The 122,749-nt window shown below is 45.3% G+C and overlaps 1 protein-coding gene and 1 long non-coding RNA gene across 2 annotated transcripts in view; both read right to left on the minus strand.

Moving 5' to 3' along the window:
* The window catches only part of LOC130684575 (uncharacterized), a 241,641-nt gene extending 223,899 nt beyond the window's left edge, over nucleotides 1-17,742 (minus strand). Inside the window, exons 1-2 of the long non-coding RNA XR_008998897.1 lie at nucleotides 17,600-17,742; nucleotides 17,420-17,522 (exon numbers count right to left, since the gene is read on the minus strand). This is a non-coding gene — a long non-coding RNA (uncharacterized LOC130684575). The remainder of the gene's footprint in view (nucleotides 1-17,419; nucleotides 17,523-17,599) is intronic.
* A 50,759-nt stretch (nucleotides 17,743-68,501) lies between these two features.
* Nucleotides 68,502-116,420, minus strand: SH2D4B (SH2 domain containing 4B). Its single transcript, XM_057505851.1, has 7 exons — nucleotides 116,234-116,420; nucleotides 115,025-115,172; nucleotides 104,489-104,636; nucleotides 91,860-92,076; nucleotides 89,179-89,303; nucleotides 72,589-72,809; nucleotides 68,502-69,066 (listed from the first exon to the last, which is right to left on the minus strand). The coding sequence occupies exons 1-7, from the start codon at nucleotides 116,332-116,334 to the stop codon at nucleotides 68,974-68,976; spliced, it is 1,053 nt and encodes a 350-aa protein (XP_057361834.1). The 5' UTR covers nucleotides 116,335-116,420; the 3' UTR covers nucleotides 68,502-68,973.
* Between the last annotated feature and the right edge of the window lie 6,329 nt (nucleotides 116,421-122,749).

Below are 122,749 nucleotides of genomic sequence, written 5' to 3' on the forward strand. Positions count from 1 at the left end.
CAGACAATGGGAAGAGAGGTGGTTATTTCTCCAACTTATTCCCCACAATTGGCACCACCCTTTCAGAGGGGACAGTGGGCAGACCCTGTGCCCCCAAAGACACTGAGCATTCTGAGGCCATTCTGGCATGCAAAATGTTGGATGGTGGTAAATTCTCCCCCAATATTAAAGTCTTTTGCCTTGGTAAGAAAAAAAGGGCCATGAGACAATAGATACCTGGTCAATCTTTCATCAGAATTATAGTTAGGGGAATCTCTCCCAAAATGTTGTAATGATCGACTGATCCTATTTCCAGAATAGTTTTTCTATAATTTCACTGATGTTCTTACAATAACTGGGATAAAATCTTTCAAGAATTCATTACGTGAAGCCATTTAAAGTAGAAGCCCTCTATGTTAAGTGATTTAACTTTCACAACAAACCTATGAGGCAAAAGGTAATTTTACAAATTGCCAAATAAGGAAACTTCAATTTAGAGAAATTTTGGCCCAGATTCCATGGCTATTAAGTGGCTGAGGCTGAAAAGCACTTGCCCTTGTTCCACTCTACCAAGAAACATCTCTTTGTCTGGGAGGAAAGCGCTCAGGGCATATTGATTCATGCTGTCTGTCCAGGAGAGAGGCAGTTCCGAGCTCCCAGGTGCAAGAACTCATGTTCTGTCAGTTACCTACTAAATCTTCAACCTGCTTAGGAACATGCCACTTTAATTCACAAAGACCTCCCAGCCCTGGTTGTGGTGATGTCCTTAATGTCAGTTATATTTCTCCACCTGTTTGGGCCTTCCAGCACCAGGTACTATGTACCTATATGGTCTCACTACTTCTCTTCCTGTTATCAAAGCAAAAACCTTCCCCCATCCTTTGTCAATCAAGGGCCCACTGCACCAAGCTGCGTCCAGGAAACTCAGCTTCTTCTTTGTTCATGAGGATTACATGTTAGAAAGCTTTCCCTTCAATAGAGCAGGACACATGCAATACACCTTGGCACCTCTGGGCTGGGACTGGCCAGTTTCCCTCACAGGACCTCAATTTCCCCCATCTGAAAAATAAAGAGCACATCCTACTTATTCTCTGGTAGGTGAGGTCCTTCCCTAGAGAGAATTCTGTGCCTGGAGGCTTGGAAGGGGTCATAGCAGAAAGAAGGCACAAACAAACCTGGGCTGCTTTCATGACAGCCCTCTGCCAAAGAGTTTCAGCTCAGAGGGTCTTCCTAGTTCCTTAGGACTACAGCAAACCCAAGTGAGATTTATGTCCTCTCCCCAAAGCTCCTGGGCATATCAGCAAACACGGGACAGGGTTCCCAAGGAGAAAAGCTAAATGCTGGAGTGTGCATTTATTCTCCATACAAGAGTCTGGAGACCATAATGGGAATGCTTCCAATTAAAGACAGTAACTGACTGTGTAACTAGGAAGTATTAGAGGGGCCTTAACTTTTGGTTTCCCCTGCTTTGATCCTGGATTAAACCCCATCCAGCACAAGCAGAGAATTCACTGCAGCTACTCATCATAGCTTGCTCAGCCAGCACAGTCAGTACCTGCCGGAAGAGTTCGAAGAACTCTGGGAATGCAAATCCTTCTTTCCCTGGGTGGAAAGCCCAAAGCCCAAGGTCCCCATGAACTAGTGGCCATGCAAAGACTCCTGCAGAGAACTCCTGGCTCCTGGACCTCTTCTCCTTGCAGAGTGCATGTTACCCCTCCATCTGACTCACACCGCTCAATTCCTCAGGAGAAACGTCTCATAGCTTTAACTTCTTTTTAATCAGGACAAATAAAAATATATTTAATTAACTGCCTTGGTTTTTATGCCTCACACCCAGCTGCTTTTTGCAATCTGGCAGCTCCCATCTGTCTGTTTCAGCAGGCTGCTCCTGCATTCCCTGTTCCTTTCCTATCCTTTTACTGAGTAACCCCTGGGCACCCACAACCATCCTGGGTGCTGGGGAGACAAGACACATGAGGAGCTACAGTCCAGAAGGGGACACATCAACAGGAAACTCAGTACAGCTGCTAAGAATTATATCTATGGGCTGTGCAAAAACAGGAGGGAATGAGGATCATGCTGCAGAGAACAAGAAAGACGACAGAGCAGGTAGCTTTGCATCTTAGGAAATGCATTGACCAAATGGAGGAGTGATTATTTTGTAAAAGGCAAAGAAAGAACAGAAACTTCCATGTTAGCAAAAGGAAGGAAGGAATAAATAAAATACTAGGCTTGTGTAACAAACAAAATATATGGAGTCTAACTATTCTTGGGGTCTGCAAATCCTCTGTCAGGGCTGCATAAATGGCATTCAGATGTTAGTCCCAGTTCCCAAAATCTGGCCAGAACCAAGTTAACTCCAGGGAAGAGAGTTTCAAAGGAGGTGTGAGTGACAAACCCCACCTCATCTCCAAAGCACTTAGAGAGGAGGAACTTAAGCACAGTGACCAAGAGGCAGGGGAGAGGACCAAGGATGAGAACAGAGCCCAAGAGGAGCTCACAGAATGCTGATTTCTCTTCAGACCCCCAAGGTAATAAGGGGGACAAGAAAGGAGCCCAGGAATCTTCCTGGGGGAGCCTTCCTTGAGTGTCTCCCACCAGTGATCCCGGCAGCCTGGAGCTCAGCATTCAGCCCAGCTTGTCAAAGATCCAGCCTCCACTGCCTTCTAGATCAAGAGAGTGACACTCTCAGGTATCTGCCTGCCCCAGAAGGCTGCACAGAACCTTTGGCTGGACAAGATGAGGAGGAGGAAAGGGGGAGAAGAAAATGTGTCACCCCTATTAATTTCCTAAGGGCACCGTAACAATTTATACTAATGTAACAGCTTAAAATAACATAAATTTATTACTTCATGGCTTCTGCAGGTCAGATATTCAGTACAGTATAACCGGGTCCTCTGCCTAGGGTCTCCTAAGACCAAAATCAAGCTATCAGCCCAGGCTCTTTTCTGGAGGCCGTGGGGAGAACCCACTTTCAGGCTCATTCAGGTTGTTGGTAACCTTGTGGTTGTAGGACTGAGGTCCTTGTTTCCTTGATATGTGAGGCCAGCATGGCATGTTGAGTGCTTTTTGTGCCCTAAATCTCTAATTTCCTCTTCTTCCTCTGCTTTTAAGGATGCATCTAATTACACTGCTCCCAGCCAGATGATCCATGATAATCATCCTAACTTAAAGTCACTAATTAATAATACTAATTCCATTTACAAAGCCCCCTTTTGCCTGTAAAGTTGTATTTGTAGGGGTGGTATCTCATCACATTCGCAGGCCCAGGAATTAGGTTCTTGGGGGCCATGAGTCTGCCTACTCCCCTTTTCTCCCCTTGAGTGTCCATCACCTTGCTATCTAATGTTATTTCAAAAGTTAGTGCCAAAAACTTCAGTATAAGACATGGTCCTGACCTTTAAAAGAACATTCACCTTCACTGGTTGGTTGTGTCTTTCAAACAAGACCTTCAAAGAACATTCACCTTCACTGGGCAATTCCAAACAAGACACAACCAACAATCATACCAGTCATCACAACCTGCACATCTGTGTCCCTTTATAGCTCATGAACCTCTCCCATATTCCCTAAATGTCATGAGTCATTCCACTTCCCTACTTTCTTTGCATCTTTCCATAACCCACAAAAATCCAGTCTTCTTCATTTTGTCCAGCTAGCTCCTCCATAAAGTCCTCACTAAAGTCCTCCCAGGTCCGAACCCCCAAAACGAACGTGCCATGGCACTTTGTTGGTATCCTCTCTCCCCACAGTCAGTGTACAGATGCCCTCATAGTTGCACTTGGCAGTGAGTTATTCCAGTGAAGTGGACACTGAATGGGGGAGATGAGTGATCAGCAGGTCACCATCCATCAAACTTCTGAATCCTCACAGGTCAAAGCAGGACTATAGGATGTACAAGTCCAATCAGGACCTGCCTCAATATGATAATCTATACCTTTATCAATAGTGGTAACATAGCTGGGGAAAACCTGTATGATCAAAAGAAGAATCTACATGGTTCTTGGAGAAGAGAGTGCAAAAGCCAAAAGTCACAGAAGTGGCCAGGAGCACTAGGCTGAGATGATTCTCTACCGTTTCTCCACCCTGCATACGAAATCTCTCAAGAATCCTTGTGCCTCTTGCCTGAGCCTGGGTCTGAAATTCTCTGACAAAGAGTTCAGCCTCCCAGGTGCTTTGTTGATGGAAAAGTAAATGTGTCTTTGTAAATAAACACATCAATAATCTAAGTTCACATCAGTCTCCTGTGAAGCTTGTTTGTGTGACTAAACCACTGAGAACCCAGAAAAATGTTAGCTGCCTTGACAAAGTCACATACCTAGGCTTTCTCACCAAAGGACTGCACTGAGAAGGGGCTCTGTTGGGTGGCTGATCCGCCTGCTTCCCTGGCAGCCGTGGGTCTTCTGAAACCATGACTTGAATACCTCCCCATCGCCAAGAGGCTGCTGGGGAAGAGCCCTGGGGCTGGGAGCTTAGGGCATCTAAGATTACTCCAAACATCTGTGCCTTTTCTTCCAGAGAAGGAACCCGTGCCCCCCCCCCCTTGAACCTGGGCCAGGCCTGTGGCTGCTTTGACCACTAGAATGCGGTGGAAGCAACATCCTGAGACCTGCGAGCCTGGCTCTGAGGAGCCCTGACCACTTCCACTCCTCCACTTGGAGCCCCAAGGCTGGGCATGTAAAAAGTCCAGGATAGGGGGGCAGGCCATGCGGAGAGGACCCAGAGCATGAGATGCCACATGGAGATAGAGGCTACATGCAGTAGCATTGAGGGTCCAGCCCCTTCTGACTGCAAGTGCATGAGAAACCCCCAAAGACAGTACAGGAGCCAGCCAGCTGAGCCCCAGGCAACCCATGGAATTGTGAGATAGCATCAAGTGGCTGTTGTTTAAGCCACTAAATTTGGGGGTGGATTGTTTTTTAGGCAAAAACAGACCATCAAAGCATCATCCAAGACAGTGACTCCCGATCTTCCTTCCAAATGAATCTAGTAACTGTTTACTGAGTTGAGTGAGTCCAAAGCTTTACTCTGTGGAGCTCGTTGGATTCTCTCCTTCTGTATGAGTCCCATTTAACAGATAAGAAACTAAGACAAATTGGTTAAGCAACTTGCCCAGTATTGCATAGCTGGTTAGAAGGAAAACATAACTAAACACAACTCAAATGCTCACTGCTGTGCTGTCTCTCCTTCAGAAGCATGTTGCCCCTCAGGCTTCTCTCCAGCCTCAGTGTTGAGCTCTAGAAGGTTTCCTCAGAACACACACCATAAAAACTGTCATAAATGCAGAGATGGCTTCCCCTGATCTACAGTCTCCCTAGCTTCCAAAACAGCACTGAGCACACAGCGGGAACCTAACAAACATCTCCTCTCTAAACCACAGATCCATGGATTTCAGTAAAAATAGAGCAGATTGGAAATGTCCAGAAATGCACTCTGCACCTCTTCCAAGTTTGTTCTGGTCACTCTTTTTGCAGAGGCCTGACATGGGGACAACTGCTTCCATGCATTTCTGAGATTAAAGTAACTGAGTCTCTGATGAGTGAAATAAGTTGTTGCAAAAATTTATTCAGCTTTCAAAATCTCCTAGAAGATGAGCCCCTGATCACATGCCCAGATTTGGCTTCCCACACCAACTTTGCCCTGAAACAGAGAGCCTGAGGGATGTAGATTCTCAACTATGTAATTAAATTGACAGAATCAGTTATTTTTTTCTTAATCAGCAGTATGATTATGTCAGTTACTAAAGCCTGCAATCCCTCTTCCAGCCTAGCGGGGTAAGAAAAAGCACAGTGTGGCCAATTCATATAAAGGGATTCTGTGCCCTATGTTCCCAAGTAGGACAGAAGATGAAAGTTTCAGTCTCCTGACATGAACTTTATACGGGGTCTGGAGTAAATCAAGACTAAAGACTAAAATGCATATACTAAGCACTTGCTGTGGGTGAAGCCCTCCGCTCACTAAATGCTACAGGAAATTATAATAATGAGAAATCTAGCGTATATTAAGCTTAGCAGATTAGAAAACGCTTCCTCATATTAGGTCCTTTAATTCCTATAATGATCCTGAGAAACAGATTGACTGATTGCTGTTTTGCAGAAAACTGAGGTCATGAGAGGCTGTGTGATATGCCCATGGTTACTGCCCTAGTGTTCAGGGGGCCCAGGCTTCAACAGGAATGTGTGAGTCCATGTGTGTATCACACTTTCCAGGATGTGATGAATTGGTAAATGAACCAAGTATAATAGAATCAATCTATCAAGAAAGGAAAAGACCATGCAGTCTGAGGGAGTCTGGTTAGGATTCTGGAATTCGGGCTGCAGTTAGAAGGCTGCCCCCTGAGTGTGCCTGAGAGCGGTGGGCTGGAGGGCTGGAGGGCTGAGCAGCAGGGCCTCCTCCCAGACACAGAGACCTTCCTCCTGTCTGAAGAGCAGGTTGGAGAGTCCTTGAGATTTTCCCATCCCCTGGGCACTGCATCTCGCAGGTGGACCAAGAGATGCTGTGTTATCCCCTCCTCACAGAGGAAGAGGTGAGGCCAGAGAGTCGCAGTAGGGTATCAAAGCTGCTCAGGTGGGGCTGGCTGGCCCCTCCAGGCCATGCTGCCACTTGCTGCATTTTCTTTCAAAGGGCTCTAGGGAGCCAGGTAAGACCTAGTCTCCATGTCCCTATGGAAACCTCGTCCAGGACACACTGCCTCTCACACCCAGGCAACATATCTAATGGGAAGGGCAAGAGCTGTTGAGCCAGGGGACCTGCATTCATATCCTGTCACCACTTTAAAACAGTCATAAACTCTTTGACACCCATTCCATGGAGAGCTGGGGTCTCTACAAAACGGGACTGACTGCTTTGGCCAACAGAGTAGGGATCAGATGGTGCCAGGTGACTTGCTAAGTTGGGAGAAGCCTTGCAGCTCCCGCATTGGTCTGTAGGAATGCTTGGTCTCCAGTGGCTCCTCTTGGGACACTTCCTCCAGGAACCAGGTGACCTGTTGGATAAGCCCAAGCAACATGTAGAGGCCACGTGTAGGTGCCTTTGGTAACAGTTCCAGCAGAACATTATCTTCCAGAGATTTCCCCTAGTAAGGAACCCCTGCAGTCACTGGAGTCCTGGTGGAGCAGAGACCTCCCACTGTGCCCTGCCCGAAGTCCTGAGCTGCAGACTCGGTGAGTGTAATAAATGGTTGTCACTTTACACCACTGGGTTTTGGGGTGGTTTGTTACACAGCAAAGAATACCAGAACATTCTAGGCACTGACTGTGTGACATTGGTCAGAACAGTTACCTTTTTAAAGAGCTCTCTCTATAAAACAGTGACCTAACAATAAAATCTTGCCCCACATAATGCTGTCAGCTCTAAATGAGATGAAGAACGTGGAGCCCTGGGCACAGTGGGAGTACTGAGTGGGAGGTGAGCCCCTACGTGTGTGAGTTTCCACTGGAGGTGACAGAGGGACTTCGGTTTGTCCTGACAAGTGCTCCACCTTCCATCTTGGCAGACATCCTCCCTCACATCCTCCCAGGCCTCAGCCTACACAGGGCAGGCCCTCCAAACCTGCTTCCTGTCGGCCACATTACAGCTGGTTGCCTGGCAGGGAGGCGAGTCGTGCAGAGGAGAGGCTCCACGCACGACAGCCCTCTTCCTTCTGGACAGTCTGATCTGGATGCTGCAGGGAGGGGTCTCCATGTGGTGGCCTTGCCGAAGCCTGCCTGGCTCCCATGCGACTCAGCAAATGGTGGACACCCACATTCATTCAAGTCACCAAGCAGGGAGACTTTGGGACCTCGGCAGCCAACACTGCTCTCCACACTGAGGTCTGCGTGAGTGTCATGATCCAAGTTCAGGTGTTGTCAGGTGCCTATGCACAGAGAGTGGCACAGAGCTAAGGAAGTAATTGTCCGTGTGGGTTGCTTTGCTTCTGACGAGCAGCACAAGGACAATCCTTCCAAGACGACAGGAGGCTCCAAGCATCCTAGGAGGTGATAATTAACTTCCTGCCCCCACATGTCAGGGCCTGTGAGAGGAAACCAGGGGAAGGCGGCCCCTGCTCCCTGTGTGACCACATGGAGCCTTACCGTGCTTGCTCTAAGAGAACTCGGCTCACGATTCTTTAATGCAGTGTGACGCACCCCACACACAAGTCTTTTACTCTTAAAAAATGTTTATACTCTTCTAAATCAGACTATATAAAAAAATCAGATATATTACTAAATCAAAGCAAGATTAGTCAATTCAGCCATCTCATAAATACACAGATTCTATAGGAATGCCATAAATATCTGTGTGGAATATTTTCTTTCTACAGTCTAAGAAGATGGGGGTCCCAAGAGACAGAGGATCACACACTAAAATCATCAAAATTCAGAGTTGGAAAGCTCATGAGAGCTTGTCCAGTCCATTTCAAATTGTTCTTAATAGAGATGAGGAAACTGAAGCCTTGGCCTGCAAGAGATGACTAAACTCCCAAACATACGGAGGTAAGATTTTCTAAGAGCTTTGATAATGAATGCAGTCCACTCAAGAATGGCCCTGTAATAATCACTACCCCCATAACACTGACTGCTCGCTCCAGGGAGCAGACATGGTTGTTCTCTGATATTTTCATAGAGTAATAATGCTCTGACCGTCATGGCAGCCTGGTTTGTGCTCAGAAAAGTTCTGCTTTCACCTCCATCTCAATCAGGAGATTGGCCTTCCTGTCTACCTGGAGAGGAGAGAGTCTCCCCATCATCCTTGGGGGCAGAGACAGTAGCACCCCCAGAATCGAGGTAGCAGGGTCTATGCTGGTTGGTGGATGGAAAGCAGGTATGTTCTGCACCAGGCCAAGGAGCAAGGTAGCAGCTCTGAGGGCTCCCAGAGTGCGTGAACAGGAAGGACCTGACTTAAATGAAGTCCCACCGAACCCATAAGTGAAGGGACTCTGCTCAGTGGGCCACTCTTGTCTGATGGTTTTTCCCTGCCTGGGTGAGCACAAATTAAAGGCCAGCTCCAAGTTCCTCACTGACTGCACACATACCTGGAAAGGATGGCAACAGCTTTCCTCTCAGGGCATGGAGAGCCCTAGAACCAGGAGACACAGGAACAATTGCCCTCTGGAAAACCAGCTATTACAGTGTGGGTAAAATTGCAATATTTCCATAATCTCTTGCCTGGCCTTAGTACATCTCCATATCGATAGGTGCTTCCAAAGGGTGGAGAGAAGTAGTCCATCTCCATATCAATACGTAATTACAGTGGGGAGCAAGGGCAAGGGCGTATCTGGTCTGGAGAGGTCGGGTGGAGCCCCTTTCTGCAGCCAGGTCGTGAGAGACACTGGCGAGCAGAAGTGGACGACTGCTTGTAGCAATGAATGGATTTCTCCCACTTTATTTCTCCTTTGGACTGATTTTGGCTTCAAAGCTAATTTGCCTTGGAGTGGGAACATATTTTCCCCCTGGAGTTACAACAAACACTGTGATAGGCCATCCAGGGGACCAACCCAACAGATTTTGGCCAGAAACTACCTGAACCACCAAATACCACGCAAGGTGCACTGGGCACCACCTCAGGGAGAAGAGGCTGTGGTTGTAGTTCAGTAAGCAGAGACCTAATCATTTGCCTTATTCCCTCTTTGGAGAAAGGCTATAAACAGCAGGGAATGAAAAGTCAGAGTGCTGATAATGTTAAAAGGGCAGAAACAGAGAATGCCCAGGCAAGCCCCAGGGAGAGGTTGTCCTGACCCACAATCTCAACCTTCCTGACACTGAGTCATATCTGTGTCAACATGGAGATGGGGACCTCTGGCTCACTTAGCCAGGCACAATGTGTCACCTTGGGATAATTCCAGACATCCTAAGAAAATGATGAAGACAGTTTCCCCACCCAGTGTTCAAATGTATCACCTAGAAAGACAGAAACATGTAGCATGAACAGTGGCAGAAAGAAAAAAGAAGCCTGTAACCAAGAGGTGATTTAGGGCCCCACTGTCCCCTGCCTGCTGTGGAGCAGAATCAGTCTTCTGTAAGGAGCTCCATTGGTACCTGCCACCCCTCAGGTGTCTGGGACTCACATCAGGAGAACTCTGTACACAGAGCTCTATTGTTGATCTCAGGTGTGATTTGGAGCAGGGACAATGCAGGGACTCATCCACAACTCTTGCATTAATGCAGGAAAGTGACAGCATTTCCAGGGCTCTGTTTTGGCTAATTTATCACACAGCATGTCCCACTGACAGCTACAGCTGTGTGGCATCTACGGCAAACCTATCCAAAGTGGAGGTTTTTAAATGTAACATTAATCATGTGGAAAATTTCTGAAAAGGAGTGTGAGAAATGGCTAGTGTGAACAAGCAAGTATTTTGGCTGGAGGACTAAAGGAATGAGTGGAATGTCACTACACCGGGATCTGTGAAAATTCAGGAATGCAGTATTTTTCATTTAAAATGTGGAATAAGATTCCTGTCATTTCTGAGGACACCTCCTGGGGCCAAGGAGTTACCATAACTCTCGCCTGTTCACTTCCTCTGGCCGGTCTCTATTCTAGACTGTGAATTCTTTGAGAAAAGGTTCTTGTTTTATTCACTGTTTTCAGTTTCTAGAGCAGTGCCTAGCATGCAGTAAATGCTTGATATACATGTGCTCCAGCTTCTAGTAACAGTAAGTGCTTGATAAACGTGTTAAATTGAAGTAGATTCTGGTAATGAACACACCCTGAGCATCTCCACAGGCCTTCTCCCCATAACCCCAGTACTCCCCAGCAGCCTCTTTGATAGGGAGGAGAGATAAAAGGTAGGAAAACTCTGACCCAATAGCAAAGGAGTCCCTGGAGGAGCCCAGCTTTGAGGTAGACACCATGGAGAGAAGGGGGCTAACACATTCCAATCACAGACCTACCACTTGCTACCTACATGGCTCAGCGAAATTGTTTCACAGTGCCTCAGTTTCCATATCTCAAATGAGAACAGAAAAATCCCACTCCTTCCATCAAAAATTTTCTCAAGACAATACTATATAGGGTTCCAAGCACTGGACAGAAGGCAAGAAAGCATAGGTTTTCCTCCCAGCCCTGTTCCCACATGGCAAGACAATTGGCCTAACTGGGTTACTATTTAATCCCATGCAAAAGGAGGGTTCCTTACACTTCTGTTCTTCTATGAATCAATAGATATGAAAGATGTACCTACTTTTGAGCTGATAGCTTGTGTATTTTTAAGTTGTTTTACAGACATTGTAAGAAGCTTTCCCATTTAGCACCTTAAAAAAATCAGCATTTGCAAAAAATTCTGAAAAATGTTTATAATTAGATGCACTTGTGAACACAATATGATTACAGCACTGAGGCAAGATGATTTCTCCACTAGTTCAATAATTGGTGGAAATAATTAAGTACTTCCTATAACACTGAAAAGTGCAGTTTTATATCTCAAAATGCAGGTGCTTTCATGGACTAAAACAGATTGTTGCCCCTTGGAGTCTACTACACGTGTTAAATTGTTATTATTCTGATTATCACATCATGATTATAATGTATTCCACATTAGCACTGTAGATTGTCTTTGCTAAGTAGTTCTAGATAAGTTATTACTTATCCACTCAGCAGTTCTTATATAGCACCTGAGCGAAAGTTAAGGACAAAATGTAAGCCTTTAGTCTAAATAGACTTAATTTTCAATAGTCAAAGCTGAGCCTTATTCTGCTGGAACAGAGCTGCCATGGTTTAATTCCTTTTGTCACAATCTCCCTGGATAATAATTCCTTAATTGCTTCTTGGATGGAAATATTAATCATGGGAGCATCCTTTAATAAGACCAAAATTATGGTGTTTCTTATCCGCAAAGGTTAATGGGGGAAAAAATGACTCTTTGCCTCTTTTCTTCTCTCTCCTGATGCACAGCTTCTGTGGTACCAATCAGTCTCCCCCTGAATTATAGTGAAGCTAATGTGTCATCAATCCTCAGAAATTCCAAGTTCCTTGAGTAAAGGAGTCCTGTCTGATTCATCCCTGCATTTGCCACAGACTCTAGATCCATCACTGAAATAGCCTGACCGCACACAAAGTAAATTTGGGGAACTGCTTTGACAATCGTGTCCCTATCTATTTGATTGTGTGATGGTTGGTCAATTGGTTAGTTGGTCTAGGCTGCTTTGAGAGAGAAGATGGGGTTTAGGAAAGTTAATCACCACCAATGAATAGTAATTAAGCCTCAACTGCGTGATAGACTCTGCCCTGGAGACACAGAATAAAAGATGTGTTTCTTGCCATCCAGCAACTCAATGTTATGTTGAGGAAGATAGACTTATAAAAACACAAGTTAACAAACAAACTATCAAACATTATAACAGCAGTAAGAACAGTGTGTTTGTCCTATAGATCCTCCGCCTAGGAGCTCACTTGTTTGACAAGCATGTGGAGAGTTTACACTCACTGTCCCCATACAGTGCTGTAAGAAACCCTTTTGTGACCCTATCCAGTCTGTAGATGCTTAAGACCTCTGGCTTGAGAAGTTTGTTCACGGAGGAGAGCGAATTCATTGGCGTAACTGAACTGTCAACTGGTCTCAAGGTAAAATGAATGCCACACACAGACCTTTTAGACAGAACTACTTCCAGGGTTCTTGGTCAAACTTGGAAAGTAGTAGTTTGATCTGCTCTTAAGTTTAAGTTGGAAAAATAGAGATGTCACAAGATTTTTGCACTGTATGTGCAAAGACTTCATTAGAATACAGGAAACATAACTGGGGAAAGAGTGACTTTGGAGAATTATCTAAATGAGACAATCAAAGCAAATTGCAGGCAGGGTAAGTTCTGCCATATCACAAAAGGAAGAGCTTGAGGTATGCAAATAGGCAGCTGAAAAGAAACCAGAGACATCCAGGAGAAAGAAGGTGGGCGGGTGTAATGTGCGTTAGAATTTAACAGTCAACAAATATAGGAAGAGAGGAACTTATCAAAAATTTATGTTGGTTATGAATTTGGGGGAAAAACTTAACTTTGAGTTTCTCCTTAAACCATATACTAAATAAACTTCTAAATGAATTACAGAGCTCAATATTAAAATATTAAATTCCAATTATAGAAAAATTAGAGTATAAAATTGAATCTCAAGTAGGTAAATGTAGAAGTAATGAAAGAAATCACAAAGAATAGATCATCAGATTTAATTACATACAATTAAAGTTTCTGCATAGTTAGAGGAACTAAATGAGAAAAGAAATGCTTCTGTAAATACACCTTTGGAAAAAACAAAGAGGCAATAATTTTGTTCTGGGAAGCACAGAAGAATATCAATTTAAAAAGAAAACAGTTAAATAGCAGATGAATAAAAGTAAAATATTCTCAATAGAATAAATGGTACTATTATCATTATTCTATTATTCTATTTATTATTATTAAATAACATTTAACAATGATTACTGCCTAGAATTATGCTCAGTGTTGAATTTACATTACTCTGAGCCCTTCCCGTAAAAACTACTTGATAATGGATTTAATTTCCCAGAAATGATCAAAATTAAAAATCAGATATGAAAAACTATGGTAAAAGATTAGTGGTGATTATTTAATCTACCTGAATATAGAGTTAACACTAAACTATTATGGAATTCAAAGACCAGAATGCAACTGTTATAAATCTTAATAAAGACATGAAGGAAATGGAGATGAAAGAAAGGTGAAAAGTGCTCACTTTTTTAAATCTCTTATAGCTCCCACTTACTAATATTTGATAAGCTGTTTCTTAACTTTGGAAAGATCTTTGGGAAAAGGAACAATGGCATGTGATAAAGAAAGATCTGAAATTCAGCTCTTCCTTCTGTTTCTTCTGTAATATTCAAGGAAAATTAATTTTAACACTTTTAATTTAAAGATAATAGTTTAAGGACAGGCTCTGTTCCTCTACTACTGAGAGTCACAGGACAGCTAGGTAGGATGGGTCCCTCTCACAGAGACATACAGTATGGGAAAATTTTATATAATTCTAGAATTTTTCATTATTGACATGGCTAAAATGAACCCACTTGAAGGAGGTGAAGGAGAGGAGTTGGATAATAAAGCATCTGAGGAAAGGGAGAAGGAATATTTCCTTTAGAATATGAAAGGGAGAAAGCAGTAGAGACTAAAAAGGTATATCAGACCTTCCCAATTAAAACAAGGAAATAGAAGAATAAAAACATATTCTATCAAGTCAGTAGAAATAAAGACTGGGGAAAAGAGGAAAGGGTAAAATAAAATAAATGGTAAACTTTAAATAAAATAAAGCAATCACATACTATCCAGAATTTCCAGATCAATAAACAGACTATTAAACTGTGTTAAAAACAATACCATATTCTGTATACTCACGAGAAACCCCTAGAGTGTTGAAAATGAGGGAGACACAAAGAATACCAGTAAATGGAAATAAGCAAGCAGACAAACAAAAAGCAATGGCAACAATTTCAATTTAAAGGCAAAAGTATTTAACAGGGTAGATGGTGTGATGGTAAGAGATATAATCCATAATGTCATTATGATAATCATATATACTTTGCACCATATAACATAGTAACCAAATCAAAAACACCTGTATATATAAAACTTGAGTCTCATACATTTTTCATCTAAAATACAATATGCCTTTAAAATTTCACAGATCAAGTTGGCAAAAAATAACAAAAGATGAAGATATGATGAAAGATGTCAGCATTTATTGGTTAATTGATTAACTGACTCCTTTCTTGTTTCCAAGGAACTTTTACACTACTGATACATCTTTAGCCAAAGAAAAAACTCTGTGAAATTCAAAAATTTACAAGCTATGGTCTGCCCGTGATTCAGTTGTATGAGAAAACAATTAAAATATCATCATAAAAATAGAATTCTGAAAACATAAGAAAATTGTCTGGGCTAGATTAAAATCAAAATCAAAATTGCAAACTACTTAAAAAATGATGCAAAGAACAAAACTCAATCCAACTGACGTGGGAGTGTAACATCTCAGAGACAGTTTGACAGTGAGTCATGCTCCCCTAAGCTGTGTGATTCTGAGAAAGTTAACCTCTCTGTGCTTCAGTGTTCTCCCCATTGCAAAACAGTGATAATAGCGGCACGCCCCCACTGGGATGTGGTAAAGATTAAATAAGAATGTGCACAAAACACCTATGAGTCCAGCACACAATCAGCGTTCTTGAAGATTTGCTGTCGTCATTCCTCCCTCCACTTACCTTCTTCTCTCATTCCTCACCTTTCTCATTTTTTAAATTCTCTACAATGTGTTTCTATTACCTTTGTAATAAAAAAAACTATATAAAAATGTCTAATAGAGCTATTTTATTGCTAATCACATATTAATGAAATTCAAAGGGAAAAGACTTCCACTGAGTAAGAAATATAATCATCCCTTAGGTCAGCATGATCAGATACTCATCCTCTTTTCTGCTGGTAGAGGTATGTTGGGGTGCAGAGAGGGTGCAAGTCACTTTAGAATGCTTTAATTTCCGGCTATTCCAAAAAGAGAAAAAGGCCCAGCTTCTGAGAAGGTTGTCAACTGGGACCTACCATCATCCACAAAGAGAGCTATAGTCTTCTTTGTCTCACGGAGATGTAGCAGGATAGGAAGCAAAATAGCCTGTGAGACTTTGGGGCTTTTATTTCCAAAAACTTAATCTCAAAAGAAGAGAGATACTGGTAGAGACATTTCCCCAAACCTCCCAGACACAGTCTGCAGAAGATGGACAGTGAAAGAAAGTGAATGATCTGTGGCTCCCGAGACAGGACGCATCCAGGAGGCAGGCTCAGAAACTAGAGAGTACTGGCTGTGGGGCACACCAAGGCAGAGAGGCCAGGTTTTTTGAGGACAGGCCCAAAGAGCCACAGAAGTACAGAGTGGAGTGCAGGGCCCAGGAGGCCATCCCAAATGCAAAGGTCAGTGTCCGTCAGCACCTGCCTCTAAGGACAGGCAAGGACCAGGTGGACACCCACTACCAGACACTGGTTCAGTGGAAACACTGGGGTTTTGACATGATCTTGGGTGTCAGGAAACCCCAGGAGAGAATGTTATCAAAGATTCCCGGTTGTCCAACAGAATGAAGGCTCAAAGAGAAAATTATTTTGGAAAATAAAGTAATACTTTCTTGCATGCCTGAGTTTGCTGAGTAAGACTTATAATTGCCACGGTATTTTCCCCACCCTTAAGGCAAACCCTTTGCCAAAAGGTGGCCCATGTGACATGCTATCTAGCCCCGATGTAAATTCTCCACTGGAGTCCATAATCAGTGCTTTCTTAGCAGTGATTATTTCTGCAGACCCTCCCAGGAGATAGGCCGTGGAAATCAAATTCAGTTTTGTTGCTCTGTGATGTGCTGTGAAGGCCACCTCTGAGATCCTTCCATTTGCTTCCCCTTCCCATCTCCCACTTTACAGATGAGGAAATTGAGGGTCAGGGTAGATACAGTGCCCCTGGACTGTACCACACAGCTGGATAGAGCAGTGCTGTAGTTACCCAGTGGGGGTGGTAACTGAGGAGCCCTCTCTTCTTAGCTCCAGGCAGGATGTTCCTCCTTGCAGCCCTGGGCACTCAGCCTTCCTCACCCTCCCAGAGGCTGAGGACAGCCATCCAGCACGGCTTTATTAAGGGCCTGGGCGGCTGCAAGGGACATTGCCCCAAAGGCACGACCCCAGGCCCTTAACACATTCAGGTTTTACTGTAGGATCCCTGAGAGTAACATGTTTGTTGAGCAGGCACGACTCAGGAGATCCAGACACACTCCCAACCCCTCACCCTCTCCTCCCCTGTAGACTACCCTCTGTATCCCCTGAGCATCTCCTAGGGCTTGGTGTGTAGCAGGTACTCAATAAATACTTGTTAACACTGATTCCATTGCTGTGTAATTGTTACATTAACATGATAACAAACTAATTAGATTAACAATAGCATCTGTAATTTATTATACAAAGCACTTCCTCTGTGTCATCTCCAGCAGAATGACCTTCTACAGTCATCACCACAGACCTTGCACAGATGACAGAACCAAGTTAGCAGGGTTCTGAATCCACTCTCATCTGAATCCAGATCAAAATCTATATAAAACAGGGGTTGCTTTCCTCTAGCTAAAATTGTCTGATGCTCTTTAAATTTGCCTAGCAGTATCAGTTTTTTCATCTGCCCCTAGGATTAACTGCCAGGACTTTCCTGGTCATTTCTGGTTATTATGAAGTCCTGAAGTCATTTGAAGTCATAAAGTTCAATCTTGATTGTGAAATTTGAAGGTCTGGCTCTATACAATAATTAACACTTCAATCTTAATTTAAAAATAAGACTCACCCTCTTCGTCCGCTAGGGCTGCCTGCAGTTACAAAGCTTCTCTTCTCTTGTTCACCTCATTCCCACTTGCTACCTGCTGTTTCTTTTCATTACTTAATATTTTGAATACAGAAACTTCCAAGCTTGCACAAATGTAAAAGACTAGTACAATAAATCCGCTTCTCACCCTCAAGGATCATCACCTCACCAGCTCATGGCATTGTTTCAACTTTCTCCCCATCCCCCATCATCTGGCTGCAGGATCCTTCCAGGGCTGGACCCTGGAGAAGCTAAGGAAGCAGGAAAAGTTCTTACCTGGGTCACAGTTATAAGCTCTTTTCTGCTCTCTGGAATGTTTAAAGCAGACCTTTTCTTTAATGGGGAGCTTTGGTGGGTTCTCTGGAAAAGTCCTACTGCAGGTCTCTCTCCCCTTCTGGTCCCTTAATGTGAAAGACACAGCTCCATTTTGCTGAGTGACCTAACCTTCCAGCAGCACTAGGAATGTGGGGGTCTCTCTCCAGGTTTTTTCCTGCCAAGGTCCCATCAGCCCCACAGGCAGCCCTACTGCACAGGAAGGAAGGTGACCCAGGCCAGTTCCCCCACACACACAGCCTTCATCGGCTCAGCAGAAAATACTCCGGCAGCCCTTGTGCTAATATATTCTGGGGACACAGCCACCTAATCAACCTCGTCACCTCCAGCCCACCCTCAGCTGGAGCACCTGCAGAGACCCTGTCTCTCACCCAATAGTTTTCTCTGCAGGACCCTTAATAAGCTCACTTAGCAGTTCCAGAGAAGCACCTCTTACTCGCTTAGAGAGACAGGCATCCCAACACAGCATCTTTCCAAATAGATTATTCTTCCTCCCCACCTTTTTATACCCTCCATGTGAATGAAAGCTTAAGGGCCCTAAATCAGAGCTCCTCAAAACTTGGGGCTGGCAAGCTAGTTAAGGAGCTGGTGCTGGACTGGATGTCCATGCACTGCTTCACCCCCAATCTAGCGAGGGTTTGGCTGACTCACTACATAAACAGGGTGTTGGGTTTGTCTTTGCTTTGCTTTGAGTGCTTCATCAAGAATGTTCTTGGGTCTAAAAAAAAGTAAAGTGTCAGCTGGACTAAATGCTGATCTGCCTTCTGGTTCAGCTTCCTTATACCACCGCAGGCTGGGAGCAAACGGCTCCTGGACTGGCCTGAACGGCCCTTGGCTACTGACTCAGGAGCCTGTCCAGGGTGGAAGCCTTGGTTTACAGGTTTTGCTGTTCCTGCCAAAATTTGGTTCCTCAACCGAAACTGAGACAGGAAGAATCCTATCATCAACACTGAGGTAGGTAAGAAAAGATTAACGTCTCAGACCTACACAGAGAAATTACAAAGATCCATATTCTAGAAAGCTTGTTAGGCATGGGCCCTGGGCTAGAGCTCCTATTCCGAGACTGTCACTTGCAAATGCCATAAGGCGTGTATTTCCACCTTGCTGCTGAAATAGACCATGTGGCTTCACACCCACAATCCCAGTTCTCACCACTTCAGGGCAAGGAGAAGTATTTCCAATTCTCTCAGCAGTCTACTTTGCCTTTCCCACATCAGCAGGTGACTGAGGAGTTCATCTACAAATGCTCTCGCCCCTGCTCCTTAAAGGAGTCTGAGGTGCATGTCCCACACTGACCCTCAGTTTCCCAACAAAGCACAGGCAAAAGCCCTCCCCCACAGCCTGAGGGCTCCCCCATAGGAAGATCCTGGAGGCCCTGAGAGGAACATTAAGGACAAGATGCTGCGCTGGCTTGCTTGCCCTGTACATAAACATTTCAGCAACAAATATTAAGGACAGACTATTTGCAAAAGGCCATGGAAGCCAGACTAGCAGAAGCATGACCCTGGGGTCAGCGCCACAATCTTTCAAAAGAGGTTCAAAGTGGACAGTTAGGAATTGCACACCCAACTCTTCCTGGGCCACCCACGTGGGCTTCCTGTTATCCACTGTCTAGGTCACTCTTGGTTGTCCCCCGATTCCAAAGAGGCCCTTGAATTCTGGTTCTCAGACCTGCTGTTGCTGGCTGGTGGAGCAGATCCTGACCGTGCTCGGCCTGCCCCCCGTGCCTGGCGCCTCCCTCTGGTCTCGTGCTTACTCCATGTGCCCTGCAGAGGTGTCAGGGGCCCCCAAGCAGCCTACTCGGGTGAGCAGCCCAGAATTCAAGCCTTGTGTGCAAAGACGATGAGGCAGAGGCAATGAGCTCAGAACACTCAGGCCCTGGTGGGGAGTCTGGCAAGAAAACAGTGATGCCAGGCAAACTGGTTTCAAGGTCTCATGTCAGAACCTTGACTCAACACCATGGGAAGGACCCCTGAAAATAAAAGATGAAATAAAAATAGGCAAGTTCTCTTGGGAAAACTATTACTTCTTTCAGAGTTTCCATTTTCTCACCTTGAAAACTGAAACTACAATCTTCTTCAGGAGGGTGTGAGGACTCAGTGAGCTGATTTGTGGAAACATTTATCAAATGCGGAGTGTGATCGAATGAAAGAGATTGGATAATATTTGAATAAATCAGATGTTCATATTATATAATTCTCATGTTAACAATCATACTAATTAAATAAACCCTAACATAACATATAAAATTTATCACAAACCATACCTAATCTCTCAGGGAGCCCTGCCAGCAATGACTTCAGCATAGACAAAGAATCCCTCCACTTCTCTCCACCCCTCACTGTGACCGTCCTGGCCAGTCAGTCCGAGCCTCTATCCACGACCTTCTCCCTCCCTGCTCCCTCCCACTGCCCAATAGGAGTCTATTCTCAGCAGGTGATTTTTTTTTTCAATTGTGGTAAAATAGTAGATGATCCTTTTTAATCATAAGTCAACCACATCACCGGGCTGTGTGAACCTCACTGATGCTCCGTACGTCCCCAGCAGGGCCTCCCAGGCTGTATGCCACCCTGTCCCTGCTGCTCTCTGACCATACCTCCCCCTTCTCTGCCCTTTGTTCTCTCTCCTCCAGCCATGCTGGCCTCCTTGCTGTACCTCCAACAACAGCGGGCTCATGCCTGGGGGCATTTGAACTTGAATCTGCTGCCTGACATGCTTTCCTCCAGATACCTGCTAGCTAGCTCACTCCTTCACCTCCTTCAGGATTCTGCTTAAATGCCGCTGACTCAGAGAGGCACTCCCCAAGCCCTGCTATAAACAGCAAATTGCCACCAGCCATTCACAGAGTGTTGTGAGAATCATCAGGGAAAATGATTATCATGCACTTTGTAATTTGTAAAGCACACTGATTCAGGTTTCTCATGCAGCAGCACTAGGGTGAACTGGGGAATCTCAGCACAGTCTTACAGTGTGCCAGAAATAACTTCATCCAGACTGGAACCTAGATGGGTAGACACTGGCCTGCGTCATTTTTTTCAAGCCCCCTCAGTGGCCTGGCTCCACTGTCCCACTGGTCCCATGAGAGCGCCACGACAGCAGAAACCCAGGTCCCCGCCTCTAAGCTCTATTTATACTCCTTGGCCTCTTTATGAAAGTGAAAGTGGTCAGAAGCTGAGAGAGGCATAAATGTGAGGATAGCACTATTGATCTTTTCTTCCTCGGAGGGACCAGGCTGCCAAATTGTATGGCCACAAAGCAGGCTAAATGGCCTGACAAGGGCACCCCACATGGCTCCTCCCGGGTCCCTGCCCCTACCACCACCGCAACGCACAAGACCCCTGCTTCTCTCTCCTCTGCTGTGGAACTTCCAGCCCCAGGACCCCCGCAGCTGCAGTAACCAGCCCAGAGGTCGGCTTCTGCTATTCATATTTGTAGGCCTGGTGCTGTTCCCAAAAAGAAAATAAAAGCAAATAAAATCTGGGTCTCTGCTATTGATCTCAAGTCATTTCTGAATGTTGCTACAGCCACCAACAGACACCTAACAGTCACTGTCTTTCCTTCCTCCCCGCACCTCTCTCCCCATCACTGTGTGGCCAGGACCAGGGCCAATGGGACAGTCTTAGCACTACAACCTGTCCTGAGGCTTCTGTCCCAGGCTGTGGAGGACAGAGGACCCGGGAGCCGGAGCCAGGCCATCAGCTCTGCCTGAGAGGCCCATTAACTGACAGACCAGCCGCAGCCCAGCTTGGTCCTGAGACCACACATGAAGGCAGACTGAGCAAGGAAATGATGACTCTCACACACTGCTGAAAACACAGGGAGAAGAAAGGAAAAGTGGCCAGCAACGTTTTCAAGGAGAAAGTCTTATAGCCTGGAGTTCACTGCTTCCCCCTGAGGTACTGGGAGCTTCCCCAGCCATGAAATCAGAAACATTACACTCTGGTGGCCCTGCCACCTTCCCCTCCAGGACCCTCAGGACCCCACTCCCACTCTATCCCACCAGGACATGACTTCCCACTCAGTCCAGTGCTATCGTTTTCTTTTCCTGTTAAGGACCCCAGAAGGAACCAGATGAAGATATGCATGCTGAGTTACAAGTGACAGTTACCTACAGGCTCGGGGAAAGAAATCTTTTAGCTCAGTTCAGGTTGGCGCTGGGGACTTAGGTGACTGAGCTGGGACCCCAGCCCCTCACGCAGCTTGCAGTCTGATCACAATCCAGTAATGAGCGCTGTGTACATAGATTCCAGCACCCCCAGGTATAAGCCAGGGATCTCACAAAGGCCCAGTCAAAACCCACTTGCGTGTGAGCATGAGATGGTTAAACAGCAACACCTTCGGCTGCTGGAGTGCATGGTTGATGGTGCAACAAAGGGAATAACGTTATGGGAAATGACTTCTCAGTAATAGGGAGCAAGTTCAGAGCTGTTCCATTTCCACCCGAACAGGGCAGTCTGTAAAACCCTTCACACACCAGCAGTGCTGGGAGAAGGTGTTTGTTACAGGCAGCTGTCGCGACCATTCGTAGCTGAGTGCATTCTGATGGAAAGGCGCCTGCAGTGGCTCAGACCTCGGCAGCAGAAAATAGTCACAGAAGTAGCTAGGCCTGCAGAAATGTAGTTCATGAAAAAGCACAGCAGTGGGGTCTCAATGGCAGCCTGGTGCTGGCCCACAACCAAGTTCTAGCCTCGGGGTCAAGCCTCCTCCTTGCATATTTTGTCCACGATGCCCTCCTTGTCTGCTCCCAATCTCCCCTTCTTTTTGAGGCTAAGACCTTAAGATGCTTGGATGGAAATAGGGGAGAAAAGAAACTGGGTTACTACATCAACACATTACTTACCCAAAGAAGACTCTTACAGGAGTCAAGAGGCCTGGCTCTTCTTCACTGTTCTGTCACTAATCATTCTCACGACTTGGGTGAGCACTTTCCCACACTGATCCCAGGATCCCCAGCTCATATCCCACACGGGACAAAGACTCACATCGAATTCGTAAATCCTTCCCAAAACACATGTGCCCTTAAGGCCAGCTGCTGTGTAGTTTCAGAAATGATGCAAATTTAGTGTGTACATAGTGGTAAAAGTTAATGTGAGATCTAAGTATTACAAACAGTTATAACTGCGCCACTTGCGTTGCATGCATTGCTCAGTCAATCCTCACAGCATCTTGTGAGGGAGGCACTATTACTGCTCTCATTTTAGAAAGATGGAAGTTGAGACACAGAGAAGGGAAGTGACTTGCTCAAAGTCTCACACACACAGCTCAGAACTGGTAGAATCATAACTCAGACTCAGGCATTACCAGTGTTTCTCATCAGGCCCCTATTCTGTCCCAGATGCACTCCAGATGCTGTGCAAAGAAGAGAATAAAGCAGAGGTCAGGTAGTGCCTGCCTTCCTAGCCTTACCCAGCAGTCCATGCCCCAGCACCCTTGGTAGACGAGTGAGAGTCAGGTGGCTACAGAGATAAGGAAGAGGAGGCCCAGGGCTGGGGTCCAGCCGGGTCACACAAGCACAGATGTGCTGGTTTATTACATTTTTTAAATACTTCCAAACTAACAAAAAGTCGCTGCTTGGCTCCTTCCCTGAGAAGTGGGCCTTTCACCCCCACCCAGGATCCAGCAATCCTGGCTTGGTGCAGGGGCCTCCAGAAGGCATCTGGTGATCTGGCTGGCAGAGCCCAGAGAGGTTGCTACAGTTTATTCTATCCACCCTGCTTTGGCCAGGTGCTTTTCCCAAGTCATGGGCCGAGAGGGGAGGTTGGTTGGGGGGTGGGCACAAAGGACACAAAGGACACTGGAGCCCTCAGTGGCTTCTCCAGGGGTCATATGAACCTCTTCCCTTACCTGGCCATTGTGGCCTGAGTCCTGCCAGCTTTGGTCTCTGGTTCCTGGTTTTCCCAGCCCAGGCTGGTTGGCCATGCTCCTGGAAGGCATGGATCCTGGGACTGGTCTCTATTCCTATCTCCCCTGCATGGACCTAGTGTGTCACTGGCACCCCTGAAAGCTGCAGCACTCACACCTTTCCCTTCTGTCTCCCACTCCATCTACTCTTCAAAGTTGCTCCAAGTCTTAAAATTTGGTGGCTTGAATAGCAGATCCCTCCTGGGAAGGGGGTGGGCACTCCTATGGCCCTTCAGCCACCAGTATGGGCTATGCCACTACTCATTCCCTGCTAGAAGCTCTCCCCCCACCCATTTAAATCCAATTCAGCTTTATTGGGAGCCTACTGCATGCCACGAGTTAGTGTTACATGACCTACTTGAGAAATTTGTCCTGTGCCCCACTGACGGTAACAACTGTTTAGATATAGTAACTGTGCATCAGACACTGTCCCTAAGTACTTTACATTTATTAATCCTCAGGTAAACTCATGAGATATGCAGTACTTACCATCCATTTTACACAAGAGGACTCTGAGGCACAGGGAGGTTAAGAACCTTTCCCAGGTCACACAGCAAGTGATGGAAGTGTCTTGCTTCCAATCCAGCATCTACACCTGCACCTGCCATGCTATGATGGATGCTCTGTGAGCATAAAGGGATGAGCACCAGGACGGAAGGACCTATGTTCTCCCCAGCCCTTCAAACATATGGATTCAAGTCCAAATGGGCATATTTAGGAAAATGCCTATAATCGATTGGTTTACCCCCAAGAACTCCCCCATCTCAAGGGCAGCTTCAGAGCAAATGAAACTGGCCAGCTGCTGAAAGAGGGGTCAAGATTTTGAGGGAGAATGTCCCTTTCTTGGTTACTGGGGAGCCTCCCACCCTGTCCCAGAGATGGCCCCGGGGACAAGCAGAGCGCTCTGGTACCCTCTTCATCACTCCCCAAGAGAGAAGGCGCCAGGCCGGTACCTCGAAGTGCTGGGAACTGCTGAGGACCCGCAGTTTGGGAAGACCTCAGACAGTTCCAGCCAGAGCCGGCTTTCCTCGAATAATCAGCCGGATGGCGCCACCTGCTGGAGAAGCAGAAAACCTTCTCTTGGCCGCACCACCAGCGACCATACTCCCGCGGCCAGTGGACCGGTCCCCGCTGATCTCCTCCAGCCCTGACCCTGGCCAGAGAGAAGCCGGCAGTGGACAGCTCCTGCCGTGGGCACAGGTATAGGCATCTGGATCCTCCATGGGATCAACCAGCAGGATCGTTCATTTATTTATCTGCACTGCTTTTTTTCCTCCTGCTTCTCGGTCCCCTACCCTATTCCCAGACCATCCTCACCTTCACCCTGCAAGTGGGGGACCCTAAGTCTCCTTGAGCCTCAGTTTCCTCATCTACTCAGGTGGAGGGCTGTTGTGAATAGGACAACGTGCCTGTTCCTGGAACTCAGGGAGGAGAGCAAGCCGACCGGTGACTGTCACACACCTGCATAAATGAAGCCAGGGGCCAGACATGTGTCATGGCAGGTCTGTGACGACTGGGGTATGTCTGTAGGTGTGCTCAGGTTCTCACTTCCTCTGGGAAGTGTACACAGAAGTACAGAGGGGTTTCATTTATAAAATGCTAAAGACACATAAAGATGTTACTTTTTCTTCCTCTTCCCTTTTGCTCCTTGTTCCCTATAAAGCCTGTTCTTTCCCATCTGTTATGGCCCATCTCCCCTTTTAATGTTATATGTCTTCCCTTCCCCCCAAATTCAAGTGTTAAAAACCTAACCCCCCAGCATCTCAGAATGTGACAGTATTTGGAGACAGGGCCTTTACAGAAGTGATTAAGATGAGACCATTAGGATGGAACCTAATCCAATCTGACTGGTGCCCTTAAAATGAAAAAAATTGGAAACACAAATATAAGCCACAGATTGGAAACAAAAATTTTCAAAACAAAGAGCTTGTATTCAGAATATGTAAAGAGTACTTACAACCCAATAAAAAGAAGACAGAAGAAAATCTAGAAATAAATGGTCAAAAGATTGAAACAGACATTTCCCAAAAGATATAAAAGTGACCAAAAAGCACATGAAAATTTGTTCAACCTCACCAGTCATCAGAGAAATGCCAATTAAAACCAGAGCACAATGTTAGGCTGGAGGAAGGAAAAACAAGGACATGCGAACAGAACAGAGAGATACCATAAAAGGAGAACAGACCAGACCCCAATGTCCATGCCTTATATGGAAAGGGGACAGCTCTTCCTGAATTCCAACCTTCTGATGTGCCAACTAAGACCCGGATGTCAGCCTCCTCCCTCTTGGAAGGAAAAAAGTTTCTAGTTGTCTATTATGTCACCTTTAGTCAATCATACCGCTCCACACCCCCTAGGATAGCTTGCCCACTCCTCCCCCTCCTAACCCCTTATAAGCCCCCACCTCCCTGACTGGGTGTGACTTCCCCGGCCTGTGTTTCAGACCAAAGAACATCACCCAGATATTGCGCTCAAATAAACTGCCTGGCCCTTTGTTGCCTCTCGTCGCCTGCTTATTTTGGCTAGAATTTATCTTACACACGATACCACTACACTACACCCACTAGAAAAACTGAAGTTAAAAAGACTATCAATACCAAGTGCTGGTGAGGTTGGTGAGGATGTGGAGCAACTTGCACTCTCTCCTACATTGCTGGTGGGAATGCAAAATGTTACAGCCACTTTGCAAAAGAAGATGACAACACCTTAAATTATTTGCCATACCGTCAAGCAATTCCATTCCTAGGTATTCACCCTAAAGAAATGAAAACATATATCCCCATAAGATATGTCCACAAATATTTGTAATAGCATTATTCATAATGGCCAAAACCTGGAAACAACACAAATAATATGCACCTACCATGGACTACTACAGAGCAATAAAAAGGAACAAAATAATAATACATACAACTGAATAAATATCAAAAACATTATGCTAAGAAGTCAAACAGAAAAGGCCATGTACTGAATGATTCCATTTAAATGAAATTCTAGAAAAGGCATCACCACAGCGACAGAAAGCTGACCATGTCTGCCTGGGACCAGGAGTAGAGGAATGGGATCAAGAGCAAAGGGGCACAAGGAATCTTTTTCGGGTAAAGGAGTAGTTCTTAATAGTGGTCAGGATGGTGGTAACATGGTTACATATATTTAGCAAAATTCATTGAAGTGTGATTTTTAAATGGGTGGATATTATAATTATTTCCATAATAAACAATAGGAAAAAAGAAGAAAGTTTGGCCACACAGAGGAGTAGAGGCAGAGAGGAAGACCATGTGGACACAGAGAGAAGGTGGCCACCTGCAAGGAGATGAGGCCTCAGGAGGGTTCCAACCTGCCAGCACCTCGCTCTTGGACTCAGCCTCCAGAGCCGGGAGAAAATGCATTCCTGTAGGGTAAGCCCTCCGGGCAGTGGTGTTTTGTTCTGGCAGTCCCAGCAGACTCATGCCATCTTAGGACAGAAAAGATAGCTCCTGCTCAGTGAGACAGGACTTTGGTCCACATGGAAGTCAGACGGTAGGCATGCCGCGGCCTGGCAGGGACCCACACATCTGTTTTGCACCACAGTTCCAGGCCCAGTGCCTCACACTGGACTGAGCAGACACGCTGGGCAGCCTGGCAGGACACCCACACCTGAGGGCCCTGGAGGATGCCTGCCTGAATTTCTGCTTCTCTCAATCCTTACCAGAGAGTCACCAAGACCCCTGCAGAGGAAACGCCTCATAAGCCACAGTGCTCAGCTGCAGGGTTCACAGAAGCCCGGGGTCACCCCCATGGGGCTCTAAGGACAGTCGGAAGGTTATGGCTGTGTGAGATGGTTACAGCAGAGACATTTGTTTCTCAAACTGCTCTCAGGTTGCCGAAGGGAATTTCCTTTAAAGCTGGAAAGTGCCCATCCATCTGCTTGATGGCAACTTCCCCAGAGGCAGACAGAGCAGGGGCTGGGGCAGCTGGAAAGGGGCCACGCTGGGAGGAGGTGACAAATCAAACCTCAGCGGGGGTGGGTCTGTGGATGTCCTGCTACAGGCAAAGCAGCTGTAATTTTGAACCAAAATAGAGTAAAAGCATAAAAATTAAAAATTGGCTCTGAATTGTGAGTCTGTTTGAAAAACTTTACAAAGATTTATAAAATCAATCATAATCATTACATATTCGAGACATTTTATACTAAGAAGAGTATTATTTCATTAAAATATACCAAAATTATTTAAATATTTGTATTGTTTTGATTAAGAGTGCCAGGTCTCAGTTTGATGCTAAACTGGATCCAAATATGTTCAAAAGAGACACGAACAAAGGGCCTGAGGCCTCCTGCTCAGCGAGGGAACAGCAGGACAGGCTTGACCCAGGAACAGAGACCGTGGCCCAGGGACCTGGGAGGAACAACCCACAGCCTTCAAAAGCTGCCCCAGGTCAGTTCCAGGACCTTGCTGGCTCCTAAAGGGAACAAACATCAAATCAGATGGCCCAGCTGTAGGCAGCAGCTCCTTGTTCCTGAGGCACTCCAGACCACAGCACTAGTGGGTTTGTTTTCTGGGCACACCCTCCCCTCCCCCAGATACCCCGGGGCACCTCAAGCAGACCAACATGCTGAGTAGGCCAAAGGACAGCAACTCTCTGAGTTTTCATCAAAGCAGAATCTTTTATTTTGCTCCCAAAATTTAAGAGGAAGGAAGGAAGGAAGGAAGGAAGGAAGGAAGGAAGGAAGGAAGGAAGGAAGGAAGGAAGGAAGGAAGGAAGGAAGGAAGGAAGGAAGGAAGGAAGGAAGGAAGGGAGGAAGGGAGGAAGGAAGGGAGGGAGGGAGGGAGGGAGGGAGGGAGGGAGGGAGGGAGGGGGAGGCTGATGGTGACGGGGACAGTAGAGAAAAGTGAGGAGGAAGCAAAGTCCTTGCAGTGGGTAGAAGAGAGACCAGCCAGCGAAAGCATCAGAGAGCCAACTGAAAGTGTCCTCCAGGGGGACCGCCTCACCAATCCATCCCCTGGGAGCCCTGTAACCCCTGTGAGCAGAGGGTGGGGCACTTGGGCACCATTGGTGGGGATGGGAGCACAGGATATAACCTCATCCCTAACTGTGCCTACAGTCCAGGGCAATGGTAGGCCCAGCCCCGGGGTCACAATACCGTGTAAGTCCTGGGAGCCAAAGGAGGCAGAGGGGAGCGTTCATGCCATCTTGCCACAGGGACTGCCAGGCTGGCTGGCATCATGAGGCCTCCAAAACACTAAGTGTGCACCTGGCAAAAGTCTGCAACTCCCAGCAGGAGATGCCAATTCACAGGGAGGACTAGAGGGAGCTGAGAAGCAGGAGTGTCTGGCAGAAGCAGTCACACAGCAGAAAACGCCAGGAGAGCCCTCCGTGAGCACTGTGGAACTCCAGGAGGGCCCGGATTGAGGAGGGAGGGTCCGGGCCCTGGGTGGGCAGGTAGGGCAGTGCCCCTGAAATGTTACTGTGATACAGCCTCATTTGTGGCCCCAACCAGACAGGTGAGAAGTGGGGCATCCAAGAATTGGGCTGATACAAGACACAGCTGAAAATGCAGCTCCCACTTAGGAAAACCCACATTAAAGTTATGACATCTCTGGCGGGGGAAGAAAAACAATGACAGATACATCACAAACTCTGCAAACAAAAATGTAATGTGCGATTTTTAATTCCAAGAAATTGAAAAGTTGCACAATAAAGAAAATGTAACCATAGGACTAACTTGATCTGCGGCAAACAGTGTTTTTCACTAAATTGAGAGGACTTGGTGGACCAGGAGACTAACAGGAGGGTTGGGGGGCAGGAATCAGGAGCTGATTCCATGGCTACTGACAGGCAGTCAAGAGATAATTACCTAAAACTGTAAGTTGAGAAACAGTAGACTACCTTGTAATTCAGATAAATACTAACAAATAAAAGCTAAAGAACAGAGATTGTGTCTAGGGAGTGGCACTGGGCACATGGGAGAAGAGGGGAGCAGGGCCTGCTGCTCTCTGAATGAACACCCACTCTAGGTCTGTTTCCCCATTTGTATCACGATGGCACTGTTAAGTGATCTTTAGCGACTGTCCAGCTCTGTGGTGCAGAGTTCTGGGTATGTGGGCTGTTGTGGGTGGATGCACTGTGGGTACTGGGCATGAGAATAAACATGTTTGCAGGATCATAATAACCTGAGTGACACACAGAACCGGGCCAGACCAGCCCCAGCACGCAGCTCAGTGGCCCTCCCTGACTCAGCCAGGGGAGACCTGCTTGCAGGCTGAGGGTGTGGCCACAGGGATGCGCCTCTGCGCTGGCCTCAGGGTTGCCCCTGGCCTCATGAACTCTCCCTGGCTGCTGTTCCCTTTATTGCCGAGACTGCTCCCCAGGGCCAGTGGGGACACCTCAGCTCTGCAGCCCCCTCTCTGCACTCTCAGCACCCACTTTGACTCCTCCACCCTGTACCCCACAGCCCAGTCCCACACACAGTCCATATCAGGACCCTGTCTTGAGAACAGGATGTGTATTTCCATGGTGAATGAATGAACATGTGAACGAGTGAATGGAATCATAGACCAATTAGGTCCTTATATATTGAATGGACTCCAGAATTGAGGGAATTCAGGTAAAAAGAAAAGATGCAAAGCAGGTGGAAACCAACATGTACACTCCACTATGAGCAAGGAAATCATGATGGAAAAGACATCACTTCCTTGTATGGGCTTCCTCCAGAGACTAAGCTAAAGCGAGGACATGAGGGAAGAGGTTCTACAGAAAGTTGCTTTCTGCATGTCTTCCAGGAAATTTTCCTGGGCCTGTTCCCTGGGGCAAGGCCGCATGGAGCTGTGTGACCAAATGGTCTTTTCTTTTACTCATACAAGAGTCGGGGTGGGAATGCTGGCATGTGTTGGTGCTCCTGGAGAAACTGGTTATCTTCAAAACTGAAGCTCTGAGGAGGGCAGAGAAATAGCATGAGTTTAGCACCTACTATCCATCACTAATGTTTTTCTATATTTTCTCATTTCATCCTGACAGTGACCTTGTGAAGAAGGTCATTACACTGAATCAGGAATCATTACCCAGAATTGCAAATGAGGACCCCAAACCTCTCAGAGCTAATTTCTCTTCCCACAGGTCACACAGCTAGTGTCGAAGCTGGGGTTCCACCCAAAGCCAGACCATTGCAAAAGGCAACCTTTCTCCTTACCTACTGACTGGCCCAAGACTTACTTTAATTCTGGACCTGGCTGAGGAGGGACGAGTGGGGTGAGACCTGGGGGGAATGTGCCAGGTGCCTTCTCCTGCCTCCCTCCAGGTGAGGACTCAGCCACATTTTCCAGACTGGGGAGTAGACGGAAGGTCACAGGATTTGCTGGGACCATACTGAGAGGGGGACACCAGAAGGGATTCAGGGCAACTGTATTTCTTACAAACAGGGGAATCGATCACATGAACTCTTGGGTCCCTCCACAGGACTGTTCCCAAGTATGTTAAATGCATTTAAATGAAGTCATTATTTAATGTATTCTGTGGGTTTTCTGGTATTGTTTTAGGATTGTTTTTTAATTTTGTTTTTGTTTGGCAATGTTGAATCATCAAAATATTTAAAGCATTTTCTGGTTCCCTGACTGATACACTGCTGCCTAATTGCCTGCTGTTTCATTTCTTCTTTGTTAGAATGACACAAGGTTTTCTGTTTTGTTGCTTCCAAAAAACAAACAGTGCTGCTTCACTACCCCTCCATCTGTACCTCCGCCAGGATGACAGCACATGGAGTGGCTCGGTGCTTCTGGGTCATCCCCTGTTCCCCCGGGCCTGGGCAGAGGGCACAGGGCAGGAGCTGGGAAGGATAGAGGGGTGGGGGGTGCCCAGTGGCTTAGCAAGAAATCTCCCTGCATTCCCGAAGCTCCTTCCCCGCACCCCTGCCTGACGTTATTTAATGGATATACTGATAACCTCCACAGGTGTTAGTTGCCTATGCCCTCAATTACTAAAGGATTTCTGAAACTAGCAGAACCTAGGGGCCCCTGCCTTTGACCATAATGACCCCACATGTAGCCCTACTTAGCCAACCAGATACTGAAGCCTTAAAACAACTGGCTGCACCTGTGCTGCAGAGCGGTTCTCCACCGGCACAAAAACAGGTCAGGGCCCTGCCCGACAGTGAGCAGGTGGACTCTTTCCAGCACCCTGCGTTTCTGACCTCCAGCTTTGTCCTCACCTCTGGTCCCATCAGCTCACCCTGGATCACAGGACTGATTGTTCTTGTGGCCCCGCGCAGGGTGTGGTTTACATGCTGGCCACACATTTTGTCTGCCAGGCCGATCCTGCCTGACTCTGACCCTGTTTACTCAGGGTCCACGTTTACTCAGATCCCAGGATAGCAAATCAACCCCCAGCAGTGCTGGGCAACATTCGACCTTCAAGGGGATAGATTTCTCCGAGCATACCTCTGCCTTTGCCATAGAATCTTGCCAATGCCAACAGTATAATCCTGACCTCCTCTGTTAGAGAAAATATGGAGGCCCAGTGAGTGGAAAGCGGGGTCCAGGGCCACAGCATAAGTTAATGGCAGAGCAGGGACCAGACCCAGGAGCCAGACTTCCTATCTGGTATTATGCTAGCTAATTCCAGATTTTATTCTGGCAAACTCAACATTCCAATGTTCTGCTAAAGACCTGGGGATGCCTGTAGAAATGGAGGGTGTTAGCTGGTAGGTCTGGTTTGTAGCTGAGCTCGTGAAAGGGTCAGGGGCTTGGTTGACTGGGAGGGTCAGTGAGTCAACACTGTGATACACCAGCTACAGAGTAACCACTCAACAAAGGTAGACTCAGAGGGTCCACACACTAGCTAATAGTGCCACATATGTCACATACATACATATCTCACACACAGGTATACATTCAGCTCAACAAACTTCTGTAAGGGAGATGGCAGTCTTTCCTAACTAGACCCCATGCGGAGGGTTGTGTTCACTTTAAGAAGAAAACTGACAAACTTGCTTTTCTTTAGGATTAGTTAGGTGGCTCTGTGGAAGCCAGACTGTGAGCATTGCGTGATGAAGAGCTCTGGCGAAGGGCACCTGGGACGGTACCTCTAAGATCTCTAAGGCCCTGGCAGCCATGGATTCTTCTTAGGATCCCATTTCTTCTCCACATTTGAGAGGAAGAGCATGCACCCCTGACACAGGTGGGGACAACCGGGTCCTCCTTCCAGGTATGCAAGACTGAGGTCTGAATGACCCTCTGCCTCATCTCCCTGGTCCAAACATATGCAGATCAAAAGTCACCTCTACACTGATGTCCTGAGCCAGATGACATCTCACCTCCTTTGAGTATGTATCACTCCCATCCTTGGCCTCTCCTCCAACCCGAATTACTTCCCTCCTGCTGCATCAGGGATGTATGTGTCTACTTCACCACTAGACTATAAACTCTGTAAGGAATGGAGACTCCGCCTCATTTGTCTTTGTTTCTAGCCAACATTTCCCTGGACAGAGCAGCCTGTGTTGTATTTGTTTTGTTGAAATAGTTTTGAATTAGCTCATGAGAGATCTGCAATTTACCTCTCATCCTCCAGGTAGCTATTATGGTGATCTCTCTCTCCTTTACACACTCAAAAAGCAGGGGCCATGACCCAGTGCCCAGCAAGGCCCAGTCACTGCTCATTAGGCACTAAGCTCAATGCCAAGGGCACAGAATGCCAATGTTGCTGCCATCCCCAATTGCAAACCCTTTCTGTGTCCCACAGAGAGATGCTCAACGTGTTTAGATTCATTTAAAAAATACTGTGGGTCTGCTTGGTACCAGGAAGGTACCAGTGGAGGGAATACCACTGCCTTAGTGGGGAAAATGAGACTGCAGGAAGGAAGCTCTAAGCTCTATATCATTGATTATCAGAAAAATAGTCTAAAGTCCTAACGGTAGTGGGTATAATTTGTGTTTTAATAGAGGTTCTACAGATATGATTTCACACTGGCCCTTCCCATTTCCAGCCAAAGTCCTAGAATTTTGATGATTTGGGGTGTTTTTATAATGTGGAGGGGTATTCAGTTGTGCAACAAGATGCCCTTGTTTGAGCTAATGTATTTATTTAACTTGTTAAATTTTATAGTTTTTCAAATGGGGATTTGGGTGCCATTGCATAGGGACAACCCAGTTAGGCTATGCACAGTACTCTTCTTGGCTGGTGAGAAGTCTGAGAATTTAATGCACCCTCTGCCAGTCCTTAATTAATTGATTAGGGAGGTAATTTATTTGTGAAGATTAGTTTAGCTGCAATAGCACAAAGGCTGGTTTTCTAATGAGACAGTCATGAGGTATGCAGTTTTCTACATGGCAGGGCAATATGCTGAGAGGCCAGGGCATGGGTTTTAGATCCAGGTGACCTGAATTGAAATCCTACCCCACCACTTATTTGCTGGGTGACCTTGGCAAGTTCCTCGACCTCCCTGTAGCTCAGTATAAATTGGGGTGATCTGCCTCATGGGGTCACTGCAAGGATTAGATGAAATAAAACATGTAAGAGACCTGGAACACAGTAGGTGCTGGATCAAGGTGACTTCCTCCCTCCTAGAGAAGCTGGGTTGGAACAAACAGAAACTAGGAGGAGAGAACCTGGATTCAAAGGCCATGTCCAGTCCTTCCTGCTCTGAGAAGCTCTTCATTTCTCGAGCCTCACCTGCTACAGGTGCATTGAGCTCCTCCACTCATATTGTGAAAAGTCTTCCAATAGCCACAAAGCCCTCTTGGTTATTGTGATGTAGGATGTGTATGGGGGTGAAGGAGAGCAGAGGGCATGTGTTTGTATAGGATTAGTGTGGGGAGGACATTCATTTAATATCCAACAGGTATTTGTTAGTGTGGGTTTGAGCTATGTCCACTCTAAGAGTTAGCATGGTCTGGAGTACGGTATGGAGTGGGATTTGTCCCTGGAGTTAACTCAGAGGAAGGTAATGGGATTGCTTTTGACATGAGCTCCTCTGGGGAGAAGACAGCATCATGGCGCCTATGCCTGGCCTCAGGCCCAGGGCTGCTGTGGGAGGGCTGAGGTGTAGTTCTTGGAGAGACTGTCCTTCATTCCAGACCCTTTTGACAGATGTCTGAGCCTTAAAGTAAGTGAATTTGAATGGTCTATGTCTTAATGGTCTTCTACAGCCCAGCAGTAGCCTTGGTACAGAGAAGACCCACAGTACTTACTATACATTGGATGGACATAAATGTATTGAGTATGTTCCAATAGGACACAGAAAAGACAAGGCATGGAAAGATTTGCAATCAAGGATGGCAGCAACATTGACGTTCTCTGCCCTTGGCATTGGGCTTAGTGCCTAATGAGCAGTGACTGGGCCTTGCTGGGCACTGGGCTATGCCCCCCGCTTTTTGAGTGGGTAAAGGAAGGAGATATCATGGTAACAGTACCAGTGGGGAGAGTGGCAGGTGAGGCTATTGAGATGGATGCGGGATGCAAAGTATCTGGCTGTGGAGAAGATGAGCCTGGACCTCATTCGAAGACCATAGGAAGCCCTCCTGGGTGGATCCAGCAGGCACTATCTTGCCCTTCTCTTCATGTTTCCACCTCTCATTCTTCCCACCTAGGGCTAAGCACCCCGTCATTGTCCTGTGGGCCAAGCGGGGCAGGCAAAGGGTGTTGAGGACACCAGCCCACCCGGCTGTTCTTACCGAGAAGTCACCCCTCCTTCTGGGGTCAGCCTCCCGAGCACAGGCCAGAGTGCTCCCCCTACCTTGGCGGCCTTTCTGGTGTGGGTTTTGGATACGCTTTCCTCCTTCCCTCTGTTGCCACATGCTTCCATGATTCAGAGCTTCTCCAGGTTTCATTCACTACAAATTCCCTTGTTTTCCTGCAAGTAAAGTCCTGAAGATTTGAGCAGCAAGAGCTCAGTCTGTCTTCTGAAACTCCTCTGCCATTTCTCTGATGCTGCTCCAACTCTGGGCTTTCCTCTAACACATGAAACACTTCCCCTACATCACCTCACGTTTGAAACTGAGCTGCTATTATGTGCCAACAACAGAGGCAGCTAAGTGATAGTTGGTTTCAAGGAGCACCCTATAAAAATCAGGACAAAACTTGAGTGGTGAGAAAAAGGTGTCTGAAAAGGCAGCATCCTCTTAGCAACCAAACTGAGCTCATTGCCTTGCCCCAGCATCTTCTTCTGGCAGATGCTCTGTCCTGGGTAATGGACTCATCATTGATTCAGTCACTAACTCCAGAAAGTGGGAATCTGCCTTGATCTCCTATATCCAATCAGTAGCCAAGTGCTGTCAATTTTGTCTCCTTAGACTGACATCCCCTGATTCCAGTCCTTATTATCTCCCACATGGATGATTGCAGTAGCTTCCTCACTGGTCTGTCTGTGCTCTTCCCCTGAATAATCCAATCTTCTGATGCCTCAGGGGTCTTCAGGAAATGCAGCCTCTAACCTCTGAAAACATTCTGTCTGCTAGTGTGTTTGCTGTATTTGCCAGCCTGTAGCTACAGTACCTCCTACCCCAGAACTGCACAGCTATAAGCATTTTTCTCCTGCTCCAGGTCAATGCAGAGCCACTTCCAAGTGCACAGACAGGCCACACTGCTTCACACTGATACTCCTTCCTCAGTGTATTCTGCCCTGGCCATCTCAATGCCCTTCCCAGGGCTACCCAAGTCCTCTCCCATCATTGACCAAATAAACCCCTACTCTACTTGTCTTCAAACCCTGGGTACAGTCTGATGTGCGAGCACTTACCAGCACCCATGATCTCCCCTCAGCATGGATTAGTCCTTCCTCTGTGTGCTTTATGTACTGCAGTCTGACCTCTCACTGCACCATTCAAGAGCAGAGACCTTGCTATCTTTATCACATATTCGGAGGGCCTGACCTACTGAATAAACTGAACTAAATTCAACCAAACTGATTCACTGAAAGAAAACTTGATGTTCACCACTTTATTTAAAGAGTTTGATATGTACGTTTCTTTCTTGAAAATGACATTTAAAGGTAATGGACCATAACATACTTTAGGCTAGCATAAATTAACTCACTCTATCCTAGGTATTTGCAAGTGGTACAAGGTACCCTGAGACTAAGGGAAAAGCTATTGAGTGGGGCAGAAATCATGGGATAAGCCTGCACAGTGCTATAATAACTTTGATTTTGGAATATTATTCCATAGAGCAGGACAGCATTCTTCAACACAGAAAATAAAGAGGAGAGGAAGAGTAACACCAAAAAACTGCATAAGTGACTATTATATGACATTTAATCTCTCAACAGTCTTGCAAGATGCATGTTATTAACCATTTGCAAATAAAAATTAGGTTAAAAATAGAAAAGAGTCCTAGTTTTATGCTAATAAATGACAAAAGTAGAATTAATACTCAAATTTGACTAATTCAAAGACCCAGTTCCCAGACCAAATGTTAAATCAAAATAATACAAAAGCCATAATATAAAAGGGCAATAAGAAATGAACATCCAAAAATCCTAACTATAGCAGTTAGGATTAAGTACAGCAGCAATTAACAGTGATACAAAATGACAGTGGCTTAAACCAAGTAGATGTTTATGGTCCTCTTGTTTCAAGGTCTGAAGGTAAATAGACTACAGCTGGGCTAGTGTCTGCAGAATTATCAGTCACCACCATTCCTAGGCAATAGCCCTCCTGCTCAACTTGTGTCAACTTGAAGCCCCAGCCTTCACATTCACATTCCAGGAAGCAAGAAAAGAAGGAGAGGTAGAAGAGGCAAAGCAATCCAGAAGCTCGAATACAACAATGCCACTTAATCCTATTGCCTAGAAGTTAATCACATGGTCTCACCTGAATTCAAAGGAAGATGGGAAATGTAGTCTTTTTTAAAGCAACCATGTGGCCTGGTAAAAAGCAAAGGTTCTGTGAAATGGAAATGGATACTAGGGAAAAGAACTGTTTTGTTACAAATACTTAATATTAAGCATATTATAAATATTATTTCAAAATTATTATATTAATATGCTACTGTTCCTGTAAATGACAATGTATGCATTTATATATTAATATGTGCTCATTCAGAAGGACTTCAAGCTATATTATACAAGCCTGGCAAGTGAGGAAACATGAAAGTGGATGATTGTTAAATTCCTTGTGCACTGGGGTAAAGTGAGGAGGAGGAGGGAAAGGAGTTTTATCCTTGACTTTGGTAATAGATAAAATGTGGTTATTCACAGCACACAACATATTTAATGGGCATCACTTAAGGCATTCACTCCACTGTTAGATACAAGACAAGGATGCCCATTTTCACTACTCTTATCTAACACTACTGGAGATGAAAGCCAATGCAATCAGACAAGAGAAGGAAATCACAGTAAGAGAAAAAGAGTATTTACAGTTTTTATATCAGCAGAGAACAACTGAATTTACACAATGAAAGAAGAGAGAAAAAGAAAAACACATACAACAAATGGAAAATATGACATAAAATGGCAGATATAAATTCTAATCAAATGATAATAAAAAATCCAAATGGGTTAAACTTAACAAACTAAAATGAGACTCCCACATCAGATGAAAGAAAACAGTATCCCCCAATATGTTCTCTTAGACACGCTTCAAAACAAAAAGAGAAAAGCCCAACATTTTTTAAATGGGGAAAGATACACCAGGCAAATATGAAGGCAAAGAAAGCTGGGAGAGCAATCTTAGTATCTGACACAATGGAATCCAAAATGCAAAGAGTAATGTTATTTATTTATCAAAATAAATAGCACACTAAGAAAATATAATTAAGAATATGTATCTTACAATATCATTTCAAAATATATAAAGCAATAATCACAGAACGGTGGGAAGAAATATATAAATCAATTACAGTTGAGATTTTAATACACCTTCTCAGAAACTGATGAAAAAAGCAATAAAAATTGAACAAAAATATAGAATATCTGAATAATGCAATTATTGAATATAGAGGACTTCACACCCAAATAAAAATAGAGTATGCATTCTTTTTAATTAAATATTTAACATACACCAAGAAATGACCAGGTACTAGGCCACAGAACTGTCAATAAATTCTAAGGACTCACTATCACGGAGGTATGTTCTCTACTCATAAGACAATAACATTGGAAATTACCAACAAAATGTCTAATTCAAAGTCCTATTATCAAGAAACAAAATTATATATTACTAATAACTCTTAGTCTAAAAAATCATAACTGAAATCAATACTTCAAAACTTAGTAACAGAGGAGGGTCGGAAGATGGCGGCGTGAGTAGAGCAGCGGAAATCTCCTCCCAAAACAACATATATCTATGAAAATATAACAAAGACAACCCTTCCTAGAATAAAGATCAGAGGACACAGGACAATATCCAGACCACATCCGCACCTGAGAGAACCCAGCGGCTCGCGAAGGGGGTAAGATACAAGCCCCGGCCACGCGGGAGCCGAGCGCCCCTCCCCCCAGCTCCCGGCGGGAGAAGAGCAGGCAGAGCGGGAGGGAGATGGAGCCCAGGACTGCCGAACACCCAGCCCCAGCCATCCGGGCCAGAGTGCAGGGTGCTCGATACTAGGAAAACAGGGCAGCAAGAACAGTGAGCAGGCACTGGAGGCTGGGCGACAGAGGACATAAGAAAAGCGCGCGACCATTTTTTTTGCTTTTTTGCTGTTTTGTTTTGGCGAGCGCTTTTTGGAAGTCTTAAAGGGATAGGGACCCCAATACTAGGGAAACAGGGCAGAAAGACCGGTGAGCAGAGGCTGGAGGCTGGCACCGGAGAATAAAGAAAAACGAACGACCACCTTTTTTTTTTTTTTTTAATTAAAAACTTTTTATTTAATTAAAAAAATTTTTTTTTTTTTTGGTGGGCGTTGTTTTGTTTTGGCGAGTGCTTCTTGGAAGTCTTAAAGGGGCAGGGTGGGTCACTTAATCCAGAGGTAGGGAATCAGGGATCTCTGGGCACCCTAACCCCTGGGCTGCAGGGAGCAGGGAGGCCCCTTACGGAGATAAAAATAGCCTCTCAGCAGCTCCTGCTCCAATATGACTCCACCATTTTGGAATAGCTGCCTGAGCCAGGCCACGCCCACAGCAACAGCGGAGATTAACTCCATAGCAGCCGGGCAGGAAGCAGAAACCCTGTCTGTGCGCAGCTGCGCAGCACAAGCCACTAGAGGTCGCTGTTCTCCCAGGAGAGGAGGGCCACAAACCAACAAGAAAGGAAGTCCTTCCAGCCGTGACTCGTCCCAGTTCTGCAGACTATTCCTATTACCATGAAAAGGCAAAGCTACAGGCAGACAAAGATCACAGAGACAACACCAGAGAAGGAGACAGACCTAACCAGTCTCCCTGAAAAAGAATTCAAAATAAGAATCATAAACATGCTGACAGAGATGCAGAGAAATACGCAAGAGAAATGGGATGAAGTCCGGAAGGAGATCACAGATGCCAGAAAGGAGATCGCAGAAATGAAACAAACTCTGGAAGGGTTTATAAGCAGAATGGATAGGATGCAAGAGGCCATTGATGGAATTGAAACCAGAGAACAGGAACGCATAGAAGCTGACATAGAGAGAGACAAAAGGATCTCCAGGAATGAAACAATATTAAGAGAAATGTGTGACCAATCCAAAAGGAACAATATCCGTATTATAGGGTTCCCAGAAGAAGAAGAGAGAGGAAAAGAGATGGAAAGTATCTTAGAAGAAATAATTGCTGAAAACTTCCCCACACTGGGGGAGGAAGTAATCAAACAGACCACGGAAATACACAGAACCCCCAACAGAAAGGATCCAAGAAGGGCAACACCAAGACACGTAATAATTAAAATGGCAAAGATCAAGGACAAGGAAAGAGTGTTAAAGGCAGCTAGAGAGAAAAAGGTCACCTATAAAGGGAAACCCATCAGGCTAACGTCAGATTTCTCAACAGAAACCCTACAGGCCAGAAGAGAATGGCATGATATATTTAATACAATGAAACAGAAGGGCCTTGAACCAAGGATACTCTATCCAGCACGACTATCATTCAAATATGACGGTGGGATTAAACAATTCACAGACAAACAAAAGCTGAGGGAATTTGCTTCCCACAAACCACCTCTACAGAACATCTTACAGGGACTGCTCTAGATAAGAGCACTCTTAGAAAGAGCACAGCACAAAACACACAACATATGAAGAATCGAGGAGGAGGAACAAGAAGGGAGAGAAGAAAAGAATCTCCAGACAGTGTATATAACAGTTCAATAAGCGAGCTAAGTTAGGCAGTAAGATACTAAAGAGGCTAACCTTGAAGCTTTGGTAACCACGAATTTAAAGCCTGCAATGGCAATAAGTACATATCTTTCAATAGTCACCCTAAATGTTAATGGGTTGAATGCACCAATCAAAAGACACAGAGTAATAGAATGGATAAAAAAGCAAGACCCATCTATATGTTGCTTACAAGAAACTCACCTCAAACCCAAACACATGTACAGACTAAAAGTCAAGGGATGGAAAAACATATTTCAAGCAAACAACAGTGAGAAGAAAGCAGGGGTTGCAGTACTAATATCAGACAAAATAGACTTCAAAACAAAGAAAGTAACAAGAGATAAAGAAGGACACTACATAATGATAAAGGGCTCAGTCAAACAAGAGGATATAACCATTCTAAATATATATGCACCCAACACAGGAGCACCAGCATATGTGAAACAAATACTAACAGAACTAAAGGGGGATATAGACTGCAATGCATTCATTCTAGGAGACTTCAACACACCACTCACCCCAAAGGATAGATCCACTGGGCAGAAAATAAGTAAGGACACGGAAGCACTGAACAATACAGTAGAGCAGATAGACCTAATAGATGTCTATAGAACTCTACATCCAAAAGCAGCAGGATATACATTCTTCTCAAGTGCACATGGAACATTCTCCAGAATAGATCACATACTAGGCCACAAAAAGAGCCTCAGAAAATTCCAAAAGATTAAAATCCTACCAACCAACGTTTCAGACCACAAAGGCATAAAACTAGAAATAAACTGTACAAAGAAAGCAAAGAGGCTCACAAACACATGGAGGCTTAACAACACGCTCCTAAATAATCAATGGATCAATGACCAAATCAAAATGGAAATCCAGCAATATATGGAAACAAATGACAACAACAACACTAAGCCCCAACTTCTGTGGGACACAGCAAAAGCAGTCTTAAGAGGAAAGTATATAGCAATCCAAGCATATTTAAAAAAGGAAGAGCAATCCCAAATGAATGGTCTAATGTCACAATTATCGAAATTGGAAAAAGAAGAACAGATGAGGCCTAAGGTCAGCAGAAGCATGGACATAATAAAGATCAGAGAAGAAATAAATAAAATTGAGAAGAATAAAACAATAGCAAAAATCAATGAAACCAAGAGCTGGTTCTTCGAGAAAATAAACAAAATAGATAAGCCTCTAGCCAGACTTATTAAGAAGAAAAGAGAGTCAACACAAATCAACAGTATCAGAAACGAGAAAGGAAAAATCACGACGGACCCCACAGAAATACAAAGAATTATTAGAGAATACTATGAAAACCTATATGCTAACAAGCTGGGAAACCTAGGAGAAATGGACAAATTCCTAGAAAAATGCAACCTTCCACGACTGACCCAGAAAGAAACAGAAAATCTAAACAGACCAATTACCAGCAACCAAATTGAAGCGGTAATCAAACAACTACCAAAGAATAAAAACCCCGGGCTAGATGGATTTACCTCGGAATTTTATCAGACATACAGGGAAGACATAATACCCATTCTCATTAAAGTTTTCCAAAAAATAGAGGAGGAGGGGATACTCCCAAACTCATTCTATGAAGCTAACATCACCCTAATACCAAAACCAGGCAAAGACCCCACCAAAAAAGAAAACTACAGACCAATATCCCTGATGAACGTAGATGCAAAAATACTCAACAAAATATTAGCAAACCGAATTCAAAAATACATCAAAAGGATCATACACCATGACCAAGTGGGATTCATCCCAGGGATGCAAGGATGGTACAACATTTGAAAGTCCATCAACATCATCCACCACATCAACAAAAAGAAAGACAAAAACCACATGATCATCTCCATAGATGCTGAAAAAGCATTTGACAAAGTTCAACATCCATTCATGTTAAAAACTCTCAGCAAAATGGGAATAGAGGGCAAGTACCTCAACATAATAAAGGCCATCTATGATAAACCCACAGCCAACATTATATTGAACAGCGAGAAGCTGAAAGCATTTCCTCTGAGATCGGGAACTAGACAGGGATGCCCACTCTCTCCACTGTTATTTAACATAGTACTGGAGGTCCTAGCCACGGCAATCAGACAAAATAAAGAAATACAAGGAATCCAGATTGGTAAAGAAGAAGTTAAACTGTCACTATTTGCAGATGACATGATACTGTACATAAAAAACCCTAAAGACTCCACCCCAAAACTACTAGAACTGATATCGGAATACAGCAAAGTTGCAGGATACAAAATCAACACATAGAAATCTGTGGCTTTCCTATACACTAACAATGAACCAACAGAAAGAGAAATCAGGAAAACAACTCCATTCACAATTGCATCAAAGAAAATAAAATACCTAGGAATAAACCTAACCAAAGAAGTGAAAGACTTATACTCTGAAAACTACAAGTCACTCTTAAGAGAAATTAAAGGGGACACTAACAGATGGAAACTCATCCCATGCTCGTGGCTAGGAAGAATTAATATCGTTAAAATGGCCATCCTGCCCAAAGCAATATACAGATTTGATGCAATCCCTATGAAACTACCAGCAACATTCTTCAATGAACTGGAACAAATAATTCAAAAATTCATATGGAAACACCAAAGACCCCGAATAGCCAAAGCAATCCTGAGAAAGAAGAATAAAGTAGGGGGGATCTCACTCCCCAACTTCAAGCTCTACTATAAAGCCATAGAAATCAAGACAATTTGGTACTGGCACAAGAGCAGAGCCACAGACCAATGGAACAGACTAGAGAATCCAGACATTAACCCAGACATATATGGTCAATTAATATTTGATAAAGGAGCCATGAACATACAATGGCAAAATGACAGTCTCTTCAACAGGTGGTGCTGGCAAAACTGGACAGCTACATGTAGGAGAATGAAACTGGACCATTGTCTAACCCCATATACAAAAGTAAACTCAAAATGGATCAAAGACCTGAATGTAAGCCATGAAACCATTAAACTCTTGGAAGAAAACATAGGCAAAAACCTCTTAGACATAAACATGAGTGACCTCTTCTTGAACATATCTCCCCGGGCAAGGAAAACAACAGCAAAAATGAGTAAGTGGGACTATATTAAGCTGAAAAGCTTCTGTACAGCAAAAGACACCATCAATAGAACAAGAAGGATCCCTACAGTATGGGAGAATATATTTGAAAATGACACATCCGATAAAGGCTTGACGTCCAGAATATATAAGGAGCTCACACGCCTCAACAAACAAAAAACAAATAACCCAATTAAAAAATGGGCAGAGGAACTGAACACACAGTTCTCCAAAAAAGAAATACAGATGGCCAACAGACACATGAAAAGATGCTCCACATCGCTAATTATCAGAGAAATGCAAATTAAAACTACAATGAGGTATCACCTCACACCAGTAAGGATGGCTGCCATCCAAAAGACAAACAACAACAAATGTTGGCGAGGCTGTGGAGAAAGGGGAACCCTCCTACACTGCTGGTGGGAATGTAAGTTAGTTCAACCATTGTGGAAAGCAGTATGGAGGTACATCAAAATGCTCAAAACAGACTTACCATTTGACCCAGGAATTCCACTCCTAGGAATTTACCCTAAGAATGCAGCAATCAAGTTTGAGAAAGACAGATGCACCCCTATGTTTATTGCAGCACTATTTACAATAGCCAAGAATTGGAAGCAACCTAAATGTCCATCAATAGATGAATGGATAAAGAAGATGTGGTACATATACACAATGGAATACTACTCAGCCATAAGAAAAGGGCAAATCCAATCATTTGCAGCAACATGGATGGAGCTGGAGGGTATTATGCTCAGTGAAACAAGCCAAGCGGAGAAAGAGAAATACCAAATGATTTCACTTATCTGTGGAGTATAAGAACAAAGGAAAAACTGAAGGAACAAAACAGCAGCAGAATCACAGAACTCAAGAATGGACTAACAGGTACCAAAGGGAAAGGGACTGGGGAGGATGGGTGGGTAGGGAGGGATAAGGGGGGGAGAAGTAGGGGGGCATTAAGATGAACATGCATGGGGGGGTAGGAGAAAAGGGAGGGTGGTACAACACAGAGAAGGCAAGTAGTGATTCTACAACATTTTGCTATGCTGATGGACAGTGACTGTAAAGGGGTTTATAGGGGAGACCTGGTATAGGGGAGAGCCTAGTAAACATAATATTCGTCATGTAAGTGTAGATTAGTGATACCAAAAACAAAGCAAAAAAAAAAAGGGCAGTTCCTGTGTGGTAACCTCCAACGAGTTCCACACAAGGGTATAAAGGGCATATAAAAGTGTAGGCAAAGGGTCTGTTTGTGTTAATACAGAGGATCAAAGCCTAATTGGGCTACCCCGAAAATGAACTAAGATACGATATGAAAAAGAACTTCCAAGATCTGCACTCTCTTGAAGACTCATGCCAGAAGATGATCATCAAAAAACCCCAACAAAGATCCACGCACTGCTACAGCTGTAGATGCACTCATCCCACCAGTTCCTGGACTTGCCATGGGAATGAGGAAGGAGATATCTAAGCTGGCCTGTGCATATAGTAAAACAACAAATTTGACTGGATCTATACTGTTGGAACTCAACCAAGAATTTGGAGAAGTGCAAATTGTAGTGCTCCAAAGTCTTACAACTACAGACTATTTACCGTAAAAAGAACATATGGCATGTGAACAGTCCCCAGGAATGGGTTGTTTTAATTTGTCTGATTTCTCTCAGACTGTTCAAGTTCAGTTGGACAATATCCACCATATCATAGATAAGTTTTCACAAATGCCTAAGGTGCCTAACTGGTTTTCTTGGTTTCACTGGAGATGGCTGGTAATTACAGATATGCTTTGGTTATGTAACTATACTCCTATTATGTTAATGTGTGTGCGCAATTTAAGTAGTAGCTTAAAACCTATATATGCTGAAGTTACTCTACAAGAAGATATGTCAAAGAAATAATCAATCTTCCCATGTTTTCTTCCGCCTGCTACTTCTATAGCTTTTCTTCTTCCTTCCTAATTACAACCCTTAAATAGAATTCGTGCCTCATATCAAATTTACCAAGTATCATAATTCTTCCAAGTGGTAAAGATACCTCAAGACAAATGCTGGACATAGAAGCCACAGGGCATAAATATGCAAAGAAGTAAAAAGCTAACCTTTTCAAACAATAAGGCTTCCCTCTCACTTACCAACTTCACATTTCCCTGTATGGCCCCGGAAGATGACTGGCTAGCCAGAGACGGGTAAGATTCCTCAAGGGAGGAACAACCTAAGACAGGCACAGTCGGAGGGGGGTCATCAGGTGAGAAATTGGGGATCAACTGAGGTGAGGCCTAGAACCTCACCCCCCCTGTTCTGAGAGAAATCTTCTGCATACGTGAATGTTTTATTGCCCTGGTCTAGCTTGGATTAACACATAGTCTACAGGCACACACCTTATCATCTACATTTGCTCTCTTACAACACTAAACTATGTTTTCTACCTTTATCTTGTATCTACCTACCACTTCAGCATTTTATTAAAAATAATAATAATAAAGAGAGAAATGTGGTATCCACATATAAATCAAGTATAAAATCCAAATGAGTATTCATATTTGAACTGACTGTTTAGAGTTCATAATGCATGAGCAAAACTGAAAGTTTCTGTGATGACTGCCCTTGTACTGTTCACTATGTAACTTATTCATTATGTAAGAATTTGTTCTACATGTAAGAACTTGTTTGTTATGCCTCAGAAGATTGGAGACTGACGAAAATTAGGCTTGGGGTGGATTAATGATTGTGCATTGAGCATTGACTCCCCTATACAGAATTTTATTGTCGTTAACAACCATTTGATCAATAAATATGAGAGATGCCCTCACAAAAAAAAAAAAAAAAAAAAAAAAAAAGGACAGACTTCCAATGGTAAAATAAATAAGTAACCGGGATGTAATGTATAGCATAAGGAATATAGTCAAGATATTGTAACAGCTTGGTAGGGTGATAGCTGGAACCTAGAATTATGTATATAAATGTTCTACCACTGTGTTGTACACTTGAAACTAATGTAATGTGATACTGTGCGTCAACTACCCTTCAATAAAAAATAATTATTTTAAAAAAAAAAAAACTTTGTAACAATTAAGCCACTCATTCAAAATTTGAGGGAGTAGCTGAAGCAGAATCTTTCAGATGTTTATAAATTCATCAAGAAAAATTAAAATTGAAATTGAAAACATTGAGTTGCAGAAAACATAACAAAGCAAATAAAAGAAATAAGAAACCAGAAAATAATCTGGATAAAGGCAAAAATGCATGCTATTGATAATAAAAAATAGACATTTCACAAAATCAAAAGCTAGTTCTTTGAAGGAAGTAACAACATAGAACTTTGCAAGACTGATCAAGACAAAAGGGAGAAAATTAAACAACAGAATGAAACAGGAAATACCCACAGGCACAATATAAATGAAATGATAATAATTATATCAACTATATATTAGTAAATCTAAAACCCTAGACAAAAGGTATCAATTTCTTGACAATGCTTCCTGCAGGGGCAGAGCATGGCTTTGACCCAGTGAGCAGCATAGCCTGCCTCCCACAGACTCAGGGTCCGAGCCCAGATGCAAGTCTACCCACATCCTTTAAACCCTGAGACACATCTCTGAGAGGACAGCCACTTTTCATCACTCTAGTCCCAGAGTTCTCCAAAACTCAAAGCTGACCAGATAGCACTCCTACTTTAAGCCCTTTGGTGGGTCTGATATATTGTCAAAGTTAAAAAACTCAGGAAGTCTGAATAAGGTATGGATTTTAGTTAATGACAATATGTCACTATTGGTTCATTCACTATGGCAAATGCACTGGACTACTGTCAGCGTCAATAATACAGGAAGCCGGGTGTGGGGTACACAGGAATTCTCTGTTTTATCTTGGCAATTTTTCTGAAAACTTAAGAACTGCTGTAAAATAAAAAGTGTTTTAAATTAAAAAGAATCTAATAGAGGACAAAACCCTTCTATGGTCTGCCAACACTTCTAAATCCAAGGGCCTTACCCTGGGAAACACAGCCCTTTGTGAACTGGCATTCTGAGGGACCCAGAGACCACAGAAGACTGGCGAGATGGGAAGCCTGCTTCTTGTCACTCAGTCAGGCTACAAACAGAAGTGCTGGTGAGAACACTAAAAAATGGTCCAGCAAAGGAAGTAAAGAGAATTCTGAGAAATGTCATAGACTTGGGAAGGGGCCTGGTTTTGATCAGCAGAACAATTTTCAGGGTTTCCCACAGGAAGCTGTGGCATGCCTTGGGGATATGTAGTCAGAGCTGAAGGGACCCCTAGCTTGAGACCTAGAGAGGTGCAGCTGTCCTGGCTGGAACCCCAACACTGACCTAGTGGGGGCCCTCCACCAGCCAAGGCACCTAGATATGGTCAGCCATGGTTCGGTCAGATCTAAAAGGCCTGCCTGGAACAGATGCTGCTCCCCAGATCATTTTCAGATGTCGCCCCCGACCCTGGAGCTTTATCAAGAGATGTGCGAGAGCTCCATGTACAGGTCTTCACCCCTTTCAGGTTAAGTTCCCAGGGCTGAGTCCAGACATTGCCAATATTCCTCTTTAAAAGTGGAATTATTGCCAATAACTCAAAGATTGCCACAATTTTATAAGGGAGGGCTAGAACAGATGACTTGTCAGAAACTTTCCAGCTCTAAATTTCTCTGAGTTTCTCCATGAACTCTGCATCTGTTGGACTCTTAAATCCTCTTCTCCTTTCTCATCCAGACTCCTTATTTTCAATTCTTCTGCAGTCTGGCCACAAATGAATGAAATTCCCTAAGAGCCTCCACCTTTCTTTCCCAGCCAGACCCTATAGGAAGAGAAGGCCTGTGTTTGAAAACCCAGTGTGGGCTACAGTGGAAATGCCAGGTGGCCACACACAGATGCTACTTTGCAAGTTACAGATTACATTTTCATCCACATCCCCCTCATTCATCTTTTGGCAAAGAGCAGAGAGAGGATTAAGAATGAGGAGGGTTCTATCAAATTATCCAAAATTAATTAGCTGCAGTTTCACTGCTGAGCTGCCAGGTAGATTTCACAGTGTAATCACTCCAAGCCCCTGCATTCACCCAACAGTAACACCTTAAAAGCATTTTATATCCCATTTACCTCCATGCCTGGGCAAACCTAAGAGTTAGGTACTAGCCCAGCAACCATGCTTGGCTTGGATCTGGGGATAATCAAATTTTGTGGGATGTTTCTCCTACCCAATAGGAGAAACACAATAGCTGCTATCTACATGTTTTCTCCTCCCACACGCACGTCTCTGACTCTGAAAGGAGGGTGGAACCCTCTCGGGGACTAGGGACAAGGCTGGACGGTAAATTCAGTCCTCTGAGAAGGCAGCCTGGTGGAGCAGGAAGCATGTGGGAGGCCCCATCCTGCCAGGAATGCCACTTTGGGCGTTCTGGTCAACCTCTGTGAGTAATTTCCTCACTTACAAGCCAGGAACAATAGTATAGCCTAGTGTGCCTCTCGGCCTGATAGGAGAATCACATGGTGTTACGGAGTATTACTTACATTTTGCTCACCGTCTGTCACAAATCATCAGCCAAAAGCAGCACAAAGCCGAAGACTCAGCTATTTGGCATGGAGTGCTCACACACCCGCACTGCACCTCCACCTCCTGGCCCAAGACCTGGCTGAGTGTCAGGGTCAGCACAAATCCCACTGGCTACAGACGTAGGTGGGGTATCTATCCCCATTGCCCACAGCTGATGTTCAAGGAAGGCCCACGTTCTTCCTCAGCTTTTATTCCTCAGCTATTATTCCTCCTAGACAGCTAACGTTCCTGCTGTTGGCCTTCACCAAAACATCATTATCTAGCTGTTTATGTCTGATGGCTTAAAGGGAGAAACCAGCAATCCCATAATTAACCAATGAGGCTGAAAGACAGCTTGCACATGAGCCTGGACAACCTCATGGAATGTAACCCCAAGACCTGGTCAGAGTTACACACAGGGATTAAGTGGACAAGCTTTGGGACCAGGCCAGCTGGGGTTTGAATCCTAGCTATGCAACTTTACCTTTCTGAAGTTTCCCCTCCTTTAAGTGGGAATAATAATACCTACCTCACTGGGATGTTAACATGCACCTAACATAACCCCCTAACATAGGCATATAATTATTGCTTAGTATAGATCTATATGGCAACAACTATGTATATGCACCCAACTGCAGCTTATTGATTGACTAATTTCCATTTAAGAAAACTGAAGACACAGACAGAATAACTTGAGGGGAGTGGGGAATTGTGGTCATTGATTACACTTAATGGTCCAGAAAGCATAGAAGGAAACAAAGCAGGGTCCCCAGGAGTAGCCTGTCTTATAGGAGGAGCAGCAGGGTGGACTGGAAGGGGGATGCACATTCACCCTCCCTGACCACGGCCCGCCCGCCAGAACACGTCCTGCACCACCTGTGCCTGCCTCAGAGGGCCTCAGCTGCTGGGACGTCTGCCCTGTGTCCTTGGCAGAGCAGGATAGGCCCATGTCCACCTCTGCTTCTGCATAGAGCAGTTCTATATCTGCTTCCAAATGCAGCCTGCAGAAAGCACCTCTTGCCTCTATTAAGGACCCCTCATTCCTACCCCAGACTGAAACTGTGTTGCCCATTACTTAATATCAACTACTCTGAAGTCAGAAGGATGTGGAGTGAACCTAGTTTGGCCCTGGTCCAGTTATTTCACTCATTAAGGCTTAATGCTTCTTCTGAATATGGGAGAATCTAATAGAGAAGATACCTCATAGAGACTTGTGCATAATGTGAACACCAGTCTTAATTTATATTAAGCACTTACTAAATGTTAGTAATTTTTGTAAAATGGGGAATTTACAGAAGATAGCTCATAGAGTTTTGTGCATAATGCAAGCATAAGTCTTAAAGCACATTAAGCATTCCATTGAAACTAGTAATTATTCTTCCTTCAAACTCGCTTGTATTTATGATTCTGACACCCCTAGCCATTCTGGCATGTACATATATCTCAGAGGCTTTCTGAAAGTGTCTAGTTTCTTCCTACCCCACTGGCTGATACCACTCCGTGTCCTTTGTTAATTCAGTCTCTTTGTATTTCTTCAAAGGGTGGGGTGGCTGGACTTTGTACTGAGCCCTCAAATCTCCACTATTCACCCTGGATTTTAATAACATCCCTATGTCTAAGACCCGCCAACCATTTTAGCTCTAGCTCCGATATTTCCTCTGAGCTCCAGACTCACATATCCAATAGTTTACTTCCCATTTCCATTTGGACATTGTGCAGTAAAGATCTTAAGCCTGCTCTAAAAGAGGTCTGATCTTTGCCCTGGCTTCTGGGAGGTTATCTCTAAGCTCTTGGAATGTCATGGCTGGTAGAAGTGCCTTTTATCTGCCTGAGGGCCTTGGATCACACAGTCTAACGATGTGGTTTAAGGTGGGAGATTTGAGTTATATAGTATCCACACAGCTAGAGAGACTGGACATTAACATGAGCTACATGAACAGGCAGCCATGCCTACAAGATGGAGCCCCAGTAAAAATTCTAAACACCAAGACTTGGATGAGCTTCCCTGGCTGGCAAGACTCTGTGCATGCATACTGTCATACGGTGATGACAGGAGGGTCCAGGCACACCATGGCGATATTGCATGTTCAGGGCCAGACCACTGCAATAAAGCAAGGATCGCAATAAAGCAAGCCAAATGAATTTTTTGGTTCCCAGTGCATACAGAAGTTATGTTGACACTATTCTGTGGTCTATTAAGTATATAATAGCATTATGTCTTTTAAAAAAATGTACAAACCTCAGTTTTAAAACACTTTAGGGCCAAAAATTGCTAGTGATCATCTAAGCTTTGAGCAGTTCATAACCCCTGATTACGGATCACTGTAACAAACATAAATGAAAAAGATTGAAATATTGAGAGAATTAATAAACTGTGCCATAGAGACACAAAGTGAGCAAATGCTATTGGAAAAATGCCACCAATGGACTTGCTGGATGCAGGGTTGCCACAAACCTTCAATTTGCACAAAAGCACAATAAAGGGAAGCTCAATAAAATGAGGTGTGCCTGTAATGCTGTCCCAACTCCACAGGGAGAAGACAACGTGAGCTCCAGGGTTGGTACTTGGGGAATCTGCTACGAGCTTCTTCCCTTGGCTGATTTTAATGTGTGCCCCAGGGACATGGGCTGCTTTCCATTCCCTGCCAAGGAAGAGGTGAGAGGTCTGCGGGTCTGCGTACTGCCTAGGCGCAGCTGGGGTAAAATCAGGTCAGGACAGGAGTTGACAACAGCCCTCTCGCATCTTCCCATCGCCGCCCCCCCACCTCCACCCCCGGCTCAAAAAGTGTCTCTTGCCTTGGGGGATTCTCTTCTGTACAGGTTGCAGAGAGGCCTGCACAATGACAAAATAAAAGGCAGCTCAAAGATATGTCCTCCAGGAATAAAGGTAGCTGGGAAAGAATGAAAGAAAGAAATCGTACTCTTTTCATTGCAGCATTTTTTTTTCCATCTCTTATAAATCGTATCTGAAAGGTCACGCTTTGAGCTTGATGGCTTTCTTAGGAATGTGCTTTCTTTTCACTCCTCAGTGGTGGCGTCTGCACATCCAAAGAGAGAGAGGCTGGTATGGTGGCTACTCTTATAAAAACTTAAATCGCAAGAACATAAATAGCTAAAATAAAACTTCCCAGGCAACTGAGGTTCTGGCCCTTTTAAAAACCGAATTTATAGGTTGCTCTGCTTTCAAATGGCCCTGCCAATTCTGGCTCTTGAAAAGAACCATAAACCCTGAGAGGCTGGTTTTCCACAGCTTCTCAGGAGGCAGTGATTCTGTTCATCCATCCACATACTCATCATGTACCCACCCACCCATTTAGGCATTTATCTGTTCTTGCAACAATGGCTGAGTGCCAATCTGTTGATGATAACTTCTCACCCTCTACGGGCTGCTGGGTTTGTGAACCTTCTCTATGCCCAATGAAGAGCACTGGGCTGGCAGTAGCTCTCAGTCTTGGCTGCAGGTTAGGATCATCTGAAATTTTTAAAAGTCACTATGCCCAGATTATATCCAGGCCAATTAAATCAGAAAATCTGGAGGTAAGAGCCAGTCATCAGTTTGTAATTCCCCCAGGTGAATCCAGTGAGAATGGTTAGTCTGGGGTGAGGAGTTTGCAGCTTTGAACCTTAGGGATTGAATGGAGTGTTGTTCCAGCTGCTCAAGATCAGCTGCAGAAGGGATAGGACTTGGATTTCTGCTCCTGCCCGGAACCAGAACATCATCCCAGAAGGCTTCCCAGGAAAGCGGTGACATCGTTAGCAAAGAGAAGGAAATGAGCAGCTGCTGGGGACTTGGGAGCCTCAGGGCGCTGGTCTCAGGACAGCCCAGGAATCAGTGAGCCTGGCTTCTTCGTGCACTGAGTCTCAGAGCTGGATTGTGTATTATTTGGGAAACTTAGGAAATGTGTCCCTTTTTGTACCTCAAGTATCATGTAAGTGATTCATACCTTTTCCCCACTTAGTAGTCATACTGGGTAGCATGTGCTAGGGAGGAGAGACCCCTGCTGTGGGAGCACAGAGTGGGGTAACCCAGCTAGCTAGGACTTCTCCCCTCTTACCAGCTCCCGTCCCCTCCCACACTTGCCCTGCTCAGTTCCTGGCCACGCCCCACAGGTCCTGTCCTCTTGGAAAGGGCTGGAAATGGTACACAGGCCTTCATCAGGGCCCTCAGGGAGAGGGACACTGACCCTCGAAGGTGGAGAAAGTGGTAGATGGGGGAAGGTCCCCGGCAGACCAGCCCTCTTCTGACAGTCAGAGTTCTTCCTTTGGCTGTGAGTCCAAGAGCAGATGCACTTCCTCCTGCCCTCTTGCCCGCTGTCCTTCCCACTCCGTGCTCCAGCCCCCTTTCCAAGACAAGGGATTTTAAAGCATCTGCAATGATGCCTACCCTCTTTTTCTCTTGCATGGGCTTCTGTCCCGTCCTTCTGAATTTCTTCTCTTGGCAGCTGAGTCCAGACCCCAATTTTTCTCCTGAAGTACATGGCTTTAAGAACCTTCTCCTGTTTACTGTTGGGACTATTGACTGTATTTTACAGAAATAAAAAACTATAAGCATGTTCTCTCTGTTGGCACAGCCAACAAGGAACAGCTGGCAGCTTTGTAAATGACTCCCAGCTTTGTAAAATAAATCCCAGCTCTGTAGTGGGGCAAAGATTTCCACAGCCCAGTGCTTCTCAACATTGGCTGCAATTGGAATCATATGGATAGATTTTTTAAAACAAGATGCCTGGGTCTCACCCCCAGAGATTTTGTTTTAGTTAGTCTCAAGGGGTGAGGAGAGCTATGCATGAGGATTGCCTTTTAAGCAGCCCCCCACACCCCAAATGATTCTGCCACGTGGCCGTGGTTCAGAACCATGGCAGGAGAGCCAACCAACATCTCTGTGGAGTCCTGCCTTGTCATTCAGGGGAACATCTGTGAAGAGCCGCAATCAGGGATAGGACATGGTGAAAATGAAGCCATATCACCCATTATCCTCCAGGGGCTCTGCCAATGGCCACATTGCCCCGTCAGATAAAAATCCCTCAGGAGCAATGACGGAATTCACCCAGAGCTTTGGAAAAAGTCACAGTGTAGGAAATGGCTCCCAGGAAAACTGTACACGCTGGCTCCTTCGGCATCCTCTCAAGGGTAGGGGGCCACCAGTTCCATCACCCTACGAACATGTCCTACTGCACTTGGCAACAGAAATGAATGGAGAATGTTGGAGAAAAAAGCTTTAGAATGTACTGAGCCAGAGGTCAATCTGTGAAAAAGCCTTCAAATCATCAAATGTAGTCAATGGGTGGTGAAAGCCAGAATTCAGGACATTTAATCAAAATGAAAGCTCTATCCTCTCAAGAAAAGACTCCAGAATGTACTGTAGAAAGTTACAAATGCACCGTGTATTTTTCTGTGTTGAGGGGAGTTGGGTGAAATAGGAATTTTGCAAATTTCCTTTGCAAAGCACAATCCTGTAGCAATATTACAGCGACAAGTCCGTCTGTGTTGGAAGACCCATGGCTTACACATCCCAAACACCAAGAATAAAACATCCATTTTGATCAACTATGTCAGAGGAAACAATAGCTTGTCTTTTTAACTCTGCATGGAAAATGTTATAAAGTAACAATTATATGAAGAGATGATCAAAGAGTCTGAAGCCAAAAGAATCAAGAAGATGAAAGTAAAGTAGAGGCATGGTAGGCAGTATAGTTCAGTAAACATGCCATCTTTCTGAGCGTGAGGATGTCTGTGGTTTTGGCAACTTAGATTTGTGTTTTGTTGTGACTTCTTTTCATATTTTAAATACCCACTTTTGTGGCTAAAAATAACATGCAGAAAAAAGTGAAAGTTATAAAATAGTTGAATTGAGGAGTGATAATTAGCTTTGTGCAGTTTGACTTAACAAAAAAAATTTTTTTAATAGAGAGTATTCTGCAGGGGCATTTTAATTATGACTTGATAGAATGTTGCAGCTTGAAAAGACCTCAGAGGTGATCTTATGCACCTTATTCCTCAGAGAGCTGAGGGAACTAAGGCAAAGATAAAGAACCAACTCCCAAAATGACAATGAGTTTGTGGCATAGGCAGCATTAGAATTGTGGACCCTGTCTCCATGCACACACTCCTGCTTCCCTGCCTGGGCCACAGGCTGTGGAGAAAGGTGTGGTCTTTTCCAGGGCGTTAGTGCCATCACTTACTCAAAAACACACACACTGACGAAAGTCCCTCCCACCCCCACCTCTGCATCACAGCACTGCAAAGTCAGGTCTCCCAGGCCCAGTGAGCAGAGAGCGTTGTCACCATAGCGTGATTTACACCCTCCACACTGCCAGCGTCTGAGCCTCCCTCCTGTCTTTCCAGCTGTTGAAGAGGCTGCCCAGGGCGAGGCTGCGGGTGCCCCCTGCTGGCCAAATATCACAAACTGCCGGCCTTTTAAAAATTCTGGTCTGTCACCAGCAGTTTGAAACCTGTCCAGACCAGGCGGGGCTACAGTGGAACAGTTCTCCACATACAGGGGAAAGAAATGTTCCATGAGACTTTGGTCTGTTCTTACTCAACTGAGAATTCCATCCAGAAGACCCTGAAGGGATGAAGTCCATGCAGTGGAGACCAGAGCAGTGTCTTGATATTTAACATAAACAGCCATCACCTGGGGATGTTGTTCAAATGCAAACTCTGATTAGCTGGGGCTAGGATGGAGCCTGGGCCCCCGCATTACTAACGACGTTGTTGCTGGGTCAAGGACCACATTTTGAGTAGCAATATTGTAAAACGAAAGTATATGGACTTTAGAGTCGAAAGAATCTGAACCCTAGTTTTTCCACCTACCAGCTGTATGATATCAGATGAAGGACTTAACTATCTTGAACCCTGAATTCCATGTCTGCAAAATTGGCATAGCCCACATCTACCTCACTGCGCTTTGCATGCATTGTATAGATTCCATATACAAGTGCCTAGGATGGTATCCAGCATGCAATGGATGTTCAATAAATGGACCATTATATGAATTTTCTCCCCAAAGATCCAGGTCCTCAGCAGCTCACTGCTCACAGATACTAGTAAAGGCTTTGATTTACACAAACATGTAGGTCATAGCATCTCAAACTTATGGATGCCATAGTGTCATTTATTGGCCCCTCACTGCCAATGTTAGACCCACCCATAACTGCAAACCCTGAAGCTCTCCATCAGTTAGAGCCGAATCTTTAGCAGTGGTCTCAGGCATCCCTGATGAATGTACATCTTCTCTCATGTCCAAACTGGAAAGACACAGAAGAAACAAGATTGATATCTCCTCGCCACACTGAAGGTGAGCCATATTTCACATATGCTCTAGCAAACACTGGAACGTGACCTGCAAATAAAATCTTCAGAGAGCACATAGGCAAAGATTTCATGCCATAGAACTACAAGGTCTGGGCTCACACCATCAGATTCTGTCACTGAGCCACTGCAAAACACCTTTTAAGTTACCTGATTCCCAGTTTTCTCATCTGTAAAATGCAAAGAATGCCTCCAAATTAGACATGGAAAGTGAACTGCTTTGAAAATGACCATGCCCCTTGCCTTGGCTCCCCTGAGAGGGTTTGCAATTTTAGATAAATCAGGACCCTTTCTCCACAGTTTGTTCTGGACTCAAGGGCCCAAGAAGTCAAGAGGCAGCAGATATTATGGAAATGTTCATTTGTAAATAAAATAAATTGAAATTTATTTTTCAGTCAAAGGGCATAGGTCACTAAGTATTGAAAGCCTATTTCTCCATCTTGGTTACATTTTGAAATACAGAGAAACAGAACAATGTGAGTCCCTGTATGATCCGGTGAGATCCTTGTGCACTGGCCTCTCCAGCTCATCTCTGACTCCATCCCCAGTGACACCAAAGTCCAGCAGCTCCCCCATCCTGGTGCCCTTTTACACCTGCAAGCCCCCTCCCTTGTCCTTTCCCTCAATTCTCCCCAAATTTCTGTACCAAGGACCAGTCGGGGCCCTTAATGGCAACAAAATCTGTCTCTGGATGACTTAAGCAGTAAAATAGCATAAGAGGGGATATCAGGGAGCTCACAGCGTCACCAAGAAAGCCAGAGAAGCAGCCAGCCAGGTGGTTGGGAATGAAGGACAGCGCAGTGAGAACCACAGCCAACATCCAGGGATGACCCCTCTGTGCCTCCGCCAAGCACCAAATGCTGCAGGGGTGTGCACCACCATCACCACCTCTCCTGGAGGCTGACTGTCCCCTGCGCTGCTGCCATCACCAGTCCAGGAACTGAGACTCTAAGTTGCCAAATCCCAGACAGATCCGTCCAGCTGGGCAAGTCTGAGGGGCTTTATCCTTCATACAAGGGAGGCAGAAAATGGGGAAACTGGGCTTTTCAGCTTCTGTGATGTGACATGGAGCCTGCATTCAACCAGACCCACTCAGGTAAGGGCTCAGATACCAGGCAGCCAGAAAGACAACAGAAGATACTACAGCCCTACATAAGCATCGTGATGGTGCCAAAACTTCCTCAACACACTTTTCTCTGTGTGTGTCACACACACACATCCACACAGTGCCTGAACTGTGTGCCAAGCATCCCTTAAACTTAATCATATTGTTTGTTATTTTTCTGACCAGGTTTCTGTGACTGCCCTAAGACAGATTGCCCAAAAGCAGACCTTAATAGGAGGAATCACATACTAGTGATTTATAATGGAAATTCTCCAAGGAATATCAGCAGAGGAGCAGGGGAAACAGGACAGGTAGATGAGGAAGCCAAGCAAGGAAGAGCTCTTGGACAAAAGTAAAGCAGAGAGTGGCTTCAAGGTGACCTGATGGGGGAACTCAGGAGGGTAAACTGTGCTCAGAACTGTTCCACCCAATCAAGGGGCTGGGGTCCCACACTCCACGCCCAGACTCTTTGGTAGTAGAAGCCAGGGCTAGAGAAGGAGGTGAAAATATGAACTCCAAGGCACATCCTGTCTCCACTTGTCTGACACAGTCCTCCGAGAAGAGTGGCAGGGAAAAGCTATTGAAAGCAAGACGGTGACAGCAGTGATGGCAAGACAGGATCTGAGGGGATGGGCCAGAGCTCTGACATTGCTGCTCCAGAAACCCCACTGGACAGGGAGCCCCCTAGAAAGCACTGTCTGTGGCTGATCTGTCCCTGTGTTCCCAGCATCCAGGCCACGTCAGGCACTCAGTGAGCATCTAGGCCATGTCCAACACATGAACAAATGCTGGCTAGGGTAGGCATATTGCTTCTGGGGTGCAAAAGGAAGCAACAGAGATGAGTGCAGACCAAGACAAGAGGCAAGCAGGTGTGGGCCAGGGATTTCAACCTGGACTGACATTCCCTTTATTACTTTGCAAGTCCTAGTCACACTGTATCTGTCAAAGGAAAGAATGTGTGGAGTTTCCACAGTCAGAGTGCCCCTGTCATTAGAAAGGATCCAGTGTGCAGTGAATACTTTTCTCCAGAAGGAGAACAAGTGTTTGGAGTTCTCAGACACAGCCAGCCTACAACTACCCACCCCCTGGGGAAAAGGATAGAAGCTGGAGCTAATGCAGGTGGCTTCCAGAAGTCACATAAAACACCCAAAAGGCACAGGCAATTGGCCGTGGCAGCTCACTTCTCTTCACCTGCTAGCAAGTGGAAGGCAGGACCGGGCAGGCTTGTGTTCCCCTGACAGACAGGCCTCCATGGGAGAGGCCCTGGAGGGATTCAGCCAGGCTGACTCTGGAGAGGGTTATTTTTAATCTGATGCCTTTGCATTTTCCAGCCTCAGAGAAAGAGCAGAGCCCAGGGACAATCTCCCTCTCCCATTTAGGATAAAGAAGCAGCGTGGAATGATTTGGCAAAGGCTTGATTTGGGATGGGCCCTTCCAGTCTGAGGCATGTATGGCTGCCCCCAGGAATGTGACCGAGCACCAGAGAAGGGACCACTGAGCAAGGTCCTTAGGGTCACCATGGCCAAGGTTATGTCATCAGCAGGTCAGCGCTTAACACCTTCCTTGGCTGTGGAATAAGGGCCACTGAGATGATTCATTTTATATGTCAACTTGGCTGGGCCACAGTACCCAGATATGTGGTCAGACATTGTTCTGATCTTTCTGGGAGGGTGTTGTTGAATGCATTAACTTTTAAGTTGATGAATTTTGAATAAAGCAGGTTGCTTTCCATAATATGGGTGGGCCTCATCCAATTAGCTGAAGGCTTGGATAGAACAAAAGGCTGACCATTCCTGGGCAAGAGGGAATTCTGCAGCAGGCGGTCTTTGGACAGACTTGAACTGGAACATTGATTCCTTCCTGGGTCTCCACCCTGATGACCCACTGTGCTGATATACATGGAGGTGCCCAGAAGGAAGCGACCAGGTGGTGTCAGAGTCCCCACGTGTCTGGATAGAGAGAGCTCAGAAAGTAGACGGACCCTTTCCTGAAGGGGCTTGGAAGCCAGGACCTGACTATCAGCAACTATGGTGTGAATCTCACAGCTGGGAACTAGAGGGGAACTGCTGGGGTCCAGCAGGACTGCAGGAGGAGACCCCAAAGATCAGGTAGGTCTCCATGTAACAATGGATGCTCATTCGGATGGGACATCTGCAAGGCAGTCCCCCAGGCAGCCACATCACACCCCAGGAAAAGTCACAAATCCCCTGGTGCTGCAAATCCACCCTGGGAAGAAGAGGGGATTGTGGATTGACTGACTTTAACCTGAAATAACCAAGTTTTACTCAGCAGAATGGGAATGATGTAAATGAGGTTTGATTACAGAAAATTAAAGTCACATTTCTTACACAGCTACCTGAGTTATAAAGATTGTAATTGTTACCAGCCCCACAAAGCCAGCATGTCCACACCACCCTGCACTCCACTGAGGGGACCACTAACCTCAGAAACAGTCCCCATTTCCTTAAAATATGCTGATGCAGAGGCCCCAGCCCAGACCAGTGGTACCAGCATCTGCAGAGTAGAACATTATGGTTCAGTTGTTTGTTTTTAAGATGCCTGGATTATTCTCATGTGAGCACAATTGGAACCTATGTTAGAGCTTCCTGTTCCTACCTGGCATGAGATCCTGTGTCTCAGCAATTTACTGGTGGGACAGACATAAGCAGACAATTGAGGACCTCTCCCCTCTTTGTTAGTTCATTTTCTGCCTTCCATGTTGTGGCGAAGTTTCAAATACAGCCCTATCAGACTCAACCTCAAGCCCAACCTCTAGTTAAAATTTCACTTTTTCCTTCTAATTAGCCATAAATTACACCTAGTAATTTCATCCCATGTGCTCAGATTAACCAGAGAGGAGACAACAACAGCCATTTCAAATGGCCATCCTCTCATTCTGCCAAAACCGTAAAACAACTCCATGGAGAAACTGGACAGAGCTGCCTGGTGGGTGGCACCCAGTGTCTCCACGCTGTCCCAGCAGCAGAGCCCTGACTTCCAGCCCAGGAGGAGCAGAGCGGGAACCCTGATTCACAGGTTCAGGTGAGAAGTTCCAGGGACACTCTGACTGTGCTGGCTCCAATCGTGTGCTCCTCTGGTGGACCTCACAAGTCTCCTGTCATTAATCTGTCTTTGGAGACCCAAAAAAGGAGAGAATTTACCCCAAAGTTAGAATAAGTGGAATAAACCTTTATTTGGAGAGGGTTCAAATGGTCACAGCCAGGACAGAAAAATGTACCAAGAATGGATTCATGGTTACAAATGAAACTGGAATCCTGGAAAATACATCAGAAGTGGCAATACCAAAAGAATGTCAGCGTGAAGGATGAGACCATCCTGGGGTCCAGTGACCATTGCCGTGCTGTCTGTCTCCTCAGGTACAGAGGGAAAAGTGAGGGTCACCTCATGGTGGGGGCACCGAAACACTGCAGCCAAGTTTAAAAGCCAACGTTGGGAAATGAGATCTAGCCTCTGCCTTCAAAACAAGATAAAGAGGCCCATTAGCAGACAAAGCAAGAGGCCCTGGAAAGGTGACAGTAGTGGATGGAACAGGGCAGCAGGCAGAGACACTGAATATGTGAGGGAATCAGGTTTGGCAAGAAAGGCTGGGACACCATCAGACTAATTTTGCCCCCTAGATGCCCTTGTGGCCCGTCCCCTTGGGAGGCTCACCTCTGTAGATTACACCAAGAATTTCAGACCCTCTGGCCTTAGCCTGGTCCAGCCACTGGTGGGGTGTGCAGCAGAGATTGGAGGGAGGTGGGTGAGGTCAGGGTGTGTATTTACCACCCTGGCTGCCTGCCTGCAGGGTCACCTCACACCAGCTCCGTCCCTGGAAACAGTCCTGACCCTCTCAGAATGGCCAGCTGTGTGTGTACCTCCCTCCTCATGCTGTAACTGCTTCCTCCCCTGTCATTACAGCCCGGGAGCAGCTGGGAAGCTCCTAGGCCACAAGTCCCTGCACTTTCCCTGTGGTCCCCACCTTTGTGCATGAAACCTCATCAAATGCCCCTTGCCGAGACTCCCTCTGCTCTCCTAGTAGGGCCCTGACTAACACAGATGCTAACAGCCCTGGATCTTCTTTTCCTGGCCAGCGCCAGGTGTCTGTGGAAAAAGACAGATTATGTATTCAATGAAAACTTATTCCATCTGAAGAAGTAAGAAACAGAGACAGGAGAAAAAGCTTACAAGATTCTATGAAATGTGTCTCAGACTCTTTTTCCTTTTAGAGTTGCCATCATACTTCTGAGTGCAATTGGGTAAAAATTAGCGTTTAGGGCTTTTAAAATTGCTGAGAGAAATGGTAGCTCCCTTAAACCAATAATTGAATTGCTTAATTGAGAACATAAATCTCTATTGTGAATGCTGACGGTTTCTCTTAAACAGCTATGTGGGCTGCACCTACCAGCCGGGGCTCTATTGTTTTATAGATGTGTCACGTAAGTGCTTTCAACACAAAGTATTCCTCCCTTGGTATGTACTGAGTAATAAAAGTTAAGTTGTTCCTAAAATGATTTTGCATTTCTTTTTTGGCTATGAGTGAGTATCTGCGTTTTAAGGTTAGGAATGCTTCTAATGCCGAGTGTCATTAATTACTTTCCTGATGGCCCATTTGTTCAGGGATTCCATGCCTCTTGAACAAATTGCTAAATTGCTAATGGAGAACGATATTTTGTTAGGCAGACTTGGGGAGGTGTCTGGTTTGTTACTAAAACAGCATGCTAGCGTCAGACTCTGGGCTACTAGCTCACAGATGTTTTTATGGATTAGGAGGTTTACTAGAAGACTAATTTTTGCATTTCAGTGTAGTATTTTAGTTGTTCTGCTTGTTTTATTTGCTTATAAGACACAAGTGCTTTTTACTTTTCATAAATCCTTAGAAATTGGAAGTGAGGGGAGAGGCTTAATTATCCCAAAGAACTTTCTGTAGTTCTGTTCAACAACCAACTGCCAGTAGAAATAGGAGGCAGAAAAGAATACACAAGTCACACGTCAGGGAGTGGGTGCCCCCTCTTATCCAATTGCCCAGCATTTGCCCGAGGAAAAAACAGTTGTTAGAAAATGACAAAGTGAAAGGCAATAATCACAGCCAATCAGAGCAAGCCAAATAGAAAATCCACGATAGTCAGCAATAAATAATAATGGTTAAAGGAGTCAGGAAAAAACTTATGGAATGTCTAGGCTGAATTTTTGGTCAACACCCAAGTAATTGGCACAAATTGCTGCTGCCCCACAGGCTGGCAGAAGTGTCCAAGGCCTCTTGGCTGATAGCTGAGAATCTAGACAGAATGCGTCCCTTGTGATGAATCCGGTTGTGCAATCGTTTAGTTTGTGTGATAAGGGAAGGGTAGAGTATAGTACGCTGAAGAACCCATATCAAGCCTTCATTCACACACACACACACACACACACACACAACCCGTGTTTGGGTCTGAATGACTGTTTTACTGTTGTGGTTCATATTTAAGGCTTTTTGCCCTTGAACATACACACACAGACATTACTGCACCTTCTGGCCACTATACCTTTCTTATGCCTTTTGTTTCCTCTTCCTGGAAGCCTCTTCTATTCTTCTTCTGCCATTTAAATTCAGATTTGTATTGATGACGGACCCCTTCCTCCACCAAAGAATTACTCTTCCCCCTAACTGCCTCCTCCTGCCTCCGGGAGAAGCAGGAGGGTGTCCATGGAGTGCAGAAGCCTCTCGCTGAATGGACTAAGGCTCCACCATAGACAAGCTCTACTAGCGTCCTTCCTCATTCTACAGAGCATGGATGCTCCCAAGGCTGCCTCTCCTTCAGCTTCCCTCTAAGGATTGCTTCAGATTTCCTCTTTGATAGCTGAGCCTCTGACATGGGTGCCCCCAGAGTAAGAAATTTCCCTTCAGAAGAGCACATGGCACAAGCATTTTGGAGTCTGCCTCTGGCTCTGCAACCTTGCCATCCTCCACTGGACACAGCCTCCTGGGGGATGAGCTCCTCCCATGAGATGAGGCTATAGAGATAAGGATGTAAGTGGATACTGAACCCACTCCCAATAGAGACTTACACAGATGTCTGAGCGTGGTCAATGGAGAGAAGACATTCAGCTCTTAAGTGGTTGTCATGGACGCCATGCTTTACAGACACCATCATTTTAAAGCCCACCAGCTAAAGCCTACCTGAAATATACATGTAACCAAAGTTAGGTTTATCAGTTTGTTGCAAAAGAGAAAGCACACACCAGAGGAATCATGGAATACCGTCAAAGGGTGAGAATTAAGAAATGTCATTTATTGAGTCTGGGGACGTGGAGTTGATCACAGAATGGCCTACACAAGCACTGGTCAGGATGTGTGAACTAGGAAACTGCAGGAGCACCAGGAGCTCTTTAGAACATGGGTCATACAGATATATCCCCATGTTCACAGCAGCATTATTCACAACAGCCACAGGTAGAAGCCACACAAATGTCCAATGACAGATGAATGGAAAAATAAAATGCGGTCTATACATATAATATTATTATTCAGCCTTAAGAAGGAAAAAAATTCTTACACATGCTACAACATGGATGAACTTTGAAGAAATTAGGCTAAGTTAAATAAGCCAGACAAATACTGTATTAGATGAGGTACTTAGAGTCACCCAATTAGTATGGACAGAAAGTCAAATGCTGAGTTACAAGGGCTGGGTCAGGGAGGAAGAATGGGGAGTTATTTTTTAAAAGGTACAGAGATTCAGTTTCACAAGATGAAGAGTTCAGTGGCTAGATGGTGGTGGTAATGGTTGCTCAACATGACTGCAATTAATACCACTGAACTGTATACTTAAAAATAGTTCAAATGGTAATGTTTATGTTATATATATTTTACCACAATAAAAAAAAAGAGGCAGAGTTATTGTTAGATCAGTTTGTCTGATGTCCTATTAAAACATATGGGTTTACATTAGCTGGTAAAAAAATGAAATAAAAGTTTGAGCTCAGACAATTTCCATTGCAGGCTCTAGCTTAATTCAGTTGATCTGTTTTGCAAGTCACAGAACAGTTTTGCCAAGATGTGATTTCTGTTTCAATTCTCAGTTGCCCCATCTCAGACTAGCTGTTAGAGAGTTGTCTTTCACTTTTTCAATTTTACTTGTTTGTTTGTTTATTCCTCTTAATTGAAAGTAGTGGATTCAGGATTCCAACCCAAAGTAGCCATAATACACAGCCTATGCTCTTCGACTGCAGGCCTCCTCAGAAGGCTAAAGCAGAGCTTTGAAATTTGCCCAGTCCATTTGTCCCTAATCTGTAACAAATGCAATTTCACACTGACTATTCCAGGCACCATAAAACACACAAGTAAATATGGATGGTCTGACCTCCAGGACCTCACAGACTAGAGAGCAAAACAGACATATATATATATAAACACCATTAAGTGTAGGGAAGTATGATAAATTCTACAAAGCAAATGATTCTGTGCCCAGGTAAGAATATAACTGCAATGATATTTGCCTGCATGTGGTTAAAATACTTTGACAAAGAAACAAGACACCTTTTTGGTTACTAGAGATATGTTTCAAGTTTGAAATGGGAATACTGCTAGAAAATGTAACATATGTAATTAGGTTTCTCTGAAGTATACACAAGGACGTTAGAATCTTTCCTAAGAGTAGATTTAGATAAAGCAGAGAAAGAGAGCAAAATAATTCCTAACATAAGCACCATAATTTAAAGCTGGGGTCAGCAAACTCTTTCTCAAAAGGGCCAAATAGTAAATATTTTCTGCTCTTCAGGCCATTCACAGCCAAAGACACTATATAGACAAAGGAGTACGACTGTATGCCAATAAAACTTTACTTATGATTACTGAAATTGGTAATGCAATTTTCACAGGTCATAAAATATTATTCTTTTTAATTTTTCCCATCCATTTGAAAATGGAAAAACCACTCTTGGCTCTCAGGCTGTACAAACACAGGCAGCAGGCCCCATTTGGCCTACGGCTATAATTTGCCAACCCCTGCTCTCCAGGCTTGCTTCTCAAAGTGTGGCCTCCATCCCAGCAGCATCACCAACATTCAGAGCTTGTTAGAAATACAGAACCTCAAGTCCCACCCAGCTCCAGGGAAGGAGAGTCTGCATTTGAGACCCTTACCTCATGTTTGATTTGCACGTCCCAGTTTGAGAAGCACTGGTTTAAGGTTTATACAGCTCCAAAGCCAGATTTATAAATTCCAGTGCTATAATACAACTTCCCAGGAAAGTGGCCATTGTCTCCTTCAGCAGACATGTGTGAGATTTACATACACACACACACATGGCAGACATGTGTGAGATTTACACATACACACAGAGCTTAAATGATATTTGTCATTAGCATTGGTCACCCCTTTTCACAGAAGTGTGGTCCAGAAAACTGAAGACACTTGTAGAGGGTCACCAAACAAAGTCTTTCTGCCTCCAAATTGAGTCTGAGGACAATGGAATGTTCAAGGCTCTGGAGGGAACACACTCTCCAGGCCCCAAGGTCTTCATGCCATGTCTGCCTTCCACCAGGCCACTCCCAGCAGCCTGTCGCAGCCTGTGCCCCTTAGGTATCTCCCCATACCCCACATGAGCAGCAACCCAACTCTACCACACAGGGGTCTCCCTGCATCTATACCCCAAGGTACCCTTCATTCCTTGAAATTTATCTTCCATTTAAGTTGCATACTGTTTTTTACAACTTCTCGTTCTAGTTATAGATTATAAATGTTCCCTCCGCTGAGCCTTGTAGCTGACTGACTGTTTTTCATTATATTTGTAGGGCTCAGGGGAAAAAAAAAGGCAATTCCTTTATTTGAGAATCCTGACATTTATTAGCATAATAAAACTCTCAAGATGAAATTGCAGTTTTCCAGACAGTAATTTCATTTGCAGGACAACTTAGAAGGAATTTATTTTAAGGCCAGGTAAAACCTAAAATATATGAGACATGCAGAAAGTGCAGCCCCAAATAAAATGAAATGAATGTGTTAGGCATAGAGAACTCAGCTGTTGTCTCTCACATGTTAATTAGGGGTGACAAGAACAACAGCTTGGGGATTCAGCTTCGTGACCCAGCTCGGTCTGCTTTCAAAGCTGCTACTAGTTCTTGTAATAAGAAGTTTCTTCTAACACCTTGAAAATATCACACTGTATTCCCCTGACACGTCACTGCTAAGCACAAAATAGTTGCTGTTACTGCAGTTGTTGTTAGCAATATCTTTCATTTGGATGAAGCTTTCATATTTATCATTTCACTGACCTGCCAGGAAACCTAGTGATGGCCATACAGAAAATTCCCTTCTCAGCGTTAGTGAGGTTAAATGCCTTGAACAGAGTCACATAGTTGATAAGTAGCACAGCCCAAGTTAAAATTTGGTTCCTAGGATCTAACAGACAGAAGGTAATTTTAGCAATAATCAGTTATTGTTTTAAAGCACTTGAGATTCAGAAAGCAAGTTCCCTCCTTCACTGCATTTTATTCACTCAGGGGGCCTGCAAGATGGGCAGACAGGATGGGAATTATGGAGCCAGGCTGCAAAACTGATATTACTGAACACATTTGCCCAATGAGCCCTCACCCTAGCATCCCTAAAAGGCAGAGCCTGTGGCAAATGCTTGTGTGTAGCTACTTTATCAAGAGTGCAATCCCAGGGGGGCAGGAGAAAGAGCAAGAGGAGGGAGGCAGAGGAGGGGAGCAGTTGGGAGGGTGTGGTACTGATCGGCCTCTGCTTGGTTTCATCATGACTAGCCAGTAGCTCAGACTAGTCCTGCAGGAGTGTCTTCCAAGAGGCCATACGGAGAACTGCTTCTCAGAAGAGTCCCTCTATAGCCGCTGTCACCCATTGTTCCAAGATTCACTGCATGGAGACGTAGCTTCCAGCTCTTCTGGTTTGCATGGTGTCTTATGCCTCTGTGGCCACAGATGAGAAACCCATGACACACACATTGCAAGGCATGGTTGGCTTATGCTCACACGAAGCTGATCAACACAGTGGGAAGCACAGAGCACATGCAAAAGTAGTTGCAGACGTGGCGACCCAGGTGAAAGATGTGGCGAAGGATCTAAGGAACCAGTGAGGCATGAGGGGAAGTAGAACATAGAGATGTTTGGTACAACCAGCAAGTTAGGTAAACCAGTTTGCTGACATCCAGAGTCCTTTACTCTCATCAAATGCAATGCTGTCAGCGTTAAAATACTAGTGAGTTACATGGTGGGTTGCTGAACGCAAGTCTGCTTGATTCTAGAGCCTGGACTATTCTCATCATAACATGCTGTCTCTGTGCACATGTCCATAAATGTGAAACGTGAACAAATAGCCACCACCCCTGACAGTTATTGAGGAGGTATTAGAAGGGTCTTCTTAATATGAAGAACATACTCAAATTAAGTTGACAGTAGAATCAAAATCAAAACGAGTATGAAGGCAGAAGTAATTATTTGAACAATCTGCATAAAGAGGGCCAAGACCTAGGGAGCAGAAGCCTTATCCAATGTCTATAAACCATTCTTGGATTTATAATTAACTCCAAGGTTGCAGCACATTTATAGGAATACATGAAAACACTGCCTCAGTATGGCAAAACCAGGGCCAAGATACGTTTCCAAAACAGAAGAGAGGTGGCAGAAGAGGCAAATAAGGAAGGCAGAGCAGTATCAGTCATCTGTTTTGGAAGCTGGTCTCAGAATGTTTGGATAATTCTGATGATCATATCATTGTGGGTTGAATACAAACATCCTTAAAGATATTGCATCTGTATTTTCCATATGAACCCTTTATAATATTTCTCTAAACCACAACTTTATAAATAGTGACAAGTAGGACATAACTTAACTAGAAATCATTGCTGATCAGTATTGGAAGACTTTCAAAAGAAGTGCATTCATTCAACAAACATTTATTGAATGTCTACCATGTGTTAAATTCAGAGTTCGGCAAAAGAATTTTTTGGATTATTAAAACATGATCCGTGGGCTCCAGGGGCTCAGCTTAGGGCAGCCGTGACTAACAGGCTTCATCTTCTGAGGTCAAATCTGAACTCCTCATGAGAGAGTTGCATGAACTATTAGCAATTTCTGTCCTGGGCTCGGGGATGGGGACCAGTAGCACACATGCTATATATTTCACATCCCTTTAGATATTCAACTCTACTTAACCCTAGCAGTGGCAATGGGTCTTCCAGAAGGCCACAAGGATTTGAGCTGGGACATTCTTGAGTTCAAAAAAACAGGATGCCCAAAGGAGTCCAACTGGTAAGGGAAAAAAATCATTCAAACAACAGATGGTAGTCTGGCGGGCTGTCCCTCTGTCCACAGGGTTCCTGCAGCAACTCTCCCCCTGAAACAGTGATAATTTCCTCCTGAAAGGAAAAACAAAGGAAATTCACTTCTAATCAAGAAAGAGAAATAAACAGCTACAGGAGAGAGACTTGGTCAATATAGAAAGACTAAGAATATGTGTCTGCCTCCTCCTCACTCAAATTTATAGAAATTAAAGAAAAAAAATAAGCTTTTAAAAATCCATAAAATACAAGGAAATAAGAAGGATGGCCATCAACAAAGCAGCAATGTTTAAGAATCCTTGAAAACCAGAAGAAGTTACTGTGGGGCAGGGCTAGAACAAATATTGGTGGGATGGGCTGGGGAACCCCAGACGGAAGAGGCCTTTGCCTCAGGCAGATCAGGGAGTTGGGGGTGGGGCACCCTCCTTCCTCGGGATGCAGAAGACACCCAAAGAGTTCAGACATTCCCATGTCCAAAAGATGAGCTATTCACTGTCAACTCCAACCCTTAAAAGCATGGAGAGACTGGACTTGGGAAACAGGGACTATATCTACTGATGGATAAACAGGAAATTCAAAGTTCTAAAATTATCTCAGAGCTCAAAATTGATAAATATTTAAGGAAAATCATTACCATAAAAGAAAGATGCCAAACTCAATTATAGAACTGACTCCTAAGAAAATACCACGTTTACAAAACAAACAAAGAGCCTGCAAGAGATGCATAATCTCCTCAGTGGAATAAGAAGAAAAATCATCCATGATACAAGAATAGGCATTATAAAGAAACTGGAAATGAAAAGGATGCTCCTTTAAATTAAAAGGAAAATGCCCACATAAGACCTAAAGAGCATGATGGACATAGATAAGGAGCAATTTAGTTGCCAGAGAAATTGACACATCAATAAGAAAGAGACAGCTAAGTAGAAAATGGACAAAGGATATGAACAGGTAATTCACAGAAGAAATCCAAGTAGCTGTTAAACATACGAAAAGATCTTCAGCACCAGTGCTAATCAGAGAAATGCAAGCTAAACAATGATGATATACAGTGTCTATCCATCTAATGGGAAAAAATTTAAATGATAGCTAATCCCCAGCATTGGCAGCAGTGTGGGGAAGCAGCCTCGGATGGTTCTGGCAGGAGCATGAACTGGTGCTACATTTTTGGAGGGCAATCTGGCAGATCTTTTCAAATTAAAATGTGCATTACCTTCTATCCAGCAATTCCACATTCTAGGGATCCATCCTAGAGAAATACTTGCACATGTGCCCAAAGCAACATACACAAGCAAGTCTTTCCAGCACTATTTGTGATCATGAAAACCTAGGAGCTATATAAGTGGCCATCAAAAGGAGAATGGATAATTAAATTGTATATACACCCATACCATAGGGCATTTACAAGGGTGCAGTATACTCACTGACATGGAAAGATCTCATAGACATATTTCAATAGTAGCCAATGTCCTGATAACTTGCAAATGCCAGGTGTATTGTTGTACATTTTACACAGTGCTATCTCTTTGACACCTCACAGTGACCCTGAAGAGGTGAGTGCTACTATTAAACCCATCTTACTGAGGAAGAAACTAAGGCACAAAAGTTTGAGTTGTTGCCCAAAGTCACACCAGTAATGAGGGTGAAATTTAAACTTCGACAGCCTATTCTAGGCACCAGACTTTTAAAAATACATTCTAAGGATTATTAAGCATGTTAAAAAATCAAAATGCTGAGCTACTGGCAACGAATTATCCAATTTATGTGAAAAAAAGTAACATAACTGTATATTTCCTTATGTACATGAATGCCTATATCAATGCCCAGGAAATACTTGGATAGGTACGTGGGAGACCGGTGATTCAAGGTAGAGGGTGAAAACAGGGATTGCAATGAAGAAGGCTTTCACTTTGTATTGTATTTGATTTATCTTACAATGTAATCATAAATTAACATGTAATTAAAATTTTAATTTATAAATGCTGGCCACCAGATCACCACATGGGCATGGACGAGCTCTCTGTTCAGTGGTATAAAACTAAAGTGGCAGTCTCAAACTTTGGATTTGGGAGAGAATAAAGACCTTCAAAGATGTCTGATCTAGCCTTCCTATGCAGGAATATGTCCATAGCATCTCGAAAAGATGGACATTTTCCCTCTGCCTTGACACTTCCAGGGTCAAGGAACTCATCACTGCTCAAAGCAGCTTACACAGGAAAAAGCACAAGCTTTAGAGGCAGATAGCCTGAGGCGTAACTCCTGCATCTGGCTGGTACCAGCCACAAAAACTTACATTACTCAAGCTCCCTGGACTTGGTTTCCTGATCTGTGAAATAGGACTAAAATGCCTCCCTTGCAGAGCTATCATGAAAAGTAACTGAGAGCATGGATGGAGAGCAATAGGCATAATGCTTGACAGAGAAGGTGCCAATATCCACACATCACTTCCCCCTCTCTTTCCTATGGTGTTAGAAAGCTCTTCCCAACACAAGTAGAAATCTACCCTGTTGTCCAGTTTTCCAGCAGCGCTCTCTACCCAGTGTATAGGTATTTGCAAATAGGGGATTCTATGTGCTTTATGTATAAGATCAGGTCAAGGGCTGTCCCTAAAGCCCTAGGGATATCCATGGAGAAAAAGCTATACAAATGCAAGAGTCCCTGCTATAGCAAAACCCTAGTGAGACAGTCAAGTAATTCTGGGAGACTTTCTATACCTGCAAAGCTCAGGTAGATGGTGGACTCCTGAGCTACCACAACTCTGTCTTTCGGAATCCCTGGGTCCCACCCTTCTGGGTCACTGAGGTCCACTGTTGGCTGTCTCCCAGTTACTACTGATACCAACAGCTGCATTAACCCAAAAGTTGTTTCTGTCTACATATACTGTTTGGAAGTCAACATCTTTTTCAACATGAGGTCCATGGCAGGGGAACAAATAACAAAATTACTCTGGGCAACAAGAACTTCCATATCACTTTACAGTTTCAGAGTACTATTATGTACATTCCCTCATTTGATCACAGAGTTAAGCTAAGTATTCTTTACATCCATTCGCTGGTTAGGAAAAGCTCAGTGAAACTAAGAAGCCTGCCCAAGGTCACACCCATACCAAGTGGTAAACTGTAGTTGGGGCAAGTTTCATGGGAAGTCTACTAGGAAAGCTTCTCTAACCCCAGGGCTGACCACTAGGCTTCAGCTCACTCCATAAAGCTACCAGACACCTGCCTGAAATGTCCTCAAGAGGGATATCCTGACAATGAGTTGCGGGTGAGACAAGGACTTGGACAGAAGGCAGGTCGACCAGCCCCTAAGTGTCAACAGTAGGGAGCAGTCAGGTACTCAAGTTTAGAAGAGGCCTGGGGCCCAGGATTGGAGGGGACTGTATGAGTCAGAAGGTAAGCCAGAGAGAACAGTGCCCCAGTCTTGTCTAGACAACCTCTGGTCTCTTCCACCCCAGTTCCATAGTCCTGTGACCCTAGGACCTTCTGGGGTTGCCTTTTCCCTCTCCATCCCCAGTTCTTTATGATGCCTGCAGCCTGGCTCTCTCTTCTGTTCATGTTTCTACCAGTTTCATCTCCCAGCGAGCACTCCTATGAAAGATACCTTGTGGAAGTCAATGAGATCAGTGAGTGTTGCATGGCGGTTGGGGTCCACGCCCAGGAAGCTGTAAAAATCCCCAGAGGCATCCACAAGAAAGTGCTTGAACCCTTTCTGCAGGCGGTAGGAGAGGGTGTAACCCCAGATTTTCTCACTGACCCGGACCAGAAATGCTCCCTCAGTCATGTTCTCAAGGAGACCTTCTGCATCTTCTCGGCTAATAATTCCTGGTTTAAAAAAGAAAAAAAATGTCAGCACAGGCTGCAATCCCTTCCCTGGACATCCCCCACTATTACCCCTGCCCCTCATCTCCCAACAAGGGTGTCTGGAAGAGAGGGGTCTCAAGGGCTGTCCAGGCCTTGCCTCGTCCCACACAGGATGCATCTTGGCCGAGAGCGGCCACTTGTGAGCTTGGGAACACAGTTTCTACTAGGACTCGAGTTTAGCAGGCTTTCCTCCAAATTAAGCCACACTAATTTGGATTAACTGGGTAAGCAAAGCATTACTAATGGCTGGAATTATAGCATCTATTGATTACAAATACAAGTCAACAAGCATTGCCCTGAGGAGAACCTTCAGAGTCCTACTTTAACAGTAAGACCAGAGTGACTTACAATTACTGCCCCAGTTCTCTTTCCAGTACCCAGGAATGAGCAGTAAAAACAGTATTTCCTCTTAAGAAGTGAAAAGACTTCCTCCATGGACCTGAGGACACTAGGCAAACCATTTCTTAATAGGTCCACAGAATTAAGCTTCACTTCAGCTCAAAGAACAAAGTCTTGTCAGGTTCTGCTATCATGCACAATGTGGTGTCTCCACAGCATGAAAGTCAGGTCTGGCCCTGGGGTTGTTCATAGGACAGTGGAAGTCCCCTGAAAGGCTTTTAGGGAGCGTTCCCATCTAGGCAGGGCTCAGGAGGCAATGAGCTTCATGGGTCAGGTTCTGGAGGGCAGGAAGCAGAAGGGAGCCAGAAAAGCTAGATTACCTGTCCAGCTCGGCCCTCACCTGGCTAAGAGAGCTTCAGCCAAGCCCACAATTTCTCCCATGTCCTTTCATATTTAAGTGATCATCTTAATCCGTCCACTTCAACGGCACATTACAACCCTCAGGTCAGATGACTTAGCATTTCAGAAACAGATAAGACAGGCGCACGGCAGCACACTGTCCCTTTAACCTCTACCTTTGGTCAGTGGGATTACTTACAGCCTGTGACACAGGAGAAGGGAGGAGGTAGCTGGCTGCTCATTCCCATGACCCCAAAGGTACTACACTGGTGATTTCTGTCCATCGCACGCCATGCCTGTCCCGAGCTCACCAGGCAGGCAGACACCCTCCCCTTCCTCTCCTACTTAACAGGAGGCATGGCCGGAAGGTCCCTGTGCCCAAAGCAGAGGACACAGAGGCAAACACACCGTCCCGTGTCCCCCTTTTAGAGACAGCCAACACCAGTGGGGGCTACCGCTTTCCTCCCTGACCAGGACTCATCAAGAAGCAGTCAAGCCAGCCACCTCCTTCCCACCCAGACTATCTAGGTACACAACTAGAGCTGGAAGGAAATGGAGAGCCCCCACCACCACCACCACCACACAGCACCTGAAGTTTCTCTCCTTCCTTTCTTCCTTTTTTCCTTCATCCCTTTCATAAACAGTTATTCAGCACTCTCTAGGGGCCAGGCCCCACATTGGGCACCTGAGAATCAGCATCGCATGAAAAAGTTTCCTGCCTTCCAGAAGCTTTGACTCTGAACAGAAATAAAGTTTGTCAGTAAGTTTTTTAAGGCCCACTGCAACCAACAGCGATGAGGGCCATGTGAGGTATGGGCCCACGTGCTGTGGTAGCGCACTAGGGAGACACCCCACCAGGCTCTGGGGCCCACGCACAGCCACGACAGTTAGACTGGGACAGAAAGGTGAAAACAGAGGAGCAAGGCAAGGAGGGCAGCCTGCAGAAGGAGCGAGCGCAGGGTAGGAGTATAGTAGTAGGAGGCCCCGCAATAGTAGGAGGCCAAAGCAGGAGGAGGCCACAGTGGCCATGGTGGGCCACAGTGGGACGTGTGGGGTAGGCAGAAGTCAAGCCTGAAAGCGCTCCCCATACAAGGATGGTGGGCTTCATACAGAGGGTGATGGGGAGCTACTAATGATTCCTGAAGGAAAATATTGAGAATGTTCAAGGGTGAATTCAAGGGGTACAGACTGGAGGTACACAATCCAGGGATTTCAATTCAGTGAGGGCCTCCTCATTGAAGGATGGCTTCCTAGCTACATTTCCACAGCTGTAGCACTGGAATCCAGCTCCCAGACCACCAGTCTTCCAGAAATGGCTTCCATCTTGAGGTAGAGAGGCAAAAGGACACATTGAAGGTTCCATAATTAGCCTTGAGTCAGAACCAGCTCTGGGCACTATCTGGGACTGTGTGGGCCTTGTCTCATTTGTCTTCCTAACATCCTTATCATTATCAGTTTGTAACTGAGGACACTGAGGGTCAGCAAGTGAAGTGACTTACCTGAGGTCACAGAGCTCTCAAGTGGTGGAGCTAGAATGTGAACCCAGGGCCTCGGATTTCAAGTCCAGGGCTCTTTGGTCTACCCCATGTTACCTCATGCAGAGGACAGTAAGTGCTAGGAAAGACACAAGAAGGAGGACATTAATGAGGCCTGGACATCAAGGCAGGCCTTACAGAGGCAACAAAGTCTTAAAGGCTGAGTAGATTCCACATTAGCAGCAAGGAGTATAAGGAGGAGAAAAGTGCAGAGAAAGGATAAGATGAATGGGGTCACAGTGAAAACTTGGAATGATGCATCCATTTATATAAATTTATGTGACTGTAACATAAGAGAAACTTAATCTAAATTGCAGGAAATTAACAGACAGGGAAATAGAATGAAAGGTCTAAAACATACATAATCTGAATCCCAAAGAATGGCCAAATGAACAGACAGGAGACAATACTTAAAACAGTAAATGGTTGGGAATTAATCAAAGACGCATAATAGTAAAACTACAAAGCACTACTCAAATGTCTCACTTTGTCAACCAGAGAAAACAGGCAGATTACCCACAAAAATAAACAATCTGACTGTTGACTTCTCAGTTGCAACAATCAAAGCCAGAGGACAATGAGATAATATTTTCCTGGTACTCAGAAAAAAATAAAGGTGTTTAATGAAACTACCTTTCAAGGACAAGGGCAAAATAAAGGCATCTTCAGAAAAAATTTGAGAGTTGACTATTAAGGATATTCTAAAGGATGTACTACAGGTAGAAGAAGTATGATCCTGGATAGAGAAGCTGAGATGCTAGAGGGATGATGAGCATAGACACTGTAAGTTAATTTAAAAATACATACGGACTTACAAAATAATAATAATGAATAATTTGAGGGTTAAAAAAGAACTATAATACTGGACAAATCTGATTAGTTCAGTAGGAATGACTGGAGTTCAAAAATCCTCTTTAGGAAGAGGGTAAAAATATACATATTAACTTGAGAATATGTTAAGTATGCAGGTCAAATCATTCTACATTAACCCCCACTAAATGATAAGGCACTGTGCCTGGTATAACCTCCAAACAGCAGAGGTAGAAAAATGCAATTAGAAAAAGGTTTTCAATGAAACAAGCTAATAATTGAAAAATAAATACAGTATCATTCCATTTACATTAAGTTGAAAAGCTCACAAATCTAAACACTACCGTGTTTGGAGATTGGTATATAAACAATAAGTAAAGCAAAGAAATAATGGGGGAAATATCCAGGACAGGGATCCTATCTGATGGAAGGAAGAGGGGGCTTCCAAGGATTGGTGATAACAAAGACCAGGGTTTACCAGCCTGACACTAGTGACATTTTGAGCACGATAAAAATATGTTATGGGGACCTGCCCTAGGCCCTGTACCATGTTTAGCAGATCCCTGAGCTCTATCCACTAGAGGCCAACGGCGCCTCGAAATTGTGACAAAGAAACATGCTTCCAGGCATTGTCAACTGTCCCCTGGGGCACAATCACCCTTGTTTAGTTGAGAACCACCAACATGGAAATAGACCTGAAAGAAGTGTAACTGATAATGGGGGAAAAACGTTATAGAAAAATAGTACTGTATGATATAATTTATTCAGGAAAGGCAGCTTACACAGCGGCTTATGTAAAAATTATTATTCTGTAAGATCTGTGAGTGCAAGGTTTTGTCTGTTTTGTCCCTCCTATATCCCCATGTCTGGAACTTATTAGGCCCTCAATATTGTTGAATAAATTATTAATTAATTAAAATTATATTCCCATCTGCCACTGTGCCAACCACTGTGCTAAGAGCATCATACACACTAGTTAATTCAATCTTCATAATAACCCTTCAATGTATGTACTTTTACTCTCCCCATTTTATAGAGTGGAAAATTAGACTAATAGAGAATGAATTGTTGCCCATGGTCTCACAGTTAGTAAGTGGCAGAGAGCGGAGAGAAGTAGGTCAGCATTCTTTCCGATGACAGTCACGTATGCACAAGGCTTGTATTCCTATTAGACTGTCAGCAGCCTGTTCTCCAAACCAGAGCCTTACATGCAGGAGGCCTTGGAGGAAAGTGTGTGCAAGGTGTGGATTAGGCCTCTCAGGACCCTGTTGTTCTGAGGGGCCGAGGTTAGGGCTTCGGGCACTGACCAGTGGTAAGGCTGACCACTGTCCAAGAGACAATGCCCTTAAGGTCTGTTTGGCCCAGGGGCTGTACCCAAAGAGGCCAGAGGTGGGGAGTAGTTGCAAACGTCCAGACAGAAACTGTGCTCAGTCTCCAGGGACGAGAGGCCTTTCCAAAGTGGATGGGCTCATCTCCAGGGTCTGCAAAATTCAATATGCTATCCTGTTGAAAGTGGCTCTAAACCAACAAATCTGAGCTTCCAGTAAGGTCTCTTGCCACTTAGGGCCTGACTTTGAGAAATCTCTCTTCAGTAGTAAAATGGACTCACATTAGAGTCACCCAAAGTCATTGACCACAGTAAGTCAAACAATGCCAGGAAAACAAGGGTGGCTGCAACTATGGGGTCTGCTCCTGCCAGGCTAGGCACAAACCCATCCTGGCCTTTGCCGCAGCCTCGTAGATCAGTGACAGAAGCAAACAGTGCTGTCATCTGGAAACTGAGGCCGAAGGCCCGCATACAGATCAGAACCCGTGAGGAAGCCTGGTGGGGAGGGCTTTGCCCCTGATCCAGCTCCCACGTGCCCAGGGCTCCTCGGGGCAGGGCTGCAGGAGAAATCAATCAACAGCAGCGCCCTCTGTCAGGCCTCTGCAGAAAAGACGGGGCCAAGGTCCGGACAGAGGCCCACCTCACTGCTGAACCAGGGTAGTGTGTGAGAAGGGGGCGCTGCAGAAGGCGAGACGTGCTGCAGCATAACCAAGGAGTCCGGGTTCACCCTCACTGTGCTAACAGCCGCCCAGTAGTACTGCCCGAAGCACCCTGTGAGTGGGGCCAGCAGCTCCCGACTCCTGTGACTGCACTGCGAGCACAGATCCCCATGCGTTCTTCCTAACACCCCGCCTAATCCTCTCCGTGCAACACCGCCAACAACTTCCTGTTTGCTATCAAAATATTTACGCCATCAGTGCTCATCGGCAGCAGCCCCAGGAAAGGAAAAGCACTTTAAGCACACTTTTAAAAGACACTCTGCTCTAATGTACCCATAAATCCACACATGAGCAAATCCTAAAGCAGACCTGCGATTCAGTTCCCAGCCCCTCCGCCACCTCCATACTAGTCCCTGAAACCATTAGCTCAGAACTGGACCTGAGCAGCCAAATGAGCTCCTTTTATTTCTCTGTTAGGGCTTCTCCCTGAAAAGAATGAAATGCAGGCAGTCCAGACACGACGTGTTACTTTTTATGGGTCTCAATTTATCTGACGCGCATATTTCTTAAAGCTTTCACTGCAGCTACGCCTCCCGGCCGACAACTCCTCCATTAGGGCTTAGCTATTTCTCATTCATTTTTGTGACTTTCCTTTCTTATTGCCGTACTTTCCAGATGATGTCATTAAAGAGGCTGGAATTATTAAGCTCTTCATTCTCAACAGATTCTCAAAGCATCCTAAAGCCAGAGATTGTGATGAATGAGTTCAAATGCCTTCATTTTTTATAACCCCAAATGAAATGTAACCACAGCTAACTGCTGAGACAAGGGTTTCACCGGACAAGTTTTTTGGTTCCATATATAGTTATGCACAAGAGGCAATATTCCATGCCCACGACTGCTCCAGGCTGACATGCCAGGCTCAAATCACTAACACCGCTATTCACAATAGAGGGTCTTGACCACCCAGTGAAATTACCTTTGAAACTGGCTACCCAAGGCCCCTGTAGCACTAACCTTAGCTGGAAGTGTAAGTTTATTATTTGATTCATGCCAGTCTCACTGACTGAACTAGGACACAGGTCAGGTTATTTTCCGTTCTATGGTAGACGACAATTGGTCTAGCCCACTCAGGACCATTTGCCCTTCCTCTGGCAAGGGAAGGTAGCCCTCTTCTGGGGAGCCCCACCCTCTCACCCAGTCTCTGCAGTTGCAATGTGATGGGCTCCATCCCACTTCAAGGATGGTCATGTGACTCTGATCTAGCCAATCAGAGAGAGTACCCTCTAGCCAGAGGGATTGGCTCAGAAGTGGGCATGTGACCCACACAAACCCAACAAGGAGGAATATTGAGATTAATACCCAGACTGATGAGAGAAGTGTGCCCTCTCTTCTGCCGGTTTGGAACCTACATGAATGCAGGCACGCAACCCTAGGCTGACGTGCTGCTTGGGAATGAAAACATCATGCTGAGAAGCAGAGCTGACAGATGGAGAAAGCCAGGCGCTGCAAACGTAAGCCCCCTGGATCGAACAAAGCCTGACCCTATCCTGCCTTTGGGTTTTTCAGTCATGTCAGCCAGTAGGTTGTTTCTGATTATACCAGTTTAATTTTTTTTCTGCTGCTTGCAAGTGAATGTTCATGAGGGCAAGGAAGCTGTCAGTTTTATTCACCACTACGTGCTCTGTCCTTTGAACAGTGCCCAGCACACAACAGAAGCTGATATTAATAATCAACAGATTATTTAACTGCCTTACTTACACAGGGAATCTGCCTCCTAGTGCTCCAGTTCCAGTAACTCAACCATCCCAAACATGGAAACTCCGTTTCACTCCATTTATTGCATGAGGACCTTGCAGATTGTATGGAGACTTGGATGGCAGGAACTCTTTGGGAGCATGGTACGGGACTCACGAAAAGCAGACACTTGCTCCAGCCAGGAATAAGGCATGGCAGCTGAAACAGCTGGCCCCAAAACCCACAGATGGCCGCGTGTCTCCTAAAGGAGCAGCTGTCTCTTCATCCTCAAGGAGACCTTCTGGACTGGAGGACACTGACTCCACTGAGCATTACCTGCCCCAGGGCAGTTACCGCATCTCTGGAGCCCCTGGCTCCTCACTTGTGAGTTGGCAGCAAGGCTGCACTGCATCACAGATAAAAGCACGGACTCTGGAGCCAGACCACCAGGGTGTGAATCCCGTCGCCTCCACTGACTAACGTGAGCTGCCGGCAGGCGGCCTCACTTCTCTGTGTCTCAGCTCCTGAGTCTGTGAAATGGGGCGAATGTTAGCAGCAAGCATACAGTGATGCTGTAAGGACTCAGTAGGTCAGTGTAAGTGAAGTACCTAGAAGAGTGCCCCACATACTATGAGCAACCAGGTATCTAACTGCTAATACAATGACCTCTTCCAGAGAGCTCTGTGAGAAGTAAATACTGGATGCTCAGTGTTTACTTGACACAAAGCCAGCACAAAGTACATATGCAATAAATTACCAGTTAAAACAGAAAAGCTAGCATGATCCCACAGATGAGGCTAACCCACCACCCCTGATGAGCCTTCCTTTTTGGCAATGCCCCCCATCCAAGCAGTGCCTCTGTGCACCTACAGGTGGACACAAGCCCATGAAGGGTACATGGCTTGGAAGCAAAACAGGGACCCAGATCTCCGCCTCCCTTGTCCCCTCCGCCACATACCCTCATGCAGGATGTCTGGACATCAGCATGGCACCCCTGCCCCCACTCACCTCCCAAGAGGAGGGAAGCCTCAATCACTAGATGCCCTCTTAGAAAGAAGAAGGGAGGGGTAGAAATCCTCAAGACCTAAGGGACTGAGTTCACTAAAAGATTACACACCACTGAACAGGACGAAGTTAAACAAAATGGACTAGTGTTTGTTTTTTCCCACTACCAGGAGGGGAAGAAGGGGGGAATGATAACTTCACGAGAAGGGAGAAACTGGAGAACAGCAAAAGAGCTGCATTGTCTTGTGCCCTGAAACTTGAAACAGGACTGCACAGATGCTGGTGACACCCTACTGACTGCAGGGGGCACACAGTGTATCTGTGCGATTACACAAGAAACCATACATTAACTGCATTTGGAAGCCATGTTCACCCCTTCCTGGAAGCATTTTGAGGCTGTCGCATCCCTGGCTAGGGGACACCTCCTGTCTTCTGCACACCTGAGAGCTGCTGTGACAGAGTGTGAATCATAACACCCAAAAGTAGCAACATTATTTTAAATGAAACCTGCAAGCAAATGACTCTGGTGTGTGGCTCTATAAAGAACTTCATTGCTAAACAGGAGGTAATTTGAGTCTGGTAAACCTTTAATAATTCAGCATAAATATTAATGAGTCTTCATTTTAAGAATGGCTTCTCAACTGCTATAGTGACTGGACTTCTCTAGCAAAGGTCAAAGCCACTGTAACTGTCTCTCAGATAAGCAGAGAAAGAACAGCTCATGGCAGGAGGGTGAGAGGAGAGAAGTCATGAACTCTCGATCTAATCCCCATCAGGCTGGACAGTCCGTGCCTTCCTTCACTGTCTTGACTGCAGGGCCAGCTGCAGCAGTGGGTGCTCACAACTCCTGGAGGTAGCTTACTCCATCTCAGGACAGCTGACTACGGAAAAGCTCATCGAACTGAACCACAGTCAGCACCTCGTGATGCTCACCAAGTGCTCCCTGCCCTGACGCTGGGGCCCCTTACAGGTCGGGGGAAGGCAGCAGTGAGTAGACAGCAGCCATGGCCCCCGCGCCACGTCTTCCTTCTCAGCCCCATGTCTGCCCTCGTGGAAACGTGAAGCCAAGGGCGGGGGCATGAGCTGGGGCCTTGGCTGCCAGGGCTGGGATGGGCTTGGGGCTGGAGACAGGTGAGGAACTAGACCACAGAGCCCGGAGCAAAGAGCCGAAGGCCTTCCTGGAGGTGAAGTTGGGTCTGACCTGTGAAAGGATCTTCCCAGACTTAGGGAGGTAGGAGCAATCTTTTGTAACCACCATATATCTGATGGGACTAGCAGAATGTTAAATGAATTACATCAACAGAAATCACAGCTACTGTTACTCTGTGCTTTTTTAAATCGAGATAGAAAATTTACAAGTCAGCATCAAATCCAAATCATGGAGGTCCTCCAACCCCGGCTCCTTCCCATACCTTTTAGTTACCCACACCTGTGGATCAGAAAACAAAGCTCTCAGCCATAAGATCCAAACTGAAAGTGTTAGGAAGACAAGGCACAAAGGGTAGGAAATTAAAAACAGAACTGTAAACAGCTAAAAAGGAAGTTACCATCACGGGACCCATTCCAACCTATGCTTTCCTAAAGCAAAAAATAATTTTGCCCTTTTTCCTTTTTTGAGACATATATAGCCTATATAGCCAGTGTGTAATTTTTTTAAAAAAGAAGGAAAAGATCCCTTTATTTCTTAGTTGGAAAAGCTTAAGCAAGACCTTAAGAGGAAAGTAGGTCAACTGACCTACTTTAATTCTTCTTTAGAAATTTTTGCATTTGGGTCAGAGTTGGTGGGAAATTTCCATTCAGAACCCTGCTCAGGAGAGGAAAATTAGCAATCTGATTGGACATGATGGATAGTGACATGCTAATGATCCTTCCAAATGACCCACGTGTCACCCCTCACAGCTTTTAAAAAATCATTTCAAGATGGGTATGATTTCCATAACAAAAGAAAATTCAGGCTTGTACTTTCTTTTTTGGAAGCCTAAATCAGTATCATCTTCCTTTTGTGCAGTCATTTGATGTTGTCTTTTTCTTTATTTCTAAGTAAGAGGAGTGCACACCCTTATTTATAAAGTAAGTAAAGGGTATGAAGCCACCATTTACATGCTTCAAAGCCTGCTAAGCATCTCCATAGACAACCGTGTTTATTTATCCCATCTGACATATGGAAGCATTTATTGCATGCCAGGTACATTCTAAACACTTTGTAAATATTATACATTTTATCCTCATATTACCACTAAAAGTGGGTATTACTCCTTTCTCCACCCAGGGTTTCATGAGCTATTCCTTGCTTAACATGGATTTACTGCCTGGATGCACACTGCCGAGGTCACCCATTCTGGCTGCCACTTCTCAACAGGTGCAGAAGCCTCACCATAGCTTCCTATCCTCCCACCGATCTTGGAAGCCAAGGACAAGGGCCTGAGCTGGCTCACTCTTTCCACCTCAGCCCCAGAAACTCTAGCTCCTAAGAATAATCCCAAGATCAAACAGAGCATTCCCAGAGTTTCCCTCAAACTGGGCCAGGAGATGAGTGGCGGCTCTGCTCTGCAAGGTCACAGAATGAGGAGCCAGAAGCCCCACATCTTGTCCTAGCTCTCATGCTTCCTGCTGGGTAAACAGGGGTTGGTTGCTTATGTTCTCTGGGCCTCTGTATGGTCACCTGCAAAGGGCTAACTGTGATTGGCTCAAGGAGCAGCTGAGGGTGCCCATGAGATTGCGCACATCAAACCAGTCTGTACGTAGACACAGCCAGGCAAATGCACAAGACTGCGCAGCAGCATCGTGTGGGCAGGATCGCCAAGGGTGAGCACTGGTCAGCCAGCCCAGCCTTTCCTGTTCCGTGCACGCAGCTAGAGGGGCTGAGCCGAGCCTCCATTCCCACTTGGCCTCTGCCTCCCAGGAACAATCCTCCCCACCTCCCCAGGACCTGCCTCCCTGCAGGCCAGCCTGGTGTGTCTGCCGCTGGCCTGCAGGACTCTTGGAAGGGCAGGCCACCTTCCTCAGCTCCTGCACCACCAGCAATAGAGGGACAAAGAAAATCAACAGCTATTGGGAGAACACCCTCAATCCTCAGCCCACAGACTCCCAGGCACCCACTCTGTGGCCAGCCCTGTGCTCTGGCCAACCTTTCCAATGTCTCTGACCACCTGTGAGAACATGGGAGGCTCATCAGGGGCTAGGCTTGTGCTCCTGGAACCCCAGAATCATGCTGCATCACAGACGCCAGGGGAGAAAGCTGAAGGCCCCCACTCCCCCACTTGGGAAGTCCACTAGCCATCCAGACTGCCTAACGGTAAGCTGCAGCCATCAAAAATCAATTTCTTCTATTGAAGTGAAATGTCTCTTCAGAACTCCCAGCCCTGAACCCTAGTTCTGTCCTCTTTAACAATCTCCCTTTCTCAAGACAGGACTCCAGAGATTGAACAGTGGCGGCTTTGTCCCCTTATCTATCCTATCCCAAGTTTCCCAAGGCAAACATTCCCCCAAGTTATCACTAAAAATGACTATTGTGACTTCTATTCCCTTCCCTTCCTTCATACACATTTGGATGTGCTGTGGTGAAGAGCAAGGTGGACAAGGAGTCGGAAGGTATGGGCCCATTCTAGAACCTCACGGCTCTGCGACCTCCAACATTCCTGTCCTCTAAATATATCCTGAAGTTGCATTGTGGGAAGGTAGAAAACAATGCCCATTCCACTCAGAGCTCCCTTTTTTCATGGAAGGCCACCCTCAGGTGCCAGGCTCCTACTGACTGTACAGTCCATGTGGACAGGGAGTGCTTCCTCCAGTGAAGCCCCACTTTGTGCCTGTCAGAAAAAGCATGATAATAATATCCCACGCAGTGCAGGAGAGGCCATGCGTGAGGTTCCCAGTACCTGACAGGGTCCGAAGGGGAGAGCTTACCAGCAACAACTACATCATGCACATGTGACCTCATGCCCGCCAAGCCCTCCAAGCTGCAAGACAGCCAGTGGGTTACAGCCAAGACAATAAACCATGGGCCACATTGCAACTGTTTTCTAGAAGAAAAGCTCAGGAGAGAAATGTGTTCCGACCGAGCCAATGTTCAGACAGAGGCTCTTCTTAATAATTTTAGACACATGTTGAAGTCCAAAAATAGATTTTTCACCACAGCCAACTTTACATGCACTAGCTTTTCTCAGGAGTTTTTTGTATAACTACAAGTCTCTCTTATAACCCCTGGAATATAACCATGAACAAAGGAGGAATGATGAATGACTTTGCCATTTGATCTCTTTTTAACAGAAGACCCTTTATAGAGAACCTTATGGTCCCAGCGGTGTGCCAGTTCCCCTTTCCCTTCCTACTGTGCTCTGAGCCCACTTCCCCAAACTTTGTTTCCCAGAGGAGATGGGGTCACCAATGGGCCACCTCCAGGAGCCACCGGCCCTGCACCAACATGGTTCATAGGGTTGGACAAAGCACATTTATTGGCTCAACCTCCCTAAGTATCCTGAGATGTCAACATTATAATCCCAATTCATAGGTGGGGGGTTTAAAGGATACAACCAAGGTCACAGAGCTGCTAGGTTCTAGAGTGGGCCCCGTATTTTCAGACTCCTTGTCTACATTGCTCTTGACCCCACAACGCATCCAAATGTGTTTGAGGGAAGGGAAGGAAATAGAAGTCACAGTAGTCATTTTTAACTTGCATCTGGAATTCAGCTAAATTAGCTAGGAATGTTTTACCTGGGAAAGAAAAGATTTATATGGGGATTGATAAATTGTATTATTGGCTCAAATTTCCCTCCCCTCCTTGTTCTCACATTCTTTGACATACAGCTTTACAGCTTCTCACACAAAAGGTGCAGAATATATTTTCCCACCCAACTCTGTGACATATGGTGGCCAATGGCTTGGGGTGAAAGCAACAGTGTGCTGGTTCAAAGACTAGATTTCAAGAGCCCAGAATGCTGCCACTTGCTCTCTGGTCCCTAGGAAGAGCATGCCTGGGTCCCAGGAGGCGCATGAGAGATACGTGGAGCAGAGTCACACCAGCCAAGATGCCTAGCCAAGACCAGTTGGGAGCAGAGAAAACCCCTAACTAATCTGCAGCAAAGACTCCCTCACAGTTTGACTGGAGCAGCCTGCCCATGGAGCAGTAGGCACCTCCTCTGTAAGGACTGGTGAAGGGGAGCCCTACCAGGGATGCTGTCTGAGAATTCCCACTCTGGGAAAGAAGTTGCACCATACCGGTAGTTCCAGACTGGGAGTTTAAGTGTGAGTAAAGTTACTCTAAAGAATTTGGAAATCAACACAGGGCTGCTACCTTTGTGCTTTTCTGAGCAAAGGCAATATATAAAAATAACTATGGCCCACTATCACCATCAATTCATAAAAGATGGGACATTTTAACACTAAAACTCAGGAAAGAACGTTATCTTAGAATACAATACAGTCCTTTCCAAGCGAAGATTGTTGGCCACCCTCCATATGTAAGCCTTTTCCTTTCATTCTGTCACAGACCAATGAAAATTTTGTCACTAAATAGCTCCAGTCCATGTATTAGCAACTTCCCTGCATGCTTAATGGTAGAAGTGTCAAAAGATTGTGAAATCAGTTACATAAACTGCAAGACTTAAATCACAGCCCTGTTTGTTCTGTGACAATATAAAAGTTCCTTTTTTTTTTATCAGGACAGAAAATAAGGCTAAAGATAAATCTGAACACCTCCTCTGTGCCTTCTCCACTGGCTGCCACAAGCATAGCCAAGCACCCAGTGTCCCCCGCCAAACCCCCACCTCCACAGAGCTTTGAGTTGAGTTATGCAGGCACCAAAGATGCTCATGTTATGCTTTCATGATTATAACAACGTATGAATGAAAAGGAGAGCAGTGTCCCAAAGGGAAGCTCTGTCAGGGGCCAGAGGAACACGTAACTGGGACAGAAGTGAGAAGCAGGCAATCCTCAGATCCAGCTCCAGGGCCACAGGGCTCAGTCATCCATGTTATGCTGACTGCCTGCTTTCTGAGCCTTAAAGGGCCTCCATCCTTCTGTGGGATGTGTGAGGCCTGGGAGAAGGAAGGGGTCTAAGAGAGGATGGCTCCCACCTCAATCTCACTCATCAGGCCCAGAGGCAACTCACATGTCAACCAGACCCCAGCACAGAGAAGCAAGGGTTGTCCACCAGAATTGGAGAGACTGAGTTCTAATTCCAACTCTGACCCTTTGTCCATTTTTCCTGTAGATACTTCCTAAGGTAGGTGTTTGGGGGAAATGGACAAAGCCCTTAGTTTCACAGGCTTATATTCAGGTAGGAGAAAAGATCATAAGCAAATGAGAAAAATACTAACTGGGTGAGAAATAAACAGGGTGAACTGAGAGAAATTGGAGAAGGCTGCTTTAAGGAAGGGGTTCAGGAAAGGCCTCTCTGAGAGGGGATATTTAAGATGAGAACGGGAAGGTATTAGCTCTGCAAAAAACAAGGGAAGGAGCAGGAGCAAGCAGAGCCAGAAAAAGAACAAAGAGCCTGAGGCAGAAAAGGAAATGGCTTGTTTGAGGAAGAGGGAAAAAGCCAGAGTGGGGAGCAAGGTAGACAAGGGGAGAATTAGGGCATGAGGCTTCAGTGGGAAGCAGGACCCACATCTGGGCCTTGCAGCACAGCATGAAGTCTGAAGTTCATTGCAAGTATCAAGGGAAGCAGATGATACTGAGCAGGGAAGCAATGAGATCTGGTTTATATTTAAAGATTTTCAGGATGGTGTGCAGAGGATGAATTGCAGAGGGACCAGATGAAGGAAACAGGCAGGGAGGACAGTCCTGCATGGACGGGTGGTGCCTCTGTGGCCAGTCCCTAAGCAGTGCTGCCACTCAGTCATCCCATCTGTAGTCAGGCTACTGCCTGCACTTCATTGTTCACACACTCTCTGGGCTCCCTGAAGTGGGGATGAAGGAGCACAGGGCCTTGCTCACCTCTACATGATTTCTTCTAACCAGTCCAGCTGCCTTTCCTAGAGCTAGAGCCAGGCCCAGAGCTTGCCTATGGGGCCTCCCTACCAGCCCCCAAGATCCCAGGATCTCTAGTGCCCATCATGACATTGGGTTCATCTCTCCCTCTGGATGGAATTGAGAACATGGAAACTGGCCAGAATCAGGTGAGCAGTTCACACTACCAGAGCAAACTCAGGGGAAATACAGGCCAAAGAGGAAGCCAGTCAAGCTCCCAGGAGGCTAGCAGAAGGGAAACAGAGGAGGTAAAGGTCAGATGAGTGCTAATTGTGGCAGGAGAGATCAATTCCAACCAGGGGATTTCTCAGGCAAAGATGAGCTCAATGCTGATAACGGGGGGCAGGCCAAGCTGCAGCTTATCCAGAAAAACCTGACTTTTTGGTCAGGCTGCTGGAGATGGAGAGGCCATATGGAGCAGAGGGATCTCAGCCAAGTCTACCCTAGATAAGCGAGCCCCAGCTGACCTGCCAGCTGTCTGGGGACACAAAAGCAAGATCATCTGAGACTGGCCCACTCCAGAAGAACTGCCTAGCTGATTCAGAAATTCATGAATAAATAATAATTGCTTGCTTGTTTCAAGCTACTGAGTTTTGGGGTGATTTGTTATGTAGTATTAGCTAACTGATACAGAGGGGTTTCATGGCCAATAGCCACTCCTATTTAATTGTAGCAAGTCTGTGCTGAAATCACAATCCTGTTTTCCTATTTGAGGGCTCCAAACGTTCAGATCACTGGATGGGGTTGTTAGCCTTGAGATACATTCTTGACCTTGACTTGACAAGTTTCCTGGCGACCTTATGAAAACTTCCTCCCCAATTTGGGCCTGTTTTTTACCTGCAGAATGAAGAGATTAGATACATTCAGGGAACCTCTTCCTCTAATGTGCTGTTTGGATGGACTCTAACCTCTTCTTTCAGCCACTATGTCATCTAACCAACAAGTATGTATTCAGAGCTGTGTGCAGGCTATGGTTGGGATCTGGGGATGCAGGATCAGACAAGATATGGGCCCTGCCCCCAGGAGCTCACGGTCCACCAAGAGCCACTGTCCTGTGAGTATAGAATAAGATGCCTCTGAGGAGTTCCTGATGGCCAAGGGGGCTGTGAATGAGATTGGTGGGCAAGTCGTGTTCATCCTTCTCAGCAGAGAGAGGAGCATGCACATTCAGAATCCCTGGGGCCTCTTGCCTCCTGGACGCCAGCTCTGAGACACTGTGCCTTGGTCTCTCAGGGCCACCATAAACAGCACTCAGTATTTGAGCACATGCCCTGGAGAAATCAGAACTTGTGCCTTGAACTCAGCACACTCAAGGAGCGAATAAAGGACACACATGGGACCCCTCCCCACTCCACTCTCACCCAGATGAGCGAGGAACACTGATCCTTCACCCTGGGAGACTGGCCGATCTTTGTGGGGCAGAGCGGAATTAGCAGAAGCTAAAGCCTCTGCTCCCGTGATTACAGCAGTCCTTCAGGACCTCCTGGCAAACCCAGACAAAGGCAGAGATGTGGAAATTATCTGCCCAGGGGCCCAGAAAGCCAGCCTACCATGGAACCAGGGAGCAATGGATTTGGTGTTCCTCTCAAAGCCAGCTCGGCGAGGCAGCTGCTCCTCCTTAAACCAGCGGACTGTGACTTCTCTGGAGACAGGACGCAGTGGGCGCTCCCAAGTCCTGCTGAGAAGAGAGACAGAGTGTGGGAGAGCCTGAGAGAGGAGGGGAGGGAGGGGAGAGGAAGTAGAAGGGAGGGAGGGAGGGAGGGAAGGAGGGAGGGAGGGACAGGAGGAGGGAGACCACCATGAGAGTGACTAAGTGTGATGCCCACACTCACGCCTGTGGAGAGCATTAAATGAGCCCAGGTACTTGTAGGTACTTTGCAGATTATAATGTACCAACTGTTATTATTTTTCCCAAAAGAAAAATGTTATCACTTGCTTGGAAAAAAAGCCACACAGGTTGGAGTGGAAAAGAAGATAGGGGGGAAAGAAAAGGCACATTTGTCTCCACAGAATAGTCATGGCATGAACATAAGCATCCATGAAGGATCCTAATGAAACAGGAGCCAATTTATTAACACATGACTGTCCTCTGCCCCCAACCCCAAGCCCCCTGCTAAAGAGAATTCTGTTTTTGCCCCTTTGTATCTCCCCCATCCCCTGCCTTCTAAGGGGACACATGCCTTTGCCAGCTAGCTCCCAGGCTCTTTTGTGAGGCAGAATCAGGACAGTGATCAGAGAGAAGCCAGACAACTTCAGTTTACTCTGGAGATGGCTGAGATTCACCACCAAGAAATTAAAAGGAGAGGGCAGGGAATGAAACACTGCCCTTGGGGGCTCTGGACAGAGAATCTGATGAGGTTTGAAACTACTAAGAATAAGCTGAATGGGGCACTTAAAGAGATTCACGAGTAATGAATTGGATATGTTTAAGTATTTTCTCACAAGCAAGCCAAGATTTTAATTGTTTTGTATCTAAACCGTGGTTCTTGAAAGCATGCAAAGACAGTACCTGTAAGACCCCTGTCTGTCGGCGCTCCACTAACACGAATCACAGGTAAGAGTTTGCCAGCACAGGACGCATGACAAGCCTACATGACTACCTGTTGAATCACTATGCAGCAAGATGATGTTGCATTGATTTATAGTATGAGGATACAGCATCTGAAGAACAGGCCTCTGCCCAGTTTGAACAACCACAGCTTTTTCACCTTTCCAACTGAGTGAGAGAAACCGGCAAATTCTTACTATGTCATCCCTAGCCCCCTTTATAATACAGCACTTAAAACTCAACACTGCTGTTGTCACATTTTATGAAATAAACTTCAGCTGTCCCTTCCTATAGTCTCTGTATTTGCCCAGCACCAGTGCTGTGACAGAGAATTCAGCACTTCCATGCAAACCCCAGAACAAGTTCATATTTTTACTTGCCTGAAAATGAATCCACTCACACACACACATACATGAACCTGTGGCTTTGAGAAAGACGTCATGAGAAAGGCAGAGGGTGAGGTCCCCTGCCTAGCTTAAAGCCACCATCAGCCGAGTTCATTCTCCAAAGCCTGGCTTTCCCATGGCCACCTGCCCAGGCTCTGCCCCACCCTGCCCGCCCTGTGGGATTTCCCCTCCTGGATAACCCCAGATGCCTTTCTTCTTCGTTAAGGACAATGCTGCAGCCCTGTCCCAGCCTCCTACTTCACACCTGCATTCCCCAGTAGATAACTGCTCCAAGGAGAAAATCCTCTGGTTTCTAGGACTCACTCTCCTAAGAAGGCAAGAGGTTATAAATAACAGCAAGGAAAAGTCATTCACTCTTGTCCCTCTGTCTCTAAGGAGAGAATCTGATTCACCAGAATATAAATGCTAAGATGGGTGCTCCATGAGGCCACCTGGCCAGGAGTCCTCACTCCTCCACCTGGAACTCTCTCCTATCAACAAGTGTGTGTCTGCACCTCAGTACAGCCAGACGAGGGTGTGCTGGCTAGTGCCGGCACTGCAGTGCTGAGAGTGGTGTGGCCACAGTGCCTGTCCCAGGGCGCAGCCCAGGAGGGGAACTGACACGTGGCCTCTCCCAGTGCCTGGCTCTGCCACTCCATCTGTGTGGCCCCTGGTCCTCCTCAGCAGTTCCCTGTGGCATCGCTGCTCCCCTCCTGACAACTACACAAGGCTGGCCTGAAGCCAGGCTGTACCATGATCCCTACAGCTCCATCCTGGGGGCCTGAACTTCCTCCTGCACACACCCCTGCTCATTTGCAAACCTGTTACCAGAACCCCAAGTGCACCAGGTGACAAGAGGCAGCCAGCCCTGGTCTCCAGGCTGCTGGGCCATATTTAACTACTGTAGGTCTTGTATCACAAGCTCTTAACCTAGGGTATTGGAGACCTTTAAGATCTTGAAATTACATGCACACATTTTTGGTTATTTATATATGCACATTTTGGAGGGAAGAGGGTATGCAGCTTTGTTTAGATTCTCAAAGGAATCCTAGTCCCCAGTATGTTAAGACTGCCAGAACTCCAGAGTTACTAGAAATCTCCAATGCCAAGTCCTCTCTTCTCCCTCCTGCCCCATTACACAGACTGGGACCACGAGGCCCACAGAGCAGAAAGGATTAGCCCCAAATTTCACGGCACTGCAAGTCGGAGGCAGAGCCGGGACTGGATCCCAGTGTCCCGCGCCCAGCCAGAGGCCCTCCCCGAGCCAGGCTGCAGATGCAGAGTCCCCCGCACCCACCCGACGGGCACGGCGAGGGGTGGCGGCGGCCCCGGGCCTGGCAGGTGGTGGTAGAGTCTGGCCTCCTGCTCGTGGCTCTGGCCAAGCTCTCGGAACCTGGAGCTGAGGCCGGCGACCGTGCCCTTCTGGATGGCGCGGAGCGAGTGGCGCCGGTACTCGTCGCGGGCGCGCTGGGCTCGGCGGCTCCTCTCCTCGTCAGCCACCTTGGACCTGCGCACTGGAAAGGGGTAGAGAGCGCGCTCAGCGGACCCGCAGCCCAGGCGGCACGGGGCTGGGCCAGGGGCGCGGGACCCACCCAGGGCCCCAGGATTCACCCGGATCTGCTCCCCAGAATGACAGAGCAGACCCAGCCCTAGACAGCAGCCCTCGGTTAGCCTGTCCCTGTCAGGGTAAAGACACCCAGGGCAGTTTAGGGTCGTCTGGCTGTTCCTGTGGCCCTGTTCCAGAAAGAGCAAGCAACCTTTGACTGGAAATTTACATCTCCATACGTATTTCTTCCTGGGAATGCCCTGCTCAGAGCAGCTCCTCAAATCCTGTGCCCACCTGCCCAGCCTCAAGGGCACCTGTCAAAGTGGTCAGCATTTCCAATAATACTGTCACCCACACTGATTGCTCTCCCTGGGCTCCCTGCTTTTCCGGCAGTATCTCGTTATAGACACTTCCCCCAACCACAGGAGAAGGGCATGGAAACCCAGCCTCCGGGAGGCTGAGTAACTTGCCGAAAGATAAATAGCTAATAGGGAGGGGAGGCGGGATTGGATCCGGGTGTGTCTGCCTCTAAACTCACACAACCCTCTCTACCACATGAACCCCACCTCTAGAGCATCCTTCATTTTAAAACCAGGCAGATATGACACCAGAGCCCCTGCTCTTCCCTACAAAGAGCCAACAAGCATTTAAGACCATCTAGTCCAACCTCCTCACATTACTTAGGTGGAAACTGAGGCCCAAGGAAGGACAGTGACTTGCCCCCTCGGTCAGTGGCCACAGCCAGCCAGGAGCCACCCTCTCTGCTACCACAGAATGAGTTGCTGGAAACAGTGGTGCCCCAGTTCTGATGCCCTCTCTCTTTGGTTTCCTGTGGACCTGACAGCTGGTGGGTGAGTGTGTTGGAGGGAGAAGGGAGAGGATCCTTTGACGGCTCTGTCACTCCATGGGTTACAAAACTCCAAGCTGCCCCTTTCCAGCCTTGCAGATTTCTGTCTTCCTCAAGGGACGGTCCTCAGCCAAGTGCCATGAAAAGATGTCTGCAAGTTGCTGCTTCTAGAGCTCAAAAGGGAGTAGTGAAACTGGGAAAATTCTGAGTTAATAAAACCTGTTGGAGGCAAGATCTAGAATTAAAACCCAGTATTCTGTAGTCTGACTGCATCTTGTCAGGCCCCTGTCTGCCTCTAAAAATCCTTTGGTAGAGAACTTTTGGAGCTGGCCATGTTCTTCTAATTAGGCACAACTAGAGGTTGCATTGGCCTGAGCGGGTCACCTTCCCCTCCTGGAGTAAAATCTGGGTAGACTGTCTATTTCTACTCCAATTCCATCCAATACAATGTGTAGCAAGCACCTGCAGCCAATGTCAGAAAACTGCAGTCTCTTAGCATTTGGAAGATACAAGGTGAAGAGCCCTGGTCCCAAAAGGAAACTCTTGTACTTCTCAAGATGTCAAAGACTCTTTTTCAAAACATACCATCCCCAGATCTGAGGAAGACAGCATGAAGTCTGCCTGTCAGAAGGTATTTATGGAAGTGGAGGTCACATGCCGACGATCCTGAAGGCTATGAGCCCCACCAGGACAGGTGGGGAATTTTCTTTGGTCTATTCATCACTATATTGCAGTGCCTAGAATATATGTATATCTGTCACCGGGAGATACATATTCTTGGATAGTTGTGCCCAATTATGTATTTAACTCTGTGCCAGGCCCTGAGCTGGATATAGAGATAACAAAGGCCAAACTGTTCCCTCAAGGCATTCAGAGCTTAGCTGGGAAAATAAGAAACATCTCTAACACAATGGGAATGGGGACAAGAAAGCATTGTCAGTGTTTGGTGACAACCACGCTCACATTCTGCGAATGAGCAAGGAGCCATCACAGGAGAGGGGGCATCTGACTGGGTCCTGGCAGGTCAATAGGAGGTTTCCAGAGGAAAGAAAGGGAGGAAGCCACCCCAGGGAGAAAACCGAGGTTTCATTGGCTCATTTGTAAGTTCTGGATGCTAATAACACCACGATGCCTGCCTTGCATTGGGGTGAGAGGCTAAAACAAGGCCAGGATGCCTGGGCAGTGGCTTCGCAGTCCCTAGACTTCAAGCTAAACAGAGAACCTTGTGCCCTACAAGGACCAGTGACCTTCGAGCACTTCTAGCCCTTGAGAGACAGTAACAGACAGACAGACAGGTAGCCCCTGAGAGACAGTAACAGACAGGTTGTAGAACAAAGCCATATGGCAAACTAGGAAGACAGGTTTTTGGAACTCAGGTAGGTGAGGCCCAGAGCCATTGATACGCAGAGACTGAACTCAGCGTCCCAAAGCCCAGGTCTAATCTTACCATTCTCTTCCTCAAAAGCCTTCAGTGGCTCCCCCTGCACACAGGGTAAAGGGCAAACTCTTTGGCCTTAAGAAGTGTCCTTTCTGCCCTTGTTTCCTTCCCAGCCCAGTGGGTCTCTGAGCTCCAGTCCACACTCTGCACTCTGGCTCTACTGAGCTCCACACTGTTCTGCATACTCTCTCCTGTGCTCGTGTTCACCAGGCCATACTAACCACGATGAAGCTGAGTCAGGTCCGCTCGGAATGCCAGGCAGCCGCGCCGAGGGCACTCAGAGTGGAGGAAGCAGTGAGGCTGCAAGCAGGCAGCAGGGTCTCTGCCTCGGCCTCGGCCAAGCCACCCCTGCCGCCCAGCTCCAGCAATGGTAACAGCCCAGTGTGGAGTCAGACAGGGTCAGGGCGCTCCCAGGCAGCTTTCTTGTTTTTTTCCTCTCCTAGCATTTTTTTTAAGATAAAATTGACATATAATATTCTATAAGTTTAAGGTGTTGGTTCATTTATATATTGTAATGATTGCTACCACAGCATTAGCAAATGCCCCCATCATGTCACATGATTATCATTTCTTTTGTGGTGAAAACATTTAATATCCAGTCTCATAACAACTTTGAAGGACATAATACATAATTGACTCTAACCACTATGCAGCGCATTAGCTCTCTAGGACTTACTCATCCTCTAACTGCACATTTTTACCCTTTGACCGACATCTCCCCAGTTTCTTTGCCACCTGCCACCCCAGGCCCTGGTAACACCATTGTACTCTCTGATTCTGTAAGTTGAGCTTTTTTAGATTCCACATGTAAGTGATATCATACTTTCTTTGTCTTTCTCTCTCTGACTTATCTCACTTAGCAGAGTGCCCCCAAGGTCCATCCACATGGGCAGGATCTCCCTCTTTCTCAGGGCTGAATAATATTCCCTTGTGTTATAGATATCATGTAGGCATAGACGTAGACATAGACATAGATATACTACATCTTCTTTATCTGTTTATCCACTGATGGCTGCTTAGCTTGTTTCCAAATCTTGGCTACTGAGCATAATGCTGCAATAAACATGGAGCACAAATTCCTCCTCAGCAGCCTCTTCTCATTTCCTCTGGATATATACCCAGAAGTGGGATTGCTGCATGATATGGTAGATCTATTTTTCATTTTTAAGTAACTTCTGTACTGTTTTCCATAGTGGCTGCACCAATTGACATTCCTACCAACATCGCACAGGGGTTCCCTTTTCTCCACATGCTGACCAACACTCCATGCCAGCTTTCTTAAGAAAGCCCCTGAACCAGTCTGGCCTCAGCTTCCCACTCCAGCAAAATGAGAACGGTATGAATGTCTGTCTCACTGAGTTACTGTGAAGAGTAAATGAAACATGGAAAAACACCATAAGCTACAAAGTGCTTTGGAAAAGCCATGTCTTATTAAATCAGGCCTCAGAACTTGATCCTTTCTTCCAATCTCCCAAAGCCTGAGTCTGGAGCCAGGATGCCTGGGTTCAGATCCTAGCTCCATTTACCCACTGGGCGACACTGCACAAGTTACTTTCATAACCCTGGGCCTCCGTTTCCTCCTAAGTAAAATGGAAACAATAATAGTCCCTACCTCATAAAGTTGTTATGAGGGTTATGAGAGCTAATAGTATAAGCCATTTAGAACCGCGTCAGGTACATATACACCTGTTAAGTGTTAAATACAATTTTTATTTTCATAAGCCCTGCTAGTGCGAGGTCCAGAATGAAGCTATGAACAGTTCTTGAGCAGCCCAGGAGGGGGCACCCTTGTTGTTCAATCACATGGAATGGGCTCTGGGTCAGTTTAACAGCTGCTTACCCTAGATTACACTTGGAAATCTTAAAAGGTTACTTTAGTTCCTTCCCAGAATCAGGGATGCATTTGGACTGTATCCCATGAATCTTCCATGGAAACCCTCAGTCAGAACTCACAGGGTTTTTCTTCTAACCCAATGAAAATAACCAAAACTAACATTAGGAGCAGCCACGTTCGGAACAGCCATGAGCACCTTTTGCCCTGAGCCAGCAAGTACTGGACTGTCCAGGTGCCCAGAGGTGAGCACCAGGCCAAGTCACCTGCTGCTTCTCCCCTGGGCCATGTTCTGGCCCACAGGGACCCCCCATGGGCCTCACCCACTGCACTGCAAGGGCCTGTACCACACACAGAACAACGTGGGACTGTGGCCATTCCCCTTCTAAGGCAGGTTCCAGGGCTCCTTCTGCATCTGCTAAAGGGAGAATTAGCTTCCATCTCACAAAAATACCAAAAAGAAAACTGAGCATGAGCACACAGAGGACTGCAGAAGAAAGGCTGAATTTAGTTGTTAAAAAAATGGGACTACCACAAGGAGCTACCACTTCACACCCACTAGGATAACTATGTTTCTAGTTTTAAAAAATAAATGTTGGCAAGGATATGGAGAAATTGGAACCCTCATGCATTGTTGGTGGGTATGTAAAATGGTATAGCTGCTGTGGAAAACGGTATAGTAGTTCCATAAAAAAATAAACTTACCATGTGATCCAGCAAGTCCACATCTAGATATATACATAAAAGGATTGAAAGCAGGCATTCAAACAAGTCTTTGTACACACATTTCACAGCAGCATTATTCACAGTAGCCAAAAGGTGGGAATAACCCAAATGTCCACTAGTTATAAACAGATAAACAAAATGTGGTGTGCTATATATATATACAATGGAATATTATTCAGTCTTAAAAAGGAAGGAAATCATGAGCATGCTACAACATGGATGAATCTTAAAGTCATGCTAAATGAATAAGCCGGGCACAGAAGGACTTGTATGATTCCACTTATATTCCATCTGTTGTACTTAGAGTAATTAAATTCATAGAGCAGAAAGGAGAATGGTATTTGCCAGGAGTAGGAGGCAGGGCAGAATGGAGAGTTAGTGTTTAATGGGCGCAGAGTCACGGTTTGGGAAGATGCAAAAGTGCTGGAGATGACGGTGGTGATGGTTGCTCAACAATGTAGTGTATTCAGTGCCACTGAACTGCACGCTGAAAACGGTCAAATGGGTAAACTTTAAATGTGTATTTTACCATAGCTTTTTTTTTTTTAAGGACATTCTGACATTCTGGCTTGGTGAGCACTGAGCTGAAAATCAAACAGCCAGAGCAGAGGTGGTGGCACCATTAGCTAGCCGTGCAACCAGCTGTGTTCCCCTCCAGCCCTCGGTTCTCTCACCTGCAGGTCAGGGGGAAAGGCCTCTTCCAGCTCTGCTCTCCTCTCCAGGGATGCACCCATGTCCCCAGAACTGAGACACCACTCTCCAGGACCACCCCGCCTGGAACCCTCCTGCTCAATAAGAAACTGGGAAGCCTGTCATTTTTGGAGTCCACCCTCACCCAGAGCAGACCTGGGAATTCTAGCTGCCACAGGCTTGAGGGTGGGGAGCGAGCTGGGCATCTGCTTGGCTTTGCTTCTAACTCTCTGTCTAGCCTGGGACAAGTTTTCATCTCTCTGCATTGTAGTTTTCAGTCCATGGAAAATAGAGACAGTACCAGCCTTTGTCAAGGGCTGCCCAAACCACCAGGCTTTCTGGGGTCAGGTCCTTATCCGTGCTCAAGGCTCCAGCTCGGCTATCTAACACTATAAAGAAATGACAGAAGTTGGTTTTCCTCTTGGCAGAATCTCTGTGAACAGTTACACAGCTCCAGAAATACCACCTAGCTAGTCATTGCGAGAGGCAGGGTTTTTAATGCTTTAAATAACACATAGGGACAGAGTATGCACATTTATTCAGCACATGTGTTTAGTGTGCCAGCTCTGTGCTGTGCAGGACCAAGCCATGCCTTGCACAGCTACAGGGGGTGTGGTCTCCACGTGATCATCATAGATGTGGCAGATGTTGTAACAATCTTCTGCAGATGGCAGTGCAGCATCTTGAGGAATGGGTGCCTTTTTCTCATTTTCATAAGGTCACTCTGTTAGCTGACAGTCAGGCTAGTGCTGGGGGTTGTGGAGACAGTAATGAGCAAGACAGCCTCTGCCCTCAGACAGCTCACTGTCAAGGAGGGAGGACATGGCAGCAAATAGTAATGGAGCAGTGGTGGGGTGTGCACACAGTGCCAGGGGGCCCCAGGGGAGGGGCACCTAATCCAGGCAGAGAAAGCTCCTGGGGGAGGACATCTAAGCTGATGCCTGGTGGACACATGGGATTCAACTAGGAGAGGCCAAGGACAGGGTATTTGAGGTAGAGGAAGTTCAGGGGCAGAGACCCAGAGGCTAGCGAAGCTTGGGCAACCCTCTGGGAGTGGGTCAGCATGGCTGGAGGGACACTCTCACAGGGAGAGGGCTAGAGGTTGACGATGCAGAAACAGAAGCAGCCAATAAATATGGGCTAATGCTTTACCAAAGGGTGATTGGAAGCCACTGAAAGATTTTAAGCAGGAGAGTGGTGTGCTGTTTGCATTTTGCAGATAGGTTTGGCTACAGTGTGGGGTACAAATGTGACAGCAACAAGAACAAAGACTTAGAAGACAGAAATCTAGGTAAAGAACAATGGGAGTCAAAGTTATGACAGTGCCAGGACCATGGAGAGGAGAGGTATAAAATTAAAAGAATGTTAAGGAGGTAGAATCCTTACAACTTGGCCAGTTTAGGGATTGGTAGTGACCAAAAAGGAGACCAGAATGTTAGCTAAGTTTCTGCCTTTGACAGCCAGGTAATGAAGCAGACTGGGGAACATGAGGGAACTGAGTTTTGGACATGTTGAGGCAGATGTGCCTGTAGGAGTCCGGAGGGCATCAGGTTCAGGAAGATCATTCGTTGCTTCATGAGACCCTCTCTAAAGAACTTGCCCATGGTTCCCTGGGCCCTCTCTCCACTCTGCCCAGACAGAAAAGACTCAGTGTTTTCTAGAATTCAGATGATCCAGGTACATCCTACAGAGAAACCGAAAGCTTCAAAGCAGTATCAATTTGTACTAACCCCTTGGGTAGATGATATAATTTCCTGGAAAATAACAGAATAATCATATATATATATCTGCTCCATTTTCTGCCCGATGTGACCTTGTGACCTTGGGCAACTTGAACTATACATCTATGCTGTATTTCCTCATCTCTAGAAGAGGGGCTCCAGGGAGTTGCTTTGAGATGTAAACGAGATAGTACATAGATGGAGTTTGGATGTTGCTGGCACATGGTAGAGGTTCACTAAATATTATCTATTGTTCTTGCCTTTGTTGTGTTTGCTGTGAGACAATGGGGCTGGAACACCACCTTTAGAAAGGGTCCATCCTGTTAAGGCACAGAGGTATGAGAGACAGGGAAGTGGTATAGGGATAGGGGCTGGATGGAATCAGGTGCACTTGCCAGGGAAATGGGAAAAATGAAAGTGAAAAGAGGAGGTGTCCTGAGCCCTGGGCAAGGGGAGCAGGTGGTCCAGATACTGGAGTATATGCACACAGGCTTCTGATGACTCAGCCTGCAGGAGCAGCCATCACTGCAACAGTGGGTGGGTTTGGCACCCAGACCGTGATCCCTGAGAGATGAGCCTCAAAGTGAGGTTGGCCCACAGCTAAACCTAGGCCGGCCTTAAAGGAAGGGGCTTTCTCTTGAGCAGGACCCCAAGGCTTCTGAGGTCATCCTTGTCCTGCCAGCAATTCTTAAGGCTGCCAACAGTGACCCCTTGTGGCCAACAGGAACAACACCAGTGATTCCTTGAGACCAGAGCTCCCCATGCCAGTGTGAACCTCACTTTGACTCCACTTTGGGACAACATAAAGTCCCAGGGATTCTTGAGCAACTCAAGAGGAGAGAGAACCCCTAAGCAGGATATGAATCAGACGTGGGGAGTCAGGATGGCATTATCCTGGGTTGTAAAATCAAAATTATGTGGCACCCGCAGTTTGAGGAGCAGTTCAAACTGGTTATGTCCAAAGAAAGGCCGCACATTTTCCATCCCGTCAGTGGACAGAAAGGGCCCTTCTGTGTTATCCGTGACCTTTCCCTCCAGCTCCAGACTCCATCTCCAGACCACACCACATCTCCACAAGCCTCTTGAGGTTCCACCTGCCTCAAGCACACAGCATTTCAGAACCCCTTACACTAAACCCAGACTCCAGAGCACACTCCATGCTAGGACTGCAGAGAATGGAATCAACACAACTGAACCCCGTCCTGAGTGTGAGCTCACATTTTCTCACAGCTCTGACAACAACCCAGCAGGGGGTAAGACCACTGGAGGTTGTGGGCTAGGGGCCACAGTCAGAATCACACAGTTCAAGGAGGGAGGGAAGAGGTTAACAATAATATAGTCCCAAGTTTTGTACAAAATGTCATTTATCACGTCATGCTGGCTTCTCTCTAAATCTCTGGACAACTAGATGTTACCTAACGCCACACTCCTACAAGTTCACAGTTGAGAAATAATTAAATGAATTTTTGCCTGATACATGCAGAGCTTCCCAGAAGCCAGAGCCTGGTCTGCTGTTTGAACTGAATAACTAACTCTGTATTCAAGAATACTAAAGGGAACAATTCCCTTTTTTTTCTAACTTGGAGAATTTAATTTAGGTGTTTTATCAAAAACTGCTGCTCCCAGTAGATTAATGGCCCAGTGTATCTTTCATATTAAATTAATTGAGTGCAGAATGGCTTTGCTGCATTTGAATGACAGGCTCCAGAGTTCAGCTCATCATTCTTTAAGAAAGCATAAAATGAGGAGCCAAAATCATGAGGCTTGAATTATCACATCTTTTCTCTGTTTTTCAGAGGGTTTGTTTCCATTTTCTGTTGCCACACAGTACATTAATTAGCAGTTGGGCAGCACTAGGACCAAATGATTTCCATTCTCCATCCCTAACAAAACACCAGCCCAGCCCATAACTTTTCATGTCATTCTGTAGCTACAGAAAGAGGAACACTTCCTGAGTGACAGCCCTTTACAATTTAGAAAGCACCTTTGCTCCTTTCCTCTCATTCCACCCTCACAACATGCCTCAACACAACATCATTACCCAAATTTTACAAACTAAGAAACTGAGCAGCTAAGCAAAAACTTGCTTCCGGTCATACTCATAAGTGGCAGAGCCAGGACACGATCCCAGCCAATGCTCCCTCCCCCACTGTAGGAGCCTCATATGACTTCACTTTGTAACTGTTCACTATTTTTTAAATAGAATCTTTGCCCTACCTTCTCTTTTTACCTCTCTCTTCTTCTATTCTGAATTTAAATGAATGAATTATTCTTTAGCTTTTCCCATCTTACCTTTCTAGCCTCACTCTCTTCATTGCTCACCATAAGCCCCAGGCAGCAGCCACATGAAAATGTGCCTGTCAGCTGGATACAATGACCTTGCTCCTGCTCACTACTGTTCCCCCTGTTATGGTGCCCTTCCCTGCCTTCTCTGCCTCCCCACTTTTCCCAAGCCAAATGCCATTTCCTCCACAGGGCCTTTTCAAATGCTCTCTCTACTTGGGTGTCAAAAGATATTCCATGCAAGTAGAAACAAAAAAGAGAGCAAGAGTAGCTAAAGTTATGTCAGACAAAATAGACATTAAGCCAAAAATGGCAACAAGATAAAAGAAGGTCATTATATAATGATAAAGGGGCCAATTCATGAAGAAAATATAACAATCATAAATATATATACCACCTGCTTGCAGATGGCATGATCTCACATACAGAAAACCCTAAAGAGTTCACCAAAAAAATTTTTATAAATAATAAATGGATAAAGTGGAGTTGCAGGATGTAAAATCAAAGCAACTAAATATATAAAGCAAATACTAACAGATCTGAATGGAAAAATAACCAGCAATACAATAATAAAAGGGGATGTCAATACTCCATTTTGAATGGTGGATAGATCATCCAGTCAGAAAAGCAGTAAGGAAATATGGAATATAACTAAGCATTAGACCAAGTGGACCTAACAGACACATACAAGACATTCCATTCAACAGCAATAGAATATACATCCTCCTTAAACACAGAACATCCTCCAGGATATATCATAGGCTAGGCCATAAAATGAGTAAAATAAAAAGAATTTAAGAAGATTGAAATCCTATCAAGTCTCTTTTCTGACCACAATAGCATGAAACTAGAAATAAGAAGAAGAAAATTATAATTCACAAACATATGGATATTAAACAGCACACTACTGAACAACCAATAGGTCAAAGAAATGAAAATGAGATGAATGAAATGGAAGCACACTATACCAAAACTTATGGATGCAGTAAAAGCTGTCCTAAGAAGGAACTTTATAACAATAATTCCTACATAAAGAAAAAAAAATCTCAAATAACCTAACTTTACACTTCAAAGAAATAGAATAACAAAAAATAAGCCCAAAGTTAGCAGAAGGAAGAAAATATCAAAGATCAGAGCAGAAATAAATGAAATAGAGACTAGAAAAACAATAGAAAAGATCAACAAAACTAAGAGGTTGTTTCTGGAAAAGATGAACTAAACTGACAAACCACCAACCTGACTAAAAGAGAGAAAACACAAATAAACTCAGAAATTAAAGAGACATTGCAACTGATACCACACACACAAAAAAAAACTAAGGATCATAAGAAACTACTATAAACAATTATATATCAACAAATTAGGTGAACTAGAAGAAATGGATAATTTTCTAGAAATGTACAACTTACCAAGACTGAATCATGAAGAAACAGAGAATTTGAACAAAGCAATCACTAATAAGGAGATTAAACCAGCAATGGACCTACTTCACTAGTGAATTCCAGTGAACATTTAAAGAATTAATACCAATCCGTCTTAAACTCTTCCAAAAAGTTAAGGAGGAAGGAACGCTTCCAAACTCACTTTAGGAGACCAAGATTATCTTCATAGGAAAGCCAGATAGACAAGAAACTATAAGCCAATATCCATGATAAACATAAATGCAAAACCTCAACAAAATATTAGCAAACCAAAGTCAACAGTACATTAAAAGTATAGTATACCATGATCAAGTGGAATTTATTCCTGGGATGCAAAGATGGCTCAACAGAGGTTCAACAAATCAATAAATGTGATACACCGCATTAACAAAATGAAGAATAAAAATCATGATCATCTCACTAGATGGAGAAAAAGCACTGGACAAAGCTCAAAATCATTTTATGATCAAAAACTCTCAACAAATTAGATATACAAGAATGTACCACAACATAATAAAAGCCATATTTGATAAGCCCACAGGTAATATCATACTCAATGGTGAAAGGTTTAAAGTTTTTGCTCAAAATAAAGAGCAAGACAAGAATGCCCATTCTCTCCATTTTCATTCAACATAATACTGGAAGTCCTGCCTAGAATAATTAGACAAGAATAAAAAAGGCATCCAAATCAGAAAGGTAGATATAAAATTGTCTCTGTTTGCAGGTGGCATGATCTTACACATAGAAAACCCTAAAGACTTCACAAAAAAAATTTAGAACTAATAAAAGAAAAGAGTTACAGGATACAAAATCAGTACCTAACTTCTCAGCACCCCGACACTCTCAGGCCTTATAGCCACCCTGTACATCTCCCACATCCTAAGTACACCACATTTCTTTGTCACCATGCCTTTATACATGCCCAGGCCTCCATCTAGAGCACCTATGCCTCTGCCACACTTACTCCTGTACCACCATCAAGCTTCACTTTATAATGCTGTGTCTAGAACTTCACCAGGATAGCTACTTTGTCCTCCAATGGTATATGGTACATTCTCCCTCAGAGCCCTTAGCCTGTGTTTATCTCCTGCCTGGCCCATGAGTTCCTCCAAGATGAGCTCCATAATCCCTCACCCTTGGATCCCCAGAACTTATCACGGAGCCAGGAGATCGTTGGTAACTTAGTAAATGTAGGGTTTCATTTTAGCGTAAGGAAACTCCCCTACAGGCATGCACACTCCTGAAGGAGGAAGCCCTTACCCTCTGGCTCCTTAGCAGGACCATGCCAGTGGGTGGTCCTGGGTAAAGTCTTCTGGGCAGAGTAAGTGAGCTGGGAATGATGCCCAGAAAATAGACAAGTCGGGGGAGCGCAGGTGAGGAAGGCTGCCTGGAGGCCCGTCCCTGACAAACAAGCTTTACTCACGCTGCTCTTCCCACTCGCGTTCCTCCTTCTCGCTGGCTTGGCTCTGCAGCTGGGCCTGCTTCAGGCTCCAGTAGAGTTCCTTCGCCCTCTGCTCTTCCTGGAGGCGAATCTGCTCTTCTCCCTGCTTCCTCTCTTCTGCCTCTTTCCTCTAAAATATCAGGGGACAGCATGACATTAGGTGACAGTGACACTTCATGAGGGAGGAGAAAGCCTCTGTGGTTCTGCAGCAAGGCAGGGCTGAGCCGTCACAGGGTGGGGTGCGGTGGGCCACTCCAGGCTGGTCTCTACCCACAGGAATGGCAACAGTTACACCTGCTCAAGGCTGCTGCAAGGGTCAAATGGGTTTACACACACGGAACAATGTGTAGGCTCTAAAACTTCCTGCAAAGGTAAGAGGAGGGTGGGCCCTCCTTGGCCACACTTCCATTCTGGGCATAGGGCTGTCTGGTCATCCTGGAGGCCAATTAAGCATGATCTCATCTTAACCTATCTCCAGATAAGATACTTCAAAGAGAGAGCAGGTTTGGGGGCTCCAGATCTCCAGTTATTATCCCACTTTTAAGCTCCAGAAAGGTTCTGTACCTGTGTGTATGTTTGGGAATGGGTATTTTCCTCTACCTTTGTTTACATCAGGATAACATGTGTATGTCAAACATGCAATATATGCCATAGGCTTGTTATAAAAACAGCAGTTCTCCAAACCACTTCACTCCAACTTGCCCCACCCCTGCCCAGTGCCCAGAAGCCACCATTCTCAATCATTTTAGCTGTCCTTCTACGCACTTACGTCTGTGTCTGAATAATGCTGCTAATTCTTGACTTACCAATTCTACAAATGAACTACTGCCTTAGTTTTGTAATACATGGTATATAGTACCTTTATTTTCCACACAGGCACACATCCATAATTTTCCTCTCCTCACAGTAAATTTAGATCACAATATGTGGGAAATCAATAATCAGTGTAAGTACAGTTCACTGCAAAGCCTAATAGGTGCTGTTTTCACCAATTCCAAGATGTGCATTTTTTAACTTTCTAACAAAATCTCTGAAATGTGTGTGTGTCTCAATTTACAAGTTGCCCCTTTGTAGGCAATGGTTGTTTCTTCCTTCTTAAAATAAGGATACACTTTACAATCACCCAATGGTGCTTTAAACTCAGTAAAATATGGTAGTACAATAGCTTTCTATTTCAAATAATTTTTTTTGTCTTTTCCTGAGTTAATAATCACTTTATCTTGAAGTTGGATATTGAATTTTCCCAAACCTTCCTGAGATCTGTAGTAAACCTTTCTCTGTGTTTAACCAACTGGGTTTTTATTGTAACAGATAATATAGCACATATCTTTTCCCAAGGGATGCCCCTGTCCCCAGAAGCCATCTTTCCTTCTTCTCCCATCTCAACTGACCACTGTCCAGGTCTCCTGTACATCCATCCACCCAAGGCTCACCTCTTAGCCTTTCCTGAGAGTAAAGCCCTTATTTCTTTGTTCCATGTTTTACTGTTTGAGCACTTCCTCCTCCTTGGGCAGCAACATGATTTACAGGACTTCTCAGGTGAGCAAGCACAGGAAGACACTTTCTGAGTCTCGTCTGAAAACATTTTTATGTTACTTTCACATATAACTGCTATTGCGGTTGAACACAATTTGATTAAAAGTCATTTTCCTGCAGAATTTGGAAGACTCTACCTCCTTGTCTTCTGGCAACCAGTACTGCCACTCAGAGTCTCATTTTTCTGCATAAGGCACACATTTTTCTCTTACCAACCACTGATATTCTGAACTTTTAAAAAATGTATTGTTGTAGATTTCCTCTCATCGATCGTTTAGGCTCTCAGTCCTCTTGACCTGGAGTCTCAAGTCTTCCCGGTCTAATATCTCTTGGCTTAGGATTTCTTTGATAATTTTGTCTCTCATTTCTCTCTCTTCTCTCCAGAACTCCTATTTTTCAAATGTTGGACTTCCACATGCCTTATTATTTCTCTCTTATTTTCCTTCTCTCATCTTTTTTGTTCTACTTCCTGGCTGATCTTGCTGACTTTCTTTTCCAAATTTTCTATTCAATGTTTTATTTCAGCTATTGCATTTGTAACAGCCAAGCCCTGTTTCTCATTTTCGATTGTTCCTTTTGGCTTCATGTCACCCCATCCTGTTTCATGAATAGAACGGCTCATCTCTCACCCCGTCCTGTTTCATGAATGGAATAGCTTATCTTAGAGCATTTTAGAGCTTCTTCTCACCTTCTCACCCACATTTGGATTTAGGTCTATTTCCTCTATTTTTTCTTTCTTTTTGATTTCTTTAAAGTTTGTTTTATTTGGTGCCTGTCATTTGTGCTGGAGGCATTCCCCAGATGTCTGATGGTCCCTGACTGTTCATATTCAGTAGAGAAAGTGTCTGAGTGAGAGACTCAGAGTGTGAAGACAGGGCTTCCTTGAGAGATGGGCTTTGTTCTAGGATGACTAGATGAGAAACTAGCCATTTCATGAGGAAATCTCAGGTGTAAGTAGCTAGAGGTCCTTTCTTATTATTATTCTGTGTCTTCTCCTCTCTCCTACCAGAGTGCTATCTGACCACCAGCATCCCAGGAGTCCACAAGGGAGGCTAGCTCCAGGCCCAAGCAAGCAGGGCCCCATGTTTCATGGGAACACCATGCTTTGAAGTGCTTTCTTTGCAAATTTCTCCTTCAAGTTCCTCCAAGAACTGCCAGAAAGAGTCCCCAGGACTGGCAGGGGTAGTGGTGTCACCCAGGAAGGTGTCCAAGGCCAGCCCAGGTCCCACAGGAGCCCCACCTCCCTGCTTCTCCCCTTCAGGGTGTTCTCTGACCCTCTCCTCTGAACCCTGCTGGCCAACACAATGCTTTTATTTTAGAATTGCATGACATTGCCTCACCAGAATAGAGTTAACAGGCTGATTTTATGTGGCTCAAACTGTTAATCCATTATAGACAAAGACACCATACACAAAAACAATTTGCTGGCCTGTGCATCCCACAGGACCCTGGTGGCAGGTCCCACTGTACAGAGTTCAGACATTTACTTAATCCTCCTGTTCCCATCTGCCCATCACCTGTTCTCTCCACTCCGCATGATCCACTGAGCTCTGAACCCTTCCTTTTTAACTCCCTCTCCTTCTGGTCAGAGAGGGAATATAGTAGCCCGGAGTCTCAGCTCCATGCTTCACTGTCTCAGGGGCCTCCAAGTCCTGAACCTGAACCTGAGCCAGCTCACTGCCATCACCCCTCTTTCTGCAGGTGCCATGCTGAACTCCTCACCCCTCTCCCTATTTTCCAGCTACCACACTTTTGTGGACATTTTCTCATGTGTTCTTCCCTCTTCTCATTTTCTCTCTTTTCAGTCCTTCACTACTATTTTAATGGATCAACAGGGGGAAAAGGACATAACTGAGTTTTTAATCCCTCATTTTGAAAAAAGACAAGGTTTTAGTTTCTTCTCAAATGGCATATATTGAGGACTTCTCTCCAATTCAAGGAGCAATTCCTAATTCCAAAGAATAGACAAACTCTAAGTTCCTAATGACCCACTTTCTCAGAGCTGGGAATTAAATGCTAAAGAAGTTAAGTGACTTCATCTAGTCATTCGCCAAATATTTACTGAGTATCTAGGAGCTCAGGTCTTTGCAGGCATGGGGAATAAGGCTGTGAGCAAAACAGGTACAGGCCCATTCTCTCCAAGCCTGCCTTCTGGTGGGGGAGAAACGTTAACCAAATGAAAATCAAGAAAGGTCAGAAAGTAATAAACAGGGCATGGAGAATTAAAACAAGGTAAGTGACAGAGAGAATCTAGAAGGCCACTTTGGGCATGTGACCAGAAGTCCTCTCTGAAGGGGTAATGAGACCTGATGCCTGAACAGCAAGAAGGGGGCCAATAAGTGAGTATCAGGGAGAAGAAAACTCCAGGCAGAGAGAGAGGGGGAACCACCAGCCCAGTGGCCCTCATGCTGCAAATGGACTTGACATGTTTGAGTATAGAATTATCCCCTGTGGCTGGAGGAAAAAAGTCAGAATTGTATTTTTGATAAGTTTGAGATGCCATCCAACATCCAAGAGGCCTGTCTTTGCAAAGGGATGCATGGCCTGCAGCTTAAGGGCGAGTTCAGGCTGGAGATACTGACAGAGAAGTCATCTGCATAGATGATGTTTCTCAGCCATGACATAATGCCATCCCTGAAAGAAAGAATGTAGGTGAAAAGAAGACCACCAGAGCATCTGGGAACACTTTCAGGAGAAAGAGGTGGAGCCAGAAAAGGAGACTGAGAAAGCCAAGGGGTCAGAGAAAAACCCAGAAGGGGTGATGTCTGCTGGGGGAGCCAAGAGAAGGGAACACTTCAAGTAAAGGGGAATGGTAAACTGAGCTGTGGGCTGCTGAGACACCGCAAAGATAAGGAGAGAAGCCATGAGGGACTGCCGACGTGGCCATGGGACATGAGGGGAGCGCCCCGGGGGTGGAGGGATGTGCGGGAGGCAGTGGAAATGACTGCAGACGGAACATGTCAAGACACTCCCTGTGAAAAGGAGAACAGAGACAGGGACAGCTGGAGGGGAAGTTGGGTTAAGATTGATTGGTTTTAAGAAAGGAAATTCTAGAGCAGAGTTAATGACTGATGCCATACTGAACTCAAAGCCTGTCTGAGCAGAATAAGCTGAGAGTTCCCTGAAAGCTGTAGCTCACCCTCATCAGTCACTAGCATCTCAGCAGAGCAAAAACCACTCCCTACCCTGTCACCACACTCCACATTTTATGCGGTGGGTTTCCCACTCTTCTTCCAGGGCTCCGTGATCTCTGACTGCGTTCATTACCAGTCACTCAACACACATAGCACCAACGAAGCCAGTTTCCACCCAGCTCCTTCACAGCTGTCACTTATAAGGATCCCAGTTATACTGAATGAGGGCCCACCCAAAAGACCTCATTTTAATTCAATTGCCTCTTTAAAGACCTTAACTTCAAATATGCTCACGTTCTGAGATACTGAAGGCTAGGTGTTCCTCATATGAATTTTAGGGGGCCACAATTTAGCCCATGCCAGACACTGCACCCCAGAAAAGGGTCATTTCTGACACTTAGCTTAAAGTCCTTCTTGTTCAGCCACGTTGTGGCAAATGGCAGGGTCTCCTTCTTTGCGAGGACTGAATAATATTCCACTGTGTATACAAACACCACATTTTTAAAAGTTCATTCATCAATGGGAAGACATATAACTTATGTTTGGTGAAAGGGTACTAAGTTTCAGTTATCAGAATGAAAAAATGCTGGACATCTAAGGTACAGCATAGTTAATAATACACTGTATACTTGAGATTTGCTAAGAAAGTAGATCTTCAGTGTTCTCACCACAAAAAAGATAATTAGGTAAGGATGTGAATTTGTTAATTAGCTTGATTGATTAATCATCCACAATGTATAGGGATATCAAAACATTGTACACCAATATATACAATTTTTGTCTGTTATACTTCAGTAAGGTTGAGGGGTGGTTATCCCTGAATAAATAAATGACAGTGCAACGTCCACTCGGTCCTCTTCATCTAAGAGTGAACCACAGCCAAGGAGCCAGAAACTGCAGCAGCGTCTATCTCAAAGGAATCAACTCTTCTTCTGTCAAGCCCCAACTGGCCACTTACTGCAACAAAGACAAGCTCTTCATGTGGATGGGAACGGCAAAGGAGAACTACGAATAAAGAGCATTGCATCTTTCCTTCAGTGCTCTTGCTAAAATGACTCAGCCCTCACAGCTAAAATTGCCTAAAAACTCTCATTGTCCTTGCTACCATCACAATTCTTTGACCCATCTGTGATCGCTGAAGAAAAGTACATCTTTCTTAAGTTAAGCAGCTGAAGGCCAAGGCAGCCAAAAGGCAAATAAGCAAACACTCACCATCTGCCTGAGCAATCGACTGTCTTTTTCTGGCAAGACCCAAGCCCCGTGAGCTGTCCAGCTTATTCAGCCCCCTTCTCCTGATAACCATGGGTAACAGCACACAGCAGGAGCTCACAGAGACCCGGGTCCACCTCACCCCAGCAGAAGATACCACCGAAGCAGATGCTTTCACTGGAAGGCACAGTTGTTTGAGTTGTCAGTCTGGCCGCAGTAACACCACTGTGCTTTTTGAGAGGAAGCCCTCCAAAAGGCCAGAGCCGCTTGTGTCATTCATGCCTCCTCCTAGCTCCCAGCATGGATCCAAGCAGACAGCAGCTGCTGCATAAAGGGTGGCTTCAGGAGTGAGTGAATCAGTGAACCGATGAAGGGTTATGATGATCGTGAGAGGGAAAGGGGACACCACATCATATGTTCCTGTTGCTGCCTGACTTGTCCAGGAGAAACTCAGAGAGAGTCTACAGTTTTCAAGAGAGAGCTGAGGAGTGGAAAGTTTCCCACCATTTATCATCCTATTGGGAATAAGGCAGGGATCATTTTTACAGTTCTAGAGGATGTCATTATGTGGCTAAAATGAACTCCAACCTAATGGGAGAGAAAAACAGAGACTGGCCTTGAATAGAAAATGGAGAAAATTTAAAGGACAGTTTAACTGTTATCAACTGTGTCTGTTCCTTGCCAGGAGAACTGGGAGGAAGTAAAACTGGGAAGGAGGTGGGCACAGGAGGGAGATGTGGAAGTGGAGAAGGAAGTCACCTTAGAGAAAGGTCACCAGAGGGAGAGAGAAGGATCCTTGCTGTCCATGTTCTGGGGTCTTCAGTAGAGGAAGAAGCATCCAGGTAGCCTGATGAGTTAAGAAGGCAGGAAAAAAAGATGCAAATTTTATCTGGCCTCATGATCTCCTTTTTTTCGAAAGGAACATTTTTATATGTACGTAAATTGCTATCAAACGGTGCCAGCCACAACAGAATGGTTTTTAAAAAACAGGTTTCTAGCTGTCTGCTGCTTCTATTTTTAAGTTCCCTTGTTAACCCTACACAAGATTCTGGGATTTATTTTTTACCCTTTTCTAAAAGGAATTTTTCACTGTCATCTTTCCTATGATCCTCAGCACAGCAGCCCCAAGAGAGCCCAGCCAGCCCACCACCACCACCAGGCTCCTGGTCCACGTTCTCCCCCACCGCCGCCAGCCCTCACCCCACCTTCCTTTTCTGGGTAGCAAAAAAAACCTCAGGCCAGCCAGTCCAAGCTCATTCTCTCCCCTCCAGTCTGCTCCTCCTTCCCAGTTCTCCATGGCAAAGGTGGTGCCATCTACCCATTCCCCAGCCTGGGGCTCAGACACCCTTGCCCTTTACCTTCTCTCATCCCGACACCTAACTGATGCCGAGCCTTGTTGTTTCGTCGCCACTGTTTCTCTATGTCCATCCCCTTGTATCTCTATAGTCACAGACTCATTCTTTCCCACTGTGACCTTTGCAAAAATCTGTCTTCTCCCTCCCCAGAAACTTTCATCACTTGAATAACCACCAGTTATCCTCCCAAAGCTGGATCCAACCACATCCCTCAGCATGGAGAGCCTCACGTGTCTGCTTTGCCCACAGAGAACAGTGCACCTGCTCATGGAGCATCTGAGGGCTCCGCCGCCTACCCTTCCAGGCTCCGCCCACGTCTGGCTCCACCCATCATGTGCTTTCATCTCCCCGCCAACAGCAGACCCTTCACCATTCCACATAGCTCTTTTCCATTTCCTGTCCTTGTTCACGCCAAAACTCGTAAAGGTACTCCTTTGACCTCCGTGGGCACCCTGCAGGCGTGGACGGGGCTGATGGCTGCTCACAGAGTTGTCACTCTCTCCCCCCAGCACCTGTTAGCTCTCTGAGAGTAGGGAGTTAATTACTACCACCACCACCCACCCCCAGACAATCTGCACTTAGGTTCTCAGGGGGAAAAAAAGGTATTAAATTAACCAAATGTTCTTGGCACATTTCTGCATGCAAAGCTCACATTATGTTAGAACGTTGGTCAAAAGACACAATAAAAATTATCTAAACCAACCTCTAATCCCGTTAGCAAAGCTGTTTTAGTTATCTATTGCCAAGTGACAAACTACCAGCAAACCTGGTGCCTTAAAATAACAACCGTTTTATTTGCTAGTGATTCTGTAGGTTAATAAGTACAGCATGGCTTGGCTGGACAGCCCTTCTGCTCCACGTGGTTTCAGCCAAGGTCAGTCACCTGACTGGAGCCCTTCACTGACAGAACCAAGAGGGCCTCACTGAGGGCCCGGTGCCTCCATGCTCCTCCACACTCGCTCCTTCTCTGCCTGGCATCCTTGGGTTTCCTTTACAGCATGCCAGTCCGGAAGGGAGGGCTTCTCAAGACGCAGCTTCCAGAAGTGAGCATTGCAAGAAGGGGCAGAAATTGTCGATCTCTATAGCCTGTCTTCAGAATTGCATAGTCATTTCTACTGCATTCTTCAGATCAAAGCTGGAGGAACAGGCCAGAGCGGACTCAGACCCCACCTCTCCAAGGAAGTAGTGGCAAAGAGTTTGCTGCCAGCCATCACTAGTCCACCACAGAAACCTTTTTAGTACCATTACAGCCCACACTTAACCATTTCCTGCAACACATAGCTTTTCACAATACATGGGTAGTTCACTGACAGACAGCTCTGACAGGAAACCTCCCAGCTGCTCAGAAATGTAGACATACCAAATCAGGATTACTAAGTGTATTAAAGTTTAAACATTGACATTTAAAACAAAAACAAAGACATAATTACCATGACCTTCTTTGGAAATAACATCAAAAGCCTGTATTGGGGCCCCTCAACGAACCTGAGGGCCTGGCCAGATGGCCCCAAATAAAGGCTCCACGAACCCAACACACAGAGCCCTGCAATTTATCATCACTCAGTCATCAAGATCATCAACCAAAAGTCTCCTCTGCACCCAATCCTGCTATAATCTCCTTGTGAACTGAGCCCCAGGGCCCCAGCTCCACCGAGCCATGCTCCCATGAGCCTCTGGGACTCAGGCCACCTCTGGTGAAGAGGACAGCCAGAGATTAGAGCATGTGTCTCTCGCTGTTAGAGATCTACAAAGAGTATTGATTTTCCTCCCCAGCAGACTTAAATAATCATATGCAAATCCAACAATATAAACTGAATATTTCTCCATTATAGATTGGATTTTTGATACTATTACAGAGTTGTTCATTTTAACAGGTGTTATAATGGTGACTGTGGCTCTGCACAAAAATGTTCTTATTCATGGGAGACCACACTGAAGTACTTAGGGTTTGATTAGGAGTCAGCAAACTAAGGCTCCCAGGCCTATTTATTTATAGTTATATATTTATTGATCTCCTTATTTAACTTTCCTTGCAGTTACATACATTTTAAGGAGATTCTCTTGACTTTTGTAAGTGAAGCAATATTTACTCTCAAAACATTGCATTTAAAAAGAAATTTCAAACTTCATTAAAGTTGAAAGAAAAATAAAATGAATACAGTGAGAGCCCTATATCACACCATACTCCAAAGTGCAGGGAAACTAAGTGCAAAGAAATAAAAAATCATGGAAGGTATATAAAACAATACAGATTAATATTTTTATAAGCTTATGGTGGCACAGATCTTTCTAGGCATAAAATTAGTAATTTTTCAAAAGACTGAGATAGTTGACCAGTAAAATATTTAATCTTCTGTACATCTAAAACACTATAACCAAAATTAAGAGAAAAACAACAACACTAAGAAAAGTATTTGCAACATAAATAATCTTAAGAGGCCACTATCCTCACTATCTAATCATTATGGGGGGGAAAGGTTTTTAAAAATTTTTAATGGGCAAATTCTATGAATATACAATTCACAAAACACAACTGTTGGGATTCAGCATAATTATTATTTTCTCCTCTTGCTTATATGTGTTTTCTACCCCCAAAACAATGTACTATTTCTGTAGCCAAAAAAAAAATCTCAAATAGGGACCAGGAAAAAAATTTGTTTCAGGCAATCTAATCATCTTATCAGAGGATTATAAACCTCTTTTACCAGCTCCAAACTCTCATAGAATGAGTAGGTATGCAAAGTTATCAACAACTCCCTACCCAGGACCAGAAAATGTACATTTTTCATCTCCTTAAAACCTCTAAAAACCTCAAGTTGGGTGTTGTTATTACCCTACTATTACAAACAAGAAAGTAAAGCCTCAGGCAAGTTCAGCAAGCTTCCCAAGGTCACACAGCAGTATGCAGTAGTGTTGGAACTGATTTCCTGGCTGGTCTGACCACAAACTCAGCACTTTCCAGGCCTCCTTTCAGGACCTTTACTTTAGGAGGCAGAAGGCCTGAGTTCTGGTCCTGGCTCTGTCCTCAACTACACATGGCCTTGTGGCCAAGTCTCTTGTCATATAGCCAAGCCTCTTACCTTGTCTGACCCTCAGCTGCCTCGTCTGTACGAGAAGTGGATTTGCCCAAATGATGCGTCGAATTCCTTCCTGCTCAGACATGCCAGATTTCTGTTCTCACAAAGCATTCAGTACCAACCAATGGCGAAGGACTGGTCCATATGAGAGATGGGCCCCAGTAGCCCAGGAGGTAGGTAGCTGCACACGGATGCCCCACAGCTCACCTTGAATTCCTCATGGATGCGCTCCTCCAGGACTTTGGCTGCCTTGCGGTCCTCCATCTCCACCTTCCACTTCTCCGCGAGGATGCGGGCTTTCTCATTGGCAAGAGCATCCCGGAACTTCTTGGTGATTTCTGCCTCCTTCTGTCTCCTTCCAAGAGAACACCAGCAGGTATAAGCTCCTGTGGGAAACTGAAGGACCATGCAGCAGCAGAACTTCACATAAAAACTACAAGCAATCTTTCTTGATCTATCAGAATGGCAAATAGCTAAGGTTAACAAACCCAATATTGGCAAAGGTGGGGAGAAATAGTCAGTCTCCTGTATAGGAGTGTAAATCAGCAGGATTATTCTGGAAGCCAGGAAAAAGAGACTCAGAAATCCTATTTCTTACTCAAGTGTATAAAGGTAGAAGATGTTCAGCAGATGACTTTTATGACACAGCAAATGGCAAACAGCCTAAATGTCTGTCAGCAGGACTAATAAAATTGGGTTCCTTGTGTAATGGAATATGTATAGTAATCTTAAATAACATTGTGGATCTATATTAATCAATTTATCAAGGTGTGAATAAAAATTTACAAAGTATGTATGTATTGCTTAAATGCTCATTGTGGTTATCGGTGTTGGGTTGTTAACAATTTGACAATTAAAACATTGTCATTAAAAATTGGGAGAAAACTGTTGGACTCAGCTTCATACAAATTTCCAAGTTTGGTGAAAAAATGTTAATATTTATTTATGAAAAAAGTCTGACTGCACATGTCACTGGGGGCTCAGCTGTCCATCTTGTGTGGGAAGGTAGGTAACATGAAGAGGAACAAGTAGATAACAAAGGTGAACCCAAACTGTTACACTGTACTGGGGACAACTCAGTGAAGGAAAAAGCGAAAGCATATCATATATATATTACTCAGTGAGTCCTCAGTGAATCCAAAGTACATCCAGATGGAAAGGGTGTTGCTATGCCCACAGCACAGATGTGAAAACTGAGGCACTAGATCAGCTGGCTACTAACTGGGGGAGCCAGGATTTGAACCAATAAGGTCAACCTGATACATACAGGACTCTGATGCTCTGCTCACTTAACCTTAGCAGCCAGCCAGCTGCCTGGCAGCTACTCCCTCCCACCCACAAGCTACTGTCCTTCAGCTGGAGCCCATCCCAAGGCAACCTGTTGAGGCACCCCCCACACCCATCTGCTCCTCTCACCAGAGCTCCTCAGCCTCCCTCTGTGCCTGCAGCCGCGCCCTCTCTGCAATCAGCTCCTCCGAGATCTCTTCATAGGGCCTGTCGCCAGGGCCCTCTCCCATGATCCAGACCCAGACATCGCCATCCGCCCCCAGGAGCCACTGGATGTGCTTGTCACTCGCTGCCACACAACCGAAGGAGGAACAAGGAAGGAAGAAGAAAAAGGTCTGAATTCTAAAACGTAAGGAAGGGTCTAGGTTGGCTGATGGTGCACAGCCATCACACCCCCTCTGTTCATCATTATCATCTACAGAAAGACTCCAGAGATTCAGCAGCCTGAGTTCTGGTCCACCTGCATCTCTCCCTCCGAGTCTCCCTAGGGTGCCAGCCAGCAGCTAAGCCTGCCTGTCGGAGCTGGTGCCCAAGGCTGGAGCTAGTGCTCAAGGCCAGGTGCCTCTGAGATCAACAGAGAGTGCATCCATGACAGGACAGCACTCCTGAAGGAAGGGACCTTTGTCACTCCCGGACCAAGGCTGTTAGGAGCCAGGGATCCTTCTCCGCACTCTCTCTCCTGTCCACTGGCTGGAAACAAGGAACTGGAGATGGTGGAGGTGCAAGATGAAGCTGCTAGGCCCTGAGCCTCCCTGACCCACGGCAGCCTGTAACATGAGTAAGAAAGAAGTGTTGTACTAAGCTACTGAGATTTCTCAGTTTGCCTACCACAACAGATGGCATTGATTACCATGAAGAAAATGGAAGTCCATCCCCAGAGCGGGATGCTGCTGAAACAGAAACACAACCTATGCATCACTGGGTGGCAAGGAATGTTCAGCAGGCTGAATGTCTGCAGATCCATGTTATGCAAGGGCAAAACATTAGGTAAAATTGTCAGATGCTATAACGTAAAAGGCAGACCCTTATGCCTTCTGAACTTGTCACTCTAAGGGGAAAGATTGGAAAATAAACATTGATTGTGTTGTTTGCTAGCAGCTGTGTCTGATAAGGTGTCAAGAGAAAGGAATGCATTCAAGAAGGAAGTAGGTGCTTTACAAGCCAAAATAAAAGGGGATAGAGAGAACATAGAAAATTGGGGCTTTTTAGGACTGGAAAAACCACTCCCTTCTAAGGCCCAAATTGCAAGAGATAGGATTTTTTAAAGTTTAACGTTGACAGTATCCAGTAAAACTTTCAGGTGACTAAAGTGACCTGGGCACAGAGCACTGGGTGGCCCTGAGCATGGGCCCCACGGGCACCCAGCCACAGGGAGCAAGCACTCTGCAACTGTGCTCCTGTGCTCGCCCAAGGTCGTGCTTCCCAGAGGTGGCTCCCAGCCTGGGACTGAGCACGGCAGCTCATTCCTGAGAGACACCACACTCCTCCAATGGGCAACCTCCCTGAAGCCTGGAGAAACCCTCCTCAGACTGCACAGCTGCCCAGGACACCTCCACCCAGCCTGCCTTCACCACCTCCTTCCTCAAGGTCAGACTTGCACGGCGGTGTCACAGACGTTTCCTGAATAAACCCTGGTATGTTCCCATCCTCCACTCTGCTCCTCAGATGAGCCAGGCTAACACATGCACATGGAGAGTGCAACCTCTCACACTTACTTTTCTAAGTGTCTGAGGTAGATGCCCTTGAGTTGAAAGGCAGAGACATGGGGAAAGAGGCAAAGCAGCACAGTCAGCTTTTGAAATACGTCCAGAAAAGAATCTCAAGTGTTGTTACTAGGACTTGGACGCGAACACATCAGAAGCCTCCTAGGTTTCTGAGTCTGGACTTAAAAAGCCTTTGATTGTTCAAGACTTCAGTAACCCATGCATACATAACCTCAATGAACAGGCAGCAGGCTTCAAAGGCTCTACTGGTCCAAGGAGGCTGTGGACCTCCACACTCACTCCAGATGAGGCCAAGGGAAACAGTGAGCCTGCAGGAGCCTCCTTGAGGGCACAGTCAGCATCCACCCCACGCAGCCCTCCCTGGCCGGGGCAGGGGCCTTCACAGAGCTGGACCTCTAGGGCCTCAGGAACACATAAACTCATGTCTCAGTAGGGTTCACATTCTCCCCTTTGCCCCAGTGGATATTTCAACCCTGCTCCACCACTGATATTGCATCTTTAAGGTGGGGGTATTCAGATGGCACATCTCTTTAGCATGTCCAGACCTTATAGTGACCCATGCAGAACCCCTGAAGACTGGATTTGGGCTGCATGCAGTGACAGGGTGAGACTTGAGTGTGTCTCCCTTACATAGATGGTGAGTGCAGTATCACAGAGAAAGAGAGCAAAATGTGTGAGTGGGCAGAATGATTTGTGACAGCAACCATAATATGTCCAGCACCTCATTTCTTCTCCATGAGTCCACCAGACAACTACTTTTCCCAGCTTCCCTCAGTCCCATTGGGCCACATGACTGAATTCTAGTCTATGGATGTCAGGGGAAGTGATTTGTACCACTTTCAGACCGATGCTTTTGTAGCTGATTTGTTTTTTCCACATTCTGCCTCTTAGCCACCCAGCTAGGAATAGGTGACTCCAAGATGGTAGAATTGCTACAAAAAAGCAGACTGATCAACAAGTCAAGGTTTGAAAGCAAGTCACACAGAAGAGCTATCCAATCCACATCAAGCTGTGATGTAATCAAGAAATAAACCTTCCCTATATAAACTCACTGCAACTTCAGGGCTTGTCTGTTCCAGAAGTCAGCATTAATTTCCCTGACTAATATAGAAGGTGCTGTTATTCTGCTGCATGTTAAAAGCAACATAGTAATACAGAAACACAGGTTTAATTATGATTGATAGAAGCAGGGAGGCAACCACTATTAGAATTATACAACTTTCAAAGTAATGGGAAAAAGTAAATGATAGAGGCTTACCAATCCTGCAAAAACATGTATAGGGAAGAGAGAAAACAACAAAAAATGGGTAGCTATCACAGCAGAAACTATCGGTTATCTACCCACTATCCATTCCAGCCCACCTTCCTCCCTTATCAGAAACCCCCAGTTTGCTCAGGGAGTAACAGAGGTCTCTTAGTTTCAGGAGAGGCAAGTTTCTACCCCAGCTTCAATGACAAATAAAATGGTTCTAAAGCTCCATGTAATATTATTCTCCTTGGCAAAAGACCAGTCCAGGAGTGACCAGCTGTCCTGATTTCTGACAGAGTAGATATAGGCCGAAGTCCCAGTGATGTGCTTTCTTTCTCCAATAAAAAGGTGAAGACTCCTTCACCCTTTGCTCTTTTGCCTCATCTCCTTCTTCTTTCCTGGAATAAAGAAGTGATGCCAGGAGTTGCTGGGAGACTTTTGCAACTGTGAGGAAGAGGGCTACATGCTAAGGATAAGTAAGCAGAAAGATCAAGTGAGTAGCTAAAACAATCCTACCCATTGCAGCACACCTCCAGATTTCACATGATTTGAAGAAAATAAGGACTTTCGAGGAAAAAAGTTCTATCATAATTAAATGAAATATAACAATTAAAATATGAAATATTTAATTAAGCAATTTTTCGTTGTGTATTCTGTTACTTACAGTCAAGCACATCACTGATTGGTACAGGTAACAAACACAAGACACACAGAAGCCTTAAGCCCTAAGTATGTTCACTGACACAAATATGTGAACAGAATTAATTCTATTAAGAGTGTGAGACTGTCAGATATGATTAAAAATAAAATACAACTGTGCATTATTTAGATAAAAGCCATATTTAAGAAAAGGAAAAGGTTAAAAATAAATAGCTAGGCAACCACAAACATGCAAAAGCAAGCAGAAAGAAAGCAACTGTGGCGAAGTCAGAGAAGGAAAGTTCAAGGACAAGTGTGTTAAACAAGACCAAGGATATTATGTGATAACAAAAGACACAACCCAGAAAGAGATGTAACAGTCACAAACCTTGATACAACACAGAGCACAGCAGACAACTACATAAAACAGAGTCTCCTCACAAGGCAAGGAGAATTGAAATGTATATATTCATGGTAGGGAGTTTCCCTGTATTTATTTCAGAAGTTGGTAGATTCAAATAGGTTTTAAAAATTAGGGAGGGGCGGAAGATGGCGGCGTGAGTAGAGCAGCGGAAATCTCCTCCCAAAACAACATATATCTATGAAAATATAACAAAGACAACCCTTCCGAGAATAAAGACCAGAGGACACAGGACAATATCCAGACCACATCTGCACCTGAGAGAACCCAGCGCCGCGAAGGGGGTAAGATACAAGCCCCGGCCCCGCGGGACCCGAGCGCCCCTCCCGCCAGCTCCCGGCGGGAGAACAATAGGCAGAGCGGGAGGGAGACGGAGCCCAGGACTGCCGAACACCCAGCCCCCGCCATCCGGGCCAGAGTGCAGGGCCCTCGATACTAGGAAAACAGGGCAGCAAGAACACTGAGCAGCCACTGGAGGCTGGGCGACAGAGGACATAAGAAAAGGGCGCGACCATTTTTTTTTTTTTTTTTTGCTTTTTTGCTGTTTTGTTTTGGCGAGCGCTTTTTGGAAGCCTTAAAGGGATAGGGACCCCAATACTAGGGAAACAGGGCAGCAAGACCGGTGAGCAGAGGCCTGAGGCTGGCACCGGAGAATAAAGAAAAACGAGCGACCACCTTTTTTTTTTTAATTAAAAAAATTTTTTTTTTTTGGTGGTCGTTGTTTTGTTTTGGCGGGTGCTTTTTGGAAGTCTTAAAGGGGAAGGGCGGGACACTTAATCCAGAGGTAGGGAATCCGGGGATCTCTAGACACCCTAACCCATGGGCTGCAGGGAGCAGGGAGGCCCCTTACGGAGATAAATAGCCTCCCAGCAGCTCCTGCTCCAACGCAACTCCACCACTTTGGAGTAGCTGCCCGAGCCAGGCCACGCCCACAGCAAGAGCGGAGATTAACTCCATAGCAGACGGGCAGGAAGCAGAAACCCTGTCTGCACACAGCTGCCCAGCACAAGCCACTAGAGGTCGCTGTTCTCCCAGGAGAGGAGGGCCACAAACCAACAAGAAAGGAAGTTCTTCCAGCTGTCACTCGTCCCAGCTCTGCAAACTATTCCTATCACCATGAAAAGGCAAAGCTACAGGCAGACAAAGATCACAGAGACAACACCAGAGAAGGAGACAGACCTAACCAGTCTTCTTGAAAAAGAATTCAAAATAAGAATCATAAACATGCTGACAGAGATGTAGAGAAATATGCAAGAGAAATGGGATGAAGTCCGGAGGGAGATCACAGATGCCAGAAAGGAGATCACAGAAATGAAACAAACTCTGGAAGGGTTTATAAGCAGAATGGATAGGATGCAAGAGGCCATTGATGGAATTGAAATCAGAGAACAGGAACGCATAGAAGCTGACATAGAGAGAGACAAAAGGATCTCCAGGAATGAAACAATATTAAGAGAATTGTGTGACCAATCCAAAAGGAACAATATCTGTATTATAGGGGTCCCAGAAGAAGAAGAGAGAGGAAAAGAGATGGAAAGTATCTTAGAAGAAATAATTGCTAAAAACTTCCTCAAACTGGGGGAGGAAATAATCGAACAGACCACGGAAATACACAGAATCCCCAACAGAAAGGATCCAAGAAGGACAACACCAAGACACATAATAATTAAAATGGCAAAGATCAAGGACAAGGAAAGAGTGTTAAAGGCAGCTAGAGAGAAAAAGGTCACCTATAAAGGGAAACCCATCAGGCTAATGTCAGATTTCTCAACAGAAACCCTACAGGCCAGAAGAGAATGGCATGATATATTTAATACAATGAAACAGAAGGGCCTTGAACCAAGGATACTGTATCCAGCACGACTATCATTCAAATATGACGGTGGGATTAAACAATTCACAGACAAACAAAAGCTGAGGGAATTTGCTTTCCACAAACCACCTCTACAGAACATCTTACAGGGAGTGCTCTAGATGGGAGCACTCCTAGAAAGAGCACAGCACAAAACACCCAACATATGAAGAATCGAGGAGGAGGAACAAGAAGGGAGAGAAGAAAAGAATCTCCAGACAGTGTATATAACAGCTCAATAAGCGAGCTAAGTTAGGCAGTAAGATACTAAAGAGGCTAACCTTGAACCTTTGGTAACCACAAATTTAAAGCCTGCAATGGCAATAAGTACATATCTTTCAATAGTCACCCTAAATGTTAATGGGTTGAATGCACCAATCAAAAGACACAGAGTAACAGAATGGATAAAAAAGCAAGACCCATCTATATGCTGCTTACAAGAAACTCACCTCAAACCCAAACACATCTACAGACTAAAAGTCAAGGGATGGAAAAACATATTTCAAGCAAACAACAGTGAGAAGAAAGCAGGGGTTGCAGTACTAATATCAGACAAAATAGACTTCAAAACAAAGAAAGTAACAAGAGATAAAGAAGGACACTACATAATGATAAAGGGCTCAGTCAAACAAGAGGATATAACCATTCTAAATATATATGCACCCAACACAGGAGCACCAGCATATGTGAAACAAATACTAACAGAACTAAAGGGGGATATAGACTGCAATGCATTCATTCTAGGAGACTTCAACACACC

The sequence above is a fragment of the Manis pentadactyla genome, chromosome 8, assembly GCF_030020395.1.
Source record: "Manis pentadactyla isolate mManPen7 chromosome 8, mManPen7.hap1, whole genome shotgun sequence".
Classification (NCBI taxonomy): Eukaryota; Metazoa; Chordata; class Mammalia; order Pholidota; family Manidae; genus Manis; species Manis pentadactyla.

What these genes read in the sequence shown, in the direction of transcription:
- SH2D4B (XM_057505851.1), bottom strand. Translation starts at nt 116,334, where the DNA reads ATGGGAGAGGGCCCTGGCGACAGGCCCTATGAAGAGATCTCGGAGGAG. An exon ending in GCATCCATGAGGAATTCAAG is followed by an intron (nt 104,637 to 115,024) that starts GTGAGCTGTGGG and finishes CTGATATTTTAG; the next exon opens with AGGAAAGAGGCAGAAGAGAG. An exon ending in ATCTCATTGACTTCCACAAG is followed by an intron (nt 69,067 to 72,588) that starts GTATCTTTCATA and finishes TTTTCCTTTCAG; the next exon opens with GAGGAAATTATCACTGTTTC.